Raw genomic sequence first — 144,179 nt, forward strand, 5'->3', positions numbered from 1 at the left:
CAGTGTTTTTGTTTTTACTTGATTGCATGCGTTGCTTGCGCAGGAAGTCAATTGCGCTTGTGAGGAAAATATCCTGGGAATTCGCATTTTTATAGTACTTACATCTGAATATATGTATGCACGCACACATACATGCACACACACACATACATACATACATACATTCACACACACGCACGCACATATTTCATATATTATTTTTATTATTACTCTGTATGGCGTTTCGATGAAAAATCGCACATCTGTGCTTCTTCTTCCATTATCTTTTTTGCCATTTTCCTTGCTGGCTGTGGTTATGATGCAACCCCCGTACTTTACGTTGCACACCTTAATTTCTTTTTGGGTTTTGTTGTTTTTTTTAATAAAATGTGCACCTTTCATTATTATGTGCTGACATAAAAATCGATATTTTACATAAAAAGAATGAACTGAAATAAAATAAGAATAAATAAATTCACCAACACAACACAAAAAAAAGGCAAAGAACAAAAATCGCAAATAAAAAGCGCCAACCAAATGAGTAAAAGGCAACAAACCCAAAAAAACATTGCAAAAAAATGTAGGAAAACAGCCATGGGAGAAAGAATACGGAATGGATAAAACAACAACAAATACAATAGAAGCAACAACGGCTGGAGCAGCAAAAATGCCAAGTAAAAAATTACAACTGGAGAAATAAAATAACATCAACGGCGCAAATAGCAATAACGTCGACAACAAAAACAACAGCAAAAACACAAATAAAAGCAACAAAAACAATAATAATAATAAAAGTGCCAACAATGATAGCAACAACAACAACAGCCAACAGCCAACATCAACAACAAAGGCGTAACTGTCGTTATGTTGCTGGCGCTGCTGCTGCTGCTGCTTTTGCTTTTGCCTTCGCCATTAGTTGCTGCTCTTGTTCTTCTTCGTATTTTTGCTGTTTCTGTTGCTGTTGCTGTAGCTTTAATGCCCATTTTTTGTTTCTTGTCTTGGTTTTGAATGTTTTTCATTTTTATTTTTATACTTGCCGCGCGCCAACCTTTTTATGTCCACAACGTCGTGCCGCCCGTGCCACCGGCCCGTACAAAGTGCCCTGGCGCCCAAACAGCTTTTTCATTCACTATTAGAGATATGCGCAAAGCCAAGGAAATGGAAGAAGGGAACAGCACTAGGAGTACACAAAAAGCAACAACAAAAAATATATAAAAAAGAAATAAAAATAAACAAAAAATGTGAAATACAACAAAGCCAAAAAAAAGGTACGGAAAATATTTTCCATTTTCCACATTGGCATGACGAGAGAAAATCCAAAAGAAATGGCTAGAAGAAGAGTGTGAGGATGGATGGGTGTTTTGGAAAAGTTGGCATGGACAGCCGTTGGGCGCGGCGGGTGGTTGTTCGGCAGTGCCAGCACAGCAGTTCGGGGCAAGATGGCTGGATTGGAGGTTTTTAAACCATACGTCGATGTCCTTCCCGTTGTCCTGCCATTGCACTCATGTGTCATGGCGGGAAAAAGACTATAATAAAAATTCGTATTTTTTATAATTTTCTCTCTTACACATACATACATATGTACATATATGCATATGCATGTGCGAGTATTTTTATTTTAAAGATTCAAAATGTATGTGGATGACGAATGACTGAGCCAAGAGTGGCGCGTGAAGCCAAGGGTGAATTGGGCATGCATGTATGTATGTATGCATGTATGAGTGTGTGTATGTGATTATGTAAATCTACTTAGTAGTGGGAGTGTGTTCGTGTATGTGATTATATTGTGCAAGAGCCAACTTAATATGCATGTATCAGCTTACTTGTGTGTGTGTGTGTGTGTGCGCGTTTGTATTTGTGTGGGATCAAAAAACCCGCTATAAAAAGTGGGCTAAGATCTTTTTTGAGCGCGTCCAGGAGGCAAGTTTTGGGGCGGCGAACGTACATTTATGTCAAAATACAGTTCGGTAGGTGTATTTGTGCGCGCGTGTGTGTGCGTGTGTTGGCAGAGTTTGAGCGCTTTTTTTGATATTACTTTTTTCATAGTATATAATTTTTTGAGAAGATGAAAAATCTTTTTACTTTGCTATTCGTTTTGGTAGTGTTGCTGTATAATAAAATTGTTTTTGTTGTTTGCATTATTTTGTTGGCAACCTCACTGTTTACCGTTTTTTTACTTATTGCCACATTCTTTTCATTCTTTTTTTGTTAGCTAAAATTTTTTATGGCTCCGTTTTTTTTTTTATTTTTAATAAAAGTAAAGCTTCAGAATATTATATTGGCGGGCGTTGGTGGACGTTGCCAGGAACGTACGTTAATGGTATGGCGTAAAAAATTTGATATTTGCGATAAAATGAAAAAGTTGAAAAATGCGAAATATAAAAACAACATAAAAACTGAAAATGAGAAATTGCATGAAATTTCTTTCCAAGGAGATTTCGAAACGTTGGCTCTCGTTTCGAAAGGTTTTTGTTTCCTTTTGCACTTCTTCCGTTTTTTATGTGATGCGTGAATTTAAGTTTTTCCTTTTAAATGTTGGATGTGTATAAAAAAACACACGCGTAAATGCATACACACATGCACACATACCTAAATATACAGGCGTTCAGGTATATTTCAGCAAAGGATAATGGGTAGTGGCGAGAAGGATTTTCTCTGCGAAAGTTAATTGGGTTACATGTGCGGACAAGGCAGTGCATTCAGTTTGCTGAAGAAAAATGATTGGCAAAAAGGGTTAAGTAAAATTTATGTCTTTCTATTTGGACATTTGGCTTCTTGAAAGGTGAATGCTACATTTTATGGGTTTCTGGAAAATTGGGGTGGATGCAATGATGGTGGTGAGTTATCAAATTAGAAAATTAAAAAAAAAAAAAAAAAATGTCTATGAAGGAATTTCAGTCTCATCTCGGAATAGGTTAAGAAGTCTTTTTTATAGCTGAAGTAGGTGTCTGGAGTTTGTTTATATCAAAAGAGCTGAGGTCATTCAGTGGCCACAAAAGCACATTGCAAGCCGAAGTGAAAGTGTAGTTACTTTTGTGGTGGTTACCCTTATAGCCTAGACAGACGATGGCGTTTATCGGGAGTAACGACTTAATTCGAAATTATTTCAGGAATTAAGTGCAACTGATGCGGTTTGACGACTAGACTTAATTCTCATAATTTAAGCGGCAATGTTGTAAGCCGAAAAATGATTAATGCCGAAAAATTTAATATCTATTGTTAATGAAAAGCGAGGAAACTTATAAAGAGAAGAACAAGAAATTTTAGATGCAATGATCAAAAATACAAAAAACAAAAAATATAAAAAAAGTTTATTTACAGGATCTGAGAAATTTCTACCTTTTGATAGCCACCACTTTTATGACAATTAAATTTTCAAAAACTGATATTTTCTTCTTATGCGATAGTTTACGATTTATTTGTTTGTATAGAAATTAAATGCTTAGTCTTACTTAGAACAAAAAGCCCTATTTAATTAATTATAATTAATTAATAAATATCCCTAATTTTTTTGAAAAAAATTATAAAAAAATATTAAAAAAAAAATTATAAAAATAAAGTGTTAAAAATCTTTAAAAAATATAAAAAAGTGTAAAAAATATAACAAAAATAAAAAAAAATAAAAAAATATCTAAAAAAATATATAAAAAAATTACAAAAAAATTATTAAAAAAAATTATTAAAAAAATATAAAAAAAAGGATAAAAAATTATTAAACACATGGGATCATTTACAGGCTCTGAGAAATTTTTACCTATTGATAGCCACTACTTTTATGACAATTTAATTTTCAAGAGCTGTTATCTCCGATAGTTTGCGATTTATTTGTTTGTACAGAAATGAAATACTTTGAGTTCCACTTAGACTTATCTCACCCTTTTCTTGAAAAAAAATTATAAAAGAAAATCATGAAAAAAAATAATAAATATAAAAAAATTATTAAAAAAATATAAAAAAGGATAAAAAATTATTAAAAAAATAATAAATATACATTAAAAAAATTAAAAAAGCGATTATTTAGAGGATCTGAGAGTTTTCTACCACTTCATAGCTACTACTTTTATGACAATTTAATTTTCAAAAGCTGTTATCTTCGATAGTTTGCGATTTATTTGCTTGTAAGAAATGAAATACTTAGTACAAAATGCCATATCTTATTCTTTTTTTGAACAAAAAAAAAAAAAATTTTAAAAAAATATAAAAGTAATAATAAAAAAATTATAAAAAAATGAAAAAAAAAATAATACAAAAGTATAATAAAAAATATAACAAAAATAATAATAAAAGAATATATAAATATAATAAAAAAATTGTGAAAATAATTATAAAAAAAAATTATATAACAAATATTGAAAAAATTATAAAAAATAATAATAAAAAAAAATGTATAAAAAATGATACAAAAAAATTTTATAAAAAAATAATAATAAAAAATATATAAAAAAATAATCAAAAAAAAATATATATAAAAAATTATGAAAAAAAATATTAAAAAATAATACAAAAAAATAATGGAAACAGTAATAAAAATAACAATGAAAAAAATATTATATAAGAAATAATAAAAGAAAATTATATAAAAAAATAATAATAAAAATATAAAAAAATAATTTAAAAAAATTGTATAAAAAATAATAAAAATGTATAGAAAAAATTAAAAAAATAATACAAAAATATTATGAAAAAGTAACAAAAATAATAATAAAAAAATATATAGAAAATATTAAGAAAATTAAAAAAAAAAATAGTACAAAAAAATAATAAAAACAGTAATAAAAATAATAATAAAAAAAATTATATAAAAAAATAATAAAAATAATGAGACAAAAAATATAAAAAATAATAAAAAAATATAAAAAAATTAAAACAAAAAATTATAAAAAATGGGACTATTTACAGGATCTGAGAAATGTCTACTTTTGATAGTGATAACTTATGAAATGAAATATTGTTATCTTCTTTTTATTCGATGTTTCACGATTTATTTGTTTGTGTAGAAATTAAATACTTTGAGTTTGACTTAATCCAAAACGCCCTACCTGACACTTTTTTTTGAAAAAAATTATATAATACAAAAACAAAAATTATGAAAATAAGTATGATAAGAAAATTGTGATAAAATTATTTAATAAAAGTGGGATCATTTACAAGATCTGTTTAGTCCAAACAGCCCTATCTTACTTTTCTATTGTTTTTTCATTTTTCATTAAAAATTTTGTTTTTTTCATTTGTCACTAGAAAATTTTTTTTTCATTTGTCACTAAAAAAATTTTGTTTTTTCATTTTTGTATGTAAAAGTAATTAAAAGACAGCCTAAATAATTTAAATATCGTTTTTCATTTTTTTATTGTAAAAAACTATCCTGAAAATAGCCCACATTTTCGTGCTCTAGACCACCCGGGACCCCTTAATGCCCACCAACAAAAAACCATAACCTTATGGGGCTTTGAGTGATTTCTGTGAAGTACGTCCTGGGCTTAAAGTCCTCTCTGGACATGAAACACCAAATTATAAAGTTTTTTGTAATAGCAATCACGCCTCGTCAAGCAAAACTAAACCTCTGCCACGAAAAAGCTTCTCGCGCAATTCTGTGGAGTGACATCAGCATCAACACACAAACACCATAAATTGGAGGTGAGTTTCGGTCAGCAGCTAAAAAACAATATACCATACACTCCAATTCAAAAGACTAAAACTTGAAAAATACCTACCTCGCTTCTTTGCCTGTACAATTTGTTCATTTTTTAAGCCGCAAAAGAAAAGAGTCATCAATGCTTTAAAATTTTCCCCAAACCAAAAAGTCGCTGCACTAATCTCTGCTATCTATTCAATGAATAGTAGTTTTCTCTTTTTTCTTATTGCCAAGGAGACTTGCGAATTGAATGGCAGCAAAAAAAAAAAAAAACAAGCAAACCAAAATAAAATACATTTTTATTGTGGTTCTCTTCCATTGTATAACAAAAATACAAAAGTCGCAAAAAAACCTTGATAGAAACCGAATTTTGAGTTGCGCTTATATTTCTATTTCTGTGTGAATTCAGCTTAGAACGGTGCTTAGCTTGTTCAGATTCTCACGATAGGTGTTCGCCAAAAATCTTGGACTAACTAGTTTTCTAGTTATGCGAGAACTTGTTACAGAACTAAAATTTTTTTTTATTAAGAAAGTTGTACTTATATTTAAAACTTAGTTACAACAAACATTCTAAGCTATGGCTGCGTTGGATCTAAGCTGATTTGTTACAGAACTGTTTCTATGGAGTTGAATGGGTCACTGAACATACTAAGTTCTTGCACCTTTGCCTTTGTCTTTATTCGCTGAGTGTTTGCTGGATTGAATGTTGAGTCAAATATTTCGTTTGCTGGTAGTCCCAAGTCTTTTGAATTAAGGAGCCTAGTCCTCACCTATGGGTCGTTTTACACACCATCAATTTCTCAGAATGAATCTGCGTTTTTGAACATTTTTTTAAACATCTTTTCTACTGAACGCTTACCTGTCGAGAAGTGGTCTGTTAAGTTCATTCGGGTATGCAATCGTTTCTGGATCCGGATCGTGGAGGTTATGGCTGCTAATGGAAATTTTATTGAAAGATTTTATAGATACAAAGAAGGTTTTTTTTTGTCGGGACAGACTAGCAAGAACAGCACTCAGACTCAATTCAGTCCATTGTACTGTACTCGGGTTCCCTTTTTAATTTTCTTTAAATCTACCCGACCTCCAAAGAAATCTGAGTAGATCTTGTGGTGCCAAGGAGCCAAGGTGGTCGCTTCTTAACACATCAGTGCCAAATACCTTCAGCATGATTCGAAGACGCACAGAAAGTGGTCCGCCATCTCATCCTCCTCTCCACATGCTGCGCAGAGGGCATTGCCTGAGATGCCCACCTTTTCCATGTGCTTTGCCCATAGAAAGTGGCCCGTCATCAGTCCAACCAGCCTCCTGCTTAGTTACAGGAGGAACTGCGACAGTCGGTCGGACATGACAGGTAATATCAGGTTTGTTCATCTGTAGCCTCTTTCAGCCTACTAAGCTCGCTTGTGGGTTAGAGCAACCCATTTGCTAACCGTGGCTTTGATGGCTGCAGAAGGAGTGGCAGAACGGTCTCCGGGCTAAGGAGGTAGGCCTCAGAACCCATTCTGGCTAAAGAGTCAAGGATCGCGTTGCCCGCGATACCCACGTCTCCTAGAACCAATGTTAACATCAGGATATTATGTCTGTAGTTTAGCCTGGATATACAGGTCTCGACTACCTTTGAAGTGGTTGGGGGGCTGTCTCAGGCAGCTTGGCTGTCGCTGCAGACACATAAAGATCTTTCCACAACAAAGTTCATCACTTCTTGAACAGCATACACCTCCGCTTGAAACACAGACGCATAGAGGTACTTTCCATGAGCAAAGAGCAGTTTTGTCCCGCTGGATTCCATGTAGATCCCACAGCTGGAGCCGTGATCGGTGCTGGAACCATCCGTGAAAATGCGAAAACAGTCTTTGCCGGACTCAGCACGACTCTGGATGGCATGGAGTCAAGGGGCATGGCAAGGATCGTTGGATCGAAGTCCATGCCTACTCTGTTGTCCAATGCTGGATTGTTCACAATATTAGTTTTACTCTCAAGCTGCTCTCAAATACCATTGCTCAGAATTTATTTATTTTCGTCGTTCGTTAATCAAATCCATTAAACTAAAACTCTTCTGGATGAGAAGTACTTTTTTGTCTGTTCGATTATGAATCGTTTTGGAAACGTCGCGGCAGATTTTTTAAGAGGACTTATCTATGAATCTGCTCCAAAACTATTGGTGACGAAGGTAGATTGAAATGCCTTCCGTGCTCGGAAAGGGAGACATCACTGGGACTGCCAAGCATCATTCATTATTCTGGTAGCTACTTTGGTGCTTCGTTGTGGACTCTCTTCTTAATGATCTGCAGGAAATTTGGACACATCGAAGCCTATGCGGACGATGTGTGCGTATTAATCTCAGGACGATCACTTGAAGTTATATGCAATAAAATGCAGGTAGCTCTAAATAAGAACATGCGAATTGCATGGCCTTTCGGTGAATCCTATAAAAAGTACCTTAGTGCTTTTCACTAGGAAACGCAATATGGAAGGCCTGTTACTACCCACATTGAAAGGAGTCACACTGCAACTGTCTTCTGAGGTTAAATACTTAGAAGTAATCCTAGATAGTAAGCTTACCTGGAAGAAGCACGCCCATCAGAAGGTCTCTCGAACACTAAAAGTCTTCTGGCCGTGTAAGAGAACTTTTGGCAAGACATGGGGTCTAAGACTGGCGATAGTACAATGGTTGTACATCTGTAGTATGGTGGAAGGCTACAATGGTTAATTCCAGCGTAAAACCCCTAAACAGGCTACAGGGAAGTGTGTGCTTGGGTATCACAGGTGCCATGAGTACGACATCTGGTGATGCCCTTAATGCCACTCTGAACTTGCAACCTCTAGATCTTCAAATTCCAAAGGAAGCGATGAAGCCGGCGTACAGGATCAAGTTAAACGAAGTCTAGGGAAATGAAGAAAGCAATGGCCATCGTCAGATATACCACCAGTTGTCGGAGAGGTGCACACTGTTCGCGATGCCAGTGGACAATCGGGTGCCTTTCATTAGCTTCGGTAGGAAGTATGATGTTTTGATCCCAGATAGAGATGAATGATTAAGTCTAGAGAACCCATTAGCGGGATATCAGCACAATTTATACTTCGACGGATCCAGAACCAGTGATGGTAGCAGATCTGAATGGTACTTAGACCAAGACACTAAGTACTCCTATGTCACAGGGCAGATGGTCACGGTATTCCTTACGGAAGGCTATTCCATCTTGAATGTGGCGTACTGGCTAATTGAGAAAAAGTGGCGGGGTAGCAGTATTGGAATTTGTAGTGACAGTCAAGCTGCACTGAAAGCCCTTGCTAACCATCGCTGCTCGTCGAAGTAAGTCGGTGAATGTAAGACAAAACTGAACAGTGTTGCAAAACACAACAAAGTTAGTCTTATTCGGGTGCCTGGACATTGTGGTATTACAGGGAACGAGTTAGCTGATAAATTGGCTAATGAAGTCTTTGCATGTATGCCACTTGCCCCTGAACCCTTTCTAGGTGTCAATTCTGCGTCGATTCAACTATGGATTGACGACTTCATGAGGTCTACCCCTAGAGGACGTAGGTTTGGATTGAACTCATGCAGAGTAGCCAAGTGAAAGTGTGAAAGAACCAAACAGGAAAATAGCGATCTTTCTCCTAAAACTGAGCAGTAAAAAGTCCTGAGAGTACTGGTGGGTGTAATCACAGAGCACAACGCCTGTGGCCAGCATATGGCTGTCATGGGGTCGTCGAGAGCCCGATATGCCTATCCTGTATTGGGGGTGACGACACAGAGCATTTGCTCCGTGGCTGAGAGCATTCTCTCTGTAGTTGTCCGGCGTTTTCCAGAATCCAACTTAGGATATTGGGTTTCGATGTGCTGAGTATGGATAATGTGCATACTCTTCCTCTTCCGGATCTCTTAAGATTCATCAATGAATCCAAGCGATTTGTAGAAGAGTGATGTCAAACTAATCTCAAACCTCAAACTAATCTTACCACCTACTTTTTTTCTTTCCTATCTCTCTATTATTTCTACTGAAATCTATCCGGATGTAGTACAATGGTCTCCTGAGTGAGTGCTTGGACTTGGACTTGGACCCCACAAATCTAATCTAATCTGGTAGCTATATTTTGGTGGTTGTTCAATACCTGAAACTAGAATTATGTGCAAACAAAGATCGATGATAAGCGAAAGTTGTCGCAAAAATGTAGGCCCTCGAATTTTATGTTGTAGATTTTTGTTTTGCGAAGCTTTTTCATGCAGAGTTGTACCCATGGGTTTGATAATGACTACCAGTGTGACGATCGCTGTTTTGAGGAAAAATTATATTTGTTAATATTCCGAGCCCAGTGCCTGTATTGTAAGTCACTCACAAACACAATACGCCATATTGGCCAAAAATTTATCCAGCTTCGCCACATAACTTAAAAACTTTTTCCTTTACATAATTTTCATATTCACCAATCTTTCGTGAGAGATACAAAATTTGCGCAATTATAATAAAAATCCGAAGGGAAAATATTCGCAGAAGAAAAATTCAAAAGACTCAAATTATTCGGAGCAAAGGGACACAAAAAAAAAAAAAAAAAAATATTGAATTGGGGCGGCAAGCATAGGCTTTCTTGAAATAGTTTTTGTCCTTTCTGTTGCGCTGAGTTTCCCCCCGGTAAAAATGTGGGATAAAAGCAAAACTTAAAAGGCATAATAATCAAGCGAGGGTAATAAAACACAAGCAAAAAATGGTGGCGAAGAAGTGACAAAAGAAAAATGTGAAAAATCGCCATAAAAAGGAAAAGAGGGGGGAAAAGTTCAAGTAAGTAATAATGAAAATGTAGAGATGAAAAATATAAAAATACGAAAAAGAAATAAAATATTTCTTGTTGCAGGAAATGAGGACGAATTTTTATTAACGGCACTACACAACCCGTTCGCCGAGTTGGCTGGCCGGCCAGAGCGCATTGCTGCTTCTTCTGACAGCAAGCGCACACCTCCTTAGTTTTTCATTATCCTTTGCCGTTATGATACGATTTCTGCACGGCACTTGCTGTCTTTGCCCCATTTCACGTTCAACACTACCTTTCATGCTTTTTGTCCTTTCGCGTGTATTTTAAAAGCACGTATAAGTAAAAGCAACAACAAAAAAAAGAAAAAAAAATTAAAATGAAAATGCAGAAAATTTCGCGCGAATTTAATTTGTAAATTTCTTTTGGAAAGAAAAATTGGAAAAAAATGAGGAATGAGGTGGTTGCTTGACTTAATGCGCGCGATTGCCTGAACGCCCAGCCAAAGCCAAATAGACTTGTGTGTGTATGATAGTATGGATGTATGTTTGTACCTATGTATGTATGTATATATGTTTGTATGTATGTATGTATGCATGCGGAACATTTATGTGCGTATGTTGGATATTTTTTTTTTATTATTTACACGTGCCTACACATACAGATACATACATATGTTAAAATGTAGATTTGTAAATGGATTTTGTATGTGTGTTTATATGTATTTACATATACATACATACATACATATAACACATATTAATTTGCACTCACACGTACTTATATGCATTTACATACATACATACATATGCGATTTTGCTGTCTGTAGGTTTTTCATTTTTCACACACACACGTATGTATGTGCGCATTCCCTTTGTCTGTGTGTGTGTGTGTGTGCGCGCATCCTTATTCATTAACGTCATAAAAATGCAAAAGACGAACGAGTAATAACACAAAATAAAAAAAGAAATGAGAAAATCCTTAACAACAACAACAACAAAATTTACATTAAAAAACAACCTTTACGCTTTATGTGAAAAAATAAAAAATGCAAATTAAAAAATTCGAAGGTTTTATGCGTTCATTTTTTTCGTCTTTCTCACTCTTTGTGTTGTGGTGTTCACATTTATCTACATACATACATACATACATACGTATGTATGCCTGTGTGCGCGCTTGTTGCTGAATTCGTGTGCGCTGCGTGTGTGTGGCTGTGCTTGCAAGCGATTGCCCTGTTGGCGATGCGCGGACCAAAAGTTCATTTTGTAGTCATAAAATTCTGATGAAAACAACAACGATAAAGACAAAAACAACGGTTGCCAAACAAAAAACAAACAAAAAAAATAAAAAAATAAAATAAAAAGTAGCCGCGGCCATTTTTATTTTTAATTAATTTTTTCTCACACGGCAACTGTAAATTGCACTTTTCGCATTTTTGCTACTTTTGCCGTTGTTGGTTGCGTTTTTTTCACCTTAATTGTATTTGTTGTTGTATTATTTATCTTTCAGAGAAATTTCATATTAAACGCAAAGTATGATTTTTTTGCATATTTCGTTTTTTTCTTTTCATTTACGTAAAATTATCCAAAAGCAACTTCCTCAAGGCGGAAGTATTCGTAAAAAAAAGAATATTTATTGTGATTAAATTCAGTGTTGCTGGGTGGATTGATTGAAATAAACTTTCATAATGAATCATCGCTTTTTTTTCTGTTCAAAAATGTATGCATTAATAACTATATAAAAAATTCAATTATGCATTAAGGGGACAGATACCTGTAAAATTTCGAAAACAAAAAATTTTTTTTTCATAAAATGTTAATATAATCCTTTATGGATATATCAAACAAATTTTAGAACCTAAATTTAAGTATTTCTTATATTATAGATCGTCAACCGTGACGACTCTATTCTTTGCGTTCGAGCGCTGGGAGAGCTGGGAGAGGTATAGTTACGTTGTATGCAGACTTTAGACGCATTTTTCTCAAAACTATATTTTTCGAATTGGCGTACACGATAACTCTAAAAGTTATTGACCAATCTCCCTGAAATTTTGCATACATCTTTTTTATGATATTACTTTCTATGTGAGTTTACAAGTTTTCGAAAATTTTTCGAAAAATTATTTTTTCGAAGCAAAAATAGTACAAAAATTCGCCCCAAAATTCATTTTTTTTTTCGAAGCATTTTATTCCGCGAATTTTTTCCTCCATTTTTCTTTAATTCATATAGAAATTATGACATTAATAAACAAACAAATTTTTGGTTTTTTGTATTCAGGTCTCTGACACCGATGCTACAATGCCCGCCGATTGAGAAGCCCTGGTGCGACCTTCATGGAAGAATTGAGTGTACATCCGCCATTTGAAATGATTAAAAAAAAAAAAATTTGTATTATTTTAATGTATAAATAAACTGTATGCGAATTTTGAAAAAAATATATTGACCTCTTTATTTTAAATAATTTTAATGAAAATCAGGGAAAATATGACCGTTTACAGGTATCTGTCCCCTTAATAAATTTCGTCTAATTGTTGTAATTTTATTTAAGTTAATTCGTTTAATTTAACTTTACAAACTTCCCATATTTTTTTAATGAATCTTAGAGTGCAACTCGTCCATTCTCGAAACATCCGACCCAATGAGCAACCATCTAAGCTTGGTAAATGGGGTACAGTGGCAGAGAAAATGCTCTCTACTATCTCCATACTCCAATCAAGCTACACACTGTGGGTCGTGGACCATAAATTACACTAGTCTACAAGGAAAAGTATCCGAAATAATTTAAACTAATATCTGCTTCTCTGTCCATGCAAAATTCGAATTGATAACTAAAATTAATTTATTAGTTTGAGTTTTCGAGATATCCTAACCTAAAAGTGCAAAAACCCCATTTTTGCCCATATTTGAGGTTATGTAGCCTTGCAGATGTTTTCTTTCACCAAAGTTAAAGGATGGCATCTTTAAATACAATCCTTCTTTTTTCAAATGGCGTTTTGTTTGCTCAAATATCATTTTTTTTCGCAGAGATATCGCATTTTGAAATTTTCATGTTTCGAAATTTTCCTACACCTGAAAATCGATTAAGATAACATAGACATGATATATTCGATTACTAATTTTCTTGAATTGAGTCTTATTTTTCTTAAAATTTTGTCTCACACCATAAGTGTGCTGACTCACCACATCCCTACACTATCTAACCTTTGGGTACCGAGTCACACACAGCCCTAACCCCTAGAAACCACCCCTATCATACCGCGAGCAGGCTAACCCACATAACCGCAAGCAGGCTTTCCCACAAACTCCAAATTTACATACTATTAATCCATATATTTCAGGCCCTCAAACCCAAGAAAATTAGTAAGCGGGTCTGAATGTTGGTTAAATTTTGTCGGCCTGTGTTATTAGAACAAACTTTTTCTATCATTTTGGTGTTTCGCACATCCGAATGGTAGTCACGCACCAACCCATTGGGCTACGGCAGTTGCTCCGTAATTTGTGCTGTGCCCCTGCTCACATATCGTATCTTGTGTGCGACTTTTTGGCCAAAAACAAAACACTATGTGGCATCATTAGTCAGAAGTATTCTCCAGATCTGGCCCCCTGTGACTTTTTCTTGTTCCCTAGGCCCATAAAAGGACAACGCTACGGTACGATTGACGAGATAAAGACGGCATCGAAGGAGGAGCTAAACAAGATAAAAAAAATGATTTTTTCAAGTGCTTCGAAGATTGAAAAAAACGTTAGCACAAGTGCATAATATCTCATGGGAATTACTTTGAAGAGGACAAAATAGATATTAATGAATAAATAAATAATTGGTGAAAAAAAACACAAAATTCGTGATACTTTTTGAACACACCTCGTAGTGCAGTTCTCCGCTCCTCTGGCTGAGAAGAAATATTGCTACCACCCTGTGAAGGCTTTTCAGGAAACACTTTGTTGTTTTGCAGTGTCAGTACTGCACCAACGTTTTCTATTTCCCGATTTCTTACTGAGAGCTTTGATGTACCCAAAGTCAACTATTTTCGCCACGCTAAGCCCTCAAATTGGCTCTGGTCCAATTGAATATTCCAAAGAAGCACAATTCGTCAATTCATTGCCTTGAACACCAGAGTGCCCGACACCTACATATGTTGAAGCTCTGTCCATCTTGCAACGGATTTTAGTCACAACTTACATTCCTGAATAATTCTGGAAGAGATGTAAGCAGTTTCTAAAGTCTTTAGAGCAGCTTGGCTGTCACTAAAGATCCCGATTTTAATGCCTCGCCACCTTTCGCCAAATATCCAGTAGAAGATAGAATACTTCCGACATATGAGAGGGGGGACCCACATTTACATAATTTCAGATAGTCGGGCGACTTTGAAAGCCCTTCTATCCACTACAATCCACTTAAATAACAAAACAGAGTTAAATTTCAGGCAAATTTATTTTATCTCCTTTATAATATGACCCGTCTGAAGTAACACACATGTGCCATCGTTTAACCCAGTCCTCCATGCACCCCTGGTAGGCCGACGAAGCGATGACCTTCAGCTCCTTCATCGCATTCTCTTTGATCTCTTCTATCGAAGTGGTAACATCAACTTGGGAAACAAAAAGAAGTCGCACGGCCATTTGCGACGTACAGCATCTCTCAAACGCTTCAAAACGGATAAATAATATTGTTTATTGACTGTCTGACCCGATGGAAGGTGCTCATGGTGCACTACGCCTTGGCAATCGAAGAAAACAGTCAACATCACCTGCCCGGTACTTTTTGATCATAGGGTGTGTGTACAAATGTTTAGATCAATAAATTTAAAAGTTTTCGTAGAAAAAATTCTAGAAAATTCGCTTTTCTTCGGGCTCCTAACTGTACATATATAACCCCTTAAGGCTGTGACCTCTTATCTCTTCTTAGTAGAAGTTCCGTGCGTTGAGAGTCAGCCGTAGCTGTTGGACGATTTTGCAAGTGGCTTCATTATGCCATCTTTTGTTGTTGTTTTGCGTAACTTCCATGTTTTTTTTTTCTTACCAATGTTTTTCGTTTAATACCTGCATCTATGATGTGCTTTGTGAAAAGGAAATTTGTGAGAGTTATTTAGTTGTTCCTTGCTCCGATTTTGTTTAGCTAAAACTTAAGTCCAATTTGAGTTTAGCTTGTGAAACTACTGACTCTCATATAGTACTACTATAGCACTTAGCTAATATGGTTATTTTTATTGATTTATGCCGCTCAAGAAACAACTTTCTGGCTCGTCCAATAAATTCATTCCTAATTTTGTCCTTATTCCACTTACGACAGAGTTCATAAAAAGAATGACAATCAACTTTGGTAAATTGATATAATTTATAAGGAAATTTACCTTTGTATGCATAGCTGTATATACATATACATATATACATACATACATACATACAAAAATATAGATAGATATTTTTTGCTTTTTACTACCGCAAGCCTTAGCCCCTTCGCTTAAGTTGTGAAATGTCACTGTCTCAAATGCGTCACTTTCTATTATCGTTAAGTTCCCAGTTGATGTCGTTCGATGTTTATATCCTTGCTTTTTTATGTTTGTGTTGGTTTTTTTTGTGACTTTGAGTGGTCAATCCTTCGATGATGTATATGTGTATGTGTGTATGTATGTAAGGCTGTCTGTGTGTGTAAGATTGACACTCCTTTTACTATAAAAACTGCAAAATTTCGAAGCTATTTTGGGGTGTTTTTAGTGACTCGAATTCCTTTTAGTTTTCTTTTTATTTCATTTTTATGTCTACTTTCATTTTACTGCAAATTTTTAGCTTCACATTATACGAGTACATGCGAGATGTTTTTTTTTCATTTATTTTACTAAACTTTTTTTTATTTCGTTTTTCTCTTCCATCTACAATTTGGTTATATTAAATTTTTCCTTTTTATTTACTCTATTTTTGCGAGCGTACATTTTTTTAACTCATCTAAATTTCTTGGGTAGCAAAAAAATTGGAAGTAAGAAAAATAAAGGGTGCGTTTTCTGTTTCAGATCGATTTTGTTTTGGCCAAATTTTAGTTTGGAGACAGTGGTCTACAAAATGTCACTTATCCTGGGCATTACAGCGTGTTGAAATTATTAAAAGTTTTGTGAAGACTGAGAGGAAATTACGTGACCTTTTTGCTGTTAACCAAACGCCGTGCAACTCGAGTTCAGTGGGATTCTGCATACAAATGTACAATAAGCTGGAGACAGATATTTTTTTTCCTTGTTCACTCCTCCTGGGAGCATAGGGCCTCGACAAGACTCTTCCATTGTACACGGTTCTGTGCTGTTGTTTTCGCACCGTCCCATGCGATATCGGCATCTGCTAGTTCGCGTAGTACTCGTATCGACCTTCTCCAAGAGTTTTTGGGCCACCGCGACCTCTGCTCCCTTGCGCATTCCAGTCCAATGCCATTCTCGTGATGCTATCTGGCGGTTTTCTTAATGTGTAACCTATCCATCGCCACTTTCTGCGTTTGATTTGCCTGAGGATGGGTTCCTCGGTCGTTAATCTCCACAGTGCGTCGTTACTGATGGTGTTTGGCTAGAATATTCTGCACATGATGCGAAGGCATTTGTTGATGAAGGATTGTAGCTTCTGTGTGATGGTGTTAGATACCCCCCATGTTTCGCTTCCGTACAACAATACAGACTTCACACATGAGCCGAAAATTCGTAGTTTAGAGCGCCTGGAGTTTTGCGAACTCGCCTATACTGTATGCGTTCGCTCTTAACGCCGCCCTTGCTTTGTTTAGCCTGCAGTTGACATCTTCATCTGCTTCGCCGACAAATTCCACCGGGCATTCATCCGTCAACCTTGCGTTATTGTGGTTAACTCATACATATAGCCTTGGTCTTGGCGATGTTGACCTCCAGTCCGCCTACGCTTACATGCCAGAGAGTTTGTGAGCGAGGAGGCAGATATCATCGACGAAGTCCAGGACCTCAAGATATCTGGTGAAACTCCATACCAACCCCTTTTTGTGCAGAGTCAGTTGGCTCATGACATCATCAAGGCCGATGGCGAAGAGAAAGGGCGACAGGGGACAACCTTGCCTTACGTCTACGTTGGCAGTGAATGGATCGCTGATAACGCCTTTGTGAAGCACTGCCAGTTCGAAGTTCTTGAAGCTTTGATGAGGTGGATTATCTTGACGGGAACTCCCTTCCTATTCAGTGCCAGCCATATTGCGTCTCATTTGATAGTGTCGAATGCCTTCATAAAGTCTACGAAGGCCAATTCGAAAGCTCTCGATTGTTTTGAGGTTAGCTTGGCTTGGCGGCTCATCATGAATTGCCTCATGACGTGGTAACGTTAGAAAATTGTACATATATTTAAAAAAAAACAGGATTCAATTCGTGATGACTATCGATAAACCACTGCTGAAATGCCATTGCATCTAGAAAGAAGCAATGCTTGGTCCACTTTATGGGTATGCTTTTAAAGGGAGATGCTCAAGCTGAATTATGAGAACCAGACCAGCAATTTGAGCTTCAAATTAAGGAGTAGCACCACTTTAGCGGCCAAAAACAAGGCCTAACTTAACGATGTATTTTAGGAAAATTTAAAAGAGGTGTGGAATTGTTTCAGAGGTTTTTTGTACCGCTGTATGGGTGTATGAAAAAATGCTTCTTATCATTCTGCTGAAAAATGGCGGGGACGGAGCCAATCTTCGAAATCATCTTTCTTGTAACTTCTTCATGAGTGGACGCATTTTGCTCGTAATTCTAAAGAAACCAGTAGTGTTCGTTTTTCCAATAACATTTTGTAGAAATAACTATTTTTTAAAAGTTTATTCAACTTTCGACCAAAAAATTAGTAATCAGTTTTTTATAAAAAGGAAAATTTATCAAGTTAAATGCAATTATGAAGACTCTTGTAAATTTTAAACCAATAAAAATTTCGAAAAATTTCAAGTCAATCCTATTTCAAATCAAACCTTGTATCTTATAAATAAATAAATAAGTGGCGCGAGCTCCTCCTCCTATTTGTGGTGTGCAGAAATACACTTGGAGGTTTGCCATTGTCCGCCGAGGGGCGACCGCTATTACTGTTTACTGTTTCATGCACTCTAACCTATGCACTCCCGAATGGTGGCCTAGCACCAACCCATTCGGCTATGGCGGGACTTTGTACCTACTTATATATTACAATATGAAAAAAGTAGCTTCGGGAAAAACACATTTAAATTTATACCAGCATTTACTAGGCGGTGTGGCAAAAATAAGAATTTAACCTCTTAAAAATATTTTTCTACCATAGAACCAACTAGATGTTAGGTAGGTAGGTAGTAGGTAGAAGTGGCAGCCGGTCTCTAAACCAACTAACCACCGAACCATTCTGATACTACAGCAGCAGTTTACCTACCTACTACTCGTTAAACCATTTTGTTGCAAGTGCAAATCCCTTGATGTGGCATCGGTATCATTTAAGAACGATGAGTCGTAGTATCTAAACCTAGTGGCATGCCACGCGGGTTAGTAACAGAGAAGATGTCAGATGACAGACTCTTCCTAGTCCTCATTCTTGCAGCTTTTGTACTAGTAAAAAAGGAGGTGCATTCAATCTTTGAGCATGTCGACCTATGCGGCAGTGGCTTGTGATCAAAGCAACTAACATAGAGACGTTTTTCCTTGACCGCTTAAGTAGTGCCTTTGAGCGCCTAGCATCCTATTTTGGCCAATTTTTTTTGTAGCTTTACATGTTAGATTATCAACCCATCTCGTATTGGCTGAAGTGACAATGCCACTTACTCCACCCAGTTTGTCGGTTGAGAGAGGAATACCTACACTTTCCATATCAAGAGGGAGGTGAGTGGTAGTGCCCTCTCTCGCTAATTTGTCTACCTTAAAATTCCTAACTTATATACCCTGGCAGCCATTTAAATGGATGCGGAAATATTTCGCCATCTCGTTAAGAGTCGCCCGGCATTTCCACGCTATGATGGAGTTAGTGACAACCCCACCAAGATATTTAATCGCCACTTGACTAACGGAGTAAATATGCACTTCTCTAAAGGTAGTCACATTTTTGCCTAACCAGACAGCTACCTCATTAATGGCAAGAATTTCAGCCTGCAATACGCGACAGCGATTAGGAAGAAAAGCCGAAACGCTTACTTTTGGCTTCAACAAAGCCAACTTTATAGTCAAGCTTTGATCCATCGGTAAATAATCGTAGGGAATTTTTCCATATAAGCGCCAAGCTGTTTCTAATGGTAGTCTTTTCGAGAACCCTCCACCAGTCCTATAATTGTCCTATACAGCCAGTGAGTGTTCTTCGGTGAAAGATCACGCCTGCGTCTATTGGCTTTTTGCATGAGAATAAAGCTACTGTAGCTTTCCTTACTCTCTTCTCTACATTCATAGTATAATTTAGTTTCCTGTCGAGAATTACACCTAAATAATTGGCGCTATCACCCATTTTTAGCCTTCCACCATTTAGTGTTAGCTTCATATATTGTGGAATTTTGCATTTCCTTGAAAATATCACTTTCTGTGGGCTCACACCCAAATCGCTATTTAGAGCTCATCTAGACAGCTTATTAGAGTTGAAAGATATTTGCCGCATGTGGATGTTATTATTCTTTTTTTTTGTTATTTCATTGAAAATTTATTAACAAAAAACATTTACCTTGAACATACCATGCACCCTGTGCACGTACATATATCAATATATATATATAATATATATGTACACTCATAATGTAAGTCTTGCATTGAGTAGAAATGTAAAAATTTTATGAGATGAGCTGATAAGAGCGCGCGAGTGGGAGTATGAACGGATGGACACTTGCTGGACAGTTTCTACATTTCTTTTCATTTCTGCAGCAACATTTTTTCTTGTTTTTTGATATGAAAAGAAAGGAAAATAATTTGACTTTTTCCGGTTGGGTTTTCATCATTTTGATTTGACTAAAACTAACCCTTTCCTTAAATTTAGGGAATCAATTTTTTTCTTGGCATCTCTAGCAAGTAAAGGCTGGATATGCTTGCTTAGTTTTTGCGAGTAAGCGAGTATAAGATTTAGGTTTTCACAATTTTCCTTATAGAGTTTTTCGATATTTTATTCAGGACGTTAGTAAGGGTTATTCGCAATGGCGAACCTGCATGTATGTGTGCATGTATATACATTAATGATTGTGTGTGTGTGTGTGTGCATTCGGTGCTTGAAGTATGGAAATGTTAACTTCGCTATGTTTTTCGTGACGTCTCTTCTGAAATTTGACTAAGCGTTTTTAGAGACGTTGCTTTTTAGCTTTTTGAGGCTTTGGGATTTTGCTTTTTTTAATATTCTCTTCTTCTTTTCCTTCTTTTTTATTTGCAATTCGTTACCGAATGCAAGCGTTCATGCATAAAATATATTGTATGAAATTCAAAGTATAAAAATAAAATGAATAAAATAATGATTAAAAATATGGTTACAAAAAATGTATAAATACATTTTCATAAATTTTTTATATTAGGTACGCAACTAAATTCTCGCTGTTTTTTTGATGAAAATACAACTTTATTCTGAAAAAATGGTTTCAAGTGAATCATTGAAAGTATTGCACATCACTGGCTACTACTTTTTCCCATCTTTCTGGTAGACCTCGTATACCGTCGCGGTAAAACTGTTCATCTTTTGAGGCTATCCACGGATCAAGTAATTTTTTGATGTCTTCATATGAAAGGAACTGCTGGTCAGCTAGACCATGTGCAATCCATCGGAACAGGTGATAATCGGACGGCGGAGAATATGGCGGGTGGGGTAGGATTTCCCATTTCAGTGTTTTCAGGTAGGTTTTAACAGGCTTGGCAACGTAAGGGCGAGCGTTGTCATGCTGTAGAATTACTTTTTCATGCTTCTCCGCGTATTGCGGCCGCTTCTCGCGTACGATACCGACCCCCAGTGATGGTTTCGCTTGGTTTTAATAGTTCATAATAAATAACACCAACTTGGTCCCGTGCATATTCGGCCGAGGCGACGACGTAGAAGCATGACCGGGCAGTCCCCATGACTTTCTTTTCTTTGGATTGCTGTAATGAATCCATTTTTCATCACCCGTAACGATACGATGAAGAAGATCCCTCCTTTTTTGCCGCTGGAGCAGTTGTTCTCAGCGAAAAAACGACAACAACTTTCAACATCTTTGGGTTTTAACTCATAAGGAACCCAAGTCCCCTGAATCATTCCTAAAGCGTGCAATCGCTTGGAAATGGATTGGCGGGTAACTCCTAATACAGAAGCAAGCCTCCAATTCAGCCTCCTATTCAGCGTCTTCGAAGGTTTTTGGCCTTCCTTCACGCGGACAGTCGTCAACATTAAAATCACCGTCTTTGAAGCGATGGAACCAATCTCGGCCGGTGTTTCACTTAAAGCAGCATCGCCATAAACTTTTTGTAGCTCTCGATGCGCTTCAGCCGTCGTTTTTTCGAATGAAAGAGGAAAATCAACACTTTTTGCAAATGACGATTATTCGGCACAAAACCAGATATTTTCACAAAACCAAAAGTATATGATACCAAAAGAAAATCACTAATGTGTCGAAGCAGTTGGTTTACCATAGGTCTAAGCTTGGTTTATGACGTTTAGGTTATGTTAGAATCGACTAGCACACACTGCACGGCGGCATCTATTGAACTTAGTTGCGCACCAATAATTGTGCCAGCATTATTAGGGTCTCATGAGGTACCTCGAGCTTTTCAGCTGCGATGTATTGTGGTTGATTTCCGATTGCAGATTCATGTGGAGAGGTTTAGTCAAGGTGTTAATTGACGCTCGTTTAATGTCGTTAGTTCGCCGGGGCCAACAATTGGCGTAAGTATCGCTAAAATTCGGATTTCAACTGCAGAAAGTGACTTTTGATGAGTCTAAGACGTGGCTCAGCCTCTAGCAGGTGTCTTCAATTTCTATCGTAAAACTCTACGAAAACTCCTTAAGGATCGTTTTTTTTTCAGATTAGATTATATAGGTTAGATAAGGTTAAAATCGAAAATGTCAGAAACATCATCAAAGGCGTCGTCCCACCAATGGTATGTGTGGCTTGTTCCCACTAACACTATAACATTCCTCCCTCTCGGCTGATTCCACCCTGGGACTGCTAAAAGTATTTCATCAAGGTGGAGGAACGTTCGTGCTTTTTAGACACATTGCTCGATATCGACTTAACGTCTGTTTAGGTCGTCTTGAGGCTGACCCCATGCGTTTGTGCTTGTCGTCTGTTCGTAAACTCAGCTAGTACCACAGGAGATCTGTTTCAACATGGTTTCTTTGGATGACGCATCTGTTGGATGCTCTAGCTCGGTCGCATTCGCCTTGCTTCCGCATTGCGCTTCCCTTCTATTTTTCGGAGTTTTAATACAATCCTTGCTACGAACTTTTTTACTGCTTCCCATTTCGCTATCGAGTTTAGCATTTACTTTATCTGTTTCTCTGACGTCGGCACGATGCCGAGGACATTTGCGGACTCGGAGAGTTCTTCGTAAAATCTAGGACAGTGAAAGGTTACGTGTTCTGCACTCCCATCTTCGCTGTGGCATGCCGGGCAGGTCGAATTATCTGCTAGATTAAAACAATGGAGGTACGCAAGAAAGCCACCATATCCGCTGAGGTGCAGGGTTAGATAGAAATCTGTTTTGCCATGTTTTCTATTTATCCATTCATCTAGTTTGGGAATCAACTTATATGTTTGAAGGTGATTGAAAAGCATTGGGGTTTCACTGTCGAGGTTGTGCATAGAAGACAGCTCCTGGTTTTTTGAGTGCTATGATTTAATGGATCTGTAGGGCAGGCGGCGTAAAGCCTTGAAATTTACAATGTAGTGCCCGAACTGCAATCGTAAATCTTCAAGACTCTTTGGTTATATTTAACATCTCAAACTATCTGACGAATGGATCATACCCACAACTTAAGGTCTCATTTCAAATTAGAATTTCAAAGACGACGCTGGCGCCAATGTAAGAGTGAACATTTAACGCCATGGCGCCATGATAAACGACTTTTTGATGCCGGAAATTGAAGGCTGTGATCTCCACAACATTTTAAAAAGTTCCAACAAGACGGTGCTACTTGTCATCTATTTCACAGACCGTGAAACAATGGATTCACTGCGTCGTCGATTCGGTGAGCAAGTTATCTCTCCTCTCGAACCAGTGGTTTGGCCACAAAGATCGTGTGATACCACACCTTTGGATTTTTGTTTCTGGGGGTATGTAAAGTCTAAATGCTTTGTGGATAAACCAGCTTCGATTGAGGTATTGGAAGCCAACATTCAGCCAACTAAAGTTATTCACGACATACCGACCGAAGTCCCCCAGCGAGTTCATTCAAAATTAGTGCCTACGGTTGACCGAATTACGACGCAGTTGCGGCCAACATTTGACAGGGACTATCTTCTAAAAAATAAATGCCATAAATGGTTCCACACAAAAATTATAATAGTTTTCGTTGTTTTATTTCAATTTAAAATCTGATATCTCTAAACTGATCACCCTATGTTAATGAAGATTCTCATATCTATCCAGTTGACTGAATGCATGCCGTGTTTTCTCTCTCTTCCAGTCGCCATGTTGCCACAACAATATTGCTTGCGATGGAAATATCATCACAGCAACTTACAGACGATGTTCTCACAGCTGCTGGATCGTGGCTGCTTCTGCGATGTCACGTTGGCCTGCGAGGGACAGCTAATTCGCGCTCATCGCGTCGTGTTGTGCGCCTGCAGCAGCTTTTTTGACACAGTGCTGACCAATTACGCCAGCGAGCGTGACCCGATCATCATCATGAAGGATGTAACATTCGCCGATGTGAAGTGTCTGATTGAATTTATGTACAAAGGCGAAATAAATGTGGAACATGTAAGTGGAATTATAAGCAGAAAAACAATGAATTCAATATAAAATATTTACTTGTGCAGGCAAATTTGGCATCACTCTTAAAGACTGCAGATGATCTCAAAATAAAAGGTTTGGCGGAAGTTTCGTGGCGTGATGACGACGACGGTCCACCGCTGCCCACTGCTGCTACCGAGTTTCACTCACCCACACTCGTGCACGACTTGTATGGCTCCCGTCACGAACAGCAGCGTGCAGGTTCGCCGAGTCTGATGGATCAGCAACAACTACAACCACAACAACTGCAACGCGAACGAAAGCTGTCATCGCCGAAGGTTTCTGCTCCTGCGCAACAGCGTTTGCCCACCCTAACGCCTATACCGTCTACGAGTAGCGTTTCAATGGCGGCTGCTGCGGCCGCCGCTGCTGCAGCTGCTGTGGCGTCAGTCGCATCGCCGGCGGAACATTACTTGGGGCCGAAACGCAAGCGTGGCCGTCCGCCACTCGACGATGCCTACGATGTATTCAATGTGTGAGTTTGGGTTGGGAATCCATTTTTGTTTCTTCTTTTTATACTAAAATTCTCGCTTTTAGTCGAAAGCTGGCGCACTATGGCAACCACATTGATGCGCATCATCATCATCAGCATCAAGCTTACTTGGAGGCGCAGCGGCATTACAACGATGAGCAACGTCGCCTTGCTGTAATTTCACCTATACCGCCGCCTTCGGTGTCATCTGTCGCAGCTGCGGCCGCCTACCACCAACACATCCAGCAGCAACAACATAATAAGCGCATGCGCCAATTGCAACGCCAACAACAACAACAACACCATAATCACCACCACCACCACCATCAGCAGCAGCTGCAAGCAGAAGCGGACGAAGCGGAACAGGATGATGTGCAAGCCGACCCTGAATGGATTACCAGCAATTTGGAGGTGAACGTAGGTGCTGACGGCGATAGTGAGCCAGCTATGGAGTGCGGCAGTGAAGCCGCCTTGGCAAAGGAACAAAAGTCGGAAGTTGTTGAGGAAAAGGAAACAAATCGCATAGGGAAAATAGATGCAAAGAAGCGGAAGGAACGCTCCTCGGAGGAACACGAAAAACTGCAGTCACATGAACGCTCGCTTACGCGTAAACGTCCAAGCGCTGAGGAGCGCGACGATAGCAACGTAGAAAATAGCGAGCATGGGCGGGACGAACAGCAGTCACGTGAACATATCACGCAAAACGAAATGCCTGAGCAACCGCCGGAGCGCTTAGCCACCGCTGAGGAGGAGGACGAACAAAAAGCAATTGTTGTTGCTAGTGTGCCGCAGCCAGTTGAAGAAATGGAAAGCGTGCGACAATCCGCGGAGAAGACTAACAGCGCTTCTGCTAATAATGCAGCAACCAGCTCGAGTGGGTCACATAAGCGCACGAGTATCAGCAGCGACCAAATCGCGCCACCACCTTCGCTACATCACACGGCGCATGCCTATAGCAAATATGTGCCCGAGGGCTATCTGCTGAACGAGCACGGCATGCTGATGACGCACGATTTCGTACATGCGCCCACCGCTGCCATACCGTCGACGGGTGCAACGACGTCTTCGTCGAGCAGCACAACAGCTGCGGCTGCGGCAGCGGCGGCGGCAGCTGCTAACGGCAACGACCAAGACTATGTGGATATAAAAATGGAAGAGTACGACGGCACTGATTTGCGCTTGACCACCGAAGAAATGTCCGAGTGGCAGGATGTGATTAAAATGGATGACTATTTGGCCAAAGGACGACGACCGCAATTCTGGGAAGAGCCATTCACACGACGTGTAAGTTTGCCTAGAAATATTACCTTATAGACATCTTCGTATTATTTTCATTGTAAACTTTTTTTTCAGGTATTGGATGCTATCAAAAATAAACGACTGGAAATGAAGAAAGCTGCACGCATTTTGGGGGTGTCCTATGGCACTTTGTATGGACGATATCGAGAGGTTTATGGATGCTTGAAACACCCCTATAGGTTGGTATGAAACTCACTTTTAGATATAAACATTTTTTTGTTAAACTATTTCTGCGAATTCGTAACAAAATATGCTTGCCGCCGTAGCCGAATGGTCTGGTGCGTGACTACCATTCGGATTTCAGAGAGGGAACGTTGGTTCGAATCTCGGTGAAAGACTAAAATGCAGGAAATTTTTTTTCTAATAGCGGTCGCCCCTCGGCAGGCAATGGCAAACCTCCGAGTGTATTCCTGCCATGAAAAAGTTCCTCATAAAAATATCTGCCGTTCGGAGTCTGCTTGAAACTGTAGGTCCCTCCATTTGTGGAACAACATCAACACGCACACCACGAATGCACGGTTGTCTCGAAAGTAATTGCCGATATTACATATAGACGGCGTTGATAAATGTTTTGAACAGCTCGTGACTATTTATTTTAATTTTTTCTTTTGACAGCTATTAGCTGTCACTTTTAGCTTGGCGTAATATTGGCCACACCTTCTCAATTTTTTCATTTTTTTCACTTAGGGCAAATATGGCGATGTGATTGTAGTCGTGTTCGTTAACACCAACCAATTATCCATCACTTAAAAATTTGAGAGGTCAAAGTAACAGTTCGATGCGAGAGAGACGTTAGTTTTGTACTCGACAAATTTTAGTTAGTAAAAATTGTTAATCATGGAAACATATGAGCTGCAAGCATATGACGAAACTTTTTATAAACAAACAAATTCAGTTTTTATGAAATCTGGTATTTTGTGCACTTATGCCATTTGCACTTCGCCAGTTTGCAGTTTATAGACAGAAACGCAAGGTAAAGTAAATTTTGCAGTCGCGAAGCAACAGTCGGCTATGGCGTACGCGCCTACCCGGTATTTTGAAGATTCATGAGATTAAAGTAGTAACGGACAGGCGAGTAATTTTAGATGAGAACAGCTTAATGTTAAAATAAAATAAAAATAAATGGAACACCCTGGCAATTCGAGGATTTTCTTCCCGCCGTTTAAATAATAGCCCGAAAAAAACATAATCAGAAACCTTAAAAAGGAATATTTAACAAAAAAAAAAAAAGAAAAAAACATGAGTGTAGATAAAAAGATATATTTATGGTAATTTTTTTGGACAATTCACAAATTTTTAAGCAAACTTATTTCGGCTAAACTTTCCATTACTATCACGAGATATTTGAATGGTGGGCGCAAGGGGAGGAGGCGTGGCACCACCCACCACGCCCATTAGAAAGAGCAAAGTCACACTATTAAAACTGTGAAAGTCCCAACCTCCTAGGGTCCCTATAGAACCCCCACGAGAAGTTTAAAAATTAGGCTTTTTACGACCGCATTTGCAGTTTGTACTGAAATACAATCGTCAACCCAGCAAGCATTTAACTTAGATTTTATAATTTATAGCACTTATGAAAATGTGGTTTTATCGTAAAATTTATAAGAGCCACTGGGGAAAATTTCGGCTAAAAATTGTCCGATTTTACACTATTTGACTATTTAAAAAATTTTTTTTGTAATGTGTATGTATGTATTTGAAATCATCGTACGTTTGACAGTTCGCTCCTCACATTTATTCTGCACGGTATTTCAAACGTTTAGAGGAACATTTGTAATAATAGAATTTTAATATTGTAGAATTTGGAGTATTATTTAGTAAAAATAGCTTTAAATCGAATCTTCAATTAATAAAGAGTGTTTATGAGTGAATATTGTTATAGGGCATTTTTTCAAGCTTATGCAAAAAAAAAAGTATTTTTAACGTTAAATATTGCTATTAATTCTTAATTGTAATTTATGAAAGGTACTATAACAATCAATCAAAAGGTTGATATAGTGACGACATTTGCGTGTTATAACTTTTAAATTCGGTTCACGCACTTAGACATTAAAAATAACTTTATCGTGGTAGAAATGGAAAGCCAACCTGCGTTTTCTGCTACCCAATTTTGCAAGTGATAACAAATTTTTCGTTCGTAAACTTTTTTTGCTTCTTCTTCTCTTTGGAAGTGAAGCATATAGTCCGGGAGCCAGGGTCGATTTTGGACTGCGTTTGTATACCGTTAAATTCTTGACTATACTTGTGATTTAGCTTTCATGAATAACGAAAGTGAACGTCAGCTGGCGCACCCGCGGTGGGTGTGATTGTGGGAGGGTACGAAACGTGTCGAAAAAAAATTTCTACCAACTCGTTTTATACCGGCTGACATTATTTTCATGTATTCTTGACATTTAGTAGAACAAAAATAGTCAGCTGCCGGTAGTCCCCCCTCTACGTCAGCTGAACAGGTGAACTTGTAAAAAAAATTGAAAAGTAAAACTACTTTATGCCGATTGAAATTTTCAAATATTATAGTATTAATAAATGAAAATGGAAAAATAATCGTCAGCTGATTGTCCGTTGGGGGAAAAGACGTCAGTCGTAGCATTGAAAATTCCGCGGGCCGCCGAGATGTATGAACGCAATGATACATTCTTGCTTCGGCTGACGGTCTTCCCACCGCTATAAACGCAGCTCACTATCATTATTATATTTTCATATGTGTCCAAAATTATGTGAACAAATTTCAATCGGCATAAAGTAGTTTTAGTACTTTTTAATTTGTTTTACAGGTTCGCCTGTTCAGCGACGTATTTTCCCTCTCTACGGCGCAGCTAACTATTTTTTTTGTTCTACTAAATGTCAAGAATACATGAAAAAAATTTCAGTCGGTATGAAATGAGTTGGTAGAAATTTTTTTTCGACACGTTTCGCGGCATCCCGCGCACGTACCCACCGCTGCTAGACCAGCTGACGGTTGCTTTCGTCATCCATTGGATGGTGCCTGCCTTCAGTATTAAAATCAGTCGGTATGAAATGATGAGGTCAAAATGACCCCTGGCTCTCGGACTATTATGTTCTCGATTTGGCTTGATATGCCTGCCTGATGATGTCTAATTTGCTATCGAACACGTTTGCTTTTAGCGGGCCTTATTAGAAATTCTATTTTTTTGTTTTTGTTTGAATTGGAAAAGTGCGCTGGATGCCGTTCGAAAACGAAATTACATTTAAGATGTGGTTTAATCAAAAACATAAAATTAATTTTGCTTTTCGTATTTTCTTTTACAGCAGCACTACTTTTCGTCCCACGCAATCAAACCAGTTAGCCGTGCAGCCGCGTTTCGACATGGTCTGGCCTTCTCCTAAACGTGACAGCGGCCTATTGCCCGGCCAGTTGGGTAGGTCTGACGGTATAAATGGCTCACTTACTCGATCTATACATTTTTTTACTAAACTATCTGCTACTTTTCATTACAGAAATCGGTAAAATACGTCCAAAGGATCTAAGTGAACTATGGACGAGGCCCCAAATTTGAAAAAAACCACAACTAAAGATTGCAACCTGTAAATAAATTAGCTCTTCACTAGTAATAAGCGAGTGTTGTTGTCTGCAGTAGAGCTGTAGAGTAGAGGAAAAGTGTTACTAGACTATTCTTAATTTATTCATAATTTTTGTATTTCTTTCAATTGCTTTACTATCAAACAAGAACACACATAAGTATTTACATACGTACACATCTGAATATCCATTAAGAAGAAATTATTATTAGGCTTAAGCATGGAAAAAGACATTGAAAAAGACACGTAAAAGTTGTAAGTTTAGTGTGAGGCTAGTTTTAGTTGTTCCCAATCGACACACGCACATAAAAAGTGGCGTACGTAATTGTATTTTTATAGGACGAGTGCTGCTTACATGAAGTGAAGGAGTGAAGGTACTGAAGTAGTTATTGATTTGTTTAGATTTACTGCATAAATCGTAATTTTTAGCTAAATCATATTGAAAATTTGAATAACTTAAAGTATAAGTGCAAAGGATTAAATTAAATTAATGTATTTAATTAGCAAATAAAATTCTTGAAATGATTGTCGAGGCAATTTGTTAAATTTGGTCGCGTATTACTTGTTTGCAATGTTTTTTGTAGTTAAATTCAAATTAACTGACTAGAAAAGTTTGTATTTTTAGACAACATAAAAAATACATTTATGTAATATAGATTTAAGATGCTGTAAATAGTCGATTAATGCAAATAATGCAAAATACTTTTTATTATAATATAAACTTTCAAGAGCGGATACAACAAAACTTGACGACTAAATGTGTGTTGGTATGCTTATAATTAATAAAAATATATATTTAATTTCTATCGTACATACTTACGCTTGTTATTGTTGCTATCACTTCTTCTTCTTAATTGGCGCGACAACCGCTAACGCGATTTTGGCCGAGTTTAACAAAGCGTTGGACTCACCAAGTGAAGTCAAGTCCTTCTCCACCTGATCTTTCCAACGCAAAGGAGGCCTTCCTCTTCCTTTGCTACCACCAGCTGGTACCGCATCGAATACTTTCAGAGCCGGAGCGTTTGTATCCATTCGGACGACATGACCCTGTTGTTGCTATCACTACTAATGTTGAAATGCCTGAGTGGATTCCTTATTGCGCGGATTGCGCTTCCACTTGACGAAGTAATGCCGTCATCGAGTCGTCAGAACTGTCACTAGCTAACGTATCATCTTTAGATCGCTTAGCCTTCGTGATTAGGATAAAAGAAAGCGTTTTCCAAACAGAGGTGTTATTTAGATATTCAAAGAAAAATGCTATTTTTTAATATAATATAAATGATCGGATGCTTATTTTATTATAAAGAGGAAGGACTATTATATGCCGTTAATAGTGGAAAATAACATCAGGCAAATGATCACCGCGACCACGCTTACAGGACAATATCCTTGTCATGAAATTTTCCATAACCGAATTGCAAAGTGGCTGCCCTATGTTCTCAATAGCCTCACGCATTCCATCTTTGAGGTCTTGAATCGACGCTGGGCTGTTGGCGTAGACCTTCTCTTTCACGTGGCCCCAAAGAAGAAAGTCACAAGGTGTTAAATCACAAGATCTCGGTGGGCAATTGTGATCACCTCTTCGAGAGATAATACAGTCCGGAATTTTTTCCCGTAAAAGATCAATGGTTTCGTTGCTTGTGTGGCACGTAGCGCCGTCTTATTGAAAATACCATCCAATTCCGGCCATAAAAAATCGTTAATCATTTCTCGATAGTGCAATCCTATTCAAAATAACACCTGTTATTGGAAAACCCTTTAAATAAAAATTCTGCTGGTTGTCTTTTGGCAGTGACACTGAGAGACTGAATCGAAGAACTGAAATTCGTTTTGACTCTACCGTCGTCTCACATCGTAAGTTTACATTATAAGGAAGATAAGACATAATCACTAATGGCCCCTAATGTCTTTAAATGAAAACGTGACTCTTTTACGATACCTATGCGTATCTTATCGCTAAGAACGACAGGCTCGTGAACAAATTGGGGTGGCTATATGCCGACACTCGTCCCCAAAGGGTTAAAAGGTTATGTCGATAGAAAATTAAATTTTTAGTTACCTGGAAGTTGAAGTCGTTACCTTTAATAGAAATTGAAATTAATTAAATTCACAACCAAAGTCAAATAATTCTGGCCAGAAGAGTCTGGCTAGACCCGGGTGCCCAACGGACGGCTAACTCTCATTACATTATAACGGCGATGAATAACAAAAGGGTTTTAAATGCAAGACGCGAAATAAGCGAGAATTTAAGACGGTATGGGGTCATCCATTGGCAATTTCAATGTCGCATATCTGGCCGAAAGGTTGGTAGGTGGGTAAGCGTATAAAATACAACCAACTATTTTTTTCCACGGTAGATACTTTCCTTCACGAGAATGGCACTGGACTGGAACCCGCAAGGGAGCAGAGGTCGCGGTCGACCAAAACACATTTGGAGAAGGTCGATACTGCGCGAACTAGCAGCTGCCGACATCTCATGGGACGGTGCTATAACAACAGCACAGAACCGTGTACGATGGAAGAGTCTTGTCGAGGCTCTATGCTTCCGAGAGGAGTGAACACGAAAAAAAGATACCACCAAGCCTCCGAGTGCTTTTCTGCCATGAAAAATCTCCTTATAAAAAATATCTGCCGGTCGGAGCCGGTTTAAAAACAAAAAAAACCGTGCAAAAGAAATAATAATGAAATCCATATTCCATAAGTATTTATAAAACAAAAACAAATCATTTTTATTACAAAAAAATATTAAAATTAATGTAGAATACAAATTCAATACATACAAAATTCATAAAAAACACATAAAGGGTGATGAATTTTGAGGTATTAGATTTTAAATTGAAATAAAACAACGGAAGTTCATATTGATTGAGCAATTTTTATTATTTTTGTGTGGAACAATTCATGAAATTTATTTTTAAAGATAATCCATAAACACCAATTTTGATGGGCCGATGATTCTTCCAGTCCATAGGCCGCGCCAAACGGCTGTTCTCGAATGGCTTCGGGTTGCTCTTCAGTCCCAATTCGGAAATTTTGCTTATTGACGTAGCCATGAAACCAAAAATGGGCCTCATCGCCTGAGCGTGCGATGAACACTTTTCACAGAGCGTCGATATGAGTAATACAAATGCACGATTTGTAAACGTTGCTGAGGCCCAAGTCTTCGCATGATGAAATGTCAATGAATACTGCAAAAAATTATGTATTTAGTTTGAAAGTAGTCAGGCATGTCGTGTTAAAAAAAACCCTATTGGTAAATGCACCTTCAGTCTAATCACCCTTTAGTAGAGATATTCCAGATCAAAGCACATTAAAACGCAAACATTAAGCAACTGAAAAAATTTGGAACCAATTTTTATTGATAGAAATAGCAGCAAACCAAGGTTGCCCATGCGTTAAGGGATTAGGGGTAGTCAGAATTTAAAAAATATTTGGACTCCTTTGGACTTCTGGAGAAGCAGGTGCTACACAAATAGCGATAACTTTTACAATTTTTTTTTTTTTTTTAATTCTAAAGTCAAGTCGAAACATGATGTATTAATGCTACGTTTCTATTTTTGTAAAATAAAGCAATTGACTAGCAAAAAAAAAATTTATTGAAAATCATCATTTTTTCGGGCCTCTGACTACGCCTAACCCTTTAACTAAAATATTAGACTCAATTGGATCAACTTTAGCAACAAACTTACGATCATTCAGAAAGCTAAAGAACAAATCTCCTAATTTCGACTTATGCCATATCTATACAATTTACCCAATCGATTTTCACGAACGCCTTGGCAAAGTTCATGTAAACAACTCCCGTTTGAGCTTGTTGTTCCAGAACACTTAATATATGATTCGTAAAGAGAGTTAAGTAATAAATTAATGTATGAACGAAACAAATGTTTTTAATAAAAAGTAGACAGCGCAATTAAACCTTTAAAAACCCCCCATCTTTGTTATACCCTGCGAACTAGCACTGTCGAGTAAACCATTTGCATTGAGTCAGTCAAACAATACTACACAACTCGTTGTGATAAGATCTTGCACCCTTCGCGCATTGGAATTTCCATATATATGGGCCCTTGAGTGCATCCCAAATTGCATTTGTCGTTTCTTATAAAAATAACACCGATGGTGCGCTAATAATAATAAACTTTCCATTATAAATAAGTTAAGATTGAATTATTTGAAAAAAATTTAGCCCGAAACATAATAGGTGTTCTGGAACGAAGGCCAACAAGGTTTTTACGTTCAGAGAAAACAGGAGAGGAAGCGATGAAAGTCGCAAAATTGTTGTATTCGCTGATGAAGTTTCTGTCAAAAGTTTCTAACGGAGCAGGCAAACGCCGATTTTTTATTCGAAAAAGTCGTAAAGGATGTTTAGGAATGCCACCAAAATGCTCTACAGCTCGTAATTTGCTGACTTCGAAGATGAAGAATGAATCCTACTACCGCATGATTTTCTTCTTGATGATGTGTGTTAAGGGGTTAGGGATAGTCAGAGGTCCGAAAAAATTATGATTTTCAAAAATTTTTTTTGCTAGTCAGTTGCTCTGTTTTACAAAAATAAAAACATAACATTAATACATCATGTTTCGACTTGACTTTAAAGGGACAGATACCTGTAAACGGCCATATTTTCCCTGATTTTCATTAAAATTATTTAAAATGAAGGAGTTATAAATAAAATAAAATGCTTAAAAAAATTAAGTTTAGGGCGAATTTTCCTACTATTTTTGCGTAAAAAAAATTATTTTTTCGAAAAAGTTTCGGAAACTTGTAAATTCATATATACAGTAATATCATAAGAAAGATGTTTGCAAAATTTCAGGGAGATCGGTCAATAACTTTTTGAGTTATCGTGTACGCCAATTCGAAAAATACAGTTTTGAGTTTGAATACAACGTAACTATACCTCTCCTAGCGCTCGAACGCAAAGAATAGAGTCGTCAGAAATACCTAAATTTACGTTCTAAAATTTTTTTAACATATTCTTAAAGGATTATATTAACATTTTATGAAAAAAAAAATTTCGAAATTTTACAGATATCTGTCCCCTTAGCAAAATTTCAAAAAAAAAGAAGTAAAAGTTGTAAAAGTTATCGCTGTTTGTGTGGAGCCCGTTTCTCCAGGAGTCCTTTGCGGTGATCATCACAAGTCTTTAGAGATTCATCTAAAATCAAGGGAACAAGAGAAATTAGTTTTATTAATAGATAATCTTGTGCCTGATCAAAGCTTTTTGTTTTCAAAATTATCAATATGGCGGCCTCAGGAAATATTTTTCAGATTTTCGAGAAAAAAACCGACAATTAATTGTTTAAAAAAATTTAAATTTTTGTAAAAAAACCCTTGATCGAGTTTTTTATGTTTTTAAAAGCAGTATAAATTATATTGAAATCTACCAGACGGCTTTTAAGTTACAGTGATCACCAGTTCAAAAAACATAGTTTTAAGAAAAAGTTTTAAAGTTTATTATTTAAAGTTTTCCTATCGAGCTCCGGAGCGCCCGAGCGCCCTTTGTTAATTGTTGAATAATTCGAAAAGTATTTTTCGGATTCACTTCAAATTTCCACACAATTTTTTTTAAGATACTATATTTTAAGAAAATTAAAAAAAAATGCAATTTTTTGAAAATTCTGATTACCCCTAACACCTTAAACACAACACAAATTTTTAGTAAACCAAAAATTCTGATATCGAAATGACGCAACAGTGTGGAGTTGTCGATTCTTCACGAAACAAGTACGATAAGCCGATAAATGTGTAATGTATTTTTAACTGCTTCAAATCACTGAACTACAAGAAACTGGTTCATAGCGGCGGAAGTCGGAAACCTTGAGCGGATGCAGTTCTTAAACTTCATGTTTTACTTTACTTGCACTACTTAAGGTTTTATGCACATTGGCACAGAATAAGACACTCACAACACATTCAACAAATGTTGCAGCAATATTAATTATTAATTATAGCAAGATCACTTATTTACGGACTAAAAGCATTGTAACAACTATTTATTTTCGTTAGCGATATCCGGTTCCTCCGACTATTAAATAACTATCGAGAATACCCTGTGTCAGTTTGACGTTCCATTTGCGTGGCCATTCACAATAGTGTTATCGATAAGCAACATATCGTGTCACTCGACAAGTGTCAGAGAGTGCAAGTCTTTGCATGCCACAATTATTTGTTAAATTTGTAAATAAAATATTTGTTACTATTTTTTTGATAGGATGTTAAAGGAATTGATTGTGGGAGATACAACGTTTTTCTTTGAGTGTTCAGTGAATGGAGATGTGATAGAGTATATGTTATATGATTCCGTTGAAAATTGGGTAGCATCGAAAACGAAAGAGGAAGTGGCGCAGACGTTGCAGGTTCTACAGATAAATCTTATGCCATACAGCTTTATATTTGTTTATCTCGCATATAACCATTATTAATGTTATTTATTTCTTTAAAATATAGCACCTGAATAAGCGCATAAAATTTGATGTGGCCACTGCTTACGATACTTTGCAAAATACGGAACCGGAATCGGCAAACTGGGCAGAGAGCGACGTTGAAACGAACCAAGTGGATGTGCATGCTGCATGTGAACGTATTTTGGAACTAAAGTATCGCGTTAAAGGTTGCCGATTGAATTTTGAGTGGTGCTTAAAGCGCCAAGATAACACTCTTACTATTCCACTACCCGTTCATCAAGTTGCCAGTGTAGTAAATAAATTGCCGGCGCAAGTTGAAGAGCTACTGGATGTGTTGCGGCGTAAAGAGGACGAAATAAAGCAGTATCGCACCGAATATGGAAGTTTGCGCAGATGTAGGTTAAGTTCGGTGCAAATTATTCGACCTAACTAACTACGTTCCCGCGACAGTCGGTTCTACGTAACCGGAACGACCCGGATTTAAATCCGGCCAAGGACTGTCACTGCAGCAGCATTCCCAGTATATGTGTGGGGATTGCTTATGCTGCTACAACAACAACAACCTATCTAATTAGTTAGTTGATTTATTATTCTAGCCACCGTTGCAACAAATGCCTTTCATGTTGATAAGTTTCGTGAACGATATGCTGCAACTGATAACAAAGTGAAGATTTTGCAAAAAATTATAGCACGTTGGCAAGCGGAGCATGGGGAAACAGAGTCAGCTCAAGAGGCAGAAACTTCAATACGCAACAATGGCAGTCCAACGAATAGAGTTAAAATAGAAGATGCGGATAAGAGTTCACCAAGTGGCCACAAAAATGTACGCGAAAGTCCACGCAATAGGTGAATAATTTGTTAGTTCGCATTAGCGCGCAATATCTTTAAACCGGCGTTCGTCGTTACTAGGTAAAAAATACCACAGAGGTAATAAAACCACTTCTAACTTTTTTTCTAAAAAATATCGTGACCTGCCGCTTCAAGTACCTTTTTGCATAGAAACAAAAGACGCGCTCCCTATATAAAATAAATATTTAATTAATTATACACCTGTATATTATGTGGTAATTTTTACCTGGTTGCGACCGTTTGTGTTTATGTATTTGCCCAGCGACAAACCCCGGATTAATATGCACTGTTTATTTTTATTTAATAGAAAACGCAAAGCAATGCAAATGCAAAAAGCGCGAATGACACGCACACTTCAATCACGCAGACAAAAATTAGAATATGAAAGTCAAAGTCAAACGTTAAGCGAAAGTGAGCAGCCACAAGGAACCGATGAAGTGATACCAAAAGTGTCGGAAAATGTGATTAACAGTGATAATTGCACGGATGACGCACGAAATAACGAAAAGAACGCGGAGAATTATGGTCAAACCAACATCAGATTGCCAACCGAAAAGCTAACAAGCAATGCAGCGAAAACAGTGCCAAGTCCCATTAACAATAGCGCAAGCGAGACTGCAAAGGAGGTAGCAAGGTCTTATAATTGCTCGCAATATGTGTGCTTCCGTTATAAAACTTGCCCGATTCTCTCTTCTTTGCAGTAAAAAACAAAATTTGTCACCGCGTGTCGTCGAAAGACCGAATACCCGCCAAAGACGTCGCGAATGTGCAATGCATGAGAATAATTCAATTGAGTTGAAGGTGATTGAAAACCCTGCACAAAGTGAGGTTTACACGGTGGATGAGTGTACAGAGCCGGTAAAAATTAGTGGTGTTACAAGTGTTGTTCCCGATAAGGCTTCGAAAAGTAAATGTTTAGCTAATTCACAAAAATTATCAGCATCACAGTTAGTGCACACAAAGGAGTACCCTAAGAATGATATAAGCGCTTATGTGGACTCTGTGCTTAGTAAACTGGATGCATTGATAAGGGATTAGTAAAGTGCTACAATAATAACAACAACAACAACAACAACAACATGAAGAATTGAATGCGCAATGCAAATGTGCTGGCATCGAAGGCCAGCGCTACAAACTCACTTGCAATAAAAGTAGCTCAACCCCTTGCGTTACGATTAAATCTCGAAGAATAGTACGCGTGTAGACAATTAAATTTAGCGCAATTCTATGAATGATTTATCACAAAAAAAAAAAAAAACTCTTAAAACCGTTATCTATATTAAAGTCAATTTAGCTAGAATATAAAAAAAATACCATAATAATATTTTTATTTTTACAAGTTTAAAGAAATTCATGTGATTCTAAACGTTAAAATATACTGCGGGCGACGCCCGTCAAATTCGAATTTAGTACAGAAAATCTTGACGGGCGGGGTCCGTTATTTCCACTCAAGGGGTTGAAATGCTAAATTACTATTGCGAAATTGTTGTACATATGTGTGTGTGTTTTTAAGAATTCTAGAATATGTAAATGTTACAGTTTGTATTTGTCGCAATTTATAATCGAAACATAGTTTTTGTAATATATCTTATTATTTTATCAAATATGTACAAACAAATTTAACACTTTTTGTATTTTGTAATAAATGAAATTTAGTTTCAGTCGGAAATTAAGTTGACTTCCCAATATGCCTTTCAATTATATTACCAACTATGGCTGATAACTTAAATATTGAAGCCATTGTTAGCTTACTGTGTCACTTTCGGTATTAATATATTTATTCTCCATACACTTACATACATATTTATCAATAATGATAAATGATATCGTGTGTAATCATAACGCCAAAAATATGTTTGCCTACATATAATATGTGCGTATGTGCGTATGTGTAGCAGTATAAGCTTTTGTTACTTCATAGCTACATTTCTGCAAGGAAGAAATCATTCGTTCGGTAACAGTGGTTTGGTCGGCGCCTTTTGACTTGCTGGTGGTGTTCAAGTAGATATGTATATATATTTGTGTTGACATAATACGGGTGGGAGTATGACTAACCATTTCATTCGCAGACTAGTGTACACTTGAAAATGTGGCTACAATTTGGGTTTTTCACAATTTGGTGTATTTTACAAAACGCTGCGTCAATCCAAGCATGTGAGTGATAAAAAAAAAATAGTTTAAAAATGTGCAGTAACTTTAGGGTGGAAAACAAAGTGATGCTTTTATAAACATTTTATGCATACTCTGCATCCTCAAGGAAAGGACATTTTGTTGTCTTAAGGAAAATGAAATAAATTTCTTGGTATGACGACAAAGCTTTGTACTGAGGAGCGACTTAAAATCAAATAGCGGGAAATTCCGTTTGATACTCGATTATCTGTGCTATATTTTTTATCTTCACAGCCCAACCCAACAATGAAAGCAACCAAACGCAAGTACCTCGTCCCTATTTGCTAACGGAAAATGGTTCAAAAATTATAGGTGGCTCGCCTGTGGGCATTACAAGTGCACCATGGCAAGTTTCGGTGCGTCTAAAGAAAAACGAGTTTAACTACGGCTATGGCCACATATGTGGAGGATCGGTGATAACAACGCGCGTGATTATTTCAGCGGCGCATTGTACCGTCAAGTGAGTATCGATATTTTACAGGCTACACACCCAAGCATATATATATACTGCGTAAATATGTATACATACATATGTATGTATATGTATCTACGTGTGTTCATATATTACGCATTATAGCAGCTTTTGCGTTTCCCCGCAGCTCCGCTGTGACGCCAAACACATATCGTGCCGCCAGCGAGTTTACCTTAGTTATGGGATCTGTTTATCTGTACGAGGTCACTCCATATACGCTGCAGTTCAATGTACTGGAAGTGGTGCCAAATCCTGATTACGATCGCACAACACTCCAAAACGATGTGGCATTGTTTTTCATAGATGGCTTGATTCCTAAAAATTATGCAACTGTAGCACCAATTTCGCTTAACCGACTGGCCTTGTCAGCGGGTGTCAATTGTACGGTGACCGGTTGGGGCATAACGGAAAGCGTGAGTACAAATTGTTCATATTTATTTACTTGGTTATTATTTTACGCTTCCATAGGGCATAGTTTGGCCAGAACTATTGAGTGCTGTCGTCCCGATTGTCGCTTCGTCCCAGTGCAACACCAGCTATGAAGGCGCCATTACTCAGGGTATGATTTGTGCTGGCTACCTGGAGACTGGCGGTGTAGACGCCTGTCAGGGAGATTCTGGTGGTCCATTGGCATGCAATGACACTTTGGCAGGTGTTGTTTCTTGGGGCAATGGTTGTGCGCTGCGCGGCTACCCCGGTGTCTATGCGAATGTCTCCGAGTACTATGACTGGGTGTTGCTGACGAACTCCACATTTAATTACACCTATTACAGTGGTGCTATGGGCCGAAGTTGTAGGCTGCAGCAACTAGTGTGGGGAATTTTCTGTGTGTTGATTAGTTCGATATGGTCAAAAGTGGCATAGATTTAAAATGTGTTGATTGGAGGTGAATATGAAATTGCCAAGGAGGAGAGTTGTTGCGTATGACTGTTGCATATTTTTGCTATTCATTTTTAAGTAGCGCACAAATAATAATTATTTGATATGAAACAGCTTTTACGTGTATTTAACTTAATACTTAAATTTTTTATATTTACGTAATCTAAATATTTAGGGAGAAACAAGTTATTATTGTTGTTGTTATTATACAGAGAGCTGCAATAAAATCGCTTAATTGGAAATTGATGGAAAAACGTAGTTCTGTTGATTTTGTTAAAATAAACAGTTGTTGTTGTTATAGCAGCATAAACATGGGGAATAAACATATACGAGGAGTACTCTGCTGAAGTGACAGTCCTTGGCCGGATATACAGGGTTTGATTGAAAAGTAATGAGCCTTCTCGCGCGGAGCGTCTGCCAAGCGATCAACCGAATCGGCTGGTGGGGGAAAATGATCGTTGGACCTTCCCCTTCCACTAGAAACCGGCCCCAGTTCGCTGGCAACAGCGGTGCAGTCCACATCATTCCGCGCGTGAAAGCTGTTTTAAAAGTGTGTTAGGATTTTGCAGTGGCGAAAATGCAGCGATCGTTGGAGCAACGTTACTTGATCAAATTTTGCGTAAAGCTAAACAAAACGAGTACCGAAACCATTGGGCTACTCAAGGAGGCTTACGGGGACCAATCTCGGTCCAGTGCCCAGGTAAAACGGTGGCCAGTCGCCACGACCCAAGAAGGCACGCATGTCGAAATCCAAGGTCAAAACCATGCTGATCATCTTTTTCGACTCTCGAGGCATCGTCCACAAGGAGTTTGTACCTCCAGGAAGCACTGCAAACGCGGCATTTTACAAAGAGTTGCTCCTTCGGCTGAAAAACCGCGTCGCCCGGGTTCGGCCCGACCTCGTCAACAATTGGACCCCTCATCATGACAATGCGCCGGCGCACACCGCCTTTCTCTGCACCTCTGCATTGACCAAGATAGGGGTTCCGGTGCTTCCCCACCCTCCCTACAGCCCAGACCTGTCCTCTTCGGACTTCTTCTTGTTTCCACGCCTGAAAAGAAAGCTGAAGGGGAGGCGTTTCGACTCCATCGAGGCGATCCAAAAAACTGTGACAGCCGAATTGAACGCGATTCCGGTGGATGAGTTTAAAAAATGTTTCCTTCAGTGGAAGGACCGCTACCAGCGGTGTATTGACGCTCAAGGGTTCTATTTTGTAGAATATTAGTTGTGTAAGCCAAAACGTTTAATAAAACTGCTTAAAAAAATAAGGTTCATTACTTTTCAATCAAACCCTGTAAATCCGTGTCGTTCCGGTTACGTAGAACCAACTGTGGTGAAAACGGGAAGCTCTTCGTCTGCAATGGGTGGTGATTGGACTGGATCATTGATAGTTGTGCAAGTATGAAAGTAGAGCCTTGTCTAGTGGACATTCTCAATAACAAAGCAACAAAATACGGGAATTCACATACTAAAGTAAGAAAATGGAATGTGGGTGACAAATTTATTTCGTGAAGTGCAAAAAAGCTCTGGTAAAAAGAAAAATAAGAAATCCTCAACGTGTCCGGTCATTAGAACAAAGTTAAAGTTACTGCTTATTTCAGCAAGGTTTGCATAATTGTGTGTTTGCGGTGAATTATAAAATGTAACTAATTATAACATAAAAACAATATTTCAGTATTCCCTAAAAATATACCCTGTTCATACGACATAAAAAGGGAATACATACATATTGGTTTACTAGGCATTACAGTTATATTATTTTTTTTTTTAAATATTATTTCGAAGTCATCCATTAAGGGGGAACACCACTGTGAATGCATGAAAATTAAGTGATTTTCATGAATTTTTTTTTATAAGTAGGGATGATTTTTTGCGGATCGGACAAATTTTAATTTATTTAACATATATTCTACTAAACTGACACAAATTTTAATTAAAAAATATTAAAAATTACAATTGTTATTAATATTAATGCAATGAAGTCATAAAAAACTGATGCACCCTGGTTGCCACGATACAGCGGTAAAAAATCATATGAAAGCAAAAAACCAAAAAAGTTCTTAATCTATACATCAATGGCTATCGTCGTACGTGGCGGTTATTTTGGCTTTCTTTTTGAGAAAATGGTGCAGGTTTGAAAAATGAGTTTGTGTTTTTACCATTTTTTTTGTTTTCGAAAGGCTTGAAAAAATATTAGTTTTTGCAATTTTTAAAAACGGCTATGTACGACTATAGCCAATACATGTAAAAATATTAAAAAAAAAAAAAAAAATTAAAATCGGTTCATAAGTCTTCGAGAAATCGAGGCCACGCGTGGTCAGAAAAGTCGTTTTGAGAAAACGCGTTTAAAGTTTTCATTGGCCATTGTATCTCACTACCTGCACCTATTGTATTGGGTATAACTTTGTCAATTTTCAAGATTTTAAGTAAACATTTTCTTACATATTTTTGAATATATTTACTTTAAGAAAATGCAAAAAAATCGATTTTTTTTTTTAAATCACAGTGGTGTTCATTCTTAAAGTAAAGTAAGAAAGTGGTATGCAGCATCGTTTTGGGAATATTTAGCAACGTATACACAAAATCCGCGCAATTTTCGCAAAAGGATTTGTAAGATTGGTAACGTCGACGTTACCGCTATATCAATGCAAAAAAAAAAAAATCTCTATGAATAAATTGGGCTTCTTTGACATGCGCGTTTAAAGAAAACAATTCCAATGCGTAACATGCATTTTTTAGCATCTCCCATTCTAGGCGCATAATTAGTTCATGGAGAAGTGCTTATTAATATAGATTTTGGAATAACAACCCAGTTTGTTTATAAAATTTAAAAATAAACTAACTACCAGTTAGATTGCGTAATGGGTAGTAACCGCTTAAAACAAAAAAAAAAAGAAAAAAACAAAAAAACTAATATATGAAAATGGTAAATGGTATCTCCTTGAACTCCGGGTCATTGGCGGGTTTCACATATGAGCCGCCGTATTTCGCCATGTACTTCTTAATGAATTCGCGGGACTTATTCTTAACAGATTCGGTGACGACAAGTGTCTGACCAACCGACTCACAATACTTCAGCTCCTTCACCATGGCGAAGTTTGTCAGCTGGTAGAATTTTAAATTTCGCTTGTTAACAATGGAGTGGGGGGCTAAGGATAATCGCTTTGCAGTGATTGGAGTACAAAAGAGTGGAAAAAGAGCAAGTGAGATTTACGAATTGCTGAAAAATCTTGATATTTCGAGAATGTTTGTTTTTCGTTTTTTTTTTGTATTCGTCTATCGGTGACCTTAAGGGGACAGATACCTGTAAAATTTCGAAAATCAAAATTTTTTTTTTCATAAAATGCTAATATAATCCTTTAAGAATATGTCAAAAAATTTTTAGAACGTAAATTCAAGTATTTCTTATATTATAGATCGTCAACCGTGACGACTCTATTCTTTGCGTTCGAGCGCTGGGAGAGGTATAGTTACGTTGTATTCAAACTTTAGACGCGTTTTTCTCAAAACTATATTTTTCGAATTGGCGCAGACGATAACTCGAAAAGTTATTCACCGATCTGCCTGAAATTTTGAACACATATTTTTTATGATATTACTTTCTATGTGTTTGAAGTTTTCGAAAAATAATTTTTTCGAACCAAAATAGTTGGGAAATTCGCCTCAAAATTAATTTTTTTTTTGAAGCATTTTATTCCGCGAATTTTTTTCCATTTTTTTTATTCATATAGAAATTATGACATTAATAAACAAAACATTTTTTGGTGTTTTGTATTCAGGTCACTGACGCCGATGTTACAATGCCCGCCGATTGAGAAGCCCCGCTGCGACCTTCCTGGAAGAATTGAGTGTACATCCGCCATTTTAAATGATTAAAATAAAAAAAAAGATTTTTTATATTTTTTTAATGTATAAATAAACTGTATGCAAATTTTGAAAAAAATATATTGACATCTTCATTTTATATACAATAATTTGAATGAAAATCAGGAAAAATATGGCTGTCGACAGTCCACTTAAGACTTAAATGGTGTTTAATTTTCTTGCAAGGCATTTCTTTTTAAGCAGCCAGATGACGAATTTCTCGTTTCCATTTGCTGTCGATGTTGGTAGGCCTGCCGCTTCGTTTGAGTTGTCCATATGTTTTTGGATTTTTAAGAAAGTTGCTGATGGTATTCCTATGCCGATTTACTCTAGCAGCAATTTCATGAATACTTTTGCCACTTTCGCTTAGTCCTTTAATCTGACCACGTTCTTCAACGCATAAATGTCTTCCACGTGGCATTCTACAGATTAACCCATCAATAATTCAATTATTCTTTGTTCAAACGAAGTAATCTATTTTACTGACATTTTTCTTTATGATACTAACGCAAATAACACAAAATTTTTTGATAACTTGCTCTCTATGCTTGCCAAATCAATACTGATATCTGATTGCACATACGAGTATACATATTTCATATGAAAACCAAATCTCGCAACACAAATTTGTAATAACTTTACTAAGAATAATGACTAAAGAAGAATTTTGCAAGGGAATAGTTAAGTTGGACAGTAAATACAGACTTTGGCATACTAAACAAAAATGAACCTTTACTATCAAGAAAGGCATCGGTATAAAAAACTTTGCACAAATACTTATTTCTGTGAGGTATACGAAATGTGCTCCGGAATGTATGCATAGAGAAAAAAAAATATCCTGGAAAAATAAAATTTTTCAGAATTTAAACTGAAATTTCAAAACTTGAGGCCTCTGCTGGCGACAGAAGATATCGTTCGATTTGGCTGAAATTTGGCACACACTATATTAGTCTAACAGTGCACCTTTTCCGCACTATTAAAATTCGATCCTAAAAAAAGTTTTTTTTCGGCCCACTCTAGTATATGTACATAGCATCAAGACGTGGACAGGAAGTATCATCATGAATTTTAGCGCTTGTTGAGGATATTATAACTACTCAAAAACACGTAATAGCTTACAGTGACGCGTGTTCAGGCCAAAATTGTAACATTAAAGTCGCATGAACATGAATGAAAATTGCTCAGTCAAATAATAATAACATCGAAACGATAGACCTCAAGTTTTTGGTATCGGGTCGTTCCTTTTTACCGAGTGACCGTGATTTCGCTTTGATAGAAATGAAAAAAAAAAACAACTACTTATACAACCTTAAGCATTATTATGAATTGATAGAAAAGTGCAGAAGGAAAAAGCCATTTTCGGTAAAACGAATGTCGCAGCCGGACTTTATTTTGACGAAGTCACTAGAAGAATCAATAACAAAAAGTGTAAAAAATACCATGGGCGAATCTGCCTCTTAGTTGAAAATTCTATGGATGCGTTTTTTGAAAAATGAACCTTATAAAATGTTCTACAAAACTTTTTTAGGGGATTCTAAATTCCACCTTTTGGATCTTTCACCTAAAAGAGGAATACCAAAAATATACGAAAATATTAAATTACTTTCATTATACACCACCCCTAGACCAGTAACGGAAGAAAAACAAAATTATTATATGTTACTACCTTACATACATCCCTCCAATTTATCATGAACATTTTAAGAATTTTAAAAGCTATACAAATTATAAAAATGGATTACGTTTTAAAAATAATTAATAAATGTTCACTAATTATTTCATTAAAGTTTCTGTTTCAAATAAAACTCATAGTTCTTTATTGCATTAAGTCATTTATAGGACATTTAATTAATTTTGAAAATGGTCTAAGTCAATTATAGAGTTTTAAACATTACATTTCCATATGAAATTCATATAAAATTTCATATTGATAATAAATTTCCATTAATCAAGACTAAAAACATTATAAATTAAAATATCGCATAATATAAAAATATTTCTTAACTCGTTCAAACGCAATTCATTAAATATCTCAAGACAAGAAATATATTATATGACTCAGACCTATTTCATGATTATGGGCATATATTTTTTCGTAGCCATTAGTGTAACCAGACACCGCGCATTTAATTCTTTTAATTTACTTAATTACAATATAATTAAATTATCACAATTTGTAACCAATCCCATTCTACTTTTTAGAAAATTTTAATAGTATGACGTAGACGACTGTATGGCTCATTATTAAAATCTATAAAGGCAAAAATAAGGGTCGGGGGCAAAGTGTAATTTCTTTATTTTATTATTCTTGATTACCGACCGCCGATTTTCATACTCTTCCATGGCGCAAACGATATGTGCAAGTGATTAAGAATATCAGAATTCAATGTTGCTCATACTACATGGCGTACCGTAATGAATACATTCGTCTACTATGTATTACAATCCCCAACAGAGCTCCTCATTCAGCGCGAAATTTCCCTTCGGAAATAATTGCAGAGCTTCGCAATTTATGCACTTAACATTACATATATAAGGAATACTTTTATAAATAAATGTACTTTTATAAAACAGAACTAAAAAAATATTGTATTTGAATAAAGTAAGCTCTGCTTTTTTTTAATTACATAAGCTTTGTTTTTAAGCTGTTGTAAATGTATTGTTGTGTGCGGTGCGATTGGGCAAATCAATTGCCATTCGACTTCTGAGCACAATGAGCTACAAAAGCAAAAATGTCTCGCTCTTTAATGTAGAGTGATGCAATGAAATTGGCTCTCACTCTTTGTTTACAAAGCCTTTTGCTCAGATGCTTAGTTGGTGTTGTGCAGATTATATAGCGGTGTTCTTAGGTGAGCGGCTTGAAGCGCCAAATGAATGAACTGTTGCAGGAGTTTAATGTACTTGAAGAATACGTAGGAAATGAAATGGAATTTAATTTGATTAAAAAATAGTTTACTTATGATTTGTGCAGCTAACAATAACGCATTACGGAATATATCTTAGGCTTTTCTAATAGACGATTTCTAAGGAGAGGTGCCCAAATACTATACCATATATGTATACGATAAATTCACAAGTAATTATTATTTTATTTTTATTTTAACAATTTCTTTGTGAAGGGAGCCACATGAAATGTTTATTTATTTAATTATTTTTAATAACACAAAACGATTTTAAAATATAAAAAATTAATAACTGTGGTTTGTATAGGGGTTTCCAATAACAGGTGTTACTGGTGAATGAATTGGGCTATTGAGATATGATTAACGATTTTTTATGGCCGGAATTGGATGGTATTTTCAACAAGACGGCGCTACGTGCCACACAACCAACGAAACCATTGATCTTTTACAGGAAAAGTTTCCGGACTGTGTTATCTCTCGCAGAGGTGATCACAATTGGCCACCAAGATCTTGTGATTTAACACCTTGTGACTTTTTTCTTTGGGACCACGTGAAAGAGAAGGCCTACGCCAACAGCCCAGGGTCGATTCAAGACCTCAAAGATGGAATTCGTGAGGCTAACGAGGGCATAGGGCAGCCACTTTGCAATTCGGTTATGGAAAAATTCATGAAAAGGATATTGTCCTGTAAGTATGGTCGTGGTGGTCATTTGCCTGATGTTATTTTGCACTATTAACGGCATATAATAGTCCTTCCTCTTTATAATGAAATAAACATCCGATCATTTATATTAAAAAATGGTATTTTTCTTTGAATATCAAAGTAACACCTTTTTTTTGGAAAACCCGATATTTGGAGGGTAGTATTTAAAAAAGTTGAAATAGATTAAATACTTCAGTTATGAGTCGAATTTTATTATACTCCTCATGGATCGTCTGTTGCTTTTGATTTTTATTTGCAACCCACAAGCACGCGGGTCGTATTACAGTACATTGTGTAAGTATCACCGTACCTTATTATGTGCCCGCAAGCTTCAGGGGATAAAATTGTGTTTGGTTTTAAGCGTCATAAGAGGAGCTATTCTGAAAAAAACAATGTTATAGAAATCGCCCACATATATTTTTTTCTTTAATTCTCTTGCCTTGAATTGCTGTAGTTGAGTTTTACACTGTGTGTCTAAAATCCCTTGAACAGGTAAGGAAGTACTGCACTGTGCTGCAAATACCCTATGATCAAAAAGTACCGGGAATGTTTAATTGACTGTTTTCTTTGATTGCCAAGGCGTAGTGCACTATGAGCACCTTTCATCGGGCCAGACAATCAATAAATAATAAAATAATATTATTTATCAGCTTTGAAGCGTTTGAGTGATGCTGTACCTCGCAAACGGCCGGAAGTGTGGACAAATAATTCTTGGATTTTGCATGATGATAAAGCGCCATCGCACCAAGTCCACATTGTGCTGGATTATTTGACCAAACACCAAGTAAATACCGTCGTGCAAGCACCGTATTCACCTGATATGGCCCCGTGCGACTTGTTTTTGTTTCCCAAGTTGAAGTTACCACTTCGTGGAATGAGATTTCAGTCGATAGACGAGATCAAAAAGAATGCGACGAAGGAGCTGAAGGTCATCGTTTCGTCGGCCTAGCAGGGGTGCATGGAGGACTGGGCTAAATGATGGCACACGTGTTTTGCTTCAGACGTCATATTTTGAAGGAGATAAAATAAATTTGCCTGGAATTTACAATAGCTCTGCTTTGCTTTATTTAAACATTTCCGGTACTTTCTGATCATAGGGTAAATGCAGCTGCAACATGGTATGCGTATACTTTTGAAAACGATGCGCGAATTATGCTGTTTCTTTTTTTTCCAAATTTGTATTCAATTAACCACACTTTACACTTTTTGGTAAGCTGGCATGTTTTCATTTCATTCGTCTCTCTCAAATGACGTGCCAGCCAAAGTTTCCCTCACAATGTTTTTCCCCATAGCTAACAAGCAAACGGTTCAAATCTATCATCCTTGGAGATTTCTATATACTGAGCATTCCTAAACTTATTTATAACATTTTTTTTTTTTATTTAAAAATTGGATAAGTAATGAATTACAATCACAATGGTTTTAAAGCATTAGCGGCTAGGCCATCAGCTTAAGGGGGTATTCTAGTCTAGAAGGCAAAGGAAGCAAATCGGTTGATTAGAACTTGAGATATCGTGCCAACCGTATCGAAAGAAGTAGTTTCGAGAAAAACATGCCTATTGTTACAGCCATCCACTCAAGCCAGTCTAGCTGTGGCGTCAATAAAATAGTTGTAACTGTAATTTGAATTTTGAAAAATTCTTTTAGGGAGATATTTTTGAATACTTAAACTATCGAGTTTTGAAAAAAAAATCGATTTTTTCAAATTTCTAGACTACATAAAATACCCCCTTAAATTAAAATTATATACCATTAAATTATATACGAAAAGATTTGTGCAGGTATGTCCGGTTAACCGGCTCTCAGCGAACTTTATAGAATCAGCTAGTGGGCTGACGACTAGGCGTTTTGAATCGGTTTGTTTAGGAAAAAACTGAAACTGTGTTGGTATTATATGAAAAGAATCAGCATAGCACGCCCTCACGTTACTTGGTTGAAATCTAAACAACGACTGATTAGACGAGTGTGTGAATGAGCGAGAAGAATTCGACTGCCGAATACCCCGAGACGCGGCTGTTCCAACTACGTATACTTGTCAGGTGAGAACTATAAATAATTCAGTGCAAAATGCATAAATTTCAATTCTCTCAGTCCGATTTATGGGTTCAGCGCGCATTAACAATATCAAGCAGTTGGTCTTGTATTGCGGCACCTTGGGCTTTTTTTTCTGAATTTTTTCTCTTTGTTTCTGTATTTGCACGATTATAAATTGAGAGTCGAGTTTGAGGTTTATGAGTAGGCATATTTCCATCTAGGCAGTCCTAAGGGAAAAAGTCTGCTGCGGTTAAATCTAGGTGAGCGAGAATTCCAATCGAAATCGCTAATTTAGAAGATTCATCGCCTACCGAGCCGTATGGCATCGCGAAACTAATAATCTGCCAGCTGATTTTCACCGATGAAAGGCTGCAAAAGTTCTACTTTCGGTTATCGTAAGGTTTTTATTATTCCCAAAATAGAATTATTCAATATGTCCACCGCGTACTCTACAGCAAATTATGGTAAAGTCAGTGCCCTAGAACTACCATTTTTTTATTTATCGCTCCGCTGAGAACAAGATTTGCATACCGGCGGACGCTGAGTTAAAGTATTCAAAGAGATATTTTTAAGTTATTAATTTGTTATTTTATTATTTGGCGTTTGCTGAAATTTGTGGGTCACAATCTAGCAGACTCTCTTTATCATTGAGTTGAATTTTGTGTGTTGAGTTGTTTGATTTAAAAACAGCAGCCTGGTCACTGATTTGATTTGAATTTTTATCTAATCATTAACTAAACTTTTTTATCATGGAAATGGCCTCAGAACCGCGATTTAATTGAAAATATTGAAGCACTTAATATTCATATCTACGAGTAGCAGTGGCGGAACTAGGCGAAGGAGTGGAATGCGGGTTCACACCCACTTTTGGGATTACCTGGCCGACCCTTTAAGTCCTGGCTAAACACTATTAAAAACGATATGCAGCTAAGCAAAGTCAACGAAGGGTAAACTCAGGACCGAGTAACCTGGAGATTGCATACGAACACGACCGACCCCAACTAAGGGACCATGGCGAAGACGAAGAAGAGGAAGGTAGTTTATATTACAACAGAATCCATTTAACTCAAACTTTCAAATTTTGTACAATAGTCAATGAAAATTAAAAAAATGCCATCAAAATTTCAAACCTTTAGTCAGACTTTTGGGATTTCTCGTAGCCTATAAAATTGTGTTATAATAAAGTGCAAGTTTGAAATGGTTAAAAAATCGGGAACATCTTTTTTGTTATGTATTTTCTTCTATAGAAGCAGCACTCGAATTTTTTTTTGTTAAATTGAAGAACAACATCGCCAAAAAAAAAAATCTGAAATCCATGTGATTTTGGACCACTTCAAACTTGCTCTGCATGACCAGAATTTTTGGAAATGTTTTTGAAATTTTGAAAAAAATTTTATTGATATTTTCCAAATTTTGCACACGCTTTGAAACAGTGAATTATATGGCTTTTGTTGTAGTTTGAACTATAATTTTATAAAAAAAAAATACAACTAATTAGAGATAAATAAGTAGCGGGTGTATTTTTAAGAACTTGAGAGTTTAAATGATAATACAAAACAGAAATATGGTTGGAGCGAATTTTTTTCTATTATAATCTGGTAGATAATTTCAAGTCATTTATTTTTTGAATACGATGTCCGTCGCGGCCTTGAGTCATATAGTTCATCGTTACATAGTCCATTCGATCATGCCAGATGACGTTGCTCAACACCAGCGGCGCCGTCAGAATTGGGAAGGACCTCTCCGAGCAGTTTGATACCAAACGAGGTTTCAAACAGGGTGACTCGCTGTCGTGTGACTTCTTTAACCTGATGTTGGAGAGCATCGTAAGAGCCGCAGAACTTAATCGCTCAGGCACAGTATTTTATAAGAGCGTACAATTGTTGGCCTATGCCGATGATATTGACATAATTGGCCTTAACAACCGCGCTGTTAGTTCTGCCTTCTTCAATCTGGATAAAGAGGCAAAGCGAGTGGGTCTGGTGGTGAACGAGGACAAAACGAAGTACCTCCTGTCTTCAAACAAACAGTCGGCGCACTCGCGTATCGGCACCCACGTCACTATTGACAGTTATAATTTCGAGGTTGTAAAAGACTTCTTTTATTTAGGAACCAGCATTAACACCGACAACAATGTCAGCCTTGAAATCCAACGTAGAATCTCTCTTGCCAACAAGTGCTACTTTGGTAGGCAAATGAGTAGTGAAGTCCTCTCTCGACGAACAAAACTAACACTCTACAAGGCTCTCATCATGCCCGTCCTAACGTATGGCGCAGAAGCTTTGACGATGACAACATACGATGAAGCGACGCTTGGAGTGATTGTGAGAAAGATTCTGCGCAAGATTTTTGGACCTTTCCACCTTGGCGGTGGCGAATATCGTAGGCGATTGAACAATGAGCTATGTGAGTTTTATGACGACATAGACATAGCGCAGCGAATAAAGATCCAGCAGCTTCGTTGGCTGGGTCGTGTCGTCCAAATGGATACAAACGCTGCGGCTCTGAAAGTATTCGATGCGGTACCAGTTGGGGGTAACAGAGGAAGAGGAAGGAATTATCAGGTGGAGAAGGACTTGGCCTCACTTGGTGTGTCCAACTGGCGCCAGTTAGCACAAGAAGGAAACAACTGGCGCGCTTTGTTCAACTCGGCCAAAATCGCGTAAGCGGTTATCGTGCCAATTAAGAAGGAAAGGAAGATATCAAGGGCGACTAAAGACTAATAATGTCTTCTTCCTCATTTCGAAAATATTAAACGTAAACCGCATGAAAGAGCCAATTTCTGCGGATGCATTGTTCCTTCACAGAACACTTGTGGACTGTATAATTTTGCGTTTTTACATAGAGACTGAGCCAAAAATGGGCCTCGTCCGAGAGGACGGAAAAATAGGAATGTTTGGTAACCCCCTTTCAAAAATTCCTCAATCCGCCTCTTTGAATTATGTTAGTGTGAACTTCCGTTTATTTATTGCATTTGGTGTTGGTGTACCAATCGCAGTTGTGATATCAACAGTTACGTTCGAGGTGTAGCGGAATCGATGCATTGCTGATTAAATAACCTATCAGATTTATTGCTCTGTCAATCATAGCTTTTGTGATTTCTCTGCAATAAATCAGCTCAGAAGTATGGATTTCCTAAGGTTTTTTCGGTTTATATTTTACGCCTGCTTGGGATTTCAAGTAGCACAATCTGCAAGTAAGTATTTTGTTGGGTAGGTAAGTAAATTTTCATTATATTTTTTCAAAAGCGACCAACTCTACGGAGACAGTTTATTTTCATAGTAATTGGAATGATAATCGAAAAAATGTATTATTTTCCCCTGTTATCTAAGAGTTTGGCCACTTGAGCAATCCACTTGAGAACCTGCACAAAAATGAACCGAAAATAATTAATGGCACTGAGGCGCAATGGGAAGGGACGAGATATCAGGTGTCGGTGCGCTTGACGACGAGTGATTGGTTTTTTGGTGCCGGGCACATATGTGGCGGTACGCTTATCTCGTCCAGAGCCGTGCTTACGGCCGGACATTGCATATGGAGGTGAGTGTTCAAAAGAATGTCAACGAAAGAATGTAGACGAATAGATCGACGTCAAGTAAACACCACAGAAAAAAAAAGTCAGTAGAGCTACTGCGTTTATGCATTTTAAGGTTTTTGTTTTTGTTGTTTTTTTTTTCATTCTAGTGCCAATCGTTTTCGCAATGCCAGCGATTACTCAGTGGTTCTGGGAAATTTGAATCGTTATCAGCGAGACAATAACTCGTTAGTTTTCGGCGTGACAAAAATCTCCGTGCACCCCAATTTCAATGCAACCACATACGAAGCTGACGTGGCAGTGTTGCATTTGGACGCTGCAGTGCCGATGAATTTTACAAAGGTCTACCCAATACCACTAAATGACGAACGCAATTTGAATGCAGGCACCGTTTGCCAGGTATCCGGCTGGGGCCGCACCGAAAACGTACGACAACAGAGTGGGAGGGAGTTGCTGCTAAATTCAAATGCATTAATTTCTTATCATTTTCCAGGGCGGCTACTCTCCTGAGTTGAGGGTGGTTGATGTGGCCGTTGTGAATAGGAGCCAATGCGCCACTAATTATGGAGGTTTCATACGCGATGTCATGATTTGTGCTGGTTACATGGAAGGTGGACGCGATGCGTGTGTCGGTGATTCTGGTGGGCCACTGGTTTGTGTTGGCAAACTGGTGGGCGTAGTGTCGTTTGGCGTAGGCTGTGCAGAACCCGGCTACCCAGGCGTGTACGCTGATGTGGCCAGCTACGTGAAGTGGATACAAAACGAAACGAACTCATTCCAGGAGTTGGGTGGTTTCACTGAAGATGGTGCTGGTTTTAGTGATGATGGCGATAGCAATCCTAGTCCCATTGGTTATGGTGGAGTTGTTGGCAATAATGCGGCCATTGCGCGTAGTACTTTTATGTTGGCATTTTCGTTTTGGTTATTTCTCATAGGGGCCTGAATGCATGAATTGAAATCTTTGTTCGAAAATTTTAAATAAAATATAAAAGAAAAAACAGCAAACAAATTCATTATTCATGGCTTAATGCATAATAGACGATCTAGGCCATTATACGAGCAGAGACAACAACGAACGACTTCTCAAAGATCAACAATAATTGCTGTGGCACAATGTTGAGGAAAGTGTGAAAAAGGCCAGTAATGTGCTGTACGCTTGTAAAAGAATGCTGGGCGTTACTTGGGGTCTACCACCTTCACTAATGAATTGGTGCTACACCTCAGTAGTTAGACCGATATGGCTGTATGGGGCACTAGTATGGTGGACTGCGACAAGAAAACTGACATACTTAATGCTACTGGAAAGGACTCAGCGACTTGCTGCTCTGTGCCCAACAGGAGCGATGAAAACCACTCCAACGGCGGCGCTGGAAATGATACTCAGCATGCCACCTATTGATCTTATGGCGGAAAATCTGGCAGCGAAATCCGCGAGGAGATTAGTGGCTGCGGGAGTATTCACCTGCAGAACTTTCGGACACATCTCAGTAGGAAAGAGAAGTTCAGGTTGCACAGACTACGTACCTCCGTGCTTTAATTGGGAGAGAAGGTTACGTACAACAATTGAAGAGGAGGGATGGCACAATGGCATGAAGCCTGGCCATAGGACTTTTCAGATCTATACAGACGGCTCTAAAACTTTAAACGGAGTGGGAGCGGGCATTTACTGCTCAAAGCTAGGGATAAGGCAGCCCATCAAGCTGCCAGACCACGGAGCTAGCCTACACAAGAGCAAGAAAGAACTCATCAGTCAAGCAGCAATAAAAGCAATAAGCTCATATTGTATTAAGTCCAAAAATGTTCAATAGAGCAGGGAGGCCATAGAAAGGCTAGCCGCAAACGGTAGGCTGCATATATATTGGGTCACAAAGTCATTATGGGGAGCGAAATCGTAGATGAGATAGCAAAAAGTGCTGTTAGACTACCATTTGAACAAGAGAACGATATACAAAAACCGCTAAATACTATATACAACGAAATGGACGACTACATGAAAAGGCGAGTGGAAGCTAGGTGGACATGCAAAACAGCAAAAGTTATGTGTAGAACTAACGACAAAAAACTGACTCAATTCGCACTTACGATCTCTCGAAAAGACTGCACGTTGATGGGCGACCAGGTCGGGGCAAATATTTCACGACTTCTCGGTCCTCAGCCTTCTGCAAAAGCCTTATACCACTCATAGACCCATGTTTTTGATAAAGCACACTCGCCATTTGCTTTCTGGACCATATTCAACAATTCGGCACGCGAAATCTCGTTCAAAACACAAAATTTAAGACAAATTCTTTGTTCGATATTTTTATTCATATTGAAAATCGCAGAGCACACTTGTGGTTGACTCATATAATGAAATGCCAAAAACAAGCCAATCGATAGGTCGCTCAAACTCTGCGACACTATAGCGGGCAGTTGGACCAACATTCCAGCAAAAAAAATTTAGGCATACTTGTACAACGTACGTTGTCAATTTAGTTACTCAGCACAGCTAATATATGGCGAAATTTCAAAAATCTTAAACTGAAGTCGTGCAACGGTCCAGAGCATTGTAAAAAACTTTAAAAATAGTGGTTCCACCGAAAACAAGCCGCGCAGTGGCCGCCCGAGCAAACTATCTCGCAGAGACGTCAGCTTGATTCTAAAAGAAGTGGACAAAAATCCAGAAGTTTCTGCTCCGAAATTGGCCGAGGATATAACAAGCTCATCCAACAAGTGTGTTCATCCAAGCACAATTCAAAGAGCTCTGAACAAAAACGGCTTTCATAGTAGAACACCACGAAAAAAGCCTCTTATTTCTGAAAATAAACCGTAAACTTCGCCTGGTGTTCGCCAAAGCTCACAGGGAAAAGGGGATGGATTTTTGGAAAAAATGTAATGGTTTGGGGAGCTGTTGCTGCATCTGGAGTGAGAAAATTAGTATTTATTGAAGGTAATATGGATCGTTATAAATACGAATCACTATTGGAAGTCAGTCTGAAATCTTCGGTGGATGATTTGGAGCTTGGTCCACACAACACACAGTGTGAAGGCTTGGCTGCTTTACCATGCTCCAAGGTAATTAAATACACCACCGCAAAGCCCAGATTTGAATATTATTTAACATGTCTGGGAAATTTTAGATCGAAAAATTAGAAAAAAATCCGATTTCAAGCGCTTCAGTACTCAAAGAACGACTAATAGACGCTTGGAACAATAAAACTTCTGCAGAGTTAACAAATTTAGTCACCTCGGCGCCACAGCAGTCACAGCTTAAACAAAAACAAGAAAGTGATACTGATTGTGATTCAAATATCTTCCAAATCTGTTTTGTTCCATTAAGGTTAGGTAGGTAGGTAGGTAGGGTGGTTGTCGCAAGACACACTTAGACCTTCGGCAGGTCCATTGTGATACCACTGGAGCTTATCCTTACTCTACGTGTTCCTTTTCAAACCATCCGGTTGCTTTAATAAACGAGCAGAGCTTCGTTAGTTTTAGATGGGCTATGTCCGCTACATCGGTTAGAAATGCTGTATCGAGAGTGCGCAGCCTTCTCATAGCTAGGCTTTCACACTCATATAAAAGGTGTCTGACTGTTTCCTCTTCTTCTGTATTAAGACAGCTTCTACAGAAATCGAAGTAAGGGAGTCCTAACCTTCTAGCGTGGCTGCCTATTAAGCAATGACCAGTTAAAACACCTATCATTTTTCTTATAGATTCTCTGTTGAATCGTAGCAAGATCTTCGATCGACCGCTGTTCCAGTTCGGCCATGTCTGTCTGCTTAGTTCGCATGTTGTGAGGTTTTGCGAGATTGTATTTAACTTTTTGATGGTTTCCCTGTCTATAAGTAATTTACAAGTGGCTATGGGCATGGGTATCAGCGCCTTATCCGGTTCGAGACCGAGCGTTGTACCGGTTCTTGCAAGTTCATCCGCCTTACAATTTCCTGCAATGTTTCTGTGGCCTGGTACCCAGATAAGGTGCACCTTGTAGCACTTAGATACGTCATCTAGCAGTTTAAAACATTCTAGAACTGTTTTTGACGAGTGTGTTTTTGATTCCAGCGCTTTTATTGCTGCTTGACTGTCCGAGTAAATGAAGACTTCATTTGCGGATAATACTCTCGTTTTTATCTCTTTAAGTCCCTCTTTTATGGCAGTGACTTCCGCCTGAAATACACTGCAATGATCAGGCAAGCGAAATGATTGGCATACTCCGAGTTTGTCGGAGTAGACCCCTCCGCCTACTTGGTTGTCTAGTTTTGAGCCATCTGTGAAGATGTTTAAGTCATTTATCTTGACAATGAGCCCGTTATCCCATTCCTCTTTGGAAGGGAATACTGTGACAAAGGATTTATCGAAATTGATGTCCTTGGTCCTACAGAAATCCGTTGTGCTGGGAATGCAGGGGAATTGTTCTAAAATTGAGGAGTGCCCTCTTTGGTACGTTCTGAGTAGGCCGATTTCTCTTAGTCTGAGAGTTGCTTTGGCAGCTGTTTGCTTACCGTACTGCTCTATTGGTAAAATGTTAAGAATAATATTTAGTGCATCTGTGGGTGTGGTTCTGAGGGCCCCGCAGATGCAAAGACTGGCCATTCTTTGTACGTGTGCCATGGTTGTTTTGACGTACAATTTATCTAAAGCTAGCCACCATACTAATATGCCGTATGTTAGGATTGGTCTGACAATTGCCGTGTAAAGCCAGTATACGATAGATGGGGAGAGACCCCAACTTAGTCCTATTAGCTGTTTACAAGAGTATAGTGCTATTGTCGCCCTTTTTACTCTATCTTCGACATTTGCCTTCCATGTTAGCTTTCGGTCTAGTATTAGACCTAGGTAGCGGGCCTCATCACTAAATGACAGTGCCGTTCCACCTAGAGTCGGAGGAGTTATATTTGGAATTTTGTGTTTCCTGGTAAATAGGATGAGTTCAGTTTTATTGGGGTTGACGCTTAGCCCATTTGCTTTTGACCAGTTTTCAACCATGTTTAGTAAATCCTGCATGACTTCTATGAGTGTATTGGGGAATTTCCCCCTTACTACCAATGCAACATCGTCCGCATAGGCTACAACGTGTTGTCCTCTCTCCTCTAGGCTCTTTAGCAATGAGTTTAGTGCCAGCACCCATAGGAGAGGGGACAGCACACCGCCTTGAGGTGTTCCTCTGCTAACTTTTTTCTTGATCTCTGAGTCCCCTAGGGTTGCGATCACCAATCTGCTCAAGAGCATGTTTTTCATGAACTCAACCAGAGCGCCAGAGATCCCGAAGTCCGTCAGTGCCTTTATTATGGTATCCGGTAGGATGTTGTTGAATGCGCCCTCGATATCTAGGAAGGCTACCAGTGTGAATTCTTTATTATACATTGACTTCTCGATTTCTGTAACAAGTGAGTTAAGTGCTGTTTCGGTTGATTTCCCTTTACAGTACGCATGTTGTGAGATGCTGAGCTTATAAGGGCTGATGTTAGCCCTAATATGCTCTTCTAAAATTCTTTCTAATGTTTTTAGCAGAAAGGAGGATAGGCTTATTGGCCTGAAATCCTTAGGTGTCGTGTGTGAACTTTTTCCCGCTTTAGGGATAAATACCACTTTTACCTCTTTCCATGTTGATGGGACACTTTTCAGTTTTAGAGCGGCCTTAAATATGACCGTCAACCACTCCATGATGTAGTTTAGTGAATGTTGTATTTGGGCCGGGAATAATCCATTTGGGCCCGGTGATTTAAATGGTTTGAACGTGTTCACTGCCCAGGTTATCCTAGATTCAGTGATTATTTCTTCAATGTCAGAGTTTGGTCTTTCTGTACCATTGTTGATTAACACGTTAGATGATTCGTTGCTGGGAAAGTGTGTGTCCACTAGCAACTTCAGAGTTTCGTCACTCGAAGTAGTCCAACTCCTGTCCGGTTTTTGGAGGTATCCGGTGGTATAGTGTTTTTTTTGAAAGGATTTTACGCAGTCTGGAGGCCTCTGTGGTTCCTTCGATTTCTCCACAGAACGTTCTCCAACCAGACCTTTTCGCTTTCCTAACTTCTTTTTTGTAAATTTTTAGCTTAGTGTAGTAGCAGTCCCAGTCTTTACTCTCTCGTGTCGCTTTCGCTCTATTAAACTGTCTTCTGCTGTCGTTTCTTAGTGTAGACAGGTCTTCTGACCACCAGGGCGGCTTTTTCTTCCCCTTATACTTAATTAAGGGGCAAGCCTTGTTTAGCGCAGTTCTACAGACCTCCGTAAGGATTTGTACGTGTTCGTTCAATGATTCTCTGTCTTCAATAGTAATATTTTGGGAGTTTGGAAGTCTTTTCTTAAGTTCCCGTTTATATATATGCCAGTTGGTCTTTTTCAAGTTCCTGCTGGCGGGGGGGGCCCGTGAGTTTTTTCCCCCAAATTTTATTTCTATGTAACGACGATCGGAGTAAGAGTGTTCATTCAGAACCCTCCACTGCGTCATCTTTTCGTAGAGGGTTTGACAAACTAGCGTAATATCAAGAACTTCTTGTCTATTGCGCGTAATAGATGTAGGTTCGTTGCCTTTGTTACACACTAAAAGCTTACTACATATAATATAATTAAAGAGAGACTCACCTCGTTCGTTTGTATCCGAGCTCCCCCATACGGTATGGTGGGCATTGGCATCACCTCCTAGGGCTAGTTTGCGGTTGTGTGCTTTGCAGTCTTCCACAAGGCTTCTTATTAGCGGCGACGGCAGTGGACCTGTGTCGTCTCCGGCAAAGTAGAACGAGGTTAGCCAGATGTTGCTTCCGCTCACTTCCCAGCTAACCGTCGTAGTATCTGCGTTACTGAAATTTTGAATCATAAATATATTAAGATGTGCTTTTGCCATTATGCATGCTCTTTTAGTACCTTCACCATTGGTCTTGTATTCTTTATACCCTGATGTCCTCAGACCACAGATTTCGCCATTCCGTACCCAGGGTTCCTGGATGAGGACTACGTCCGGCTGATCTTCTGCCAGACGCTCCAGGAGGGCAAGGCAGGCTTCTTTACAGTGATGAAGGTTTATCTGTAGAAGATACATCAGCTGTTAGCGTTATGTCTGGGTCTTCTTTGCTTTCGCATAAAAGTTCCCTTTCGGAATACTTACGCTGTTGTGTGTGGTACTTACCCTCCCGTTCGAAGTACAGCCTCCCTAAGCCCATTTCTGAGCCTGAAGAGGCGTATTCTTCTTCGGTGGGCCGGTCGTCTTCGCCCATTGGCTCGGTTTCGCTCATGGGTTCTACTTCGCCCATGTGCTTTTCACCTTCCTTAGTGGCGAGGAACTCCATTGCATCTGTGTCTGTTTTGTAAATGTGAAGCTTCACCTTTACAAAACCGTATCTCAGATGCCCATCGCATTTCGCTAATGGTTCGATTGAATTCTCTGTGAGGAGCAGGAGAGCCTGCATGGTGGCGCGCTTCTGCTCTTTCGATTCTTCCGCGCTATTTTTGTTGGTGAGAGTTTTGACATACCTCCATTCCTGCGTTGGGATGTCCGGATTGCAGACCCGAATGAGCTTCATAATCTCTTCCGGGTCTTCGACGGTTGAAGGTAACCAAACCCTTGCTCGCGGCCTGGACGGAATATCCTTCCTGTCCACCACCACTAGCTTGGCATTTGGGTACACTTCGCCGACTTTGGAGATGGCCTCTTTATACAGTTGAACCGATCTCTCATCGTCGCAAGCTATAATTTTTATCTGGCCTTGGTGCCAGCCTAAGTCTTCGCACGCAGGCGGGGGACCGGGGTTCTCCAGAATAACTTTCAGTGCCACTTTCGTTAGCTCGGCCTCGATCCATTTCCACTGGGCCCTGGGGATCATACCTTCTGGGTGGTTCTCGTCTAGGACTCCTATGATCAGGCGGTCTTTTGCAACCTCCGCAAATGATCTTCTGGGCGTCACGCCCATTGATTTGTGCCTTTTTGCGTTTGGCTTATTTTCCTCCGAGGACCGCTGTCGTTTCGGAGCCGATTGTGTTGGTTTGAAGTCAGGGTTGATCGCTTTCGCTCTATCAATCGCCTCTTTCAACTCCTGTGTCATTTCACCTTCCTTTGGGTGAGTTTCGTGCACCCTCCTTAGGAGCCTAGCCGCGTTTCTGCGATCCTGGTAGCTCGCTTTCGCTGGGTCTACCACCCTCACAAGCGGCCATCCTTCGGTACCGGAGCTAGCAGTAGCATTGCTTCCGGTCGGGACCGTTTTTGGGGGCTGAATCGCAGTTGACTGCCGGGCTAGTGCCCCCCTACTTGTACTTGGACCTGTGTCCAGTTCTGAGTGCGTGTCAGCTGTCCTCGCTTTCGCTGAGGCTGTCGTTGTATGTTTGGATCGACTTATTAAGCCGATGGATGGCGTTTTCTTTGAGCTCGGTGCGACCGTTGCTCTTGTTGCGGAACTGTTTGTTCCTGTCGGTCTATTAGAAGGAGGACCGATCTCCTTTTTTTTATTTATGTTTTTATGATCTCTTTGCATTTTGGACCCACGAGTGTCGGAGAAAGGATGTCCGCCCGTGCATAGCTCCGAACTACACGGGTAAGGCTAATTATTACGGAGGGCGCCAGTTATCCGTAAGCTCCGTTCGAGACTTGGTTATTTTATAGAAGGGCCCCAAGCCTGACAGATTCTCGGCACGGGTCGCATCACACCTTAATCCAGCCCTTCACCCCCGACCACGTTGAAGGTACTTTGAGTAGTGCTGTACTATTGAGGAGTATCGAACCCTACCCATAGTACCCTTAACTTAGCTAAGTACCTCCTGAAAATAGGAAAACTGTGGTACTTATTACCAGCTGGCACCCTCGGGGAGGGTTCAGTGGAGGATTTTCGCCAGCCTCCATTAAGGTTAGTCTGTGGAAAAAGTGATAAAGTCGTTTGGGAAAATCCAACGCCCTCTTCAGCTTGTTTTTGTCGTCATTTGAGGTTCCGGTTTGTGAAAGAAAGTGTGGACATAACTAAAGAGGACATTGACTCCGTAACTGAATCTTTGAAATCGCTGTCAGCTACGGATTTAGAATTAAATAGTTTAACCTTTAAGGTCAGTCACGTGTTCGTCCTGACAATGGTAGATGGCAAAGTGTGCAACGCTGCTTCTGGCACAACTTCTACCAATAAGTGCTATATTTGTGGCGCTACATCCAAACATTTTAATCAGCTGCATTTAAAGCACGATATTAACCACGAATGCCTTGAGTTTGGTTTATCTGTTTTGCACGCCAGGATAAGACTCTTTGAGAGTATACTCCATCTTGCCTACAAGTTGCCTGTTCGAAAACACAGAGAAAGAAAGACAGAAGCGGGAAAAACGCTCGAGAAAGACAGGAAACTTGAAATCCAACGGAGATTCCGTAACGAGACTGGGTTGCTTGTTGATATGCCAAAAGCTAACTTTGGAAACACGAATGATGGTAACACAAGCAAGAGATTTTTCGAAGATCCAAAGTTAGCTGCTGAAATAACCGGAATCAACTATAATCTCATTTATCGGTTAAAAGTCATATTGGAGACAATTTCATGCGGACATAAAGTGGACTCGGAGAAGTATGATAAATATGCATTTGACACAGCTCAGTTGTACGTTGAATTATACCCATGGCACCCGATGACACCGACAATGCACAAAATACTTGTGCATGGGGCATTAATCATAAAAAATGCATTGGTGCCTATTGGGCAACTTTCGGAGGAAGCTGCAGAAGCAAGGAATAAACATTTTAGAACTTACCGCCAAGACTTAGCAAGAAATTTTTTTATTTTACATTTTTAATCGACTTGTTTTAAGTTCAGACCCTTTATTTAGCAGCACTAGAAATGTGAAAAGAGGAAAATTAAAATCATATTTACCGGAAACGTTAAGTTTACTCATTCCGGCCCAACCTAACGAATCTGATTCATCAGATAATGAAAATTTTTAATTTTTTCCTTTAATTTGTTTCATTTTGCTTTAGTTCTTATTGACGTAAGATTATTGATTGAATTAAATATTTTTTTTTGGTTCAAATAATGTATTTTATTTGACACCTTCTGTGAGACTTGGCATTTGATAATAAATAATTAAAACATTAATAATGATGTCTATTTTATATAATTTAACCTATAAATACCCAAAAAAAAGTTCATTTTCTATTTATTCTAGTAAAAAATGGTTGTATCTTTAAAGATACCACGGTCATTTAAGGGTTAATAATATAATAGTTCAATAAAAAAAGTCCATTGTCTAAATGATGATGAATAAAAGTATTTAAGACTATAAAAAACGTTAAAATAGTTTTGGCCGCCTAGATTATCAAAATACCGGTATGTGCGACGGTTTCAAGCTGTAATTGATGTTAATGGTGGACCAACTAAATACTAAGAAGCAATATTACTTAGAGTTAAGTGAAGTTTTTCTCACTGGAGTAAGATATTTGTGCACTGTATGTAGACTTTTGGCAACGTTGGTTTTAGGTTTTTTTATGGATTTTTTTAAGTTTATAAAGATTAGAAAAACCTTTCAAATAAAATTGTGTAAACACTTTTTTCAGTAAAGTTTTTGAACTTTCAATCCATTGGAAATGCGGGGTGTATGTAAACTTTTGTCGGTCACTGTATGTGTAACGCAAGCTTTCTAAATGAATAACTCCCGATATTTTTTTGACAGAATGTATTGTATGGTTGCGTTTACTTAGATGTGGTGTAATTTATGTGTAATTGATAAGGCTTCGTTGGCGCTATTATAAATTTTACTTTGATTTTGTAAACAAATTTGCCAGGGTAATAAAATTCGCGTCAGATATGTTAATAGTTGGTTGTAAATAAATTAAATAGATCATTTTCGCTATTGACACACTCTTTATTGCCATTGGTTATCAATTATCTTGAATTTTTTTTCGTTTTTTATTTGTGTTTTACTCAGAATTCTCAAAGTACCTACAGTACTGAGCGATAAATTGATATATAAGCAATTTTTTCCCCATTTCCGGAATCAATAGGCTGTGCAAGGATGATAGATTTACCAGGTTTGCTTTTTAACTATGGTGAAACAAAAAAATGGGGAGGGGAACTTCGGCTGCCCCTTCATTTGGGACAATTGGCAGCCGAATTCGGCACAATCATTTTGCATGTATTCACACACTCGTCCAATCAGTCGTTGTTCAGACGGCAACGAAGTGTCATTGGTTGATTTTTTTCGTATATCACCAACCCAATCTCAGTTATGTTGTAAACACATTCCGAAAGACGTCAATTGGAAAAACTTAATATATTGGCAAATTTATTGCTTGCAGGTCTAGCCTACACGTTATCAGAAAGTTTTTAATCGGAAATTTTATTACCGAAAGTCGGCACCAACTCGGGTAATCTTGCAATTCTAAAGCACTATTAACGCTGTCAATAGTGATATCCAGATAGATCCATAGATAACAGTCGAGGACACTGAAGACGCTAGGAGGAAGCTGGACCAAGCTGTGATAAGGATACAAATATGGCTTGAGGACTATGCCTGGAACTCGCCAAACATAAGCCCGAAGTCATCCTGCTGACATGAGATCACATATCACTCGAGGTCAGCAGGCAAATAGGCGATAAGTCCCTAGTGATCAAAAAAGTAGTGAAATACAACTTGAAATTCAACTTGACTGCAGGGTTACTTTCTGGGCCCAGATACGACATGCGGCTACCAAATCAGCAAAGGTCACAGGAATGCTAAGCACATTAATGGCAAACGTCGGTGGGCCAACACAGAGCAGCGAAGTATGTAGAGATTCGCTAAACTGCAAAGCCAAGCGCAAAGCACTGGGGGCTGTGCACCGAACAGCGGAACTCAAAGCTGCTTCAGCCTACTGCACTGTGTCTGACACGGCAGTCTTTGTGATCAGCTTGGAGATACACGTCGACCTCATGGCCCGGGAACGAATAGATGAGGTGAATTCCAAGAAGAAGTACGTCATCATTAGCGTCGAGGAACGGAGATGCCAAACCCTGTCGCGGTGGCAAAGCCGATGGGACACTTAACCGAGTGACAGATGGACGGCAAAACTCATTCCATCATTAGGCAAATGGGTCCAAAGTAACTTCAGGGAAGTGATGTACTTCTTAATTTAGTTCCTTTCGACCCACGGATACTTCCGGAGATACCTATACCGCCTTGGCAAGGTAAGCGATTCCAAGTGCATATACTGCAAAGCGTTGAGCGATGACACTGAACACACGTTTTTTGGTTGCGTCAGCTGGCTCGCGGAAAGAGATGCTCTGAGGAAGCAGACTGGCGACATTGCGCTGAGCAGCATACTCAACAAAATAATCGCACGCGAGAACAGCTGGAAAGCGGTAAAGGGATATATCGAAGACGTACTATGGAAAAAAGATAGACCTCGACACAGTGCAACAAAGCGAAGCCGCACAGATAGAGACACAAGAAGATGAGCCTATAGCATGAAAGCTGGCTACAAATACGGTTGACCTAGACGTGGGGGAATAGAATTGGTCTTTTATGGATGCCGTTATGGGCCCTCCCGAAGTAATGTAGTTAGTAGTCCCGGGAAGAGTGTCTCGCCAGAAGGAAAGTAGGGGTTGTTTTTGTGATCACCCCACTCAACGTAGTAGATGACGGTTGCTGTAAGTGCGAAAGCATTTTGAACCCTACCTCATCCACCAAGAAAAAAATTAACGCAGTCAACAACATGCAAAACATGATTGGGTGCCGTGAATTTATTGCTTAATGCAACAAAAAATACTTATTTTGTACCTCGAAGTGTTCGGTTTACGAGATGAGTTCAGAATTTATAGGAAATCTTTCCTTTACTCAAACAACCTGTACTTGAGAACAGTTTTGAGAGAGGAACTGAGCAACTCTTCCTAGTCAGAAGTGAGTACGAAGTAATTCTTCTGGCAAGTTCATGAAAAGTGTCAAGCTCTGTTGCATTTGTCAACAAAAACAGAAAGTGGTGAAACTAAATAATTTTATATATTCATTAAAAAAACATGAATGTCAACAACAAAATATTAGTTTGGGGAAAAAGGAATCCATTATTTTTGCGTAAAAATTTACCGCAAAAGGTTTAAAACTATTTTATGGTTGAACTTTAGATCCTGGGCGATGCTGCGACTACTAAAATGTGGGTCAACCTCGATTATTTCTGTGATTTTAACGACATTTTCGACGACGGGCCTGCCTGTGCGAGGTGCTTCTTTAATATAAAAAATGCCTGAACGGAATCGACGAAACCAAAATTACACGTAATTCGCTATTACAGTATCGCCGCTATAAATACCATTCACAATTTCAGCGGCCTGGCTTGCGTTTTCGCCTTTTTCAAGAAAAACTGCAACATTTTCTCCTTCTGAATGAAACAAACAAGAAGCAGCAAAATATTTTTTTGATAGTGAAATGTCACCTTGCCAACGAGCAAAAACTTTAAATTGTCCATCCGGCCATCTACCGAGAAAATAATGGTTTTGTTTTTCCGCAAAAAGTATTTCAAAATGTAATTAATTATTTCTAATACATTTTAATAACTATTATTTGATCTTCCGGCCAAAACAGTGTGGTACTAATAAAAACCCGGGAAGCATGAGCATTTTACACTTAAATAATGAAATATTTTGTGAATACACCGACTGACAACTTTTTGCTGGAAAAGTGCTTTTTGCGTTCCTTAACAAATTTGTAACTGCTCTCTCGTTAAGATTAACAGGGCATAATTGTTACCAAGCAACCAAGTACGTACGCTTACAGTTAAGTATTCTTCTTGATTGGCGCGACAACCGCTTACACGATTTTGGTCGTCAGTTGAACACACCAAGTGAAGGCAAGTCCTTCTCCACTTGATCGTTCTAACGCAGAGGAGGCCTTCCTCTTCCCCTGCTACCACCAGCTGGTACCGCATCGAATACTGAATATTTTCAGAGCCAGAGAGCGTGTGTATTCATTCGAACAAAATGGCATAACCAGCGAAGCTATGCATCTTTATTCGCTGCAATAAATCTAGACCGCCCTAAAGCTCGTAGGGCTCATTGTACCATTTCCTACGATACTCGCCATCGCCAATATGCAAAGGTTCAAAAATCTTCCGGTGTCCTTCTTCACCATCCAATTTGTGCTTTGCTTGCTTCTGTTTCTAGCTAAGAAAAGGCAGAACTAACTGCGCGGTTATTAAGGCCGTTGATGTTAATATCATCGGCGTACGCTAGCAATTTTAGTCTGGTAACTTATTTTGAAAATTTCGAATTTCGGTTTTTTACATATTTTGAAAGTGCGATATATTGGTAATATACTGACAAATTTTAGACTGAAATTCGAAATATTGACGAAATTATAGCACATACATGAGAGTGGCACGTACTTGCGCGCGCTCAGCCGCTAAAACTTTAAACGCGTTTTTCGCAAAACAACGTTTTTCCGGATGGCCGTCGTGAAAACAAATTTTCTATCTAACGGATTGAGCTGAAATTTAGATATGTTTTTCTACACATCAATAGTTCTGGCGGGTAGTAGATTTAATTTATTTCGTCCCCAACTTTCCATTTTTTAGTCCGATTTCCACTTTAAAAAAAGGCAATTTTCTTACGAAGCCCGCCATTTTGTTATTTTTTGTCTAAATCATTTGATCTTACTACCCGCCAGAACGACAAGCACACTGATTAATAAGCAATTTGTTTTTTCTGTTTCAGATGACCACAAGTGACGAAATCACGCCGGTCAGCCACTGTACCTCTTTTTTTGCCGCTTGTTGCAGTGTACAAAAATAGTATCTAATTTAAAAAAAAAAAATTTTTTTTGTACACCTTCTGATACCTTTAATAACATATCAGAAAATCAAACCGATTGAATTTTATTTTCCCTTCCAAAAAATTTCCCAAACATGGCCTCAAAAAACGTGTAAGTTACCAGACTACTACCTTAAGTTCGGCGGCTCGTACAAACTTTTCTAGCGAGTCACCCTGTTGAAATCTCATTTGGTACAGTTTTGCATTTGGAATAGATATTTAATTGTTCGAATTTAATTATAAAAATGAGTTTTGTTGATACGTTTAGCCCGTTAATCTCTTTCCTTGATCAATATTTTAAAAGTAATCAAGTTTTTTGTTGGCAACACGTGTTTCAGTCTTGAATTCTTGCATGTGTTCGTACATTGGCGGGTATGAAAAACCACACAAAAAAAAGGTAGTGATTGTTGAAAAATATTTTTTGTTACTTTTAGAAAGTGCTTTTTTTGTTGTGAGCTACATACTCGTGTATCGCACGATGTAATATACAATCCACCCTACAAAGTGATTTAAAGGTAATTTTATGCTTAAAAATGAATTCTTTCATACAAATAAATTCTGATAAAAATATATTCTTTGTAGCAGAACTTGTGCTCATGTTTTTGGACCAAACTTTAGAAGATCAATACCCATGCACGGTTTTCCGATAGTCTCTCCTGACAGGCTCAACTTCAAAGCGCATCCGCATTTTGTCAGACATTCACTCAATCTTATGTGCCATTGAATCTCAAATAACAACATCCAAACTCTTTGGGGAATGCTTCACTACCGTCAATATCCGTACAAAGAACACTATTTTGTTGAGTTGGGTACCATGGCATGAAAGTTATGTTGGTAATGAGGAGGCGGACTGCATATCGAAGTAAGGCGCTACTTCAAAATTCCGTGGACCAAAACCTTTATGTGGGCTCGCTAAAGTTCACACAAAAGGCTTTATCAAAACCTGGGAGAATAAGGAATTCATATGACACTTAGTGGAGTGTCCAAGCGAGAGGCAGGCTAAACAGATTTTCCTAAACCTGGATAGAGAGAACGAACTTTTACTGGGTACTGAACTGGGCACTGCAATCTTCGTTATCATTTCAGGAAACTGGGAAGTAGAAACAATAAACGAATTGGGTGATGAAACTCTAAAACATAAAGCGAAGGCTCAATGATGGGGCTCTAAATCCTTTGGTAATATGGAAAAAACAGTCTGAAGAGGTACACAAATTCATCAGAAGCTCCCAATCAGGTATATAGTAACAGCGATTCTATAATATATATAGGGTGGTTAAATTTTAAGGGCCGGTGTTGATTTTGAATAAAATATAATTCTTTTAGCAAATGTTTGTTATTTCTCTTTATTATGATAATATTGGTATGGCTCAATTACGTATGAAATAAAATATTGGCCAAATGGTCGCTGCGGCCTCGGCGGCACACCTCCATCCGATGGTCCAAATTTTCGATGACGCTGAGGCATAATTCAGGTTCTATGCCGTTAATGTACCGAATTATCGCATCCTTTAACTCTTGAATTGTTGCTGGCTTATCGACGTACACCTTTTCTTTCAAATAACCCCAGAGAAAGAAGTCCAGCGGTGTCGTTGACGTTTAGGTGTGGTTCACATTAAACATCGGCCCTTGAAATTTAACCACCCTTTATAATAATAAGATGTATTTAGCTTTTTAACATGCAGTCGCACCTTCTCACATACTTACAAAGTCAAGTTGCTTCTGAAGTACGAATGCAAAAATTTCGAAGGATGGATTTTCTGAACCCAGCTTCAAATTTTATATATTAAAACCTGATCTGTATAGAAGTAAATTATTTTCTTCTAAGACTAATATAAAATCATTGCTCACGCAATGGAGCAATCCATGATGCATTCAGGGAGGTTTGATGGATATTTTCTTTACCAATGGGTTCAAGAATGAAATAAGGCCTGGAGCCGGGTGGTTCTTAAGCGGTAGTAATAATAAGTATGGGGGAATTGGAAACTATTTTCCAAACGAAAACTTTTGCCATCTTGAAAGTAGGCAACTACATAGATAATCGAGAGAAGATGGAGCGGGAAACAGATGGGAGTTTTCAGTGATAGTCAGGCTGTAATGAAGGCCCTGGAGAACACGAGGCAAACCTTGAAGATTGTTCAAAAATGTAAGAAGAAGCTTAATTCTGTCACAAAACAGAACGGGCTTGTACTTATGTGGGTTCCAGGACACAGAGGTGTTAAATGGAACGAGATTACCGATGAATTGGCCAACCGTAGATCAACGGTTCCCCCACAGGGACCAGCCCAATAATCGGAATCAGTTCCGCAGAAATTATGAATTGGATCAGCGATTATATGTGCAGTTTAGTTATACATAAAAGTGCGATGGTCTGGTCTAGAACGCTGCAGAACTGCAAAGTGTTTTGTGACCAGTTCGAACAGAAAACTGTCAAACTTTCTACTACAACTTGGAAGGAAAGACGTTCGGTTGATGGGAGGTACTATAACAGGACACAAGCCATTGGGTCAGCATATGACCACCATTGGAATCATTGAGGACCTGATGTGCCTGTCGTTCTTGGAGGATGCGGATAGCACTGAGCGCTTTCTCTATGAGTGTTTGCCTTTGCTAGAGCAAGGCTACGAGTTTTGGGTTCCCATGTCGTGAGAATGAGTAATACTCGTTCTCTAAAACTGGAGGATATTTACAGATTTGCCAAACAATCTGGAAAATTCTCACAGGACTAACTATCTCTATCTCTGTCTCTATTCTCTCCTATCTCTCTCCTTTGGCTAGTAGCTATTGATGAAGCTTTAACTTGCTTAAACAGGGGTGGGGTAAAGGTGATAGCATATGCCGATGACTTGGACCTAATGGTCTCAGGAACCTTCCCTAATGACCCAATAATGACTGAAATTTTGAGAGGTGCACTGGCTACACTCAGTAGTTGGGCTGCCAGTTGCGGTTTCAGAGTCAATTCTGACAAAAAGGAGTTAATGCTATTCACCTGGAAATACAAGTCTCCACCTTTTAAGCTTACAAGACTAAATAATCAGTTTCTCACGCTCGCATCGGAAGTCAAGTATCTTGATGCACTACTTGATCCCAAGCTCCACTGGAAGCTGCACATAGAAAATCGAGTTAAGAAGGCCAGTATAGCCTTCTACGCCTGTAAATCTATGTTCTGCAAAAAATGGAGTCTCAAGCCAAAGGTCGTGCTGTAGATGTACAACTTAGTGGGTTTGTCAATTTTGACATATGGTTGCCTAGTTTGGTGCGTAGCTATTCAGAAGGGCTACAATACCACTAAACTAGAGAGAGCGCAGAGAACTGTACGTGTGGGCATCACTGGTGCTTGGAGAACATATCCCACTGCTGCCCTCAACGTCAATCTGCAATTACTTCCTGTGGATCTTCATGTTAAATTCATTGCTGCTCAGGGCGCTATTAGGTTGAAGGAGATTGGTCTTTGGAGACAACTTCCAGTAGGACATAGTAGTATCCTGAAGCAGATCTCCCCTTCCTTCTCTGTACTTCGCACTGATCTCTCCATCCGCAAACTGGGTTTTGAGGGTTGTGCTAAGGCTATCTTTCCGAGCAGGCAAGAGGGGAGATTTGGAACGTATATATGTAGGTACATCTGTTTTCACTTGCGGATCCAAGATCGAATCTGGAGTGGGAGCGGGGTTTTTCTCTAAATCAGCCAACATTTCGGTATCCTTTAAACTGCCGGAAACGAACAGCGTTTTTCAAGCAAAGGTCTTCGCGATGCTGCAAGCATGTAAAATGCTTAGGGATCGCTGTTAGGAGGGATTTAATTAACATTTTTCCGGTAGTTAAGCTCCTATCAAAGCCCTGTTGTAGTCGTATTGCAGCTCTCTTCTGGTAAACTCCTGTAAGCAGGAACTTAAACGTCTCGAACGTCTCCCTTATCAGGGTTCCTGGGCACAGGAATATAGAGGGAAATTAAATTGCCGATGAGCTTGCCAGGAAGGGGTCGGCAGAACCGGTTCCAGCTGTCTCCTTCTCAGACATCGGTGTCGCCTTGACCGTTGTTAAAGGGAAACTACACAATTTCTTTCTAAAAAAAGCGCAAGACAGATGGAGGTCTGTCTCATCGTGTGCTATTTCGAAAACACTTTGAGCTCAGTACGACAGAAGTAGGACGCTTAAAGTGATGAGAATCCCCCGCCATTCAATTTCCAAACTCTTTGCGGTGTTCACTGGTCACTGGGTGATCGGTACTCATGCGGAGAAGCTTGGAATGCTATACAACTCCTATTGCAGAAGCTGTGGGGATCCGGCAGAGAAAGAATCTGTTAAAGAGTTTCTCTGCAAATGTCCCGGTCTGGCGGCTAGGCGCTTGAGACTTGTTAGCGTGCCCTTTGGGGATGACTTAAAGAAATTCTCCAGCCTAGATCCCTTTTCTCTCCTCCACTACATCAACAGCACTGGATGGCTGTAGATGGTTTTCTCTTCCCTAAATTTTTTCTGTAGTGGTCCACATTATTGTATCAAAACGGCACGTAAGTGCTACTTGTAGTGTATCTGGGGTACTCTTGCCATCTAACCTACCTACCTACCTACCTACCTACCTATTGATCTAAAGTCTGACGAACTAAAGTCGTATTGCTAAGTAGAAAAGTTATGTTGATATTCCTTAGATGCTGCGTTGTCCAGATGGATGTCCGTTAGGAACGGTTTCACTGTATTAATGTTTTTTCAACAAAGACAACAACAGCAGTAAGTGTTTGCTATTGCAGTGTGAATGTATAAAATGAGGTTTCAGAAATGAAAATTTATCTGCGCGCTACTTTTTTCAAATAAAAATGTAGCTTATCCGGATAGGCTCGCTGAAAGCATTTTCCTTGCCATGTCTGATGGCTCCTTTATAGCCGATACTGTTTTGTGTATTAACTTATGGTATCGGTCTAATCGGTGTTGTTACGAGTATGAACAGAAATTAGTTTTCTTGATTAGATTAATATTCGTACGTCAAATAGTCAGATAGCCGAAACGAAATTAAGTTGTTTATCCAACGTTCCGAAAACTTGATGCCATTTCAATTCATACCGGCGTGCAAAGCAGCGAAATATTCGCAAAGTTCATATAAAACAGAATTTGATTTACGAACGCAGAAATTTGGGAATTTTTGGTTTTCGCGCTTTCGATAAGATAGAAAATATGTACAAAAACTTCATATTTCTGGTCATATTTTGTGGTTTCGTGCATATTTTGCTGACATGTGAGTTGTTTTCGAAAAGAATACAGTGCGAAAAATTTCTATTTATTAACTCACAGATGAGAAAATCTATATGTGAGTGTTGAAATGACTCAAAGGTGGTAAAACTGTGGTTTTGGATTCGCGTCAGGATTTTTTTTATTATTTTTATTTAAAAAAAATTTATGATGCGTACAAATGAAATGGATGAAAAATGTTAAGATAATTCAAAAATATTTTAAAAATTCTTGCCGAAAGATGTGAAATCTGTTTTTTGAAATTTTCGTCCTGCAGCATCCATCAGTCCTTTTGACTATTGGCTAACTAATGGGTGCGCAAACTACAGTCTACTATTGGTCCAATTTGAACTGTAAAATGAAAAGTGGTTGGTTGACCCGAATTAGTTAACTTATGACTGTGGAACCTGTCCACAATGATCTTAGTCACAGTTTGTTTTGTTTTTTCAAAATGATCTTAGTCACATTTTTTTTTTTTTTTTTTTTTTATTATACACCATGAAAATCTTCTATATTGAAGGATGAAAAGTTCAAAACACATTTTTTTCGTTTTTAGCAAGGATTGGCAAGAAAAATATATTTCTTAAGGATTTTAAGGATTTGCATAAAAAAATATTTTTTAGTACTCGTGGCATTCTTCTTTCCATATATTTCATATAATTTTATAGGATTAGGATAATTTTTTTAATGCTGAATTCTAACTGAAATTTTGAGCTGCTATAAATTAATAAAATAAAATGAAAAAAATAAAAATTAAAAAAATAATTAATAAAAATAAAAAAAAATTCTGCCGTAGTAGTGAAAAACGAAAAACGCAGATTTACTACCATTGAGTTATAAAGGGTTTTCCAATAAGAGCTGTTATCCGGAAACTTTTCCCGTAAAAGATCAATGGTTTCGTTGCTTGTGTGGCACGTAGCGCCGTCTTGTTGAAAATAAACGTTGTCCAGATCAAAACCATCCAATTCCGGCCATAAAAAAGCGTTAATCATCTCTCGATAGCGCAATCCTTTCACCGTAACTGTTGCTCCAGCTTCATTTTCGAAAAACTAATGTCCAATGACTCCGCCGGACCACAAACCGCACCAAACAGCCACACGTTGAGGATAGAGAGGCTTTTCAACAATAACTCTTGGATTTTCTGAGCCCCAGGTCCGACAATTTTGCTTGTTGACGAAGCCACCGAGGTGGAAATGGGCCTCATCACTAACAAGATGATTTTACGATGGAATTCCGAATCATTTTCATGCATTTCAACGTTGTTGATGATCGGCCGGCTTGAGTTCTTGTGTTAACTGGACTTTATAAGCCTTAAGACCCAAATCTTTATGCAAATACGGTGTAATGACATTTGTGGAACGCCTAACTTCAAAGAACGACGACGAATGGATAAACCTGGGTTTTCTTCAACACTTTCGGGTACAACAGCAATATTTTCGACTGTTCTTGAGCGACGTGCGCGGGTTTTGGTTTTAGTCTTCACATCACTAACTTGTCCCAACAGATCGAATTTTTTCACCAATTTATGCATTGCGGTTCGACAAAGTGCTTCACGATGACCTAAAAATGTGCGAGTTTTACGAACCATCTCTGCCAAACTTTCACCATTTTATAGTGAATTTTAATAATTTCAATGCGTTGTTTGAGCGTACATCGATCCATTTTTATTAATGGCGTAGTTTCTACTGGTCAAATATCAAAAAATGACTGCTTCAAAAGTGACATCTACCGAAATAGCGGGCTATTCAAAATAACACCTGTTATTGGAAAACCCTTTAGTGTCGGGCAACAAGTAGTGTTGCACGTTGTAAAATTAGAAGAAAAATTCTGAGCTACATATGTATGTGTGTGTGTATGTAAATTCTAATCTAAAAAAAATGGATTTTTAAGCACAGCGGCCACACCGCGTGGTCGAGAAGTGAGTTTCGAGCGCGATGGTCGTATTATCAACGGTACCTTGGCGGAATTCAATGATACCAAGCATCAGGTCTCAATACGCCGTCGTACAAATGACGGGTATTTCTTTGGTACCGGACATTTGTGTGGTGGCTCACTGATTAGAGCCAATGTGGTGCTCTCAGCCGCACATTGTTTTGTCGAGTGAGTTAAATTTATTTATGTTTACTTATTTTATTTTGTTTTGTTTTATTTAATTATAATTTTTTATCAAGTTTGTTAAGTTTATCTTATTTAATGTGATTTTATTTTAATATTATTTCTTTGTATTTTATTTTATTATTATTTATTTAATTTAATTATATTTAACGGTATTTTCATTTCAATTCATTTTATTTAATTTAACTTAAGAATTTAAACATATTTGATTTTTTATGTTTACTTTAATATTTATGTAAAGTAAATTTATTTTAATAAAATTTTTTATCTTCTTTTATTTCAATTAAATTTAACTTAATATGATTCAGTTTTATTTTAACTTAATTTTATTTTAATTTAATTTTTTTTATTAGTTTAATTTAATTTAAAAGTATTTCATTTTATTTGTTATTTTTTCATTTGTTTAATCTTTTTGAAATTGTTTAATTTCTCTTTATTTTAATTAAATTTTATTTAATATTTTTTAAATCAACTTATTTTATAATTTAATTAATTTTATTTCATCTAATCTAATTTAACTTATTTCTTTTCTGTATTTTAATTTTATTTTTTTCCTTCCATTTAATTTAATTAAATAACTTTATTTTGATATACTTTTTTATTTCACTTAATTTTAATTGAATTTAGTTTAATTTTATTTTAATGTGAATTATTTTACTTTATTAGTCTATTTAATTTATTGTGCTTTATTTTATTTTATTTTATTTTATTTAATTTAATTTAAATTCTCTTTATTTTATTTGTTGTTTGGTTGGTTGGTGATTTGGCATAAACAACTGAATAATAAACAAAAGATTTGAGATGTCACCACAACAAAATGGCTGCCACAGGGCGCCAAAATCGACCCGCGCCAATTGAAAAACCCTTTATAAGGTTTTCCAATAACAGGTGTTACAGGTGAATGGATTGCGCTATCGAGAGATGATTAACGATTGATCTGGACAACGTTTATTTTCAACAAGACGGCGCTACGTGCCATACAAGTAACGAAACCATTGATCTTTAACGGGAAAAGGCGGCTAAGGTGGCTAATATGTTCACCCCTCTTACGCTATTGAAAGCGTCAACATCTAAGTTGGCAAGAAGGACTATGCTTCTGGACTAAATACTGTCCTGTTTCGATTGGCGCTATTGTAGACTTTCCGCGTCTAAGGCCGGGCAGTCTTGCTGATAGTCCACCGGCGTTATCTACGGCCGCGGCCAGTCGAGGCCTGATCAATCATTCAAGGAGTTTGTCTGCTATGTCGAGCATACATAATTGCCGATATGCTGATGAGAGGTTCCCCTTGCTTATTGGCACAAGCTGCTGCTTTTTCCACATTTCTGGGAAAATTGTGTCTCTTAGACATAAGTTGTACATATCTAGTAAGACTTGTGGTCGCATTTTTGCGATCTGCTTGAGGGCTTCTGCGGGTACTCCAACCAGTCCTGGTGCCTTGTCGTTTTTGATTTTTGTTTAGTTTTATTCTATTTTATTTTATTTCAATTTAATTTATTACTTTAGCTTAGGTTGAAGCGGTTGTCCACTGTCGGACATAGTCGGGCTCATGTCCAATTGTGATGGCGTGTAGGGAACTAGCCTTTATCCCCTTAACCCTTATTAACTTTAGCTGTATTTTAATTTTAATTCATTTTATTTAATTTTGTTTTATTTTAATTTTATTTAATTATATTATATTTTATTTGATCTACCTCAATTTAATTTAATCTCCTTTATTTCATTTTATTTTATTTAATCTTATTTAATCTTATTTAAGTTAATTTACTTTTAACTTAATTTAATTCCATTTTATTAAATATAATATTATTTCTCTTTATTTTGGTTGGTTGGTTGGTTTAAGGAAGACCCCGCATCGGAGTGCCACATAGACCGCAAGTTGGGTCCGTTGTGTTGCCCTTGAGCTCATTATGTTATATGATTTCCCCACCTAACCGAGATTTTTATTGTAGATTTTGGTCAAAGATATTAATTCGTTTCGAGAATTTTTTAAGAGATTCGATTTTCAAGTCCGAGAGTACTGAAAGATTCTCAATTGTTGGAGAGCCTAGAAGAGCGAGTCGACTTCTGGCTATACCGTCACAACTGCACAGCAAATGCCTGCTTGATACTTCCTCATCTTCGTCCTCGCAGTATCTGCACAGGTTGTTTTGAGGAACCCCGAGCCGACGTGCGTGAGTGCCCAAAAGGCAGTGGCCGGTGATAAAAGATATTATATGCCTTAGTTCGTGTTTCGAAAGACTTATAAGGGTTTTTGTCTGTTTCAGATTGCAGGATGGCCAGATTTGTCTGATCGTAACGCAAGTAGTTTCCACTCGCCACCTCCGATCAGCAATGCCTCTCTTTATTTTAGTTTTATTTTATTTTTTCATTTTATTTAATTTAAATAACTTTGTTTTAATATCCCTTTTTTATTTAATTGAATACAAATTAATTTTATGTTATTTTTTTTATTAGTCTAATTTAATTTTAATTTTACTTTATTTCATTTCATTTTATTTTATTTTATTTTATTTTTTTTTTTTTTTTTTTAATTTGAGCTTAATCCATCTCGGCTATTGCCGGAGATTACACATCCCGGATAAAATTTTCAAGGGATTGTGCTCTGGTGGAGCGTAGTCCAAGTTCTACGCCCATGCGATTGCTATTGCTTAAATATTTAAAAATCTACGAACTATTGCACATGTGTCCAGTATGGTCGACTTCTGCATGTCTTCTAAGAGGTGTTGACAGTCATACTTCTTCAAGTTTTTTATTAAATGCTTAGGCACTAATCCAGTGGACGATATAATTATTGGGATTATATTCACTTCCCTCGCTTTGTACGTTCGTTTCAGTTCTATGGCCAAAGCTGCATACTTCGATACTTTGGTGGAGTATGTGCTTTGGATGTTGCGATTAAGGGGCACCGCTATATCGATTACTTCGATCGTTTTATTTGTCTTGTCGAACAAGATAATGTCAGGTTTGTTGGCAGCTGCTGTTTGATCTGTGGATATAAATCTGTCCCAGTACAGTTTAAAATTTGCATTTTCGATTATTGCCTTTGGTTCATATTTAAAATACAAGACTTCTGCTTGTAAGAGACCGTGTTTGATCGCGAGTTGTTGGTGGAGGATCTTTGCTATATTGTTATGTCTCATGACATATTCACGGGGGGCAAGTACGCTACATCCAGCAATTATATGGTCGATTGTTTCGCCGTAAATGCCGCACCTTCGGCACCTATCTTCTATTGCCTCACCATGTATCGACCTTCGGAAATTCCTTGTTGGAATAACTCGGTCTTGGATAGCGATTGCGAAACCTTCTGTTTCAGAAAATAGTTTTCCTCTTTTCAACCATAAATTGGATGACTGTGCGTCTATCCATTCCATTTCGAGATCATGCGGATGGGCACCGTGTATTGTTTTTGCCTTCCATGCTGCGATCATTTCTGCTGGGGATTTAACCCCCTCAGGTACTGGGATATTCTGCTCCATCAGACTTAGCGGGGTAAAGCCATTATCTGCCATAGCGATAGCTTTAAATAGATGGGACTCGCTGCTTAGAAAATATGTACGTAACTTCAAAGTTTGCGAAAAGTGTAGGCGCGCTATATTAATGATTCCTCTCCCACCAACGTTTCGAGGAAGCGATATTCTTTCCACAGCGCTTTGAGGGTAATGACTTTGGAACTTTGTGAAAGTGGTGCGTATCAGCGTTTCAATCCGAAGGATGTCTGTCTGAGACCATTTTATTACTCCAAACGAGTATGTCAAAAGGGGTATGGCCCAGGTATTGATTGCCTTGCATTTATTTCCACTGTTCAGACTAGTTTTTAATACAGCTTTCAGTCGTGCCCCAAATTTGTTAATAAGGTTTTGCTTTACTAACGTGTGGTTGATTCCTGTAAGTTGCAGAAATCCCAAATATTTATAAGATTGGCTGCTATGCAAGTTGTCTATAATAATATTTTGGTCTACTGCGTAGTTTTCTTCGGATTCATCATTATTTTATTTTATTTTATTTTATTTTATTTTATCTATTTGATTAAATTAATTTTTTCCAATTTTATTAAACTTTGTTTTAATTTAGTTTAAGTTAATTTTTTCATTTTTTTATTTCGACTAATAATTTAATTTAATTTTGTGAAATTTATTATAATTTAACATAATTTAATTGAATTTCTCTTTATTTTGTTTCGGTTTAATTCTACTTTATTTTATTTTATTATTTTAATTTACTTAAATTTTAATTTTAATTTTATTTCATTTGATTTTATTTTTTCTATTTAAATAAATTAATGTTTTTATTTAATTTTAATTTAATCTTTATTTCATTTTTATTAAACTTTATTTTAATTTTTTTAATTTAATTTTTTAATTTAATTTTATTTTGAATTATTTCATTTTAATTGATTTTCTCTTTATTTTATTTTCTGTTTCATTCCACTTTATTTTATTTTATTTCGCCTAACTTAATTTTAATGTTAAATTCTTTAATTTTCTTTAACTTTCCTTTCTTATTTTATTTTATGTATTTTTTTAATTTTAATATTTTTAACTCTACTTTAATTTCATTTAAATTAATTTAATACAAAAACTTTCATTCCACAAATAATTTGTTCCTTTTCCATCGCTCAGTTACAACATCAACAATGGCTCATTCCGTCCGGCCACAGACTTCATTGTCGTCATGGGCAATTTGGATCGCTTCGAACGCAATAATTACACGCTCGTATTTGACATTGCAGAAGTCGTTTATGATGTGAGCTACTTTAATTTATCCACCTCTGAGTCTGATATTGCTTTGGTGTTCCTGAACGATTCAGTGCCAGCAACGTACACTCGAGCCGAGGCAATTAATATAACTACGGAGCCAGTGGCCGCCGGTACTGTTTGTCAGGTGACCGGCTGGGGCCAAACTGAAAATGTACGTCTATTATAATTATTCGCCCTTAGTCTTGTTCATTATAAAGCACAATTTGACCGCTATTTTTCAGGATACTCTGTCCGACTACTTGCTGACTGTGGATGTGCCCATCATAGATTTCGACGTGTGTGCCAGCAATTCGAGTTTCTCGCAAGGTATGCTCCGTGAAGGGATGCTTTGCGCGGGCTATTCGGAGGGCGAGCGTGATGCATGCAGCGGTGATTCTGGTGGTCCACTGGTGTGCAATGAACAATTGGCTGGTATTGTGTCATGGGGAATCGAATGCGCACAACCAAGCCTACCAGGTGTCTATACAAATGTTTCCTATTGGGCGAAATGGATCGATTCACACCTTAATAGCGCAGCGAGTTTCACTCACACTTCTGGTCTCATGATTTTTGTGGCTTTATTTTGTGCTTTAACATTGAACAGATAGATTTGCTTTATTTTAATAATAATAATTTAAACTCAAATTTTAACAAATGTTCGAGATTTTTATACATCTGGGAATCTAATTAAGGGATATCCGCTTGATTTAAATATTTTGTACGGAAGTCCCGCTTAGTTGGACCGTCTATTCAGTTAGAAGATGCCATAAATTCACATATACATTTAAGGGTATTTCCATTATGTGGATCGTGACCATAGTACGGATTCGAATTGAAAAATCCACAGGTTTCTTTTTATTATTTAGAATACATATATGCCTAACTTTTAGCGCTTGATTGGTCCTAGAATTGTTACTAAAGTTGATTTTGGGACATTTTTCGTGTTCAAAATAAGTACCGAAAACCAAGGCAAGAGAAGTAGTCTACGCAGCTAACAATTCAAACGCCCATATCAGCGATTTCGTACATGCGATGTGACTAATTTCTGAATGTTGTGCATTGATGTCTCTGACGTCTCTCTGATACAAAATGGTTTTAGTTTTATCTGAAAATTATAAATGAGCCCGACAAACACTGTTTTCGCATTTTCACGAATGCCTCCAGGACCGAGCATGGCTCCGGCTCTGGGGTCTACATGGAATCCAGCAAGACAAAACTGCACTTTGCTCTTGGAATGCATGCATCTGTGTTTCAAGCGGAGGTGTATACAGTTCAAGAAGCAATGAACTTTGTTGTGGAAAAGCAATGGAGAGGCAGATCTATATGTGTCTGCAGCGACAGCTAAGCTGCGCTTATGGCCTTACACAGCCCCCCAACCACATCAGGGATAGTCGAGTCCTGTAAATCTAGGCTGAACTATGTCGGTAGACATAATAGCCTGATGCTAATATGGATCCCGGACACGTGGGTATCGTGGGTAACGAGACATCTGACTCCTAAACTAAGATGGGTTCGGAGGCCAACTTTTTTGACCCAGAGCCCGTTTTGCCACTCCCTTCTGCGGCTATCAAAGCCACATTTAGCAAATGGGTAACTACAGCCCACAAGCGAGCTTGGTAGGCTAAGAGAGGCTGCAGATGGACTAAACTGATGTTACCTGTCATGTCCGATCGACTGTCGCAAACCCTCCTGTCATTAAGCAGAAGGGAGTGCAGACGGCTGGCTGCACAGATGACGGGCCACTTCCTGTGCCCCTGCCCCGCCTTCGCTCGAGTCAGGTTTGAGGTCTTTGGCACTGATGTGCTAAAAAGCGACCATCTTGGATCCCTGGCACCACAAGATATACTCAGATTTATTCGAAGGTCGAGTAGATTGAAAAAAAATTAAAAGGGAAAGTGTAGTACAATGGACTTAATTAATGTCTGAGTGCTGCACTTGTTAGTTGTCCCGACAAAAAAAAAGAAAAGAAATATATATTTTTGAAACCTTATACATTATGAGAGATGTTGATATAACGGGAAAAGTTGATGGAATTTAGGCTGGAGCACTGCCCCATGCCGTCAAAGAAAGGGCATCCAGTAGCCTTAGTCGTCTAGCTGTCAAACGGACACGTGTTTAGAATGCCCAAGGAGAGAACAACTTGACAGACAGTTGAATTACGCCCTGTTAGATGCCGAAGAAGAGGACGGCGCAGAAAGAGATGGCTCGAAGGCGTGTGAGCTGAGCTTGAAAAGCTAAACGTTCGGCGGTGGAAGGAGGTATCCTTAGTCAAAGACAGATGGCGCAAGGTTGTGAATGAATCAATGGCTCACCAAGGCCTGTGATTCTAAGAAGAAGAAGAAGAAGTATATGGTACTTTCTCTGAAATGTCCCCAGAAGCAGTGGAGGTTAAATGGTAAACCTAGCTTTTCTGCGTGTGTGCTTTTCGTTCAATTTCCGGCAAATACAGCTACGAGTTTGGAAATTGAATGGCGTGGAACTTTCTGAGTCCTGAGTCTATTATACTGGGGGATTAGGGTAGGATTTTCTTAATAACACACGAAGAAATGGGACTCCCTCAGTCATGTACTTTTCTGAGAAATAAGTTATGCAATTCGTCTTTAACTGTCCCTTTAACAGCCAAGGGGGCGCCGTTGTCTAATAGGAAACCTCTGAGACTAATTCAGTCGAACCCTTCCTGGCAAGCTCATTAGCAATTACATTTCCCTCAATATTCTAATTTCCTGGATCCAAGATCAGAAAAATGTTACCTGCACACCTAAGAGATTTGATCTCCATCTTAAAGGAGTTGACCAGATGGAATCTGCATCATGGTATCGTCAGTGCCTTGATTATACTATCGGGAAATATGTTAGTTGTTGTAGCAGCATAAACATTCCCTATACTTGCATACGGGAAATGCAGCTGGAGTGACAGCCCTTGGCCGGATATAAATCCGGGTCGTTCCGGTTACGTAGAACCGACTCTCGTGGAAACGAAAAATATGTTAGTATAATATCTCGCTCGCTGCCGCATTCCATAAGCACCCTGCATGCCTGCAGGATCGCAAAGACTTCTTCCTGAAAAACATTACCAGTATTCGGCAGTTTTAAGGCAATAGATGAATTGACTGATTTAGAGAAAATTCATGCTCCAACTATCGATTCCATTTTGGAGCCGTCAGTGAAGACAGAGGTACCAGCATCTCTACATATTTTCCTCTAGTTCGAATCCTGCCCACTTGGAAAGTATGCCCTGGTGCGACCCTTAAGGTCCAGTTTGCAGGTGTTAAACTTTTGTATCTAAAAAAAAAAAAACTAATTTGCAGGCAAATTGATATTTTACTATTGGTATTATTCTAATCAATAACGAACTGGTTTGATTTCTTTTATTAAATATCAGCCTCTGAACTGGAATTTTTCTAAACTAGTTTGGCTTTTCCCCGCAGGGCACACATATACACGTATGTATGCTTGTACGCTTCTCACCATCTTCGGTATCTAATAATAAATGTTGGTATGTTCGCCAAATGTCGACAACCCAAAACTAAGCTCTAATAAATTTTCGTTTGGGAAACCCACACAACTTTTATGACCGAACTTGTAATTTATTGACTGTATTTATAAACTGCTATTAAATTATGAAGAAAACCAAATCGAGATAACCAAATGCACTAGTAACTATTCACTACTAGGAGAGAAAATGTGCAGTATACAGTGACTCACACATTTGATCACGTAAAACACATGAACGATACGGCAAGGCTATGCGGAATTTAATATAAAAAATATTATCCCAAGAATATTTGTTAAAAAAGTGAAAATAATGGATTTTAAGCACTTATTGTATGTGTATGATTAGGTATGTGAATTCAATTCTCACTCATTTAGTAGTTTTTTATATACAGTGGCTGACAGCTTATTTCATGCAGTTTCAGCTTATGAATTTAAATTATTGCAGAATGAAAAATTGTCGCAATTTAAAAAAAATTTTAACGTAAATATCGTGTAGACGAAAAAGTCTTTTCGTATTTCTAATCAAACTTCAACTCATTTTTTTTTATATTTATAATGAACTTTATTAAGGGGGTGGTAGGGTTTAGCGCTAAAAAAAAACACTTTTTTTTTTAATTTTTTACAGAAATATGGCTTAAGATACTTTAATAAAATCAGTTGCATGTTATTGTACATCTTTTCAATAAGTTTTTAAAAAATATTAATAATAAAATATTGACAAATAAGCCCATGACAGAGTTTTTTTGGAGATATGTTTTTCGAGAGGTGCTCTGCGGTGCCAATCGGCATTCGTCGTAGAATCATCTGAAACTAAAAAAGTCGAATTTTTCAGTTAAAGTATGACGTAATGCTCCCCCCTACATTAATAAAATTTTTTTTTTTTCATTTTAGTAGTTTTGGTGGCAAAAAAACGTAAAACGAGCATTTTTGGCGAAAAATTTCGCCATATTTGTAAGTGAAAAACAACCTTAAAAAAAATAAATAAAAAAAAAACAGTGGGGGGGGGAGGTATTTTTGATTTAGAAAACGTGTGCCAAATTTGAAAAGAATCGGTTGAATAGTTTCGGAGTTGTGATTGGCACCGACTTTTAAGAAGTCGTTTCGGGAAAAACCCGTTTGAAAAAATTACTCTGAGAAATTATCGATGCTCCGCATTCGAGGTAGAGTGCCTACAAAGGATATAACTTTGAGAGTTCTGCTCCGATCCACTTAAAATTTTGACACAACATTCTTGAAATGATTTACTATAAGATGAGTGAAGAAAAAAAATTTCGATTTTGTGACCCTACCCCCGCCCCCCCTTAAACCAAATATGTATCATTTTGGTCGACCACCTTTTGCCATTTTTCTTCTAGAGACATTATTCCATCAGTGTAAAACTTTTGTGGTTTCTCGGCGAAAAACTGCGACAAGTAATTTTCACAGGCTTCTCTTGAAGCCCACTTTACTCCATTAAGGGAGTTCTGCATTGACCGAAAGAAATGGTAGTCCGATGGAGCAAGGTCGGGGCGGTATGGTGGATGCATCAAAACTTCCCAGCCAAGCTCTCCCAGTTTTTGCCGAGTCATCAAAGATGTGTGTGGCCTACCGTTGTCCTGATAGAAGACGACGCCGTTTCTGCTGATCAGTTCTGGCCGTTTTTTGTTGACAGTAAAGTGTAGAATCAATCGTTCGAGCAGGCTGGAGCAGCTCATAGTGGATGATTCCTTTCCAATCCCACCAAACACACAGCATAACCTTTCGAGGCGTCAATCCTGACTTTGCGACCATTTGTTGAGCTTCACCACCCTTGCACCATGATCGTTTTCGCACATTATTGTCGTATTTGATCCACTTTTCGTCTCCTGTTACCATTCGCTTCAGAAATGGTTCGATTTCATTTCGTTTCAGCAAAGAATCGCAGATGTTAATTCGGTCCATTAAATTTTTCACAGACAATTCATGTGGTACCCAAACATCGAGCTTCTTTTTGTAACCAGCCTTTTTTAAATGGTTCAAAACCGTTTGATGATGAATGTTTAGTGCCTTGGCTATACCATAGCAGCTTATGTGACGGTCCTGGTCAATCTTTTGCATAATTTCATCGACTTTTTCAACGATAGGTCAACCGGAGCGAGGTGCATCTTTCACATCGAAATTTCCAGAACGGAAGCGAGCGAACCATTGTTGTGCTTCACGAACTGATACAGCATCGTCTCCGTAAACTTCACAAATTTCATTGGTGGCTTGCGTGACATTCTTCCCTTTTTTATACGAAAATTTCAAAATATAGCGAATTTCTTCATTATTTTCACTCATTTTTGAACAGCTATAACTTTTTTTCAACTTCTCCGAATTAAATTTTTTTTGGTTGAATGAAGCTTAAAATGTCACCTTTCTAACACCATATGATATGACACAATGTGATTGGTAGGACTGGAGATAGATGACTCCAATGACATCTATTGACAAAATACGAAAAGACTTTTTCGACTACCCAATATTTAGTAAAATGGTTTGCTAACATAATGAGTAGAGCAGAGTTCTGGAAATGTATATTAGTCCCACTCACACACGATATGAAATGCAACCACAATGCGGTATCTTTGCTCACAGCTTATTTGATGCAAGCACTTGTTTATGTTGCGGCGATGGCTAGTCGATTGGTTAACGGTATTTCGATCCAACTAATTTATGTAACTAGCGCACAGTAATTGTTCTATGCAATTTTTAGTATGCTTGTGATCGCCAAGTGGACAATATAAAAATATATAAAAAATGGGCCGACGTACTACGACTGAACAGCGAAATAAAAGACCGATATGCCCCAAATAAAATTTTTGACGAACGCGATGAGCGTTTAATTGTTCGAAAAATAAAAGAAACCCCAATGCTATCGGCTCCAAAATTGCTAAATGAAATTCAGCAGGAAGTGGACAAATCATGTTGCGTCGAAACAGTGCGACGGGTACCACGTGAAAAGGACTTTAATGGTCGAGTAGCACGAAAGAAGCCATTCATAAATAAAAAAAATCAATTGAGCTGAGTTGTCTTCGCCAGAGAGCTCAAAATTGAAGATTTTGATTTCCGGAAAACGGTAATATTTTCTGACGAGTCCAAATTCAACCTATTCGGCTCTGATGGAATGTCTTACGTCTGGCGGAAACCTAATACAGAGCTCCACAAAAGCAACATAAAACCGACCGTGAAACTTGGAGGTGGCAGTGTAATGGTATGGGCATGTATGTCAGGAGCCGGAGTAGGAAATTTAGTGTTTGTCGAGGGTATTATGGACAAAACAATGGATCTTAATATTATAAAAAATAACACAGGCCAACAACTAAAAAACTTTTTCGATAATTTTAACTAACGTTTTAAGCTTTTTTTTATGCTGAAAACGAATATGACCTTGAAAATGCTCCAGCACGTCAGGATTTTTGGCAATTTGAGGTTAAAAAGTCAAAAAATGCAGATTTTGGCCATTTTTTTAATTTTTTTTTTTGGGCAAGGTAAAGCTTTTTTTTAATTTTCCACAACGGCATCACAAAGTACTAGTCTTCAGCTTTAAAATCCATTTTTTTTAATATTTTTACGATTAATATAAAAAAAGTTATTCTATTTTGAATTGGAGACTTTTAGATATGCAAATTCAACCTTTCTAACTCTATAACGCCCCTGTAAAGGGCGAATTCAAAATAGTATAACTTTTTTTATATTAATCGCAAAAATATTTTTAAAAATAGATTTTAAAGCTGAAGATTAGTACTTTGCGATGTTGTTGCGGAAAAGTAAAAAAAAACTTTACCTTGCCCAAAAAAAAAAATTAAAAAAATGGCCCAAATCTGCATTTTTTGACTTTTTAACCTCAAATTGCCAAAAATCCTGACGTGCTGGAGCATTTTCAAGGTCATATTCGTTGTCAGCATAAAAAAACCTTCAAGAAACACCCATAGCCGTTTTAAAAGCTGTAAAAAAGCGAGATTTTGTTGGCCTGTGTAATCTATGCCAAAGCGCTGCGAAACTTGGAATACCTCAAGATTTCCGTTTCTACCAGGACAATGACCCTAAACGTAAGACGGCAATCGTGCAGGCATGGCTCATAGGGAACTGTCCACATTTAATGCAACCACCGGCTCAATCACCTGACATGAACGTCATCGAGAATTAATGGTCATTACTGGAAACAAATATCCGCACACATCACATAAGCAATAGAGATAAGATAGAAACCGTTTCAGAGATGGTTGTGAGGACATAAATGACAATGGACAGTATCAGTAATCAGCGAAAACTCCATCGAAATTGTTCGTAAATTTATCAAAACTGAGCCCAAATCATAGTTGAAATTCATGGAATCGAAGTTGAATATCTCCAAAACATCGATTTATCGCATCTGATCACTTGGGCTTACGAAAGGTCTGTGCAGGATTCATTCCGCACAAGTTAACTGAGGACCAAAATTGCTCAGAATTCAACATTCGAAAGACCTCATTAAAGAGGTGATAAAAGACGAGAACTTCCTTTACAGCATTGCAACTGGTGATGAAACGTGATGTTTCCAACATGAACCTGAAACTAAGCGTCAAAGTGCCGAATGGAAGGCCCCAGACAAGCCACCACCCCAAAAAATGGCGTTTGGAGAAGTCAAAAATCAAGTCGATGCTCATTTGTTTTTAAGATTCCAAGAGATTTGGTCACAAGGAGTTCGTTCCAATTGGCCAAACCGTCAATGCAATTTTTTCTCTTGGCGTTTTGAAGCATTTGTTGCATCGCGTTTGTCGAATTCGCCCTAAATACCGCGCAGGAGGGAGATGGCGCTTATTGCATGACAATGCACCATCTCATAGATCCACTCTTGTGACTGACTTTTTGACTAGAAATCACATTTTAACCATCAATCACTCACCGTAATCGCCTGATATGGCTCTCATGAAAGGAGAGGTCTGTATCATTTAAGCTGCGGCGTGAATTCTCTGTATGCTTTTTTTCGGATTACATTGAAATGAGTGCACACTTTTGTTGTATTTTATTTTGAGAAATGAAATAGAACAAAATAAAAAAAAAATATCTGCACTGTCTGTTTTTCCATTTTCGCAAAATATTATGAAATATTGCACTAGTTTGCAATCGCTCTTTTTATGTTGTAAAATTATGGTTTTTGCCATGTTTATATTTACGGAAGTTATTCGCGCTGCTTTCACGTTTTCACGTTTCCCTCTCATTATACAATACAAATTTAGTAGCCATAAGTTTTACGTTTTTTGAAATGTTAGGACATCTTTTCCCATTACTCCTGGATCTGCTAACTTCAGTTTCGTCAAAATCACCCATTTTAGAATTTTGAGTTTGAATTTCCATTTAAAATTAATTGCATCTTCAATTGCATTGGCTTGTCAATGTCAATAAATTCCTACAACTAAATATTTTTACCAACCAGCAGCAGTGGGAAAATGCCCGGAATGTATTCCCTACATAGTGGGGAAATGCGAATTCACAGTAATCAGAGAACGTTAATGTATGCGGTCTCTGCAGTAATGACCGACAAGTGATTCAAAACGAAAACACAAAAATTCTTACAGCAGCCACCAACAACAATAGATAACAGCTAACATAGTCAGTTAATTAGACGCGTTATTTTAACCAGTTTTAACCACCTTAATTTTTTATAAAAACATGGTTCATTCTACAAGAAATATCATATAAATCAAAGTTTCAAACTTTGTACAAGACTAATAAAAATTCGACAACTTTTCATTGAAATTTCGTACTTTTTAATCTTTTTTTTTTATTTGTGAGATTATTTATTCATACATTGACTACCAAATTAAAATGCCAAAATATGTTAGGTATGCTTTTCAACTTTTTAGGATTTACGCACAAAGTGTGCCATGACTTTTTCCATAATAACGGGTGATTTTTTAGCTATTATCTTTTTAAGCAGCTGGTTTAAACAGCTGACGCACGTTTCGTGTTTGGTGTCACGGTCAAACATTTTCAGATTGGTCTATAATTTAACCATGAATCGTCTTACAAAACGAACAACGCTTGCAAATCATTGAATTTTATTATAAAAATGCGTATTATGTTAAAAAAATTCGAATGTTCGAAAAATTGATAGTTTTCCCAATAAAAATTCGTAAAAAAACCGAATTTTTTGGCGTTTGAAATGGGAATCCCCCCATAATAATCTATTGATCACACGAAATCTATTATTATCAGATCTACAACGGCCACTTTGTCATCTTATACATTTTTCTCTTTATTGTTTGTAGCCCTATAGAATTATTAAAAAGGGATACCTCGCGAAGTACTGTGGAAAATATCAATAGGATCAATCAATAGATTCTGGGTTATCGTTTAAAAAGTCATGCCTTCAGTCTGGCTGAACCCCTACTTGTATGTACAGTGCACTCGCGGTAACTCGAATAGCCGCTAAGTCGAACGACGTGCTAACTCGAACACATTTTTTTCCCTATTGACTAGTTTGTAACTCGAACAATATTAAAGCGCTATAACTCGAACAAAAAAACAAATTTATTTGTACACACATTCTTTTCAAACATGTACATTTTGTACATACATACATATGTAATAGTATATGTATATAAATTATATGTATACTAGTGTATTGTCCATATGAATATTTAGACGTTAATATCCCGTTAGTTTTCTGGGAACAACATCTTGCATTGACCAAATTGCTTTAAATTTGTCATTTGTAGTGTATCAGTGCATGTGAGTAATGGATCGTAAAAGGTTGAAGTGTTTAACATTAAAAGAGAGGGCTGAAGTCCTTAACAAAATTAAACGTGGATGTAGTGTTACTTCTCTAGCGAAGGAATATGGGGTAGCCAAGTCCACCATAAGTCTTATAAAAAAGAAAGACAAGGCAATTTTAAAAGCAGTAAACAACACGTTTTTGGGTCCTGGGAAGAGGAGAACTTTAAAAGCTTCTGAGTTTCCTAAAATGAAAGCCGCTTTATACAAATGGTTTCTGTCCCAAAGAAAAAAGAATTACCCAATAAGTGGACTCATCTTGAAAGAACGTAACATGAAAAACATAATTTACAGGTCGAATTTACGCTTTATGATGTTAACAAATGGAATGATGGTGCCGAATTTACCGACACAGAAGTAATAATTGAAACTAGTGATTCTGAGTCTGAGTTTAACAACACAACTGAGACATGTGAGCGGATATCATCTGAGGAGGCAGTTAGCTCTATCAATAAGGTAATTCAGTGGGCCACAACTGAACAAGTAAGCCCCGCAAAGGTTAACACTCTTCAATTGCTGCGTGAAAAAGTCATATTCAACATTGCTGCAGGCAAGAAAAGACAAACACACATTACAACTTTCTTTTCGGCCTAACTTTTCTGTTAAAGCTGACTTTTTTTGTGTAACTGACACAAAGACTGCCAAATATTTGATGAAAAATATTGAAACGAATTAATTATTTTAAACATATTCATGTTCATATCCATATGTAAATAAATAAATAAATTTAATTGAAAAAAATCGATATCGATGACTGTTTTTTTAACATAGCACACTCAATTGATAAGTCGAACAAATTCGATAAATCGACCAGCGCCTGTTTTAATTAGTTCGAGTTATCGCGAGTGCACTGTATTTACATGCATTTGTATGGGACTATGTGGCAAATGGGCCATATTTATAATTCATTTTTAAGTATCGCAGGTATACATTTTAAATTTCTTACGTTTTTCATTGATTTTGGTATGCATTGAGCTACGTACAGGGTGAGGCACTCAAAGTGTAACCAACTTCAGACCGCCCGCGCAGCTGAATGCACGGCCATCAGCTGTTTGCTAGTTGGTCAAAAGACAGTCCAGAGTATTGTTTGCAAGCGCGCGGAAGCATTTTGCCCAGAGTAAACGCGAAAAAAGGAAATCATTAATGGATTTCCAACCTTAAAAGTCTGATTACATTATATTTTGCTGGAAAATCACAACCAGCGAATGTTCGTGAGCTCGAGCATATTAAAGCAAATAAAGTTTTTAATTATTGCACCATTACTCGTTACAATAAATCTGGTAGCATCGTGGAGTGTCATGGAGGTGGTCATCAAAAGACTGCAACGTCACGTGAAATGGTTAAAAAAGTGAAGAAGCGACTTGAGCGAAATCCCCGATGAAGTGCCAATAAATGGCAAAGAACTGAAAATATCTGACCGTAGCATCCACCGCATACTGAAAAATGATCTCACAGTCAAGCCTTACAAGATCTAAAAGGCGCATGATCACACACCAAGCAGCAACAAGTCAGACCCAAAACGATAGTTCATACGAGAATTTGAGTCATCGATTGACCACTAGGAAGCTGCACCCGCCACAGGTAATGGTTTGGGCCGTTGTTACCGAAAATGGGCGCTCTCCAATCATTTTCATCGAGCCTGGCGTCAAGGTAAATGCGAAATATTATCGGGAAAGTATGCTGGAGGCTGCTTTGAAGCCGTGGCAGACCATGGGCGTTTCAGCAGGACTCGGCACCGTCTCACGAGGCTCGAATGAACCAAGAACAGCTAAAAACAACGTTCCGAACTTCATAACACCCACACAAATTCACTAGACGCGAATCCGATGGATTATTCTCTTTGGCCCATTTGGGGGAGGAAGCTCCGAACTAAAAGATTCACCAGTCTCGCTGAAAAAAGCCATTGTCCGTGAGTGCGCCAAAATACCTGCAAGTCACATTTGGGCAGCTTGCGATTCGTTTCTGGACCTCAAGGCCATAGTCTCAAGGCCATAGTCAAAGCAAAAGGTGGTCATATGGAACAAAAGTAAATTGATTCTTAATTTTAGGTATATTATTTTCACACATTTTTTACTTTGAATTGAATAAAAGTAATTTTCCAAACTAAATTTATGGCCTTTTTTATTGGTTACACTTCGAGAGCCGGACCCCGGACAGAAGCAAAATTAGTCGCTGCCACGTAAAAGTCTTTCCCGCACGAAAACGACAATAAAGCCTCTGATAAAATCTGCTAATTGTGATGACTCCGCCGAAATGGCGTAAGCGGTTATCGCGCCAAACAAGAAGAAGAAGTAATTGGTTTGTTGAAAAATGATTCCATAGCCAAATTGTGAATTGAAAAAAGTGAATTGAGAAATAACGGCTTGATTATTTTTACGATTCCCGCTGTTTGCAAAGGTCAATGTGTTCGATAAAGACGTCAAAAAAATTTCGTCTCGCATCACTTTTTCTGAGTCCACCAACTTCCCTGCAATTGGAAAACGTTGCCAATGCCATACCATCCAAAATGTTGTAACAGAAAGCAAAGGCCCATCGACTTAGAGGGCCAGACCTGGGTGCTTAACAGAAGGTTTTAAAAAAGGTGTTCAGCGAAGGGTTAAATACCCCCTTATCGTAATCTAACCTTCAGCAGAACTGAGTAGAAGTGCTTCTATATTATAAATTTACACAAAAAAGTATATTTAATCTTAAAAACGTCGAAGCCACAAAAAATAGTGAAATTCTTAGAAATTTAAGGCAAGAGTTGCGAGGGCGGTTTAATAAGTATCCGTGTTTGACAGCAAAGGGCGTTCCTGAGGGAAGTTGGTGTTAGCATCGTGTGCTGCCATCTATCAAACGACGGCCAAACAAATTTCAGACTGATTAATAGGTTAGTTTGGATTTGGCAGCTATTCAAGTAAGACGTGTTTCGTGATTTTCGCTAAGATGGAAAAAGAGCCGTAGGAATAAAAGTAGTGAATGCGGAAAAAAGCGAGCAAAGTTGGATGCTGTCTATGGGGACTTTTCGCCATCTATGACCCAGTTAGATATTGGTGCAACGAATTTAAATGTGGGCGAACATCCATTTTTGATGAGGAGCAACAAAAACGCCCGGCGGGCGTGGTTACCGATTAATTAAGCTTTCAAAAAGTCCACGACATGATTCTCGCTGAGCGACGAACGAAAGTGCGCGAAGTAACAGAGACTATAATAGGTGTGTCGACCGGAATGGCAATTCAATTTTACATATTAAGTTGGCGATGAAAATATTGTCGACCCGATGGATGCCGCGATTGCTCATAAGAAACAACAAGCGGATGCGGCTGTTGACTTCGAAGCAGTATTTGGGTCAATTTAAGCGAGATCCGAAGGAATTTTTGCGTCGAGTTGTCACCGTTGCTGCAACCTGGATTCACCATTACACACCAGAAACTAAGCGAATATGTTCGAAAGAAGGTGAAGGCAGGAAGACAGTCTCATCGGTCGAAATGGTCTTGGCGACGAGTGTTTCGGATTCGAACGGCGTCATCCTTATGGATTTTTTAGAAAAGGAAAGAACGATCACTGAACTGCATGCTACAATGAGTTATTGGACCGTTTTCACAAAAAATTAAGGAGACACGGCCACATTTGGCGAAAAAGAAATTGCAGTTTCAACACGATAACGCACCAGCACATTCAACCAGAGTTGTCGCCGCCAAACTGCATGAATCCCATTATGAATTGCTGGCGCACCCATCGCATTTACCCGATCTGGCTCCCTGCGACTAATTCTTGATCCTTAGCATGAAGAAATGGCTTGCGGGAAAAGAATTTAGTGCAAACGAGGAAGTCATTGCCGAGACAGAGGCATATTTTAGACACATTGACAAATCCTATTTTTTGGATGGGCTCAAAAATGGCCGGAGCGTTGGGAGAAATTATTTTTCTAAAAGGAGGCTATACTGTGGGCAAAAAGTAAGGTGAATTTGGTTGTAAAATGAAAAATCTTTATTTATTCTTGTAAATCAATTTCATCCCCTTCAAAATAATCCCCTCTCGATGAAATACACTTATGCCAACGATTTTTCTAATCCCCGAAACATGCCAAATAGTGCATTTCCGGTATAGCCATCAGCACCTTCTTCGATTCAGCTTTTATCTTCTCAATCGACTCGAAACACGTTCCCCGGCGTGGTCTCTTGAGTTTTGGGAATAGCCAGAAGTCACACGGAGCCAAATCAGGCGAATATGGTGGTTGCGGAACGATATGCGTGGAATTTTTGGCGAAATGGTCACGAAGAACTGCACTCGTGAGACGGTGCATTTTCGTGATGCAAAAACCAAGAGTTGTTGGCCCATAATTCTCTTTTTAGATGAATTGTTTCACGTAAACGACGCATAACGCTCACATAATATTCCTTATTAACAGTTTGGCCAGGTGGAAGTAATTCATAGTGCACTACACCACGAAAATCGAAAAAAACTGTCATCATGACCTTTATTTTTGAACGACTTTGACGTGCTCTTTTCGGTCTGGCCTCGCCTTTAGCACGATATTCGCTTGATTGGTCGGTTGTTTCAGGGTCGTAAGCATAAATCCAAGTCTCATCTCTCGTAATGATGCATTTAAGCTTGTCCTGATAGTCTGAAAGCATTGTTTCACACACGTCAACGCGACGACTTTTTTCCAAGAAATTGAGAGTTTTCGGCACCAAACGAGATTTGACTTTTCGTAGACCCAAATGGTCTTTCAAAATAGTTTTCACAGATCCTTCTGATATTCCGATCATATCAGTAAGGTCTTTAACAGTCGACCGACGATTTTTGAGCACTAACTCCTTCACTTTATTGACGTGTTGGTCATCTGTTGACGTCGATGCTCGTCCGGAGCGCTCCAAGTCATTAACACGTTCTCGATCCTCTTTGAAGTCTTTGTACCACTTATAAACATATTTTTGCGACGTGGTCGAATCACCAAATGCCTTCTGCAACATGCTAAACGTTTCCGCAGCCGAAATTTCATTCCGCAAACAAAATTTGATGGCACTTCTCTGCTCAATCAAATCAGACATTGTAAAAATCGAAAAATGCACTCTTGGTCGTTTGGTAAACACAAGCGTAAATATATTACTGATAATGACATTCACATGAAAGTTGGCCCAGATGTTATTAACAGTGCTGCCAACTCATGAAAAAATAACTAGAGCGAAATTTTAATCCCGCGAAGTTTGACAAATAAATTCACCTTCCTTTTTTTTTTTAATGGTGTTTTCATTTCTAACACGGGTACTTATTGAACCCCCCACGTATTTGAAACATTTTAGTTTATAGACAAGATTGCTTTTATACTAAAAATTTACGACATCTGATCAAATGTGTGAGTAACTGTATGTGCCTAAGCTGATATCTCGACAAGTTACAACGCTTAGATTAGATAATCGTCTTTAAGGTCTGTCTTTTTGTTAAATAAATTATTTGCATCGAATTGGTTACCACTAATTTGTATACCGTCGCGATAGTGAGTGAGCGAAGAAGCTAAACGAGCGGAACTAATTAGAGATTGATTGAAATTGACGTTAACGGTTTAGTTGGTAATCCTGGAGGATGGCGCGCTGGTGTTTGAAAAGCGAACTGCTTTTCATAGCAACCTTGGGCGCTTTACTTTTTGTGCATAGCGCAAGTACGTGAAATGCTACTCTTTTGACTTCTACAAGGTGGCGCAAAATTAATCAGGCTATCGGTAGATTTATGATTTTTGCAAGTGGCGTCGTACACCAATCGTATTTGGCACTTGTGTTGTTGACAGCTGCAGCAAACAAACAGAGAGGCTATGGAGCGCTGGAGATGCCAATAAAGATTTCCATTATTCCAAATAATTTTTTTATTTTTATCTCGAAAAAAAGTTATTTAAAAGCTGTTGGTTGGTTAATTTTGTGCCACCTGTATAACTTGCATAAGCTCACTTATTTTTAATATTCTCACTAACCAGCTGGCGCGCAAGACCTTGACGGCGATAAGGAACTTGGCGGTCGAATTATCAATGGCACTTTGGCCACTTTGAATGGCACCAAACATCAAGTGTCGATTAGAAGACGTGTGAGTGATCGCTTCTATTTTGGCAGTGGGCACATTTGCGGTGGTTCATTAATCGAACCGAATGTGGTGCTATCAGCGGCACACTGTTTCGTGAAGTGAGTGGCGTCTGGAAGGGCGAAATTCTAAAGATAATTCAAAATATTCTCTATTTTTTTTTTTATTTCATCAACAGTCAAGAAATCAATAATGGCTCTTATCGGCCGGCCACTGATTTCACCGTTGTACTGGGCACCTTGGACCGCTTTCAACGCTCACCCAATACACTCCAATTCGATATTGAGCAAATCGTTTACGGCATAGAAATATTCAATAAGTCCACCTATGAAAATGATATTGCGCTGGTGTTTTTGAATGGTTCGGTGCCTGCGGGACATCCCACCATAGAGGCCATTGCGAGAGCTCGAACCGCGGTAGCTGCGGGTACCGTCTGCCAGGCGACCGGCTGGGGCCGAACCGAAAAAGTAAGTTGCCTTTAGTACACAATTAGTATGATACTTAATTGCTAAAACATATTTATGGCCTATGACGTAGCTGCATAGATACTCAAGCAAGCAAGTGATAGTAAATATATTAATTATCTTTATAATCGTAAATAATGCATACATACATATATACATACATGCATACATGCATACAGTGGACACACAATTTATTCGTACACCCTGCGTGGTACGTAAACAACTTTAGCTTTGCGCTTTGCTGTGACAATATGTTTCTTTTGGGTCACTGCAAGAATGTTTAGTCCAGTAAAAAGAAGATTTAAGTAAGTAATTTTAGGACTATAGTCCTAGCATAGATGCGAGTTTATGGTTTTATTATGTAAAACCCGTCACTGTGAACTTAAGTAATTAATAATAAAAAAGTTATAAACAAAATTACGCGAAAAATTAAGGGATGAATTGTTTTCAAGCGTAATAAATTTTTTTATTGATTTTATGGAAAATATGTATTAGAGCTTTTTTATAGAACATTCTTTTGTGAACATTTTTGTCTATAAGTTTTTCCCGCTATCTTTATTCAGTCTTATGATTTTGAGCTGCTAAGCGGAGCAACCACTACATTAGCTAAGCGCATAAGCGTATACGAATATCATAAATATTGCATTTATCTACTTTTCTTAGAGATGTTATTATGTAATATATTATAGTATTGTTAATTTTGTACGAAATTATATTCATATTTTATATAAATTATTGAGACTCCTTTCCGCACCACCTAAGAGGTAGAGTCTGCAGCGCGTTTTTTTTTTTTATGTGGTCTCCCCTATAGGCCTAGTCCACTAATTTTTTATTTATTATTCAAGTCTTGGTTTGTTTGGTAGTCCAGGTTCTGGATCGTCCATGTCAATGTCAATGTCAGTTTCTACCTGTATGTCGATGGGTGATAAGTTAAGGTCGTCATGTTCAATGGCTATGTTGTCCGTCAGTAATGTCGGTGCGTCGTCTTCGGTATCGTCTTCATCAATATCGTTGTTATCAATGAATTCAGAAATATCTACTGTATTTTCACACGTTTCGCAACTACAATGTTGGTGAACATTTCAGCCCTGCTTTGCGACAACCGCATTTCGCCTTGCACCTGCAGAACATTAACTTCAATAATTCTGGAGGTGCGACAGGCTTGGTGCACTGTATCGGTATGAAATGCCTAGATATTTTTTTCCAACCCCAACATTCTGGATCTTTAAACCCTCCAAGCCAAGTCTGCATTTGATGGTAAACTCTCATACTATGATGATGAACAGCATCTTCAGCATCTTTGGTTGGAGGAAGGGACGATAATTGGAATGTAGTTTTCGCTCCATCTGGTATCGCTAGGGACCAAAAGGTCTATGCGTGGCTTATTGCCAACCAGGCTAACCTAACCTTTCACAATAGCTTTAGTAAATCATTTAAAACGTATTGTGTCGATTGATTCTTCTGATTTTTCGCCACCGCAGATCGCGATAAAAAATCACTCTCCTACGTAACTTAGTAGATTTACATCTGCATGTCGATTCATAAAGAGCTCGGCACCAGATAGTAGCTCACCCATCGAAATACAGGAAGAACCTGACATTGACAAGGACGATCCAGAACCTGGACCATCAAACGAATCAAGACATGAATAATAAATAAAATATTAGTGGATTAGGCTTACAGGGGAGACCACATAAAAAATGTTCACAAAAGAATGCTCTATAAAAAAGCTTTGATGTATATTTTCCATAAAATCAATAAAAAAAAAAGTTATTACGCCTGAAAACAATTCATCCCTTAATTTTTCGCGTAATTTTATTTATAACTTTTTTATTATTAATTTTACAATAAAAAGTTTTGAATGAAAGTTGTAGATAATATTATTATCTACAAAAAGGTATCCAACAACACTTTCGTAACTCTCGGAATAACTCTCGGACAAACGCAAAAAACCAGTTGCACCCTTATTTCTAAGATGGCGGCCGCGGAACACAACCTCCGAGCCCGAAAACTGAAATTTAAGTTCTCGGTGATGGATTTTACATAATAAAACCATAAACTCGTATACTCCTAAAATTACTTACTTTGCTATTTTTTTACTGGGCTAGTTACATTCCTGATGAATTGCCGCAAGCAAAACTCCCCTTATTTCAACTCACACTGAGGGGTTCCAAGGAAAGCAGGCAGATGGAGCAAAATGCTGCAAAACATATATTCGGACACTTTCAGCTGATGATATTGTTGCTGCAACAGTAAAAGTAAAACTCCTTTTTTTTACTAATATTGCAGAAAACGAAACAAGATTGGTTTTTCTTAGTTTTTATAGCCGGTTCATTTTCAGTTGCGGTTGAAAGTGACAAAATGGGACGAAGTGCAGATTTATCATTAGAAATGCGTAGAATTGTTATTAAATTGTATTTGGAAAACAGGTATTTTTTATTTTAATCATCTCAAATGGCGGATGTACACTCAATTCTTCCAGGAAGGGCGCAGCGGGGCTTCTCAATGGGCGGGCATTGTAGCATCGGTGTCAGTGACCTGAATGCAAAAATCCAAATTTTTTTTTGGTTATTAATGACATAATTTCTATATGAATGAAAAACAAATGAAAAAAAATAGCGGAATAAAATGCTTCCAAAAAAAAAATGAGTTTTGGGGCGAATTTTCCTACTTTTTTGCTTCGAAAAAATTATTTTTTTGAAAAATTTTCGAAAACTTGTAAATTCACATAGAAAGTAATATCATAAAAAAGATGTGGGAGATTGGTCAATAACTTTTCGAGTTATCGTGTACGCCAATTCGAAAAATATAGTTTTGAGAAAAACGCGTCTAAAGTTTGAATACAACGTAACTATACCTCCCCCAGCGCTTGAACGCAAAGAATAGAGTCGTCACGGTTGACGATCTATAATATAAGAAATTCTTCAATTTAAGTTCTAAAAATTTTTTTGACATATTCTTAAAGGATTATGTTAACATTTTATAAAAAAAATTTGTTTTTCGAAATTTAACTGGTATCTGTCCCCTTAAAGCTAAAGGCGGCCCAACAAAGTACTGAATACTCATTTTTATCATTATTTTTTTCCCATAATTTTTTTTTAACAAAACATTCTTATATGGCGGCTATGAACGAATAATATTTTTTGCATAAAATTGTGCCTTACTTCGTTATTACTTTAAGTTTTCTAATTCCAGAATAGAATTTCGAAGTTTTTATGCCTTAAATATTGAATAAAAGTATTATTTTTTACGAATGTATACAAATTTTGTTCGTTTGTATAAATCGTGCTAATTATCAGGTGTATCTGTTTATAAACTGTGAGTGTACGAAGAAATTGTGTGACCACTGTACATATGCACATACCTACATACATTCAATTCCATTAAATTCCCTCCATCACTTCACTTTATTGTTTTATTTCTATTTCACTTCATAAAAGCGCCCATGGCCCATAAATTCACTTCCGCTTCTCAAGCTTTTATTATCGTGCTTTGCATATATTCTCTTGTTTTTGTTGTTGTTTGTATTTTATAGGGAAATTTGGCAACTAATTTGCTGTCTGTGGATTTGCCCATAATTGATGTCAACGAATGCATAGCGGAAAGTAACTTTGCGCCGGGTCTGGTACGCGAGGGTATGCTCTGTGCCGGCTACATCAGAGGCGAGCAGGATGCCTGTGATGGTGACTCGGGTGGTCCGTTGGTTTGTAATACGCTGCTGACCGGCATTGTATCGTGGGGCATTGGCTGTGCTCAGCCTCGTCTACCTGGCGTTTACACGGATGTCGCGTATTGGTCGAACTGGATCGATAATGTAACGCAAAGCTATGGCAATAGCACTACCGGTGGCAATAGCACTACCGGTGGCAATAGCAATACCGGTGGCAACAGCACTACCGGTGGCAATAGCACTACCGGTGGCAACAGCACTACCGGTGGCAACGGCACGTCATCTGGTAATAGCACTGGCGGAGGTGGCAGTGGTGCCGGCGGTGGCGGAGGCGGTGCCATGTCCAACTTGTCGCATTCTGCAGTGATGCTCGTGATGATCGTCGCTTGGACTACACTGATGAGTTATTTCAATTGAGCAGAGTGAACAGCGAAACTTGAAAAGCATTGTGTGATTTAAAAATTTAATTAAAACTTAAAAAAATTTCATTAAAACTTAAATCTAAGAAAATTTAAGATTTAAAACCAAAAAATTAATAAAAAAAATATTGGGTTGGCAACTAAGTAATTGCGGAGTTTTTTAGGAAATCAAAGACAACTTCTTCATGGAACTACTACTGTGGCCAAAAAGTAAGGTGAATTTATTTGTCAAACTTCGCGGGGTTAAAATTTCGCTCAAGTTATTTTTTTCATGAGTTGGCAGCACTGTTAGTAACATCTGGGCCGACTTTCATGTGAATGCCATTATCAGTAATATATTTACGCTTGTGTTTACCAAACGACCAAGAGTGCATTTTTCGATTTTTACAATGTCTGATTTGATTGAGCAGAGAAGTGCCATCAAATTTTGTTTGCGAAATGAAATTTCGGCTGCGGAAACGTTTAGCATGCAGAAGGCATTTGGTGATTCGACCATGTCGCAGAAAAATGTTTATAAGTGGTACAAAGGCTTCAAAGAGGGTCGAGAACGTGTTGATGACTTGGAGCGCTCCGGACGACCATCGACGTCATCAGATGACCAACACGTCAATAAAGTGAAGGAGTCAGTGCTCAAAAATCGTCGGTTGACTGTTAAAGACCTTACTGATATGATCGGAATATCAGAAGGATCTGTGAAAACCTTATTGAAAGACCATTTGGGCCTACGAAAAGTCAAATCTCGTTTGGTACCGAAAACTCTCAATTTCTTGGAAAAAAGTCGTCGCCTTGATGTGTGTGACACAATGCTTTCAGACTATCAGGACAAGCTCAAATGCATCATTACGGGAGATGAGACTTGGATTTATGCTTACGACCCTGAAACAACCGACCAATCAAGCGAATATCGTGCTAAAGGCGAGGCCAGACCGAAAAGAGCACGTTAAAGTCGTTCAAAAATAAAGGTCATGATGACAGTTTTTTCGATTTTCGTGGTGTGGTGCACTATGAACTCCTTCCACCTGGCCAAACTGTTAATAAGGAATATTATTTGAGCGTTATGCGTCGTTTACGTGAAACAATTCGTCTAAAAAGACCAGAATTATGGGCCAACAACTATTGGTTTTTGCATCACGATAATGCACCGTCTCACGAGTGCAGTTCTTCGTGACCATTTCGCCAAAAATTCTACGCATATCGTTCCGCAACCACCATATTCGCCTGATTTGGCTCCGTGTGACTTCTGGCTATTCCCAAAATTCAAGAGACCACTCCGGGGAACGCGTTTCGAGTCGATTGAGGAGATAAAAGATGAATCGAAGAAGATACTGATGGCTATACCGGAAATGCACTATTTGGCATGTTTCGGGGATTGGAAAAATCGTTGGCATAAGTGTATTTCATCGAGAGGGGATTACAAGAATAAATAAAGATTTTTCATTTTACAACCAAATCACCTTACTTTTTGCCCACAGTAGTAAATAACTTTATTCTGTAACGTATGGCCCATTTTGATCAATGGCCTTTTGCCATCTTTCAGGCAGCATCAGAATCCCAAGTTCATAAAAAAAAATAATTAGGTATGCTATGACATCATCATATTTATTGAAATTTTTACCGTTCAAGGAGTTTTGTAAAGATCGAAACAAAAAGTAATCAGATGGTGGAAGGTCAGAACTAAAAATATGGGGGATGTGGCAAAGCAACCCAAGCAAGCTCCAATAATTTTTGCCGAGTGGCCAAAGATGTGTGTGGCCTTGCATTGTCCTGATGGAATACAATACCTTTTCGATTTGTCAATTCGGGCCGCTTTTCTTCAACTGCATTGTTTAATTTCGTTAGTTGTTCAACGTAGACATCAGAATTTGGTCATTCGGTTGGGTGGTAAGAGTTCAAAGTAGACAATTCCTTTGTAATCCCACCAAACTAATAACAAAACGTTCTTTCGATGAATATCAGCTTTTGATGTTGTTTGAGTTGGTTCAGCTGGCCTGCTCCACGATTTTTTCCGCTTGATGTTGTTGTAAATAACCCATTTTTCATCGCCAGTTATCAGTGGTTGTAAAAATGAATAATTTTCATTGCATTTCTTTAGCAAATCGCAGCTGTTAATGCGTTTCTTGCAGTTCGTGAGAAACTCAAGTATCGAGTTTCTGAACATGGCCAACTTGTTTTAAGTGTTTTTCGATGTGTGTATGTAATACATGGAGCTTCTCTGCAATCTCACGGGTTGTACTGTGACGATCCGAATCGATTATTGCTTTGATTAGGGCGTCATCAACTTGAACTGGACGACTAGAGCGTTTTTCATCTTTGAGTGAAGAAGCACCAGAACGAAATTTGGCAAACCCATTTAGACACTGCCGTTCTTTTAAGGCTTCGTCACCATAAACAGCACATAACTTTTTATGAGCTTGCGACGCAATTTTCCTTTTGCGGAAATAAAAAAAAAACAAAATATGACGAAAATGTTGGAAAGAGACTGGAAAGAGACTGATGTCGCTAGGGGCCAAATCTGGTGAATGCGGTGGATGCTCCAACAATTCGAACTTTAATTCATGCATTTTAGCCATTGTCAAAATGCTCTTGTGACACGGTGCGTTGTTCTGTTGAAAAATATTTTTTTTCTTTTGCGAACTGGGTCACGAGTTTTTTCCTTCAGCTGGTCCAATTGGTTAAAATAATATTAAGAACTTATTGCTTCACCAGTTTCCAAGTAATCCACAAATCAAATTCCTTTTGCATCCCAAAAAAACTGATGCTAACATCTTCTTGCCCGATTTCTGGACATAAACTCGTTTCGCAGCCGAAGAACCAGTTTCTCAGCAATCTTTGGCCTCTGGTTTTGATTCAGGATCTTGGTGATAGGCCCAAGCCTCATCCATGGTGGTGAATTGCCTCACAAAATCCATTTTATCCTTTCGAAAACGCTTTAAATGATGCTGAGAAAGTCGAATGCGAGCTAATTGAAGCAACGCGGTACTTCAAGCGCTTCAAGCAAAGCCTCCATTTGGTCGTATTTCATATATTTCAGTATTGTTCTATTCATTTTTAACAGTTATCGAAGTTATCGCCAAGCAAGTAAAGCCAGCCCTGCATTGGGCCAGCCCTTTAGGCGCATGAAAATATTGAAGTGAATCATCTCTCTTCTTTTTGCCTATTAGGAACTAGTTCGTTAACTGGTATACTGCTGATGCATAGGCGGACAATTGACATTTCGTAAGGCATCGCCATGTTAAAAATGCCAGTTACTAGCACTGAAAAAAGATGAAAGACGAATTACTGCAAAAGCTGCAAAGCAAAGTTGTTGGTAGGCAATTCAGAACTAGCAGGTTTGACTACACGAACGCGATTTACTATAGGAACAAACACCAGCACAGCTTTCAATGGACTAGACACCGCGTGATCGCATTATTTGTAGCATACTTGTAGGCTTTAATTGACAGTTTATGCTTAGTGCTAAACTCATTTAAAAAAAAAAAAAAAGAAATTGTATCCATACACACATATATTCGTACATACTGTTTATTAATTCGTTTTATAATAATTATTATTGTAAACTGATGATAATTTAAACATTTTTGATTTATTTTGAAATACTGTACTATATTACTTTATATATAAAGGGTGGGTAAATTTCAAGGGCCGATGTTGAATGTGAACCACACCTAAACGCCAAGTTTCTTTCTGCATTTCATTTGACATTTTTCAATTTCAGACTAACTCAATTTGAACTATGGAAAGATACATAATCGAGCAACGCGTTAAAGTTATTCAGGCTTACTATGAAAACGGGCGTTCAAATCAAAATGCATATCGTGCACTTCGTTATTTTTTCGGTCAATATAATCGTCCAAATGTGCGTACAATCGGAAAAATTGTGCAAAATTGAGCAAACCGGGTCTGTAGGAGATGTGAAAACACCAGTGCATGCTCGTACAAGCCGTACGGCAGAAAATATTGCTGCTATTCTCGATAGTGTGGTTGAAGAGATGTCCAACTCAACTCGTCGTCGCGCCCAACAATTGCACCTCTCACGCTCGTCGTTGATCAGCATTATGCATAGGCACTTGCATTTACACGCTTACAAGAAGCAATTGACTCAAGAACTAAAGCCTCCTGACCATTTCAAGCGTCGTCAATGGCCAGAATGGTGGCAGAAAATGGCAACAATGAATGACCAATTTTCGAAGAAAATCATCTTCAGTGATGCGGCGCATTTTCACCTCAGTGGATTCGTCAATAAGCAGAATTGCCGCATTTGGGCGAATGATAATCCAAGAGTGAGTGCCGAAAAACCAATGCACCCACAAAGAGTGACTGTTTGGTGCGGTTTATGAGCCGGCGGCATCATTGGGCCGTATTTTTTCCAAAACGAGGTCGGTCAGGCAGTTACTGTGAGATGATAACAAACTTTTTATGGCCCGAATTGGAAGATATGGATGTGGATGATATGTGGTTTGAACAGGACGGTGCAACTTTTCACACAGCTAACGAAACATTGGCTCTTTTGAGCGAAAAATTTCATGGCCGAATAATTTCACGTCGCGGCGATGTCAATTGGCCGCCAAGATCATGTGAGTTGACACCGTTGGACTTCTTTCTTTGGGGTTATTTGAAAGAAAAGGTGTACGTCGATAAACAACAATTCAAGAGCTAAAAGATGAGATAATTCGGCACATTACCGGCATAGAACCTTAATTATGCCTCAGTGTCATCGAAAATTTGGACCATCGGATGGAGGTGTGCCGCCAAGGCCGCGGGGGCTATTTAGCCTATATTTTGATCCATTCGTAATTGAGCCAGACCAATATTATCATAATAAAGAGAAATGACAATAATTTCCAAAAAAAATTGTATTTTATTCACAATCAACAACGCCCCTTGTGAAAATCAACTCGCCCAAATGCGGCAATTCTGCTTATTGGCGAATCCACTTAGGTGAAAATGTGCCTCATCACTGAAGATGATTTTCTTCGATATGCACTTTGATTAGAACGCCCGTTTTCATAATAAGCCTGAATAACTTTAACACGTTGCTCGATTGTGTATCTTTCCATGGTTCAAATTGAGTTAGTCTGAAATTGAAAAATGTCGAATGAAATGCAGAAAGAAACTTGACGTTTACGTGTGGTTCACATTCAACATCGGCCCTTAAAGTTTAGCCACCCTTTATTTAAATTTACATATGTATTGCTGAAATTTTGTGAGTGGTAGAGTAGAGGTACTCGTATGCAATAATAAAAATTTCTTCTGGCAATGAGTGGAGTATATGCCGTCAGTTTTTTCTATGGTTTTACAGTTGATCTCATTATATCTTTGATAAAAAGTAAGGAAGCAATTTTCACCAAATTTAAGGTATAATTGAAATTCGTGTTTTATTTACTGCAGGGCGTCGAGTTAAGTAATTTAAAACATAGTAAAAAACTTGTATAAATAAAATTTGGGAAAAATTAAAACTGGAAATCTATTTCTTGTTAAATATTTATGTATGTATGTACATATATGATATACCTATAAGCATATGTACATATCTACATATTTTTACAAATCAAAGCGAATTTTACTTTGAAGTGCTAAAAACAAGGCTTTAAATGCCTCAAAGAAAAAAATTAATTTTTTTCGGGTGCTGTGAGCAGCACTTCTTCAATGGACAGGAGAGAGACTAACACGTTAATATATAAGTATTGGTATACAAATATGTACATATGTATGCATTTCCATCATGCATACGCACATTAAGTAATGCAGATTCGCTTATAGATAACAAACATTTAGAATTTACAACGCTATTTAAAGAAATAGCCACTAAAGGTTAACAGATAACCCTTGAAATTAATAGTGCCCTCAAAACGATTTTCCTGATACGTAATTAGTTACATACACATGTAAGTGATACAAATGTGAGTTTAAATGTACGTACCTTGTAGGGAAAATAACCAGTCCCAATCTGCTGTCGAGCGGCTTCAAAGCTCTCAATTTACCATGCCCCCCTAAATAGCAGCAGTTGCACATTTTCGCCTAATGAGATGCTATTAACCCTAGAGTACCAATGTTAGCTGATTCGACTAACATACAAATGTAGTTTCTATTTCACAGCACAGTTATTTTCTCACTTTGCCGACCGCTTTCTCATTTGCCGATGCTATCTTGTTGTATGCAGAAAGTGTTGTCATCGTCTAGTTATAAAGCTCGTGTTACTCGATTCGATTAATAATGAACATTTACGTAACTTACAGCCTCCTTTTTAGCAACATTTGGTTCTCGATTTGGTGGTAAAGAGCTTGTGTTTTTTGTGCTTCTGCTATTTCAAGGCAAGGAAAAATGAGTTTCAAAAAACATTAACAGACGATTTTATGAAAGCAGAGAGCGGAATGACCAAGTCTACATGTCTGAAGTGCAATAAAAGCATATGTGGAGAGCATAAATTTGAAGACTGCAACAATTGCTCCTGCCCGCGCACATGTTTCGACATGAACGAATCGTGCTTGCCAATCGCTACTTGACATTTGTACCTTTTGCTTTTCTTATACATAAGTACATATTTTATTAGAATTCACATTCACACGAACTGCTGAACAATTTTTTATACGAATTTTTTACCCATTTCTTTTAGTCCTGGGTTATATATAATTTTCTTATAATAGATATATATGTTTTGGTAATATACATATACTATACTGAAAAATAACTAAAGAACTACTAAAAAAAAGAGAAAAAAAAATTTCTCTGCACATACTATACATTAATCACTCCTAGTCGGAGCATTTGCCATCGTTCTTCATTTAGAAAAGATTTCACTAATCACAGTTTTTCGTAAATTTGGTATAAAATGTTTACAGTTTCTTATTATTTAATGTAATCTTTTAATATCCCTTCGCAAATGCCCACAAGTATCCCCAGTGTTTTACTAGGTGGTCGCTGTAACCGCATGAGTGGGTGCATGACAAACATTCGTTAGTGCCTTCGGCATGAAATACCAAATCAGAGAAATATTTTTTCTAACAGCAGCCGCCCCTCGGCAGGCAATTGTAAATCTCGGAGTGCATTTGTGACATTAAAAGGCTTTTCCATAAAAAACCATCTATCGTTCGGAGGCGACATAAAACTGATTTGTGGAACAACATCAAAACGCACAGCACAAATATGGTAGGAGGAGGAGCTGGACGAAAGACCCAAAGAAAGTGTGTAAGTATTAATTATATATGTAGATATATAAAAGGTGACGCAAAATTAATCATCCAATTTCATTTTTGACTAAATAATTTTTAATTTTTTTCTAAATAAATTTTTTACAAATAAGAAATGTAATCATTTTGAGTCAAGGAAATCTTTTTTTTGACCTTTCCGCGCTCTATTGATTGTCTGTACGTATGCTGCAGCTGATGATTGACGCATGACGCCATTTGTTAAAATTGTAAATATTCCGAAAGGGTGATTACTTTGTTTATATGCTTTATTTAAAAAATATTAAAGGAAAGAAAAAATAAAAAACAAGCGTCTAATTGATGATGCTGTTGATATGCTGTTGTTATTCTATATTTCATATTAAATTCAAATAATTACAATGGCATAATAATAAATAATAGAACGTACGACTATAAAATTAGTTGTCAGTCGGGGGTATAATAAATAAAAATATTATTTTGGCACATACAGTATGCAAAGTTCATATTAGTACACCCTCTTACAAATAAGAATACCACGTATATTTTCAAATTTACTTTAAAGCAATTAATTTCAATCGTAGTGCGGTATTGTATAATTCATAAAAAAATAGAATAATATTGTAACAAAAACTCCGAAACATTTGCATAGAATTGAAAAAAATAGCTTTAGTAGCAGTGTAGCTATTTCTACTGCAGGCAAAATTCGTATTAGTACACTTAGTATGCGTTGAATTTGTAAACAATTTGTTGGTATTTACCTTTATTTTCGAAACGATTCAATGTTTAACCTTGGGCAGTTGCGTTTTAGTAGCCATTTGTTCAAGTTCGCGGAGTTAGCTTGCAATGTCGCCAAAGTCAAACGAAACTAGGAGATTAATAATAAATATGAACAAAAACGGAAAGTCTTTACGCGAAATTGCGAGAACATTGCAGAAAAGTGTGTCTACAATACAAAACGTAGTCAAAATTTATAGAGACAGTGGAAGGATTGACAAAAAGCTTCGAAATGTAAACAGGGCAAAGCTTGGACAGAGGCACAAGACTTATTTGAAACGCCTTATCAGGAAAGATCCCACCGTCAGTGGAGTTTCACTAGCTGCAGAACTAGAAAAATACTTTTCTATCAAAGTTACACCTCAAACAGTGCGCAATTATGTAAAAAAAATGGGATTTAGAAGCAGAACTGCGGTTAGAAAACCGTATGTAAGCTCAGTCAATAGAAGAAAGCGTGTTATATACGCCAGGCAATATTTAAACAAAAATATGTGGTTTTGGAAAAGGGTAATTTTTTCGGACGAGTGTAAATTTAATATAAAAATGTCCGATGGACGCATAAAAATGTGGAGAAAGTGTAAAACTAGCCTTCAGAAATGAAATCTGCAGCCTTCCTTCAAGCACGGTGGTGGTTCTCTGATGGTATGGGGATGTTTCGGGGCAAACGGAGTAGGAAAGTTGCATTTTATTGATGGAATTATGACTGCGAGGCAATATATTGATATTTTAAAAAAGAATCTACGCAAAAGTGCCAAAAAATTGGTTTGCAAAAAAAAATTTATATTCCAACAAGATAACGACCCTAAGCACACGCCGTTGGATACAAGGTTATTGATCCTTTATAGCTGTCCAAATTATCTTAAAACACCACCACAAAGCCCGGATATTAATCCCATAGAAAATTTATGGTCGATTTTCAAAAAGCAACTGAAACATCATCAAATAAGGAACCGAGAACATTTAAAAAAAGTCCTCAAATCAGAGTGGAAGAAGATTTCTCCAAATCTCACAAAAAAATTAGTGGAATCTATGCCGAAGAGATTGTCTGCTGTTCTAAGGCAACGAGGGTATCCTACAAAATATTAATTTTTTGAACTATCTGTTATTTACTCTTTAAATCATTAAAAATACATGTGTACTAATACGAATTTTGCTTCTGTGAAAAGTGTTACTATTTTTCTTTCTTATTTTTTTTTGCAATTCAATACACTTTGTGAGCGGTTTTATTATTTGGCCTTATTTTAGTTAATTATCTATAAAATGAAACGGTTTAAAGCATTTGTTTTAAAATTAATTTGAAAATATACGTGGTTTTTTTATTTATAAGGGAGTGTACTAATACGAATTTTGCATACTCTAGCTATTTTTTTACTTACTACGGCGGCCGCCGTATCCGAATGGGTTGGTGCGTGATTTCCATTCGGAATTCACAGAGAGATCCAAAACACCAGAACACCAAAATTAAGAAAAACATTTTTCTAATAGCGGTCGCCCCTCGGCAGGCAATGGCAAACTTCCGAGTGTATTTCTGCTATGAAAAATCTCCTCATAAAAATTATTTGCCGTTCGGAGTCGGCTTGAAACTGTAGGTCCCTCCATTTGTGGAACAACATCAAGACGCACACCACAAATAGGAGGAGGAGCTCGGCCAAACACCTAACAGAAGTGTCCGCGCCAATTATTTATTTATATATATATATACTTATTAAAAAACGAATCCTAAAAGGAAAATAAATATTAATCAGTACACAACAAATAACAAGCAAATTACGAGAATTCATTACGAAAAAAGTCCCTGTATTTGAGGCAGCTTGATAAGAATTTGTACAGAGCTTTATAATCATTAGATTTAGATTAAGAGTCCCCTCCTTTCCACGAAAGATAAAACTTATAGCATAAGTAGACAAGTCGTAGCTGATATTTGTAAGTGATAGACCAGGGGCCGAATGATAATTCCGTGCGCCGATCAACAACCATACAAAGAAAATTATGTGATACGCCAATCGCATAAGCTGAATCGCCAATGGAACTGATAAAACTGTTGTAAAATTTAATAAATACAACTAAAATATTATATAGTCATGGATGCGACTTTGTTTTTAGATATATATAAGTTCTAGTGAAAGTGATGGAGATGAAAAAATAGAGCAGAGGCAGCTAAGGGAAAAGAGCAATCCTTTGGCACTCCCAAACATAGCGTTAATATGTAAATTGTTAATTATTCTAGCTCATTTACAAACTTCTCCTTTCATATTCCTGAAACGGCCCAACAATAAAAGACCAAATAAGATATTCCTTATTAAATTTATGTGAAATCTTTGTACCATACTTAAGATGATGATATTATTTGCCCTGTTTGGTGCTTGCGTAGTTGAGGAACTTCCAAATGCTGGTACATTTTCACTTCGCTCTACGCTAGCCTCAAGTCTACAGCTGCCTCACAAACCATCTCTTCACTTGCGGTAATTACCTTTTCGCTAAAGCGTTCGCCCCCAATCTGCTGTTTGGATGCCTTGTTGAAGAAAAGCTTTTTTTCGTCTGATACTTCTGATCACCAAAAACCTATAAAAACCAAGAATAATAATAATTTTTGAAATTATTGTATCTCATTGATATGCATCCCTTTCTCCACACCTTGGCATCTTTAGCTGGAGATCCAATAGCATTTGGTTTTGTTGCTAGCTCCTCCTAGCCTATTTGTTGTAGCTCTATCTTGCGCGGTATTCGGCAGCTTATTTTTTCGGCTTGGGTGGGGTTGATTTTATTAAAATTCGCCCTATAATAAATTTATTGCAAAAACCATATATAATTATATATTTTTACAATTTACTTACATCTTTGGTTAAATCTGATCGTTTACGGGCGGATGTTGGTGTTCGAATGACAGTTCGATCAATCGAGTACGTTCAACACTCGTTCCCATATGCCATAGTACGAAATATGCAATTTTCAGTGACGAGTGGTACGTTCACTGATGTGATGATTCGAGCCCAGATTACAAATCGTGAAATGTATCATAGATTTTTTTCTGAATTTAAAAATACCGAGAATTCTTTGGCAATAAGTTTTTCTATTATCTGCGGAATATTTGCCCGCAAGGAAGCAGCGGAAGACACATTTAGAGGCTTCATATTCAGAGTCTGCGATAAATCTTTCCATTTTTTGACTCAGTGTACACCAAGGCGCCAGGCCCTTAGCAAGGTTAGGCGGAAATCTGTCATTTGGCAGAGAAAAACAGTGCAAAACATCATAAAGGGTGATCAATTTAGAGGTATCGGATTTTAAATTGGGATAAGGAAACGAAAATTCAAATTAATTCATGACATTTAGTTTTTAACGATACTCCCTGTGGCAACCAGACTGAACGGACGACCCGATGGCAACCCTGACAAAAACAGGACAATATAAAAACGCCATTGAATGAAGAGTTTGATCGAATCGCCGTCGAGTACAGACGTCTTGTATTAATTCGCATTACAGACATTTTTCCTTAAATCTAATTTAATCCTAATTTTAACCTAAGTATTATTGTAATTAAAAACTAAAAATAAAGATACGTTTTACTGAACCGAAAACAATCAATTGCCACTATACCCACACTCCATTTCAAATGTTGGCCGCAACGGCGCCGAAATTCGGTCATCTCTAAACACCAATTTTGAATGACTCGCTGCAGGACTTCGGTCGGTATCTCTTGAATAACTTTAGTAATATTGGCTTCCAATGCCTCAGCCGAGAGTGGTTTATGGATGTTTATTTAATTATAAAGAGGAAGGACTATTATATGCCGTTAATAGTGGAAAATAACATCAGGCAAATGACCACCACGACCACGCTTACAGGACAATATCCTTTTCATGAAATTTTCCATAACCGAATTGCAAAGTGGCTGCCCTATGTCCTCGATAGCCTCACGCATTACATCTTTGAGGTCTTGAATCGACCCTGGGCTATTGGCATAGACCTTCTCTTTCACGTGGCCCCAAAGAAAGAAGTCACAAGGTGTTAAATCACAAGATCTCGGTGGCCAATTGTGATCACCTCTTCGAGAGATAACTCAGTCCGGAAACTTTTCCCGTAAAAGATCAATGGTTTCGTTGCTTGTGGGGCACGTAGCACCGTCTTGTTGAAAATAAACGTTGTCCAGATCAATACCCTCCAATTCCGGCCATGAAAAATCATCTCTCGATCTCTCGCAATCCATTCACCAATAACATCTGTTATTGGAAAACCCTATAGTTTACCATCTCTCGGCGATAAGTAGATATTTAAGTGATTTAATCATGACTCAGATTCATATTAAGGTTAAGATTAATATCGATTAGGCATACTCGTACAAGAATTTTTTGTTGGTGGCTTCAATATTGTCCAGCTTTGTATATTTAACTATTTTTATTCAGATTGCTTGAAAGCTTTGTTCGGAAGCTACCTATTCATATATGCAGTGCGCAGAGTCTACCACCGTCGTGCTTTTCGAGACACCCTGTATAAGTTTTACTTTTATCAAATACCACCACAAATTCATGCATACGTATATACATACATAAAGTCATACATCCATACAGACATCCGATTACACGTTTATTATTTATGGCTATAGACAACTGAAGTAGTTATTGATCAGCATTTATGGCATTTTCGTTAGATTTGGTATTCGTTTTTTTTAATAAAAATGGGTATATTAAGTATATTCTCATGTCCAAAAAATAAAGGTAATATTAATGATAACCAAGAAATAAAGAAATTCCAGGTGCTTATCGAAATCATGCACAACATTTATGGATTTAATCCGACATACCTACGCACATACAAATTTATATCACTCGTGTGACGTCATGCGACTGCAATTGGCTTGACTGCAAATAAAGAATTGACGATAAGAGCAAATATAGTCCTGTGACTTCAAGTTAGCTAATCATTCTTTACACTCTCGATTTTTCGACTATTCACTGTACTTTGCATTGCAAAGTAGGTTTAGAAAAAAAAATTACATAAAAATTGTAAATAAAATGTGAAAAAATTGCCTTTAGGTCAACTTCTGAAATTTGGGAGGTTTAGTGTAAATTTCTGTATTTATACTAGGACTGTTGCAGCCGATTGGCCTTGCGCGTGACTAAATTCCATTTGTCTCGTATTTAAAATAGAAAATTATACATTAAATGATGCATGGTGGCGCAAAATTAATCATCCAATTTTGTTTTTAAATAATTTTACTAAATAATAAAAAAAGTCAATTTGAGTAATAGAGATATTTATTTGGACCTCCAGCGCTCCGTTGCTTGTTTGTTCGACTGCTGCAGATGTCTAATTCATCAGTGTTAAATCTGGTTGACGTATGATGGCATTTGCAAAATTTATAAATCTTTCGATAGGGTGATTAATTTTGCGCCATTTTGTAATTTTTTGTTTGTATTTTCAAAGCTGGTAATTTACGGTGAGTAAAATCTCCTCAGGATGGATCCATGTGTAGAAGTTCACGGAAGTGGGGGGAAGTCACTGCTTGCCAATCACCTGGGAGTGGCCAGTACGATTCTTCTGCATATGGTTCAAGCAGCTCACAACGTCCGGGATTAGCCTACGTATCCTCTGGGTAGCTTCCGAACACCCGTTCGGGAGTGAGCTAACGTGAGAAGGCGAAGCATTCCAGGATAGCTGGTTGTGCGCTGGGTTTGAGACCCGCCCCTTTTCCAAAAATCTACCAGAAAGTTCGGCGGCTTACATAAGGTTTTAAGACCGCGGCGCTTTCCTGTAGGAACAAAGACGGCGATCTGGTGACTGACATCCAGGGCATTCTTAAATTATGGAGGGAACACTTCTCGAACCTATTAAACAGTGACAGCTGCGCATGTCACAGAGAATGTGAAGATCCCGATACTCCAATCGTTGACGACGGAATTGTCGATCCGCTACCCGATCATGACAATGTGATAGCGATAACACGTCTAAAGAACAATAAAGCCGCAGGCGCCAACGGACTGCCGGCTGAGCTATTCAAACATGGCGGCGAGGAGCTGGTAAGGTGCATTCATCAGCTTCTATGCAAAATATGGTCGGATGAAAGCTTGCCTACCGATTGGAGTTTTAAATGTGCCCTGCCCAATCGATAAGAAGGCCGATCCTGCAATCTGTGCCCATTTTCGCGGGAATAGTCTTCTAAATATCGCCTATAGGGTTCTAGCGAGCGTATTGTGTGAAAGGCTGAAGCCCACCGTCAACCAACTGATTGGACCTTATGAGTGTGGCTTTAGATCTGGAAAGTCTACCATCGACCAAATATTTACAATACGCTAATTCTTGGGAAAGACCCACGAAAGGGGAATTAACGCACACCATCTTTTAGTCGACTTCAAAGCTGGACATCTCCGCTGCGTTGGAAAGATCAGGTGGAGAAGGGCTTGGCTTCACTTGATGTGTTCAAATGGCGGCGGTTAGCACAAGAAATAAACGACTGGCGCGCTTTGTTAAACTCGACCAAAATCGCGTAAGCGGTTATCGCACCAATTAAGAAGAAGAGAATTCTCCTCAAAAATACACTCATCGCAAAAAAAAGCAAACACATATTTCTGATGGAGAAAAATGTTCAACAATGAAAGCAAAAAAATTAGCCAAAATCATCGCAATTTTTGAGGCACTTCAAACATTCTCTTTGTCATACTAAAATTAAATTGTTTTAAAACAGTTAAAATTCTGGTTAAAAAATGGAAATTTGATAAATTTTTCTGAATTTCGTACAAGGTTTAAAATTTTGTACTCAATATGGCTTTTGTTAAGGAGTTTGCTATATTTTTTATGAATATTTATTGAAAAACTGAAATGGGGTGTATGGCCTTTTTTCGATGGGCGTATCAGGCCGAGAACCAAAATTTGTTTTTCGCCATGATAGAGTGCACTTTTAGAGGTTAGCATAGTTGAGAAAATGTCAGTAATTGTTTTAATAATAGACAGTAGCCTAGTCTAATTATATGAACCGCGGTACAAGGAGGTATGTACCTCTTTCAAGCAATAATAGTGGGTATTCACCACCGTAGTCGAATCGATTGGTGCATGACTACTATTCGGAATTTAGAGAGAACGTAGGCTCGAATCTTGGTGAAAGACCAAAATGAAGAAAGAGTTTTTTCTAATAGCGATCGCCCTTCGGCAGGCAATGGCAAACCTCCAAGTGCATTTCTGCCATGAAAAAACTCCTAATAAAAATATCTGCCGTTCGGAGTCGGCTTGAAACTGTAGGTCTCTCCATTTGTAGAAAAACATCAAGACGGACGCCACAAATAGGAGGAGGAGCTCCGCCAAACATCAAAAAAAGGGTGTGTGCGCCAATTATACAATATATATATATATATACAATACATATATTAATCATCCAATTTTGTTTTGGAATAACTTTTTTACTAAATAGAAAATATATTTTAATGATGGGAATCTTTATTTGAACTTTTCGACGCGCTCCATAGGGTGATTAATTTTGCGCCACCTTGTATGTACATTAGACCACACCACATCAAAAGGGCAAACATTTCGCGGTACAGCCCTCAGTTTAATGTGTTTTTGCAAAGCAATTTCGAATATTTGTTTTTGTTTTTTGCATTTGGCCGATTATACTCGTACTTTTATAGGGGTCGCCTTTTTACAGTTTTCGTCACATTTTCGGCAATTATATTCGAGTCTTAGAGTATGATACGGGAATATTTTTGTCTCAAAAAGACAGTTTTTATTTGTTCCAAAGTTCATTGGTCTCAAGTACCCCATTTGGTACTTACCCACCAGGTCTCAGTTCCTACCGTCTTAATCCCAAATAATTTACATATTGAAAATTATTTGCAGCTATCTAAGCAATCGCATACTCTTAAACGAAACCCGCGAAGGATGCAAGGCAAAACAAATAACAGCAGGTCAAGCCCAAGAATCATTAATCGGACCTGAACTTTGGAAAATAAACTACGATGAAATTCTTCAAATAGAGATGCCTGGGGATGTGCATTTAGTTGGATATGCAGTCGAGATTACAACTGAAATAACTGCTCGTAACACTGACGAAGCCAAAAGGAAGTTAAATCAAGTGATGATCCCAGTGCAGACATGGCTAGAGGACGACGGTTTGAAACTGGCCACAGAGAAAACAGACGTGCCCCATTAGAAGTAGATATGCAAGTACTCGGTGCCACTTTATCGATAAAAAGAGTGGTCAAATACCTAAGAGTGCAACTAGACTCCGAACGGCAGATATTTTTATGAGAAGCTTTTTCATGGCAGAAATACACTCGGAGGTTTTCCATTGCCTGCCGAGGGGCGACCGCTATTGCAAAAATGTTTTTCGTAATTTTGGTCTTTCATCGAGATTCGAACCAACGTTCTCTCTGTGAGTTCCGAATGGTAATCACGCACCAACCCATTCGGCTACGGCGGTCGATTCTTCTATACCGATGCGAAATATGGACAGATTCGCTAAGGGTGAAATGCCGGCGAATAACTTTGTAATCTATGCAACGCACTTCCGCTCTCAGAATGGCTTCTTCATACAGAATGGTATCAGGAGCAACAGTTTTAGTTATCAGCGGAACCATCCCTATAGATATTCTAGCACAAGAGCGCAAACGAAGATGGGAGGCAAAAATCTCAGGAGTTCAAGGACCAACATTAGAATTCAAACGCTCACACTTTGGCAAACAAGATGGAACTCTGAGCTCCTCAAAAATCATTAAACTGAGAAAGTAATTCATTTATTCCGGCAGAAGTACTTAAAAAGAAATTTATTGTTGAATGTAGGACCCGCCTTTTTTACATTTTTTTAACTTTATATAATATTTTTTTTATATCCTTGACTCCGCTCGGGAGCATAGAGCATCGGGAAGACTCTTCCATCGTACATGGCTCTGGGCTGTTGTTTTTGCGCTGTCCCATGCGTTTTTTACAATCTTCCATTTCCTCTGTGAATGCCCTGCCCTATGGAAGGACAGAATGTTAACCCTGGGCCAACCGCTGTTCGAGAGTCTCGAACCATTGTCTGGCTTAGACGTTAACAACCTAATAAGGTTCTTAAACCGCACAGACTGGACATAGGCATGCTGTAAATAGCCGTTAAGCAAGTTTGAAACGAGGATGTGACAGCAAAATGGTGCGGAAGCGCTAGTTTAATTCTGGAAGAATCACCACTTTAACCAACCAACCAACCATGCGATTAAAGCTCGTGTAACATTGACATTCTCCAAGTAATCTTTGGCCGACCGCAATCTTTGCTCCCTTGTGGGTTGCAGTCCAGTTGCTAGCGGTTTTCTAATTGTGACCTATCGTTGGACCGGACCTAAGTGTGATCTATCTCTCGCCACTGTCTACGGATGGGTTCCTCACCCTTTGATCTCCACAGTGCGTCATTACTGATGGGTTTTGGTCAGAATATTCTGCAGATGATGCTGAGACATTTGTTGATGAAGGATTGTAGCCTCTGTGTAATGGTGTTAGAAACCAGCCATGTTTCACTTCCGTACAACAATACTGACTTCACTCACAAGCTGAATATTCGTAGTTCAGTGCGCCTGGAGATTGGCGAACTCGCCTATACTGTATGTATTCCCCCGAACGCTGCTCTTGCTTTGTTTAGCCTGCTGTAGATCTCTTCATCTGCTCCGCCGTCTGTTGTGATAGTGCAGCCGAGGTGACAGAAGCTTTGGACGAATTCCACCGGCCACCTGTCCACCATTATAGGTCTTACTTTATTGCGGTTTACTCTCATAGCTTTGGTTTGACCTCCAATCCGACAGTGCGTGGCAGAGTGACTAGTCCGCCTTCGCTTGCATACCAGTGAGTGAGAGAGGAGACAGATTTCATCATTCCAAGTCTTGTTGTCGCTGTTGTAGCAGATAAACATTCCCCATATATGTACGGGTAATGCTGCTGGAGTGACAGTCCTTGATCGCAATAAATCCGGGTCGTTTCAGTAAAGTAGAACCGACTGTCGAGGGTCCAGGTCCTCAAGATGTCCGGTGAAACTTCATACGCTGCCTCTTTTGGGCAGGGTCAATTGGCTCATAACGTCGTCTAGGGCGATGGCGAAGAGAAGAGGCGACAGGGGACAATCTTGCCTTACGCCTGCGTTGGTGATGAAAGGGTCCCTAATGTTGCTGTTGTGAGGCACCGCTAGTTCGGAGTTCTCGTAAATAGCTCTGATGAGGCGGATTATCTTAGTGGCGCAGAAAAACATAAACACGAAAAAAAAATTTTTAAATTTAGGACTACGTTTTCCTTCAGAAAATATTTATGTACGTACATATGTATGAGTATTTGTATCAAAACAAAAAAAAAAAAAAAATAAACAATAATAAACAAAAACAAAAAAAAACACTCATTTTATTAAAAGATATGCTCAGGCTTTGTCATACTAATGAATAAATACATTTTTCTATACCAAAATCTTCTATGTATGGGCGCGTATTTGCTACAAATTGCAAAATAAAACTAAATGAATGAATACTGATAAGGATCCCTGACTTTTGGCAACACGCGCAGAAAAAATAAAAAACCAAAACCAAAACCAAAACAGAAACAGCAAAGCTAAAATAAGCAAAGTGGCGCTATTAGCAGCGCCAGGCGGTAATTGAAGCGAGCAGGCCAAAAATAAAAATATCAAACGCATACTCGTGCGTGCATAAATAACCGGGGAAATAGTTGAATAGGTAATCGTGATTCGGTACGCTAAAACAGTCTATTGAACATCTCACATAAGTACATTCGTCAGTGGAGAAGCTGAAACGAATGGACTCTATGCATGCAAATTAACTGCTCCAAGTGCTGTGTGGCCGAATATGAAAAAATGGTATAAAATTCTGTTGGTGTGAGTTTTTGTATTTTTCTAAATAAAATTTTAATAAAGCAAGAACCGAAAAATACTACGAGAAGCTCCTTGCGCCAACACCATCCGTAGCAATACAGCCATGTGAATGTCCACGTCACTTGGTAAGACGCGATATCCCCACCACCTCGCCTGATGAGACGAAGTTATGAACTCAATTAAAGCCCTAAAGGCCAATAAAGCGCCAGGACCAGACAACATCAATCCTGAACTACTTAAGGCTGACCCTCAGGTGAGCGCTCGAAGGCTACTCCCTCTGCTGCAAAACATTTGGATGTCCGGGAAGATCCCGAATGACATTAAGGAGGGTGTCATCACGCTCATACCGAAAAAGGGCAATTTATCCGATTGCAAGAATTGGAGAGGCATAACACTATTAAGCATGGTCAATAAAGTAATAGCGCATATAATTAATAAAAGGCTTTCCGACGCACTGCAAAGTGGCCTACGGAATGAACAAGCGGGATTCCGACCACGCTGTTCTTGCGTCGATCAAATCAACACCCTGAGAGTGATTGTCGAGCAATCGGTCGAGTGGCGTTCGCCACTTTATCTCTGCTTCATCGACTTTGAAAAAGCTTTTGATACTCTTAACCACGAGGCAATCTGGGGAGCACTTTACTGCAAAGGAGTACCTGAAAAAATCATTTCACTTGTCAAAGAACTGTACAGTGAAGCAAGCTGCCGTGTGAGACATGAGGGCATCCTGAGCAACGCTATTCGAGTTCGAACAGGAGTAAGACAGGGATGCGTGCTATCTCCGCTCTTATTTAATCTGGTACTGGACTTAGTGATGCGACAAGCCTCAGCGGCGAACAGAGGCATATCCTGGGGCCTGAGCGGCAACCTTGAGGACTTAGACTACGCTGACGATATTTGCCTGCTATCACACAGACACTCACATATGCAAGCAAAAATAGAGGCGGTGAGCGAATTCGCAGCGAGGGCTGGACTGAAAATAAACATTGCGAAGACAAAGATAATGCGCATCAACACCACCGATTCACATATCTTTCAGATACGCGGCACTAACATCGAAGCTGTAGATGAATTCTGCTACCTAGGCAGTGTAATAAATAAAAACGGCGGTTCAGCGGCTGACATACGTAACCGGATATCGAAAGCTCGCGTAGTGTTTGGCATGCTTGATAAAGTTTGGAGAGCAACGCATATAACGAGGCGCACGAAACTGAGAATCTTCGAGTCCAATGTGAAATCTGTCCTCTTCAACACGTGACATACAAGCAATGCAAGTATTCATCAACCGCAGCCTTCGCAAGATCACGCACATTTTTTGGCCTAACGTCATATCAAACTCCGATCTGTGGACTATAACGAAACAGATACCAGTCTATCTCGAAATTCGACGCCGCAAATGGAAATGGATCGGTCACACACTTCGAAAGCCATATGGTGATATCACTAGAGCAGCCCTGGATTGGAACCCCCAAGGCAGCCGCAGACCTGGCAGACCATCTAACACGTGGAGGCGACTAGTAGAAACAGAAGTGCAACAAGCAGGCCGCTCCTGGCGGCAAATAAAATTCCTAGCTTCTAATAGATTTAACTTTAACTTGTTTATTGAGGCCCTTTGTTCCACCTAGGAACCACGGGAAAATATATATATAAGTACCGAATCGAATCGAATCGAATGAACCCGGTGCATGTTTTTAGTAAAAATGTTCAACCCATATTCATTTAATGATCAGCAGCCCTATAACTGAAACCCTCGGCTTTTGATTTACCATTAGTGGAACAACATCAAACGCACACCATAAATAGGAGGAGGTGCTCCGCCAAATACCGAACAGAAGTATACGTGCCAATTTTTTTTATTTATTTATTTTTTTATTATTTGTTTTTTACGTAAAATGCATTTCTGAGCTCGAATGGCCATGTCGTAAATATGAAAATGGGCTGAATGGCATCACTGATTTCTTTCGTAGCGTCCGTTCTTAAACTTTTCAAGGAATTTATTACGGTTGGTTTTGGTTAAAATTCCGAAGGAATAAGCACTTTTACTTTTCCTATTCATAAAAATACAGTAAGTTAATAAAATGTAAGTATTAAATTTAATTTTTTTATATTATTGTTTTTAAATTGCAGGTTAGGTTAGGTTTGGCAGCCGCATCGCACATAGAGACAACGATGCCACTTAGACCACGAAATGGGTCCGTTGTGAGCCGCGGGGGCTGGGCTACATTTTCCTTTCCATATTGAACCATCACTTTTGACAAAGCGTAAAAGGTTGTTGATACCTAAAGTGTAAGATTATCTATATTCGTTAAGAAGTAGGATCTTAAATATCGGTTCCTGCTTCTGGCTAGAGCTGGGCTTGTGCAAAAAAGGAGCTCCGATACTCCCCAACGTGCAAAGATCCAAAAATCTTCCCCATAATCTTCCTCTCAATCATTCCAAGGGACCCCTCATCGGATATTGTTAACGTCCCTACAGTAGAACGGAAATGACAACTTAGTCCAAAGTAGCACTTGTTGGCAAGAGCGACTCTTCGTTGGGTTTCAAGGCTGACATTTTTATCGGTGTTAATGCTGGTTCCTAAGTATACGAAGACCTTTACAACCTCGAAATAATAACTGTCAACAGTGACGTGAGTGCCGATACGCGAGTGCGCCAACTGTTTGTTTGAAGACAGGAGGTACTTCGTTTTGTCCTCGTTCACCACCAGACCCATTCGGTTTGCCTCTTTATCCAGTTTGGAGAAGGCAGAACTAACAGCGCGGTTGTTAAGGCCGATGATGTCAATATCATCGGCATATGCCAGCAATTGTACGCTCTTATAAAAAATTGTGCCTGAGCGATTAAGTTTTGCGGCTCGTACGATGCTCTCCAACATCAGGTTAAAGAAGTCACACGACAGCGAGTCACCCTGCCTGAAACCTAGTTTGGTATCAAACGGCTCGGAGAGGTCCTTCCGAATTCTGACGGCGCTGCTGTTATTGAGCAACGTATTAGTTTTGTGGGGACACCAAATTTAGACATCGCGGCTTACAGGTAACTCCTTTCCGTACTGTCGAATGCAGCTTTGAAGTCGACGAAAAGATGGTGTGTGTCGATTCTCCTTTCGTGGGTCTTTTCGAAGATTTGGCGTATTTTAAATATTTGGTCGATGGTAGACTTTCCAGGCCTAAAGCCACACTGATAAGGTCCAATCAGTTGGTTGACGGTGGGCTTCAACCTTTCATACAATACGCTCGCTAGAACCTTAAAGGCGATGTTTAGAAGACTAATCCCGCGGTAATTGGCACAGATTGCAGGATCGCCCTTCTTATGGATTGGGCAATCGCCAGACATGCTTTCAGCCGACCATATTTTGCATAGGAGCTGATGCATGCACCTCGCCGCCATGTTTGAATTCTCACCTCGTCATGGTCGGGTAGCGGAATGACAATTCCGTCGTCAACGATTGGGGTTCGGGATCTTCACATTCTCTGCGACATGCGCAGCTATCACTGTTTAAGAGGTTCGAGAAGTGTTCCCTCCATAATTTAAGAATGCCCTGGATGTAAGTCACCAGATCGCCGTCTTTGTTCTTACAGGAAAGCGCCGCGGTCTTAAACCCTTCTGTAAACCGCCGAACTTTTTGGTAGAATTTTCGGGCGTTGTTCCTTTTGGCCAGCATCTCAAGCCCTTCGCACTCACGTATTTCAGCCTATCGTTTCTTTTGTCGAATAATACGTCTCTCTTCCTTTCTTAGCTCTCTGTAGAGATCCCACATGGCTCGCGTTGCGCCCGATCGCAGCGTGGCTTTATAGGCAGCATCTTTTCTTTCGGCGGCAGCATGACATTCTTCGTTGTAGAGAACGAGAAATGTTGCTTCATTGTTCGTGCATGCTGGTTTGTTCGGCAGTACTCTCGGAGAGCAGGAGTGAGAGACGAGTGGCCAATATCCTGACTGTCTGTTGTGATTGCACCTGTTCAAATAAAGTTAGTTGGGTTAAAAATGAGTCTGTAAATTGTTTTTAGACGGGGTTAGGCTATATTTAAACCTTCACGGAAATATGCCAAACAGATTAGGAAAAAAACAAAATCGTCTCTCCTGTAAAATTTGAGTTTTGGAGCTAACTTTCACGCTGTTCAAATGGTGTTTTTTTGCCAAAAAAATACCCATATTAATTATTTTAAGAAATTGAATTCTATTGTATAATCATTTTATTTTATTTTGCTTATGAAAAATTATTATTATTTGATATATTAGTATTTAGCCTCAGAAATAATAGCTAAATTTATTTTTATCTTTTCCGCACCGCACCGATTGGTGTGGCCACTAAAACAGTTCCTCCTCTCCTTCTCGAGAGACACCTTTCCATCCAAAGTATTAAAGGCCATTGTAATTTCGACCATCTCTGCTTCATCCTTTTATTTTTTCCTCTGTTGTTTGTTTTTGATTTTGGTTATTCATTTTCAGTTTTTTAGAGTCCCGACTTTAGGCTGCTATCCACACTGGAAGGAGCAGTTTTCCTAAGTGTGCCCATAGTTAACTATGCAAGCAGGGAGGCCCTGCAAAGGTTGACTCTACACTTCATGGGCAATAGTGTTCAGATCTGAAATATTTTTCAGTATATCGTAATTAGGATCTTACTGGCCTCGATCCTGAAGACCTTTACTGCGCTGCCGCTGAAGGTTCTCGGGTATGTGAGGCCTTTTCAGGCGAGTCTCTTCCTCTCCTACCGGATGTATTCTTTTTCTCGACCCGCTGGGGTATTTTCGCACCGCATGGTAACCACTTATTTTTCATTTAATATATATTTTTTTTATTCAGTTATAATGAAAATTGAGTATTAAAAAAATTGAGATCAAAAAGTAATTATTATGTAATCTTTGGAGCAAAACATCGTACGTCAGTCAAAATCGAATTTTTTGAAAAGGAAACAAAGTCTAAAAATAATTGTTATTTTTCATTTTCATCACGCTCATAAAATAAAAATAATTGAAAAATGCAAGGATGCAAAATTTTTTTATAAAATTTTTTCCGTTCATAATTTTATAAAAAAATTATATTTCACCAAAAACGTGCGCTAAGTATAAAAGTTTTGCAGTCGCCCGAACGAATTGGCTTAATTTAATTTAGATATGCTTATTTAATTTTTTTGTTCAATAAATTCTAAAAAACATGCATTTATATTTAATTTAATTACGAATTTATTCATACTGCCCTATACTTTTTCAAGCACTGCCCCCAAGCCCCAATGCGTACATAGAAAAAGCATAACAAACTTTATTGGCATTTCGTACAAGTAGATTTGACAAGGCAATAAATGTTATCAATAGCAAAAAAAAATAACAACAACAAATACTTCAGTAAGTACAGCTCAGAACATATGAAACAGCAGCAAAAACAAAACAGCTACGATAGTCATAAATAACAAAAGCTGTTTCCTTTGCTGTGGCATTCGTATTAGAAATACAACAACAGGTACGGTTTAAGGCCAGTGACGAAAGAGGCCGACATTTGGGCGCTTTATTTAATGGTGCCTCCTAATAGGGGGCAACTCCGGATGTTATTTGTATATTAACAAGCAGATAAACTGTAAAATTTTCTGAATTTTCTATTTGCTGTCTTCCATTGTTGACAACCTGTAACTCACAACTGATAGGAACAAACAAAAAACAGCAAACGAAATGTGAAATGTCACCTCGACAATGAGCATCGACTTTAAATTGATTGATCGATATTTTACGAGATATCGATTACTACAGCCATCTACCGAGAATATAATGGAGATCTTTTTCCTCAAACTAATATCATATAAAAATTAGCACCAAGAATTGAAGTAGTTCATATAATTCATAATTCTTACACGATTTCAATAAAAGGGGACTTGAATGTCTTGATGCTTGAGAGAAGGATCATTAAGTTTTATTTCAACTAAAAGAAATGGGTTAGATTCTACTTCAGCCACAATTGTTATTCCTAGTACATCTGTATGATTAGAAAAATCAGGAAGGCTGATGATTTTAAGTCACTATTTTAAGGAGGAAGATTATATAGAGATTCTCATCAAAAATCGTTTAAAGAAAAAGGAAAAACGACGCTGGCGCTTAAATAATGATGCTTTCAGTTCACCTACATTCACTTATTATTATTACTTTTTTTTGGACTATTACAGAGCTGTTGAGATGGTAGCATTTTCGGGCAGTTAGCACCGTATTTCTCCGAACTTAAAATAGACCTCTCTACCGGCACACTGTAGGTTGAGGGTCGGACTAGGGCAATCTTTCCAAATAGGCAGGATTGGATCGAGAGGAAAATCTGCACCGAAGGTTGCATCTCTGTCTTCACTGACGGTTACAAGATGGAATCGGTAGTCGGAGCAGGGGTTTTCTATAAATCAGCCAATTTACCCATCTCCTTTAAATTGCCGAAAACTGCTAGTGCTTTTCAAGCAGAAGTCTTTGCGATCCTGCAGGTATGCAAAATGTTTAGGAAACGCGTTAGCGAGGGAGATATTAACATTTTCTCCGATAGTCAAGTCGCGATCAAAGCACTGACGACGCCATGGTGCAGAACGAAATTAGTAAACTCCTGTAAGAATGAGATCAAATCCCTTGGGTGTGCAGGTAACATTTCTCTAATCTGGGTTCCAGGACATAGGAACATAGAGGGAAACGAAATTGCTGATGAGCTTGGCAGGAAGGGGATTGAGTTGGCATTAGATACCTCCTACCCGGTCATCGGAATCCCCCTGACAGTTGTTAAAGGGGAACTGCACAAATTATTTCTCAGGAAAGCGCAGAAAAGATTGAGCTCCATTTCTTCATGTGCTATTTCGAAAACCCCTTTGGCCCCAATACGATATGCGAAGGATTCAGAAAGAGACCTAGGGACTCCACACCATTCAATTTCCAAACTCATAGCTGTGTTTACCGGTCACTGGGCGATGGGCACACACGCGGAAAAGCTAGGGTTATCATTTAACCCCCATTGTAGCAGCTGTTTCCACAGAGAAGGAGACTGTTGAGCACTTTCTCTGTAAATATCCGGGTTTGGCAGCGAGACGATTAAGGTCGCTCCAGCATGGGGCAGTGCGCCAAGCTAAATCCAATCAATCTCCTCCATTATATCAACAGCTCTGGCTGGTTGTAGATATCGGCCAGTTGGAGGTCTCGTAATGGTATCAAAACGGCGCTTCAGTGCTACCTCAGGCGTACCAGACTGGGCCCTTTTTGGGACTAGATTTCTGTCAGCTCTTTCTGAAAACGCGCCTTTTTTCGCAACTTCAAAGTTCATTAAAAGCAACAGGATTTTAATACTTAGAAAGTAAAGAGAGTTCTAGTAAATATTTCTCTGGTATCCTCGCTACTAACCTTTTGACAGACAATGCGAAATGAGGTGAAAAATTCATGACCCTTTCACAATTCGGGGCGTTTTTTCGTTATTACTTCACGGAGCATAGCAAAAACGTGATCTTAACTAGTATGTGACCTTCAAGTTTAGCTTCAGTAGCCGTTTTTTTCAAGCTTCATGTGAAATTTCAAAACAATTCCTTTTTCTATTGTTGCACTTAACATTTTCTCAATTTAATTTAAAAAATATACCCCTATGAACAAAAGTTTACGACTCTTCAGTATCGTTATTTAATTCAGGTAGCTACAAAATCGACTGTATGAGTTGACGTTGACTAGTTTTAATTATCTGGTAGCAATCGCCTATACTTTGCAGAAATTAAAATTTTAGACGTTTATAAAGAAATGAAAAATAAACTGATGATGGCTCATGATTCAATTATTAAAGGTTTGCTCACTAGTGACATTCGATTTTTGACACTGCCTTACAAAATGTTGTATTTAAGAAGATGAATAAAGTGGAACAAATTAAATCTTTTTTGGTAAAAATGGTAGCAAACCATTAAATGGAAACAATCTGCGAACGGTTTAAAAAATTAAATTTTTATTAATATTTGAATGTAAATAATGGTACAAATAGAAGTTATTAGCGGAAATTGCCAAGTCCAACATTTAAACAAGAAATTACTTCACTTAATCCAAGATTTTATTTTGTGAATTAATTTTTAAATTTAAAACCAATCGCGAAGTGGCGAAGTTTCGCCGATATGAAACTTTTTTGTTAAAAATAAATAATTAATTGGCACGTACAATACTGTTAGGTGTTTGACCGAGATCTTCCTCCTATTTGTAGCGCGCGTCTTGATGTTATTCCATAAAAGGAAGGACATACAGTTTTAAGCGCATTCCGGTAGATAGTTTTTTATGTGTAGCTTTTTCATACTGGTACTGTGCTTTGCTAAGCCTCCTCTGGACACTTCATCCATCCATGGGAAGGTAGGCTCATTGGAAACAAGTTCCGCCAATCCCAACTTTTTTATAACAAGGTCTTAAACGTTATCGATCGCGTCGGGACTATCCAATTATTCTCCCTGCAACTCTTTGGGAAATGCTAGCTGTTTGCAAAACATGAATTCCGTCTAAATCACTACATCATAAGAAATAAAGCTTTGTAAATTCACCACTCATAGATCTCGCATTGCGTCAAATACTCTATTATGTTTTGACTTAAGCGATATGTATTTCATGTCATAGTCCTGAACATACCGATGAAAACTCTTTAGCGAGTTGTTGCTCGTAAGCAGACCATTTTGAAAATGTTATGTTTTTTCTACAAATTTTACTTTTCCTCCAGTTTTACTAAAAAATTCTAGAGCTAGCAACCCAGTGCCTTGCTAAGGGAGCCGATTTGTCAAGAGAGAACGAGAAAGCTGTTTACTGAGCAAACCTTTTTGTATCATTGAATCATGATGATGGCTAACATAAAAGGGCGCTTTATATGCTACTGCACACCCCAGCTCCCATTTCAGCCAGAACCGGGCCTGAATATCAACATAAGCGATACACACACACACATACACATGAGTAGGTACGTATACATGTGCGCACTTCGGCGAGTATCAATCGGCAGACGCAAATGCTGCCCTAAGCAAGTCAAATCAGTAGCGTTGCCGTCGCTGTCGCTTTCATTCCATTTGCTGTTGCTTTTAAAAATTCAATTCATAATTGACGCCGCAACAAAGCGCAACATAACGCCGGTTGAGTTACTCCTTCGATAGGCAAAAGGATCGTTTCCAAATTGGGTTTAAGGAAACTTTCGACAAAAACAAAACAAAAAAATTGTGCAACTACGGACACACAGCTTGAAAGATGCATCGTACGGAAAGCTTACAAAGCCTTGCCAAAATCTTCATTTTGGCATTTCTGTGCAGTGAAATGCATTCAAGTAAGTTGTGAAGTAAAGCAAACAACCGAAAATAAAAAATAAAAACAAAAACAACTAATAATAATAGCAAGTGTTTGGGAGTACCTGGTGTTTGTATGTGCAATGCATTTGCACAAGTGGTTTTTGAAAAGTGTTAATTAGACACTGAAGTGGCAGCAAATGAAGTGAACAATAACAAAATGCAACAAAAAAATTAGTGATCGAACGATGATTGAGTCACTTAAGTGCCGTATATTTGTTTGTTTTTCGGATTCTTTAATTTCTATTTTCTATCCGTGCACACTGGTGAAATGGGGCACAGGGGTTTTGTTCACCGAATGGTTACTTGAAATGGGCTAACGGAAACGAGATAGGTATAGGTCATGGTGTAATGGTGATGAGGTGATGTCAGTAACTTAATCGGACATTTTCGGCAGGTCTATTCTGGTTATGCATTTTAAGACAATAAAAACGGGAACGGAACGCGCACTTGTGTTCAAGGGAATTATAATCGGTTGGTGCGTGACTACCAGTCGGAGGGGCACGGGTCGAAACCCCGGACACGGAACATTAAATGATTGAAACAATTATTCTAATAGCAGTTGCCCCTCTGCAGGTAGTGACAAGCCTCCGAGTGTATTTCTGCTGTTGCCGTTCGGAGTCTGCTAAAAAGAGGGGTAGCTCGGCTAAAAAACCAAGTGTATATAATATTTATATGTTGCTTGTATATATCAGTATCAAGGAAACGAGATAGATATAGACTTTTACCAAATACATCAAAATACTCGAAACGATTAGAGAAGGTGATTTAGCCACCTTAACACGAACAAAAATTGATATACATATTTCAATGAAACTTAGTACAAAAGTTATTCACAATCTAAGCCAGTTTGGTACTGAAAATTGGTCAAGAACCTCGACTGTCTCCCATTTAACGGTTATTAAAAAAAAACAAAAAAAAAAAATTTAAAAAATTGATATTTCTGCTATAAATAGCGCAAAATTACTTACATTTGGTGGAAGTAATTAAGCAAAGAGAAGAAATATGGCGAAGTTTTAAAACATTGACCCTCCTTTTGGAATTTTTTTTTTAATATACGGTAAATAACAATAAATTATTATTTTAAATACAATAAAAGGAGCACTAGCTGCCAGGAACTTGCGTTCATCTCAATAACGACTTAAGGGGTTATACCTATATACTGGGTTGCCCATATTCGACGGACCCATGTGTTTTTTTTTTAAATCAAAGAAAAACACAATTTTTTTGAAATTGACGATAATAATCATTTTATTTGGTTGAAGTAGATTTGTTGACATCACTTTTTGAATATGATATCTCTCAAATGACCGCCTTGAGCCTGTACGGCGTATTGTGCCCCTTTTGCATCACAGCATTTTCCATAGTTTTAGCTAACATTTTGGCTGGAATAGCGGCTATTCCCCCACGAATGTTGTTCTTGAGCTCTTCTATGGTCTTTGGCTTATTAATATAAACCTTTGATATCAAACGGCAAGGAAACAATTTCTTCAAAAAATCGATTGTGGTGCGAGCTGTGTATGGTGGAGCGCCGTCTTGTTGAAACCAGAACTGCCTCATACGCTTTCGACGAATAATTGGCATCACAAAAGTGGTTATCATATCGCGATAACGCTCCTGATTGACGGTAACAGCTTGACCATCTTCATTTTCGAAGAAAAACGGCCCAATAATCGTAAATACGGCTATTTTGCTTGTTTACCGTCCCATTCAATAAGAAATGAGCCTCATCGGACATGCTGATTTTGTTCTTCTTTTGTCTTCTTTTGTTGAATGTAAATTTCAACAATTTGGGAGCGCTCGCGTGGCGTGTACTGTTCCATGGTAAAAATCTGCTTGGACTGACGCTTCCAACGCGGTATGTCATTAAGCGATCTGACGTCTCTGTCAAAAGATACAGGGTTGCCAGATGGGTCCGTCGAATATGGGCAACCCTGTAGTTAGGACGCCGTAAAAAAGCGAATTTTCCAGAATTTTTTCTGAGAAAACTTTTAAATTTATTGATCTACAAATTTGTACACATATTATGTTTTTTTAACTGTATTTTAAGACTTAGTATTAATAAAAATATTTATTTGGAAAGGAGCTACGGCTGATCTCCGGGAGCTCCTCTCAAAAAAGACGTTTTGCGGTGCCCACTTATCTCTGAACTGGATTTTCTGATATTAAAAAACCAAACAGATTTCGTTACAGTAATGTTAAATCTAGTAATTAACTGAAGGAATAAGCAAGATACATTTGTTTTTGGCAAAATGGAGAATGGACAACATTTCGGCCTTAAATTGTTTATAAAAAAATATTTATCGGTGAGAAAAAACTGCGATTAATTACTAAAAAATATCTTTAAGAAGCTCGTGTTAAAATTTGAGACTAATCGGTTTAGCCGCTTTCAAGTAATTTTGGTCACCGACTTTGAAAACACCATTTTGAGAAAAACGCGTTTAAGGGGGGAGCCTGCTTTAGAGGCTTCAAAAAATCGATTTTTTCGTGGATTTTTTTGAGAAGGAAAGAAATACTCGATTGAAATGAAACTTTCAAGTTTTATTGTTATGTATTTCAACTGTCTTCTCAAATTTTTTCATTAAAATATATGTCGTATTACCTGCATTTTGCCGAGGCGCCTCGAGTGGGCATGTGTCGTGCGGCGGGAAAGATGCAGGTCGCAATTTTCATCTAAAACTAAAAACCCAAAAAAAAAATTATTTTAGTATAGTATAGCTTCTAGTTAAACCAAGAAAATTAAACAATAAGTGAGAAATTCAACAATTTTTCGCTAATTAAAAAAAAAATAATTTTTTTGGAAAAACAAATTCACTTTAGATTGTTTAAAAAGTGGGTTAATCATAACTTTCTTAAGGTTTTCTAGGTTCAACTAGAAGAGAATTTAATTTCGAATACAATCAATGTTATCTCGTTTCGATAGGTTAAACGTCCTATCCTTTTTCCCTATCTTTCCCGCCAATTAGAAAAAATCGTAAAAATAAAAAACCGAGAAATCGCACTTCGAGCGATCCGGCCGCTCGTATACCTGCTCGACGCTTGCTCACAATTTCTTCTGTAACTCCGAAAATATTTTGAGTTTACTTCTAGAATTTTGAGGACACATTCTTGGATAGTTTGCGAAGACATTAATGCAAAAAAAACTCGATTTTTTGAAGCCTCTAAGCAGGCTCTCCCCTTAAGCGCCGGCCTTATACTTTCAAGCACTCTGAAACGCTTTTTTTTTTAATTTGCATGTTCTCCGGAACGATATTAAATTTTCTGTGTGTATTCTTAAATGTATGAACATTAGGAAAATAAAATAAAAAAACGATTTTTTGAAAATTCTAACTGTATGCAATCCCTTAATAAAACTCATCCAAATTTGGTGCACGCAATTCTCCCCATCACAAGCCGACTTCTTACATGTTAAGACTAAGTTTTCATGCTGTTAAATTTTCCCTGATGTTACAAGCTGTAACGCTCATTGTGCATGAGTTGGTTGGACTCAAAAAATTAACAGCCAACACAAATTAGACTCTACTAAAATGTATGCGGTTCCCACCGAATTTAGTCTTCCTTATACGTGTTATTTTTTTTTTGTTATTTGTTTTGTTGCTACTGTTAAATTTCATTTGTTTATAAAGTAAGCGAGTGCGATAATTTGATATCTATTACAGTTCACTGCCCTGTACGATACCCCTTTGGCATGCGCCTGTAAATAGGATTCTCTGTTAACTTTAGCATTTTGCAAATTTAACAGGTGGGCCGACAGTGGCGAGTGAGAAGTAAATAATGAATTTCGTGTTAGCAAACCCAATCGCCTGTTGTTAAGTGTACGGATGTGCGCATATATATTTACAATATTAGTCAACGACTTTCATTAAGAATTCGTTAGAACAAATATTTTAATTTGCAATAATAAAAAAAGCAGGAAACAAGCGCTTAGAGTATGTATGTAAGTAGGTGTGTGCAAGTGTTTTAATAGGTGCAAATTTCACTTCTTCTTTACCTACTCACATACATTTGTATATTTGTACTTGTGTGTGCTTTTTATTTATACAGAATTTGAGATCAATAGTTCAAATGGAAAAGTAAAAAAGAAAAAAAAAACAATCACGGCTTTCGAGCTTTGATTTTGAACTTGTCACTATTTTATATATAAATGATTGTGTGCGAATATGTAAGTATGTACACCCAGCGACAAAGCGATAGCACATTCACAATTTGGTGAGTTTTGACTGTTTGTCTTTAGTTTTTTAATGCCCATGAATTCAAACACTTTCAAGGTCATTTGCGAAGTTTTGGCAGTATGGGTACATAGATATTAAAACAAAGGTTAGGTTACTAATTTTTTCCCCTAGCTCAAATTTAAGGGGTAGCAATTTTTTGGTCACCCTATTAACCACCTCAGAAGCGATAGAATTTCCTACGATATCACTGTGATTGCTGCCTCGCTTTCGGCGACGCTTTGTTACTTCTAGTTTGGAAGATTTTTTTATTTAACTTTACATGCAATATATATATATATATATACATACATGGTAATTAGAGTAACTCACGAGCCGAAAAATGTTTCTTAAATTAAAATTGACACGCGTCCCATTAGCAGCCAACTAACACCTCATAGTTTCAAAGTTCATCCATGTATGTATTGATATGCATATGTATGTATATGTATGAGTGTATGTTTGTGTCATACGTAAGTTTTTTTAGTTTATGAAACTTCACCACTTTGACCCGATTTACACGAGGAGACATCTGGAAGGAAAACATTTTGTTCGGGGGCGAAGGACGATCGGGGAAGAGAGAAGGGATTTTGTCTCCCCTACTCGGCGACACGCTTTGCTCTTCTTATTCGTATTTCCAATCTTTCCAATTTTTGACAGTTGCTTCATTCGTTTTTTTCTTTTGTGGGAGAAGGTTCTGAGTTATGTGTTGGTTTTCAAGCAAACGGAAGATAACAAAGATGACAAGCATCCGAACACTGCTTGGGAAATGCACGATTATTTTTGCTAGTAAAGTAGGTATAATTTAAAATATATTATGGGGCATGTTTATGTTGAATTCTAATTTTCCTCGCATTTCTAGTTACTCAAGTTAATTTTAAGTTAATTATTTACATATGAAGTATTTTTAATTTAATTTTTTTTATTCAAGTATAAGAATTTATAAATATATTTCAATAAAAAAACAACAAATTATTTATTATTTAACCAGTTTGCATTTTTCATTCATATATTTAAGAAACTGTTGTCGAACGCTCTCTGCTTTACATGTAAGCGCGTGCTAGAATACATCCGAACCAGACGATGCTAAAGTGTTAAATGTCAAAATGTCGCGGAAACATTTTTGCCCGTGTGAACGCGAATGAAACTTCAAAAGAGAACTTCCAGTGTCTCCCTTCCAGATGTCTCCTCGTGTAAATCGGGTCAATGTAATTTAAGCGGAACTACGAGAGAGAACTGAGAGGCGAGTTTCAAAATTGTCAGCTGTAGTAAACAACAATGAAAAGTTAGCTCAGGTGAATGTGAGCACTGGCAGATAACAGCAGAGAGAGTAGAAAGAAAAAATTGTTTGCAAAAACAAAAAAATGTATACAAGCCATTAAAATGTCATCAACTCAAAAACTGAATAGAGAATGTATCAAATTCACTGAGAATCAAATAACGCGATATGCGCAACCTTCTGCACTATTTCAATTGTGGATTTATGGTATATACATACATACATACATACATACATACATGGTACATACATACATATGTAAATTATGCGAATAGGTAGGCGACTAAATATGCATGGAATTGCAAAAATTGCACGGCAAAGTTGCAAAAATTGCAAATTTCACCTTAAAATTGAAATGTAACCCTTAGAGTACGGAGTCGATTTTATAACATAAAGGGAGGGGTGGGGTAACTTGGGTCTCCCAAACGAAAAACTTACATTATAATTATAAATAAATTAATAACATAATGCCACTAATAAGTTTAAAAGATTTAAAATAAAACTCGACTACCTAATAGTCCGGAAGCTAAGGATCATTTTGACCTCATCATTTCATGCCGACTGATTTTAATACTGAAGGCAGACGCCGTCCAATGGATGACGAAACCAACCGTCAGCTAGTCCAGTAGCGGTGGGTACGTGCGTGGGATGCTGCGAAACGTGTCGAAAAAATTTTTTAACAACGCATTTAATACCGGCTGAAATTTTTTTCATGTATTATTCACATCACATCCACCCTATGCACCATCCGTAAATGGGTTTTCGTATTGATTCCAGAAATACCGCCATGCCACAGATGGTGAAGTGGGAGCAGTAAATTGGCAGACGCTGTCTTAGAGAGCTGCAGATTTATCTAAGGAATATGTAGCCTCGATAATCCTCTCCAACATTTCCAAGTCAGTGTCGTCACTATCCGAAGCCAGAAATCTCTCCTCCAGAAGGACCTTGCTGAAGACCCTTCCAGCACCTCCGGGGACCGTACTAATGGGGAGGAGATCCAGGACTAGGTGGCCTCCGTGGGTGTCACTTCCGCCGACCGAGGTCTTTTGGAGGACACAGACGCAGAAGGTCTGGCAGAGCCAGATGAGGATTTTTTCCACATGAGCCTTGCCAACCGCTTTCTCCTTTCCCTCTTTGCCACGCTCTTCGATTTCCCGGCTTCCGTCCCCGCACTGACTTCACAACGCAAGCCCTACGAAACTGGGAAAGGACTTTCAACAGGAGATTGCGATAGCAGCCCTCGTCTCCTCCAGGATACGCTCTCGCTCATATAGATGGGAGACTTTGGTAACGGTTGGGACCTCCAGACTCCATGCACCTGCCGCCGAAGCGGGTGGATTGCCACATGTGTGGCAATGAAGTAAATATCCATTACCGATTATGGTTTTAATTCGGGACTACTCCCTAGCCAGTTGGTTCGCGGATGGCACCCTGATTCTCTGCCAACTTTGAGCCACCTAGCGAGTATTGGAACCTAACCCATCAGGGAAGGCCACTCGTGTGATGCCAGGCCATCACATGGGACGCGCCCAATGGGCAACTCCTCACAGGTCTTATAGAGATGATGACCCATACTACCTTTTTAAACACCCGATTCCCGAATGCCGTTATCGGAGTCGGAGACGAAGAGCTTCAGCTGCCTCGCGAGACCCTTGTTACTTTGACCCGATTACGTTCAGGATATTGCAGTAGGTTAAACTCTTACTTATCAATAATCGACCCCAACATGCTCAATATATGTCCGACATGTGAAGGCACACCGCACGACACTTACCATCTTTTCATATGTCCTATCAAACTTACTCACATAACACCCCTTTGCCTCTGGAACCAACCTGTCGAAACAGCACGTTTTCTGAGCCTACCGTTAGATGAGTTAGACGAACACGGTCAGTGACTACACTGCACTGGCACTACTATAACAACAAAATCAACTGTACTGATGACTTAAATAATATTTATCAGGTGATATAGACTACTAATCTGAATTGTTTTTTTTATATTTTTTTTGTTTTTGTAAATAATCCAAAATATACAATAGTATAGAGTGTTTAAACAAATTTAATCTGAGTACTTCCATTATTTTATAAATTCAGTAAATATTATATTTCGAATTTGTTTTGATCGCTTGCCCGCAAAAACATCTTAGTAGCTGCGGTTCATTATCAATATTTTGGTTTCCAGATTAAATTGAAGGTCAAGTTAGTGCATATAAGTATATGTTCATGGGTGCAGTTGCATAAAATGATACGTATGTATGTGCAGAATTTTGTTTCTTTTTTTAAACTACAAAAATATTATATATACTTACAGGTGGCTCAAAAATAATCATCTTTTTGGCTTTTTTTATCACTTTTTTTACTAAATAAAACAAATGATTTAAAATGATGGAATTCTTTATTTTATCCTTTTTGTTTTATCTGCACCCGCATTATCTCAAATATTTACTACAGAACCGGCTGTAGAGTTGCATACATAGGTTTATAATTTTAAGTTGGAAACTTAAAAGTATGGGGGTGTCCATAAAACAAAACAAAAAAATAAAAGAAAATCCTATCAATGCAGAAGCTTCCACATAAACACCGAGGATAAGAAGTATTAGCACACATTTGCAAAAAACTTATGGCCTAGTAACCGCTTGGAGGCTCAGTGTGCGATTTCGAACTGAGTGCTTGCGTGCTTGGTCAAGTTCAAGTTTATCAGTCACATAATTAATTCCTTCAATTCCTTCACCTTATCACGATAATTGGTTTGGAAAATTTTTCAAGTCGATAGCAAAAGTGATATATTGACACACATAAAGAGCGCAGTTAAAGCAACGCGAAAAAAGTATAAAACCATTTATGAGCATCAACGCGCGGCACGTGCTGCTCATTGCCCGCTTATATGCGAATTTTTGTTTAGTTCGACGGTGATTACGTGCCAACAATCAAATAACATAAAGTCTACTTCGAATCCAATTTAAAGCAACTAAAAAGCGAAATTGTTTTTTTATTTTTTAATTTGCGTATCTACGAGTATTCGATCATTTCTATGCTGAATTAAATTTTTTTCTCTCTCTCTCTCTCTTCTATTCTCCTCTGCTCTTACTCTCCTACGTACACACACTCATACGCACGCAGGCTTCACACAATCCAATGCCGCCGAACATCCATTCAATAATTATCCCAGCAGCATAAATGGTAGCGAAACATTGCTGGAGCATGCGCGCCATCAGGCTTCCATACGCTTGGCCATCCAGGATTACATTTTCGGTGAGGGACATATTTGCGGTGGCGCGATAATAGCCCCCTCCGTTGTGCTCATCGTCGCACAGTGTGTGCATAAGTAAGTTCACGCGCCCAACGCATGCGCGCATAGTTGCATATCATAAAAACATATAAAACTTGTACTTATCAATAATTCCATTATAAATTATGTCAATATTTAACTACTTGTGCTTATGCGTACATTTGTTGGTGTTTATGTAGTTACCAGACCCAGACGGCGCGTCACCCGGCTGAACTGAAAGTGGTTATGGGCACATTGAATCGTTATCAACGCGACGAACACACGCTAGTATATGGAGTGACTCACGTCCATCAGCCGAAAACTTTCAATGCACGCACTTTGCGCGATAACATAGCGATCATAATGCTGGAGCGGGATATTCCACCCGCGCATCCCACCGTGCAGCCGGCCAGTTTGAGTTGGAAGACGTTCCGCAGCGGTGAAGTGGGAGAAAATCTGAGCGACGCAATGAAGCAGCAAACGTATGAGGTTACCAGCTGGTTCGCTACAGAGAAGGTAGGAGATGGAATTGTTTTTGTTTGTTTTTTCGAATGAGAAATTAAATTTGGGGTAATTGTGAATTTATTGGCATACTTGGGAAGTTGGAGAGCAATAGTCAGAGAGGGGAAGTGAAATGCATTGTGTTCAGTGAGCTCTGTTAGCGGGTGATCAGCGGAATGCTATGGAAAGGAAGTAAAATAATTTTAATAAAAAGGAAAAATAAATAAATAGAAAGTAAAATAAAACAAAATAAAATAAAATAAAATAAAATAAAATAAAATAAAATAAAATAAAATAAAATAAAATAAAATAAGATAAAATAAAATAAAATAAAATAAAATAAAATAAAATAAAATAAAATAAAATAAAATAAAATAAAATAAAATAAAATAAAATAAGATAAAATAAAATAAAATAAAATAAAATAAAATAAAATAAAATAAAATACCGACCGAACAATTTTAACAAATGCCACAAGTGCCGTAAATCTCAAGCGACTGGTTATATAGTTGATATTGCTGTTCCTCTAAACAGAAACATGCAAAAAACATATGCAGGAAAAATATCCAAATATTCTGACTTAGGCATTGATGTCAAACGCCAGTGGAAGCTAAGGAAGGTGCACATACTACCAATTATCATCTCAGCCCACGGACTAGTGCATAAAAACTTAGCAGACAACGTCAAAACTCTTCAACTCCCAGAATATTTAATTTTCGACATGCAGAAAGCAGCTTTACTCAATTCTTGTCACATAGTCCGAAACTTTTTACAGTAAACGTTTTTCTTGTTAGTAAATTTGTTAACTATTTTGTATAATATTTAATTTAATTTAATATTAATTAATATATTTAATTGTAATATTTTGTAGCTGTTATAAATTATTGGCTTGCAGCTAAGCTGTCGCCAAGTAATGTGAAACACTCCTTTTCGGGATGATATAAAAAAAAAAAAAAAAAAAAAATAAAATAAAATAAAATAAAATAAAATAAAAAAAAATAAAAGAAAATGAAATGCAGAAAAAAAATTAAAAAAAATTAAAACAAATTAAAATAAAACAAAAAAAAAATTATAACAAATTAAAATAAATTGAAATAAAAGAAATCAAATTAAAGTAATATAAAGTAAAATAAAATAAATAAATAAAGTAATATGAATAATAAATAATTGTAACCAAAAAAAAAAGGTAAAATAAAAACAAGTAAGTAAAAATAAGTAAAAGTGAAATAAAATTGAAATTAAAATAAATCAAATTAAAGCAAAATAACTTCACATTAAAAGAACTAAAAATGTTGTGGCCTTAATCTATTGTCAAGTCCTGCCCCTAAGCCTCTTAAGTCTAGACTCTATTCTGCATGCATAACTTTAACCCTTCCGTTCCTGAATACGAATTTCACCTCCTTAAGAAAAGCTATACAGCTTATTTATGCTCCAGCAGACGATTGTATATATGTATGTATGTACGTATAATAAGCGCTTGCATCCTGTTTTTGTTTATTACCCGAACGCCTCCTCCGATTCCATAAATGGGCAACCTACAGTTTTACGCCACCTCCGAACGGCGACCAACTCGTGACGAAAAAGTTAAAGCCTGCTTGCGACGGACTAAAAGACAGCCAAACCGCTATTTTCCACTTTGTATTCATTCACTCGAAACTTCAGCTTCAGCTAAATAATGATTTAGATAAGTCTAGAAATTACGTTCCAAAATGTTAGAAATGCCATATTTTTACCCCATTTTTTCCGCCTAAATTTCCCTCAAGCTATTTTATATATTATTTTTTATTATATTTTGATTTACCCCTCCATTTCAGCAAATTCCCTACACCCAGCTCATGTCGCTGAATGCTACACAGTTGAGTGACGCGCCATGTGTGGCTAAGTTTGGCTCACTCTACGGACCGGATATGGTGTGTATGGGCTATCAACATCCACTACAAGAAGCTGCCTGTGAGCAAGACGCCGGTGCACCTTTGGTCCACAACAATCAGCTGCTGGCGCTCACCTCAATTCAGAGCGTCGACTGCAAACAGAGTCTACAACCAACTGCTTTCGTCGATGTCGCTCACCACAGCAAGTGGATCTCGGAGCAAATAGGCGATGGCACAAATTGCAATAGTTCCATATGGGGTACATTGGCTTTCCTAATCTTCACAATATGGACGGCGCGGCGTACGAAATGGGTCAAATTTTTGCCTTGAAGGAAAATTCTGAAGGGAGAAATTAGTTCTTAGTTAGATAAGATTAAGTGTAGTTTGTTGGTTTTGAAACTATTCGTACCAAAGTTTTAGGTTAGGTTAAGAATAAACGAATTAAGGCTGAATTTTGTAATGCTGAGAATTGTAATTTTTCTTATACATATTTTTGAATGTCGAATTGTATCTTATGCTGTGTTTTTGCAACACTTTTACTCACCGATATTCAGCAGGGATAGAAGTAATGAGCATAAATGATTAATTTTTAACTCGAGTTAACATCAGAGTCTCGTATTTCATTTATTTTGTTCCATCTTGTACGAACAACTCTTAAGCGATTTGATTTTGGTTTTAGCATATTTTTATTTTGAACAACTGATTTGAGGCTAAACTTGACTCGAGAATTTTTGATGCCCAAATTTTAACCCAAGTTAAGATGCATGCCGATGTATGGAAAACGCGTAAGTCTATTCAATTTGTGTAAGTTCGTTAACTGGACCTAAAAAAGGGTTTTGCTTATGTATCGGTAGAGTTTACCCGCATATTTTTTGCCTTGTTTGTGATAATTTTGATAAACGAAATGTGAATTTTTGTAGATGTAAGTAAAAATAATAAAAGTTATAGTTATTAATTATGAAGTTGAATCGATTACATATTTTTTTAGTGAAATAAAGCTGAATTCCAAATATCAGGTCAGTCCATAAGTTCGTGCGCGTTTTAAAGGGGGTTTTAAAATTTATAAAAAAGATGTTTAAAGTATTTATTAATAAATAATATATTTTCCTTCATTATTTACAATGTCTTCCCAACGTTTAGGCAAATTTTTAATTCCCTGCTCAAAACATTTGTTGTCTTTGGAGGCAAAATACGCTTCGATATCCCTTTTTATAGCTTCTTTTGAGGAGTAGTTCTTGTTACTCATATGGAAAAGGTGATAACCACAAGGTGCAATATCCGGCGAGTTGGTGGATGCGGCATTAGCTCCCATCCGAGCTCGTTCAGCTTGTCGAATGTTTGCTTTGCGGTATGAGGTCTTGCGTTGTCGTGGTGAAACAAAACCTGGCGTCTATTCACTAAAGACGGCCGATTTTTGTTAAGTGCCTCATTCAGGTTTGATAGCTGATGGGAATAATAATTAGCAGTTATCGTCTGGTTTGGTTCCAGAAGTTCATAATAAACAATACCGGCCATATCCCACCAAATAGACAGGAGAATCTTCTTGGGGTGAAGGTCATCTCTAGGGGTCGGTTCTGGGGTTTCATCTCTATCTAACCATTGGCGTTTGCGAACAGGATTATTGTAAAGGACCCATTTTTCATCATCATCAGTAACGATACGGTTCAAAAAACTTTAATTTTCAAGCCGTTGCAGCAGCTGAGAACACACATTCACTCTCTGCTGAAAGTTGGCGACAGAAAAGTCTATGCGGAACCCATTTTCCCAGCTTTGACACCTTTCCCAACTGAACCAGGTGCCGGTAAACTGTTCCATGCGATGAATTCAACCTCTGAGCTATCATATCGACTGTCGAATTTGGCTCAGCTCCACGAGTTAGAGTAATGCGCCGGAGTTAAAGACTTCGGGACGACCAGGGTGCGGGGCATCCTTCACGAATTTTGAAAACCACTTTTGCGCAGTCCTTACACTCACGGGATCCTCTCTGTGAACAGTGTATATTTCTGCAGCAGCAGTTGTTGCATTTTTACCACTTTTATAAAAAAATACGAAATATGCCTCTTATACGCGTTCGAAGATTCCATTTTATTTTTTAACAACACCTGCTTCTATCCGCGATTAAAATCACTTGTTGAATGCACAATATATCGAAGAAATTATAAATAATTCCGTTATATTCCGCGAATAATTTTTTGTATGCAAAAATCGTACACAACTGAAATTATGGGTAAAATACGCACGAACTTATAGACTGACCTGATACAAAAAGATTTGCTATTACAGTAGATTCTGTTTTTATGCGGTTTTGAAATAGTGCGGTTTTTTTTTTAATTAAAAAATGCATATCGACCTATCAGGAATTGTACATATAAGCAAGATTCTAAACCAGCTAAGCAAAAACTCATCACAGATTAAATCAAAAATGCTAACCCTACAAGTATGGAACCGCCTGCATCAACATCCAGATCAGACGTGTACATTTCCTCAAGTGACGGAAGTGATTTTACGCCAAATCCTAAACGAATGCGCAACATGCGGGTATTGTCTGATTCTATTTCTGACGATGTAAATTTATTTCTTGTTTCTGACGTTTCTTAAATAAAGATATAATTTAAAAAATGCGATTTTATTTAATTATTTCAGATTCATGCGGTCTATGGAACGTATCTATAGTTATAATATGGGACTAGTACCCTTTTTTTATGCGATTTTATTACATTTTTTCAGATTTATGCGGTCCTTAGCACTTTTGAAACGTATCTATAGTTTTACTATAGAACTGGCCGCATAAAAACAGAATCTACTGTATTTCCAAAATTTCATTTAAAAAATAATTAGGTCTGGTGTCATAACCCGATATGCAGTTTTAGCTGCACCCTAGCCAACGTAAGTAGTTGATTAAAAATGTGTGACAACTAGGCGGGAAAAGTGGCGAATAAAATGTTCACAGCTTCTGCTAATATTTTACCTTAATTTCAATTAGTTAGAAGAGTCGTATCGTATCGTATCGTATCGTATTGTGTGAAAGGCTGAAGCCCACCGTCAACCAACTGATTGGACCTTATCAGTGTGGCTTCAGACCTGGAAAGTCCACCATTGACCAAATATTCTCAATACGCCAAATCCTGGAAAAGACCCATGAAAGGAGAATCGGCACACACCATCTTTTCGTCGACTTCAAAGCTGCATTCGACAGTACGGAAAGGAGTTACCTGTATGCCGCGATGTCTGAATTTGGTATCCCCGCAAAACTAATACGGCTATGTAAGATGACGTTGCTCAACACCAGCAGCGCCGTCAGAATTGGGAAGGACCTCTCCGAGCCGTTTGATACCAAACGAGGTTTCAGACAGGGTGACTCGCTGTCGTGTGACTTCTTTAACCTGATGTTGGAGAGCATCGTACGAGCCGCAGAACTTAATCGCTCAGGCACAATTTTTTATAAGAGCGTACAATTGCTGGCATATGCCGATGATATTGACATCATCGGCCTTAACAACCGCGCTGTTAGTTCTGCCTTCTCCAAACTGGATAAAGAGGCAAAGCGAATGGGTTTGGTGGTGAACGAGGACAAAACGAAGTACCTCCTGTCTTCAAACAAACAGTCGGCGCACTCGCGTATCGGCACCCACGTCACTGTTGACAGTTATAATTTTGAGGTTGTAAAAGACTTCGTGTATTTAGGAACCAGCATTAACACCGATAACAATGTCAGCCTTGAAATCCAACGTAGAATCTCTCTTGCCAACAAGTGCTACTTTGGACTAAGTAGGCAATTGAGCAGTAAAGTCCTCTCTCGACGAACAAAACTAACACTCTACAAGACTCTCATCATGCCCGTCCTAACGTATGGCGCAGAAGCTTGGACGATGACAACATCCGATGAAGCGACGCTTGGAGTGTTCGAGAGAAAGATTCTGCGTAAGATTTTTGGACCTTTGTACGTTGGCAATGGCGAATATCGTAGACGATGGAACGATGAGCTGTATGAGCTTTAC

The 144,179-nt window shown here is 38.0% G+C and overlaps 6 protein-coding genes across 8 annotated transcripts; all 6 read left to right on the forward strand.

The window, feature by feature from the left end:
• The first annotated feature begins 23,908 nt into the window (after positions 1-23,908).
• Positions 23,909-30,330, forward strand: LOC128857163 (LIM and SH3 domain protein Lasp). 3 transcript variants are annotated; one of them, XM_054092784.1, is made up of 6 exons: positions 23,909-24,201; positions 24,261-24,709; positions 24,772-25,990; positions 26,060-26,184; positions 29,276-29,397; positions 29,465-30,330. In XM_054092784.1, exons 1-6 carry the CDS (start codon positions 23,911-23,913, stop codon positions 29,521-29,523), a joined length of 2,265 nt encoding a protein of 754 aa, XP_053948759.1. In that variant the 5' UTR covers positions 23,909-23,910; the 3' UTR covers positions 29,524-30,330. The 3 variants fall into 3 exon arrangements, with proteins under 3 accessions (XP_053948759.1, XP_053948762.1, XP_053948761.1); XM_054092787.1 differs by having other exon boundaries at positions 29,276-29,385; XM_054092786.1 differs by having other exon boundaries at positions 29,279-29,397.
• Positions 30,331-35,656: 5,326 nt separating this feature from the next.
• Positions 35,657-38,487, forward strand: LOC128857164 (uncharacterized). The gene is made up of 5 exons (XM_054092788.1): positions 35,657-35,904; positions 35,996-36,347; positions 36,549-36,798; positions 37,109-37,435; positions 37,503-38,487. The coding sequence occupies exons 1-5, from the start codon at positions 35,761-35,763 to the stop codon at positions 37,837-37,839; spliced, it is 1,410 nt and encodes a 469-aa protein (XP_053948763.1). The 5' UTR covers positions 35,657-35,760; the 3' UTR covers positions 37,840-38,487.
• Positions 38,488-38,775: 288 nt separating this feature from the next.
• LOC128856613 (uncharacterized) lies at positions 38,776-54,356 on the forward strand. Its single transcript, XM_054091923.1, has 8 exons — positions 38,776-38,955; positions 39,205-39,430; positions 39,570-39,855; positions 39,911-40,303; positions 52,880-53,021; positions 53,158-53,365; positions 53,510-53,786; positions 53,854-54,356. Exons 1-8 carry the CDS (start codon positions 38,889-38,891, stop codon positions 54,301-54,303), a joined length of 2,049 nt encoding a protein of 682 aa, XP_053947898.1. The 5' UTR covers positions 38,776-38,888; the 3' UTR covers positions 54,304-54,356.
• An 18,776-nt stretch (positions 54,357-73,132) lies between these two features.
• On the forward strand, positions 73,133-80,751 carry LOC128857165 (trypsin eta-like). The gene is made up of 4 exons (XM_054092789.1): positions 73,133-73,295; positions 75,184-75,388; positions 80,027-80,315; positions 80,386-80,751. The coding sequence occupies exons 1-4, from the start codon at positions 73,235-73,237 to the stop codon at positions 80,749-80,751; spliced, it is 921 nt and encodes a 306-aa protein (XP_053948764.1). The 5' UTR covers positions 73,133-73,234.
• Positions 80,752-95,858: 15,107 nt separating this feature from the next.
• Positions 95,859-101,131, forward strand: LOC128856311 (trypsin eta-like). The gene is made up of 4 exons (XM_054091606.1): positions 95,859-96,034; positions 96,344-96,545; positions 96,623-96,911; positions 100,444-101,131. The coding sequence occupies exons 1-4, from the start codon at positions 95,959-95,961 to the stop codon at positions 100,993-100,995; spliced, it is 1,119 nt and encodes a 372-aa protein (XP_053947581.1). The 5' UTR covers positions 95,859-95,958; the 3' UTR covers positions 100,996-101,131.
• A 27,583-nt stretch (positions 101,132-128,714) lies between these two features.
• On the forward strand, positions 128,715-141,149 carry LOC128857166 (vitellin-degrading protease). Its single transcript, XM_054092790.1, has 4 exons — positions 128,715-129,033; positions 137,662-137,866; positions 138,010-138,325; positions 140,125-141,149. The coding sequence occupies exons 1-4, from the start codon at positions 128,958-128,960 to the stop codon at positions 140,509-140,511; spliced, it is 984 nt and encodes a 327-aa protein (XP_053948765.1). The 5' UTR covers positions 128,715-128,957; the 3' UTR covers positions 140,512-141,149.
• The last annotated feature ends 3,030 nt before the right edge of the window (positions 141,150-144,179 follow it).

Source organism: Anastrepha ludens, chromosome 3, assembly GCF_028408465.1.
Source record: "Anastrepha ludens isolate Willacy chromosome 3, idAnaLude1.1, whole genome shotgun sequence".
Classification (NCBI taxonomy): Eukaryota; Metazoa; Arthropoda; class Insecta; order Diptera; family Tephritidae; genus Anastrepha; species Anastrepha ludens.

Coding starts and splice junctions, on each gene's coding strand:
- LOC128857166 (XM_054092790.1), top strand. CDS start 128,958: ATGCATCGTACGGAAAGCTTACAAAGCCTTGCCAAAATCTTCATTTTG. Junction 137,867..138,009: donor GTCGCACAGTGTGTGCATAA/GTAAGTTCACGC, acceptor GTGTTTATGTAG/TTACCAGACCCAGACGGCGC. Junction 138,326..140,124: donor GCTGGTTCGCTACAGAGAAG/GTAGGAGATGGA, acceptor CCTCCATTTCAG/CAAATTCCCTACACCCAGCT.
- LOC128856311 (XM_054091606.1), top strand. CDS start 95,959: ATGGCGCGCTGGTGTTTGAAAAGCGAACTGCTTTTCATAGCAACCTTG. Junction 96,035..96,343: donor ACTTTTTGTGCATAGCGCAA/GTACGTGAAATG, acceptor CTCACTAACCAG/CTGGCGCGCAAGACCTTGAC. Junction 96,912..100,443: donor GCTGGGGCCGAACCGAAAAA/GTAAGTTGCCTT, acceptor TGTATTTTATAG/GGAAATTTGGCAACTAATTT.
- LOC128857163 (XM_054092784.1), top strand. CDS start 23,911: ATGTTGCCACAACAATATTGCTTGCGATGGAAATATCATCACAGCAAC. Junction 24,202..24,260: donor GCGAAATAAATGTGGAACAT/GTAAGTGGAATT, acceptor TTACTTGTGCAG/GCAAATTTGGCATCACTCTT. Junction 25,991..26,059: donor AAGAGCCATTCACACGACGT/GTAAGTTTGCCT, acceptor CTTTTTTTTCAG/GTATTGGATGCTATCAAAAA.
- LOC128857164 (XM_054092788.1), top strand. CDS start 35,761: ATGTTAAAGGAATTGATTGTGGGAGATACAACGTTTTTCTTTGAGTGT. Junction 35,905..35,995: donor AAGTGGCGCAGACGTTGCAG/GTTCTACAGATA, acceptor TTTAAAATATAG/CACCTGAATAAGCGCATAAA. Junction 36,799..37,108: donor CGCGAAAGTCCACGCAATAG/GTGAATAATTTG, acceptor TTTATTTAATAG/AAAACGCAAAGCAATGCAAA.
- LOC128856613 (XM_054091923.1), top strand. CDS start 38,889: ATGTGGCTACAATTTGGGTTTTTCACAATTTGGTGTATTTTACAAAAC. Junction 39,431..39,569: donor GCGGCGCATTGTACCGTCAA/GTGAGTATCGAT, acceptor GTTTCCCCGCAG/CTCCGCTGTGACGCCAAACA. Junction 53,022..53,157: donor TCAAGTAGCACAATCTGCAA/GTAAGTATTTTG, acceptor CTGTTATCTAAG/AGTTTGGCCACTTGAGCAAT.
- LOC128857165 (XM_054092789.1), top strand. CDS start 73,235: ATGTACAAAAACTTCATATTTCTGGTCATATTTTGTGGTTTCGTGCAT. Junction 73,296..75,183: donor CGTGCATATTTTGCTGACAT/GTGAGTTGTTTT, acceptor TTTTAAGCACAG/CGGCCACACCGCGTGGTCGA. Junction 80,316..80,385: donor GCTGGGGCCAAACTGAAAAT/GTACGTCTATTA, acceptor GCTATTTTTCAG/GATACTCTGTCCGACTACTT.